Source organism: Mastigoproctus giganteus, chromosome 1, assembly GCF_048544385.1.
Source record: "Mastigoproctus giganteus isolate SK-2022 chromosome 1, ASM4854438v1, whole genome shotgun sequence".
Classification (NCBI taxonomy): domain Eukaryota; kingdom Metazoa; phylum Arthropoda; class Arachnida; order Uropygi; family Thelyphonidae; genus Mastigoproctus; species Mastigoproctus giganteus.
The window spans coordinates 176,120,198-176,264,376 of NC_143575.1; the positions used below are offsets into that span (position 1 = coordinate 176,120,198).

At 36.5% G+C, this 144,179-nt stretch overlaps 1 protein-coding gene across 2 annotated transcripts; it reads left to right on the top strand.

Moving 5' to 3' along the window:
* Positions 1-5,420: 5,420 nt before the first annotated feature.
* barc (RRM1_TatSF1_like and RRM2_TatSF1_like domain-containing protein barc) lies at positions 5,421-103,792 on the top strand. 2 transcript variants are annotated; one of them, XM_090383164.1, is made up of 8 exons: positions 5,421-5,452; positions 24,580-24,756; positions 35,980-36,172; positions 63,655-63,857; positions 76,933-77,102; positions 84,424-84,520; positions 96,348-96,437; positions 102,481-103,792. In XM_090383164.1, exons 2-8 carry the CDS (start codon positions 24,598-24,600, stop codon positions 102,922-102,924), a joined length of 1,356 nt encoding a protein of 451 aa, XP_090239290.1. In that variant the 5' UTR covers positions 5,421-5,452; positions 24,580-24,597; the 3' UTR covers positions 102,925-103,792. The 2 variants fall into 2 exon arrangements, with proteins under 2 accessions (XP_090239290.1, XP_090239283.1); XM_090383157.1 differs by having other exon boundaries at positions 5,452-5,544.
* Positions 103,793-144,179: the final 40,387 nt, after the last annotated feature.

Genomic DNA, 144,179 nt, shown 5'->3' on the forward strand with positions numbered 1-144,179 from the left:
TAATAATAATAACATCCATTATTACCAATTCACAAAAAGGGCAGCGTGCAACCATTTGCAGGAAAGGTGTTAGTGTCGGTTTTCCGGGCTGAGATGGGCATTATTCTCACTGATTACCTGGAGAAGGATAACACCATCAATGTACATTGCTACAGCAATTATATGTGGCAATCAAGGAAAAGCGACGCGGAAAGCTCAGGAAAGGCGTACTGTTGCTTCACGACAACGCATCATCCCTCATTTCTGTCGCAAGCACTGATCTTGCCAGGAATTTAGGACCAAAATTTTTGCCAAACCTGCCTTATTCCCCAGTCTTGGCAATTTCTGAATTCTTCCTGTCTCCGCAGCTAAAATCATTTTTGTATAAAAAAACGTTTTTTGGCAATGCAGTGGTAATTTTTGTGATAGCAGCATGGTTTCAAGAGCAAATTGAGACCTTCTACAAAAATGCCATAAGTGCCGCTGAAGATGGGCTAAATGTATCACTTTTGGTGGTAACTATATAGAGGAGTAATATATGTTCCAAATCTCGATTTCCTGGGGAAAATAAAACGTGGACATAGGAAAAAGCTTTTTGATACCCCTTCATAGGCTATGGAGAACATATTAGTCTGTCATAACCCCTTTTGCGAATTCAAATACCTACCCTTACAATTACCAGGAAATCACTCATTATTGTCGATAAGTGCGGTTTCTTCTTATTGGAGTACATGCTGAACACTCATCGGTAATCATACCTTTTTGGAAGCTTCTGAGATACTGTCAGGTCCCCATTTCCAGCGAACTAATTTTGGCACTAGTCGCATTGCACGGCTTATAATACTTTCCTGCACACGTTACATACCATGTGACATCTTTAATTATATAATTTTACATATACTGAAGCCCCACGTTCCTAAAAAGGGGCCAGGCAGTATCAGCACAGAAAATTAGCAATGCGCTTTACACTTATAGTGGTGTGCAAAACTTAAGGACCAACACTATTTCTAAAGGGTACAACCACAAAATCTTTACTTAAGGTACTCTTTACTGATGAGAATAGATTCACTCTCAGCAGCGATTCTGGACGTCAGCTAATCTGGCGAGAGGTTGGCACACGGTATCACCCCGCAAACATCACTGAAAGCAATCGATATGGCGGTCGAGGTGTTCTCGTCTGGGGAGGCGTTATCTTGGACGGACGTACACAACTCCAGATACTGGAAGGCGGTATTGTAACCGATGCACGCTACTGTACTGAAGTAATTCTTCCCCATGTGCGTCTGTTCCCAGATGCCATTGGCCCCGAGTTCGTGTTTATGGATGATAACGCCACACCCCATCGCACTGCAGCTGTTGATATGCTTTTGGAAAGTGAGGACATTGGCCTGCCCGTTTCTCGCGATCTAAATCCCATCGAACACATATGGGACGCTCTGGGAAGACCCCTAGCGGCACGTCCACGCCCACCAGGAAATGTTCACCAGCTGAAGATGGTGCTGACAGAGGAATGGACGATGTTACCGCAAGAACTTATCAACGACATTGTTCTAAGTATGGACAATAGATGCAAAGCTTGCATCGGCATTAGGGATGGCCATATCTCCTACTGAGGACCACCTCTTCCCTTTGTTCCATCTCTGGCAGTGATGCATCTGTATCATGGCAGCCAGTGCTACGTTGCCATTTTTGAGAAAAGTCCCTCTGTACCGTTTTGTTTCAGTTGCTGTGTCGGTGTTGTTTCCTTCATAATTTCTGTACCTCACGAGGATCCTTTGGCATGCTTTACCCATATCGAGGCCACTCCTACGAGAAGTTACAGGTGAAAAACCTGACTGGTCCTTAAATTTTGCGCACCAGTGTATTAAACACTTAACTTACTGTGTATCATGGCTGTTAACAATCCATAAATTTACAGCCTCAGAAAAAAGAGCTAAAATTGCCATATCTGTAAAGTCATAAAATATTCTGATGCTTAGAACTTTTTAAGAGCGTTAAAATATAGACATTCACTAGCCAAAAAAAATAAATAAATAAATAAAATAATTAAAAATCTTTATTCAATATCTTGTAGTGCCACCTTTTTCCCGAATTACAGTCTGTGTCCATAGTAGCACTGATTCCATTATGTATGTACGAGGTGTCTAAAGTTGTGTCTAGTCCCAGATTTCACCATTCTATCATGAGGATATTTGTCAGCTGCTGTAAATATACAATACAATAGCAGGCAAATATCCTGATGAAAGAATTTATTATTATTTATTAACGAACTACCTTTTTTACTTAGTGGGCACAACCGTTTTGTTTTAGATAGAACGAAACACTTAAATTACGTTACAATGACAGAGAAAGAAAGAAACCTAATTGAAAATGTACTTTTCAATTGAGGTTTCTTTCTCCTATATAACATTGTAACATCAGTCGGTACTGTACTGTGGTCAGTAGAGAACTTCAAAGCCGAACTGCATGTTCCACTGTATCCCAAACATTCCCAAATGGATTCAGAGCAGCCAGAGTAAATGCTAGATATCTTGAGAATGTTCCTTAAACTATTCAGATACAATTTTTGAAGGGTGAATGGTTACATTGTCTTGAAAGAAAAAAATAACACAATCTTGATTAAAATAAAGCATTGTGGGGTGAATTTGATTCGATAAGACTGAAAGATCGTTAGAGTTCCTCCTGCATCCTACCTATGTGTAGGATGCAGGAGGAACGGAGTAAATCTTTGCACAACGACAAGTTTCAATTAACAATTCCGTAGAATTGATAGAACGAGTGTTTTGAGTGCTCTGGCCACCCCATTGAACCACAATCACCTTAGGTGTCCACACATGTATGGTTTTGCCACAGATCTAGACCACCACAGTTTTAGTATGTGCAACAATTTCTCACTAAATAATTGTGTTTAAAACTCTGTAAATTGAAGAGACGTAACGTTTAACCCGTTCCCCCCTCTTCTCATCCTCGTGAATAACACAATTGGTAGGACTGCCGTCCTCCACACACTGTGTGGAAAAGACCTGAGTTCTAGTCCCGTCGATAACGGGAGGAATTCTTATGGGCCTTTTTCACAATGTGGCTGAGTAAGTTGATCTCAGAGAGGGTAGCATGGTTGTTTCTCCGGAAACTCGCGTTTTTCATCAAGGAAACAGAAAATCGACCTCAGAACACAAGCAATTTACAGCCAAATAAACAGAACAACATGGCTTTAGTCACCGATGCTCCTAAATCCTATAACTACAACAACTGGCGAAAATAACACGCAACTTTGTAATAAGACAGTCACAGACATGCCGCCGTAGCCTAGTGGTCAGGCGCGGGTGCATGTGTACACGTGCCTTGAGTGACCCGGGTTCAAGCCCGTGACTACTGAATACGGTGCTGTTTCTTGTATTCTATCTATCTTGTGAACTCCTCTGACCGTTTGGTCGTCCCGGAGTATTAACAGAAAATTTATTTATTATTTATATAAAAATAAATTCAAACAAAATTGTGACGTGTGGTGATGATCTGTTGCCTCGTTGAGTATAAAGAATGCACAGCTGTTTGACTGCAGTAATTTGAAGCCAGGATGAGAAAAATCATGATCTATCAGACTTCGAAAGACGTCTTATCGTGAGTGCACGTTTAGCAGGAATCGCGATCAAGAAACGAAAAACATAACTGGTTTTCTCAAAAGCATTCATCTTTAAGGTTTTAATGATTGGAAAGCAAGCAGTTTCTTCAACATCTCAAAGGCGTAAATATGGCAGAAAAACAGTATTTCAAGAGCGACACCATCGTCGTCGTACTCTATGGAGGACTTGTAGGGAAAAAGAGGACATCCAAAGTGCAGCAAGTAATATCTGAATTCAATCAATCCCAGAACTGGCCTATTTTTGCCCAAACGATGCGTAGGGTTGAAGAAGTTGGGTATTGGCAGTCACCCTGCCTATTTCTAAGACACTTGTTTCAAAGAAAAGCAGGAAAATCAGCTTGCAGTGGTGCCGAGAACGTCGTGATTGGAAAGTGGAACACTGAAAGAAAGTCATGTGGTCAGACGAATCATGGTACACTTTATTTTGCACTGATAGGTCAGAAATTTTGCCGAGAACCTCACGAAGCGACGGGCCCAGCTTGCCTTGTTAAGACAATCCAAGCAGCTGGAGGTGGCATCATGGAATGGGCATCAGGTGGCATCATGGAAATTTGCTGTCACAGACTAGGCCCATTGAAACAGCTGAATTTTGTTTCAGATCTACTGCATCCTGCAATGCTACACTTTTATCACGAAGGTGATGGCCACTTTATGGATGAGAATGCACCAGCTCATCGATTCTGGCTATACCCCAATAGCCAGAATCTGCAAGAATGGTTCAGAGAACATGACACGGATTTCCACCATCTTTCCTGGACCCCACATTTACTTGATCTAAATACTCTTGAGAATATGTGGGATATGCTGGATAGAGCTATTCGGCAACGAAGTCCTCTTCCTTCATATTTATCGTAGTCACGGGATATTTTGCTTGAAGAATGGTTACCATTAAACCGAAACGCACTAAAACACCTTATAGGATCTATGCCGCGTCGCACACTTGCTGTTATTCAAAACAGAGGCGGCCCGATTCGATACTGAATAAAGGTTCGTTTTTTGGCAGTGTGTGTGTGTGCATAACGCACCAGAACGACATTTTGGTCCATTTCGAGCTCTACATTAAAGAGTCTGTGCGTGTAGCACAGTAGTATCGTCACCTTCCTCCCCACATCGGGTGGAAAGGGCCCGGGTTTGAATCCCGTCGATGACGCGAGGAACTTTAATGGGCTTTTTTCACTCTGTGGCTGAGTTAGTCGGTCTCAGGCGTAGATAGCAAGGTTTTCCACCCAGAAACTGGGGTTTTTCGTCCAGCAAAACAGACAAATCGACCATACTACACATGCAATTAACAGACGTAAGACACACAGCACGGTAGATGAATTTAATTATTCGGGTGGCCTATAAATAATAGTTTGGTTTGTAATCTACATTAAAGAACACTTTAATCCGACAGATTGAGTTTAAGTTAGATTTAAATGGAACTGGTTTGATAATATTTTTTAACAGCTTTTGTCTAGTTCCTGTTGTATCCTATCAATTGGTAGCGATTATCCAAAGTGCTGGGATTCAACAGGAAGGTAAACAAAAGTAGGTGCTACTGTTGTGTTATGGCGCATTGACATCGCCATAAAAACATCACCGCTTATGCCATGATGTGCCAAATCCAGCTAATCATACGTCCAATTTCCAAAATTTCATAGTATACATCTACTTATAACATTCTCAGCAAATTTGTACAGTGTAACTTTAAAAAAATAAATACTAAGAGAATTAAAAAAAAAAAAAAAGGTACTGTAAGCGTTTGACTGTATCTGGTTTAGGCACGAGTGAGCTGTTTCTCTATGCGGGTTCAACCTCTGCAGTATGCTTCTGTGTCGCCACCTATTTTGAAAGGTAAGCAATGTTGCTTCTGTGAATGTTTTTGGTGTGATTGTTAACGTATTTTATAAATTTTTAGATATTATTCAAAAGTTGAGTTTGAGAAGGTAAGTTTGAAAGAATGTTAATGGGTGTTTATTGATGTTTTACTTGCAACAGCTGATGAAATTTTTTTTCGTATTTCTACAAGTCTTTTTAAAAATTTGATTGCGCATGTAAGATGTATTTGTGTGTATGTTCTGGTAATCGTCTTCTTTTTTTTTTTTTTTTAAGTTGGAAAAAAAACCTTTTAGAAAATTTTTTGAATATTTCAATATTAAGTAGCTTGCAAACCATCTCCCTTCCTCCAAAAGTATAAAATATACGTAATAAATTGTTAGGCGCAGTGGAAAGCCGAATTTTGAATGATGTGTTACGTAAAACTGTTTTTTTTTTTTTTTTTCCCTTTAAAAATGTAAATAGAAGCCGAGAGTAATTGGCTTTTGGTTTTGGTCATGTCAGTATAATATACAGCTTGAAGTATATGTTCAGTTGTCTCCATTGAACTGCAATACAGTACATGTATACCTGGTCTCTGAACCAGATGGACTCGCCTCCCCAAGGGACGTGAGATTCCAGGGAAGGTGACAAGGCCATTCAGAAGAAACCAATTTATTTTCTAAAATTGATATATTTGAACCATAGGTTGCTGGGGGCTGCCTAGGCCAACATGATTAGCCTAAATAGTAAAGTTTTTTTTGTTTTTTTTTTAAATCTTTTATTATATAAAAATATGTTTGTAGATATATCATTAGCATTAGTAGGGCATATGATGCAAGAAAGCAAGCTTATTTATTATTATTATTATTATAATTAGCCATATGGTGCAAGGAAGTCTGGGGCTTTTGCTGCACCAGCCAAAAAAAAAAAAAAAAAAAAAAATTCTTTGTTATCCTGAGAGAGAGAGTCAGAAATAGAAGGGAATCACCAAGAAAGAGAAGAATGATGATATCTAGCTCAGGACTGTGGGTGTGCCAAGCCCATACTCACCAATGTGAACCCCTGGAGTTGTTATATAGCATCAGCCAAAAAAAAAAAATCCCTTCCCATTTCACCCATCCTTTCACTTCAAATGTTTGTCCAGTTCTACCTTCAACTTAAATAAGTTCAAGATAGAACTAGACAAACATTTAGAGCGAATGGATGGGTAAAATGGGAAAGGTGTGTATTGTGGTTTTTTTTTTTTTTTTATTTGGCAATGCTATATAAGCTTGCTTTCTTGCATCATGTGCATTTGCTAATGCTAAAGTTGCTGACCTCCACTGCAACAGATGGACGTTTGTTCCAACTATCAACCACCTGCTGACTAATGGGGATTTTCAGCACATCTATTCTAGAATTGTCTTTCCTCAATTTGAATTTATGCCCCCTCAAGTGAGTAATCTGAGCAAGAGGAAGAATCCCATTATCACTGAGCTTGCTTAGTCCATTCAAGGCCTTATACACCTCAATTAGATCACCTCACAGGTGCCTAGTCTCCAGAATCTGCAATTTACAGAATTTAAGCCTTTCTTGGTAACACCAACCCTTTGTTCCACTCACTAATCTCGTTGCCCTTCTCTGTACTCGTTCCAGCAGCTCTATATCTTTCCTAAAATGAGGCCTCCAGACCTGTATATAGTACTCAGGGTGTGGCCTAACCATTGCTTTGCATAAGGGGACAAAAAAAAAGTAAAGTGCAGCCATTATCAACCCACTGCAGGATGAAAGTCTCCTCAACAATTCATGCTGAGGGAAATGGACCATAATCTGCCACACTGGTCCAGTGCGGGTTGGCAGATCGACCGTATTAGCAGTCAGGAGCTCGAATCCCAGTCTACTCAAAGAGCGTGTGCAACTGCACTCGCTCTCCTGCCCACTCGGCTAATTACCTCCTTATTCCTTCTAGCAGAATTCCTGTATATCACTCAAAAAACACCATGAGCTACTCTTGCAGCCTTTTTGCACTGCTCAGAAAACTTTATATCTGACTGCATAATTACCCCCCAAGTCCTTTTCATTCTCCACTATTCTGAGTGTAGTACCACCCAGTTGATACGTTACTCTGGGTTTACTGCTACCCATATGCATTACTTTACATTTGTCAATGTTAAACTTCAGTTGCCACCTCTCAGCCCATCTGCTCAACTTTTCCAGATCATGTTGCAGTAGTGTACTATCATTACTGTCATTAACAACCTTGCCAACCTTCATATCATCTGCAAACTCAGACATTAATCCTGATATGCCTTCATCAGTATCATTGATAAATACCGAAAACAATAATGGGTCCAACGCTGAACTCTGGGGGACTCCACTAATAACATTAGTCCACGAAGAGCAGTGTCCATTGATAACCACTCCCTGTCTTCTTCCACTCAACCATCCTTTTATCCATTGTAGCAACTTGCTCTTAATGCCATACTGCCCCAATTTGTACAGTAGTCTTCCATGTGCCACAGTATCAAAAGATTTCCTAAAATCAAAGTATATGATATCAGAATTAATTTTCGCATCCAATTCCTTTGTGACCACATCATAGTATCCAGTCAAGTTGTCAAACAAGACTTCGCCTTAACAAACCCATGCTGTGTCTGAACTATAACTGCAGTCTTGTCTAGATGATTCTGCATCGCTTTCTTAACCAGTGACTCCATTATTTTCTCTGGAACAGAAGTTATACTAACAGGTCTGTGATTTCCTGTGTCACCTGTTGATCCCATTTTGTGAAATGGGGACACATTTGCACACCTCCAGCCCGTGGGGACCTCCCCTGATTCCAAGGAAGCTTTCATAAGTATGGCTAAGGGTTTGCTTACTTCCTTTGCTGCCTCTAATATAACTGGATAGAGCCCATCCACCACAGGTGCCTTATGGAATATCATGGCAATATAGTGTGCCCTTAAAATATCCTTTTTAATTATGCCATTCTGCTTTTGAACAATATAGTATTTTGTGTATTTTAGTGTGTCAGGGCCCCAAATACCTAAACCTGTTATTATTTTTGACCGTATGATTTATTTACAATTTTTGAAATAAGAGAGGTGAGTGATCAGCCAAAATTGGAGGTGCGGTTAGGCAACTATACAAAATAGTTGAGAAGTGCCATATAGGAGTTCTTAACCATTTAGATCACAAAGAGTGTACGATATAAAAACAGTAATTGTACAATTAAGTAGGAAATGTCAAATGGCTGTTATGAAGCAATGAAGTACAGTTCCTTGTTATAGCTATCTAAAGCATAAAAAATTAGTCTTTAAATCAGATGCACCTCATTGTTGGTCACAAATTTAAGACAACAATGAAAGTTGCACAGGGAAAAAAAATGTGGAAATTGCATTGAATAAATAAATACGTATGTCCAGTAAAAAAATTAATACACATTTAATTACAAATGGTTTGTAGCTTTTGAGGCTAAACGAGCCTCTTCGTCAGCAAATACTAACAGAATGGAGACATTAGAGACAAATTTTAAAGGATACAGTTGTGCACACAATGAGGCGTGTGTGGGCACTAGGGCACTTCTGTTAGTTCTGTTGTGGCCTTCATTGCCATGGAAGAATTGGAAGAACGGATATTCCTGAACCCACCTGTACCTATTACAACATGGTGCAGATACATCGATGACATCTTCACCGTCATCACATGTGGTTCTGAAGCAACATTACTGGAGTAATGTTGCTTCAACATTACGCCCCAAGCCATCTCAATAGCACTGCCCTGTTCTCCCGGGCTTGGAGCCACTCCAGCACAGATGAAGCTAGCCACAACGAGATTTCCAAAGTGAGGACAGACTTGGTCAGTTGTGACTATCCAATCCACATATTGGACAAGTGCTTATTGCAAGAACAGGAGCTCGCAATCCACCCGAGACTGCCATCAATTCATGACAATGTACCTGTCACCTACATTCCCTAATATGCGGGTATGTCTGATTAGATTTCAAAAATCCTTTGAGAATACAACAAAATGCGTGCAGCTACCAGGTAGAAACTTGCGTTCTCTGGTTTCCAGCGTGAAGACTCCGGTCGCCCCTCTCTTGCGCAGCAATGTAGTATACCACATAACCTGCAAAGATTGAAACAGCTGCTACATAGGGGAGACCTCAAGAAGCCTTCAAGACCGCCTTGCAGAGCACAACAGATCGATTTGCCTTGCTGAGACTGACCAATCTGCAATCGCAGAACACTTCCGGTCAACCCACCATAACCTTAATCCCAAGCGTGACTATGAAGTGATTGACCAGTACTGACACTTTTTTCAATGACTCTGGCTAGAGTCACTTAATATATCATGTAATTCAAGAACTATGAACTGCAGCAAGGGAATGAGACTACATTCTATCTTGGTGGCAACTGTTTTGAGACTAGATAAGCGCTGGAAGTATAACGTCCATGCAGCAATAATGAACACCAATCTAGTGATTGAATGGTCAACCTCGTGCCCACACACGCCTCATTGCGTGCACAACTGTATCTTTTAAAATTTGAATTCTGTTAGTATTTACTGACGAAGATGCCCCTTTAGCCTTGAAAGCTACAAACTATTTGTAATTAAATGTGTATTAAAAATTTTTTTACTGGACATGCGTATTTATTTATTTAAGCAATGGATCCCAGTACTACAGGCCCATTTACTCTCATGCATTTGCATTGTTTATGTTGTTTTAAAATATTGCACATTCAAGTTGGAGCCCATGTATGTTGTGGCATAGTTGTACACAATGTATATACTGATGTCATAGACAGCAGAGTTGCTCCCATCTGGGACAATAAAACAAGTGGTGACAGTCAATAATGTTATATCAATATCATTTGGTAAAAATGGGATTTAGGATACAGCAAATGGAAGTGGATTAAGATAAGACTTAAGACCATATTTCTTGTGATGCAAGAAAGCAAGCTCATGTAGTGTCGGCCAAAAAAAAAAACATGTTACACATTCAATCCCTCTAAATGTTTGTCCAGTTCCTCCTTGAATTTATTTAAGCTATCAACTTCCACAACGACAGCTGGAAGTTTGTTCCAGCAATCAACTACCCACTGGATAAAGGCAAATTTCTGCTCTGCTATTCTATAACTGTCTTTCCTCAAAGTGAATTTATGCCCCCTCAGGTTCATAATCTGAGCAAGAAGAAGAATCCCATCAAAATTGAGCCTGCTAAACTCATTCAAGGCCTTATATACCTCAATCAGATCACCTTGCAGGTGCCTAGTCTTCAGACACTGCAGTTTGCAGAACTGAAGCCTTTCTTGGTAAGACCACCCTTTCATTGCCCTCACCAATCTTGTTGACCTTCTCTGTACTTGCTCAAGAAACTCTGCAACTTTCCTAAAATGAGGCCTCCAGACCTGTGCATAGTATTCAAGGCATGGCCTGACCATTGCCTTATACAAAGGAATAATCTCCTTTTCCCTACTAGCAAAATTCCTGCATATCATTGACTGGATATACAGTCAATAATGTAGTAGTAGTAGTAGTAGTAATGGAGGCATGTGATGCAAGAAAGGAAGCGCATGAGCTTATGTAGCTTCAGCCAAAAAAAAACAATTTCACATATCTATACCCTCTAAAAGTTTTTCCATTTCCTCCTTGAATTTAAGTTATCAACTTCCACAATGACAGATGAGCATTAGTTGAGGCATGTACAGGAGTATTGTCATAAACTATAATTTAGAGGGAATGAGTCAATGTCAAGTAGAAAAAAATAAAGTAGAAGAATAAAGTTAATATGGTAGGCTGTCTAATAGTTGATATCAACCAAGGGATTACTTTGGAAGGTAGTGTAAATGATTATGTATGTATTGATTAGATTAAATACAGTGCATGTCGGCAGTTGTTTTTCATGTCAGGTTAAAATAATTCTGATGAAAAACGAGGAGGAGAGGACCAATGTTTAAAGCATTAATTCTTAAAATTGGAAAGAATGGAAAGTGCAAAATAATTTGATGGAGCTGTCTATTAAGTACAGAAATATGTTTTGGATTGAATTTGTTATCTGTGTGGTATTTGTTACCCAGTGCTACAGAGAAAAATGTTTCTATAGGTATACTAGATGTGTACCAAATGGATAGACATTTCAAATTGAATATTCCAGTCCTTCATCACTGTAGAATTAATTTATAAAATGTAAATAAATAATAAAAATTATGTAATAATTTTTTGTAGCTGGAACAAGGATTCACATTTCCTACTCTCAGTTTATACAGTGAAAAATTCAGATATAACTTGACCTCCTATGCCCAACCTTAGTATAAATTAAATATAAATCAGGGAAATATGTATTCATAAAGTGTTCTAAGCACAAAATGGGGATGATCCATTCTGTACATCAGTCAAGACTGTTTCTATGTCCAAGGCTATAGCTTATGAATGTGGCACCATTAAACCTAATAAGTTTTTCACCTGAGCAAAATACCTTGATTGACACACCCCTTGTCCCAGTTGTGCCATGTATAGTATTATAGAATAAATTATTTTAATAGTATTTTTATATTTTTCAATTTATGAAATTCTTTTATAATTCTTTCTTTCTGAAATGACTATCAGGTTTGATTTTTACCTGAATTGTTTTGTTAGGGTCTCTTTCCATGATCTCATAATTATAAGTTGAGAGCCATGAAGAATTACACAATTAAAATTTTTATTATGCTTTTCACATGACAGAACTTGATCTTATCAATGTGTGCTATGTGCTGCTACTTGGAGACAGTTGTCATGATCTGGCTGTGTAATGAAACGAGAATTTTCTTCTTTCATTAGGTGATAATTATCATTAGGTTTTGTGTGGTCTTGCCATTTGGCAACCAGCTGGAGATCTGTTTTGTAGCTTTGAAGTGCAAGTGATATTGGATCTTGTCAGCTTCATCCTCAGAAGGCATCACTCATCACAGGAACTTTCCATTTTGAAGAAACATAGAAAGGAAGTTATCTAAGTTAGAAGTTTGCTCTGGTCAGGAGTTGTATGAGAATCCTAATTAATCAGAATCAGTGGTAAAACTACCAAACCACCACTATAGTGGGAAGGACAAGGGGCCTAACCACTAGTATCATATGGATTTTAACAATCACAGGAGGCCTATTTGCGAACCTAGTATCAAATAACAAGAAATCTGGTAATTTGTTTTTATAAGTTCAAATTTAATAAGACTCAAGATATAGCTAGTAAAATGAAAACAGAACTGCTGACAATTGTGCATGCTGCTTACATCTGATAGTAATATGAGGTCATATTTTTAAAATCATTTAATAACGGCAAGCATAGATCTTAATTATGGAATCGTAACAAATTTGTCCAACAGCCCACATGATCTTTAAAAACCAAACCAACCATTGGGGATCCTCTGACTTGTTGCCCTCCCCCATGGAGGCAGACTTGCCATTATGATAGGTTTGCTGAATACAGTTTTTTGGTCTTTTTGATCACAAAAATATTCATAAAAGTAATTTGAACTGATTCCAAAATTGGAATATGTTTGATTTTTGATTATAATGTCATAATCTTTGTGAAACTGGATGATGGCCATAAAATCAGAAATAGAAATAATATAAACCATGTATAACTTAATTATTGTTATTTATTGGTGAAATTGTTTTTTTCACATTAAAAATCAGAATTAGTGAAGTTTTATTTAAACAGCTATTTTCAACTGATTCATTATTTGTATATCATAAAAATTGTGAAAACTATTCTTGGACCTTCAGTTGCATCACTTTTTTTTGTAGTGATTCATTTATATTTGGCATTTTGATCCACTAATTCTGAGCCTGCAGACAGAGTGAGCATTATTTATCATGCACACTTGAATAAGTGGTGCCTCCGTAGCCAGGTGTGTAGGAGCAGTAGTGCGTAGCACACGCTTCTTGATTAGACTGGGGTTCAAGCCCGTGACCACCAAATACGGAGGATGCGGAAAGGTCAGGGAATGACCACTGCATATCACCGGAGCTTAGTTGCTAATGCTCCTAAAAACCAAATAACAAACTTGAATAAGTGTGCATGACCAAGAATGCTTTATGGCATGTAGATGTCCATTATCATTCTATTCTATATTAAACAATGTGTGCTTCAGAAAAAAAAAAAAAAAATATATATATATATATATAAAGCAGATATGGTAAATGTCTAATCATAATTTCTTTGGCAAAAAAAAAAAAGGCTGCAAGTTTTATTCAAGGTTTCAGAGATCAAGGCAAGTGAATTGTTATTTTCTTTGAATGAGCAATCTCAAAATGAAGGGGATGCAAAAGGGGAAAGAGGAAGACTTTGCCTCCACCCCCTTTCTGTTGCTAAGAGCAGACATTATGGTGTGTATACTAATGTATATTAGTTGTTCACTGGGGCTTATTCAGTGGTGATGGTGTGTAGTTTCAAAACAGCAGCTTCATATTCAGATATTGAGTCTGAAGACATGCACTTTATACATGGTATAAACTCACTTGAAGCAAGATGATTACACAAAGAAAGCTTTCCTAACAGCAGATTGCTAAATTGTCAAACATTTTGTGACTGACCATTGGTATGCTTTCAATGGAAAGCAATGCATTTCATCATGCTACCAGAGTGACTGCAAATCAGCCATGAAGAAATTCTTGACATATTAGAAGAAAATAGAATGAGAAGTACCCAACAAATACACTGCACTGTAGATTTCCCATGCATCTTTCTCTGGTGCATTCTTTGGTGGCAGCCACTGTACTCCACCTACAGAAAGTGCAGTCATTAACTCCAGCAGACTACCCTCAACAACAACGTTTCTTTCAATAGCTCCTTGGTCATTATGCCCAAGATTCTAATTCTGTGAGTTGAATACTGTTCAAGAATGAAGTGAGCTTTTCTTGGGATGGAATGAGCTAGAATGGGTGGAAGAAAATCTGCATGGTGATAAGGAGCCCGTCAAAAGCATCTGGTGTGGTGCTGTTACCTTGTCTGACTGGCTGCGCTTACAAACTTTTTGGAAGATATTTTGCCAGGATTGTTTGGTTCATGCACCACAGCACTCCTGTCCACTTTAGCAGATGTGTAGGGGTTCATCTGACTATACCTGTCAACTTGAATAGATAGGTCAGAAAGACCCCATTGTTTGGCCAGCATGCTTGCCTGACGTGAATCCTCTTGACTATTTCCTTTGTGCTTATCTAAAGCCTGCTGTATGAAATAAGTTCATGTGACAGAACTCTAGTGACAAATGTGAAGTGAACTGCAGCATTGCAGAATGTTTGTATGTTCAGTCATTAATTTGATGACTTTTATAGAATAGACATGCAGTGCTTAAACTGGGATTATTTTATTTTCTGTACATTTGCCATATTGTCTATTTGTTCCTCCAATCATACAGCCAAAGATAAGATGGAGGAAGTTGGATTTCCATTTTTTTTTTTTCTTCCAATTTTAAAGAAACTTGGATAAGCCCGACAAATAGTAGTAGAAGTAATGGAAAGTGATGCAAAAAAGCAAGCTTATATAACATTAGCCAAAAAAAAAAAATCCCTACATAGTTCACCATCCATACCCTCCAAGAAGTTGTCTAGTTTTTCCTTGAATTTATTCAGTCCATCCACTTCCACAACAATAGATGGAAGCCTGTTCAAACAATTAGCCATCCACTGGCAAATTTCTGTACATCTATTCTGCAACCATCCTTTCTCAACTTGAATTAATACCCCTCATTTGTGTAGTCTCAGCAAGTGGAAGAATGCCAGTAACATTCAGTTTACTCAATCCATTCAAGGCTTTCAACCTCAATCAGATCTCCCAGCAGGTCTTAAGATGCTGCAATTTGCAGGACCGAAGCCTTTCTAGGTAAGAGCAACCTTTTTTTTCATTCACCAGTCTGGTTGCTCTTCTCTGCACCAATTCAAGTAGATCTACATCCTTCCCAGATTGTGGCCTCCAGACATGTATACAGCAGTCAAGATATGACCTTATACATATACAAAGGGATAATCACCTCATTCCTGCTAGCAAAGTATTAGCATTGCATTAGTTGTGGCTTATGATGCAAGAAAGCAAGCTTATATAGCATCAGCCAAAAAAAAAAAAAAAATTTCCCATTTCGTCCCTCCGATCGCTCTAAATGTTTGTCTAGTTCAGCCTTGAAATATATTTATGTCAACTTCCACAACCCCAGATGGAAGTCTGTTCCAGCAATCAGCCACCCGTTGGCTAAAGGCACATGATGCAAGAAAGCAACTTATATAGCATCAGCCAAAAAAAAAAAAAAAAAACTGATTTCACCCATCCACTCACTCCAAATGCTTGTCTAGTTCTTCCTTCAATCTATTTAAGCTATCAACTACAACAACAGTTTCTGTATATCATTGACAAAATCCCATAAGTTGTTCTGGCTGCATGTCTGACTGCACAGTTACCATCAGATCTTTTTCATTCTCCACTACCCTGAGTGTAGTACCACACAGTTGATAAGTTACTCTGAGGTTACTGCTACCCATATGCAGTACCTTGCATTTGTCAATGTTAAACTTCAACTGCTGGGAGTCATAGTGGAACAAGTAAATAAATGGGCTGTGTTATAGTAACTAAGAGTAGAAACAGGTGCATGTATACTTGCATGTACACCAATGCTAGGAGTATAGTTAATAAATTCGATGAGCTTGAAGTGCTAGTCAAGACATCAAAGGCAGATATAGTTGGGATATCAGAGACATGGTGTCACATAGACATAAGCAGTGCAGAACTGGAATTTGGGGAGTACAATGTGTACAGAAAGGATAGGCAGGACAGGAAGGGAGGAAGGGTTATGTTGTTAGTTAAGAAACACATAAAATCTAAGGAAGTGCATCCAATTGATGTGGGTGGACAATGCAATGTTGAGTCTATTTGGTGTGACATAAACACTGGGAAAGGAAAAATGAGAGTAGGTGTGTGTTATAGGCCCAATGAATCTGATGAGCGTATTGAGCAATTGTGCAGAGAAATAGAGTGGGCCAGTAAATTAGTGTCTTATAATGGGCGATTTTAATTTCCCGGATATTGACTGGAATTTGTGGGTTGGTCACTCACACACTAGCAAAGCTTTTGGGGATTTATTGGATGATTGTTTTCTACAGCAGCATGTTTGGGAGGCAACTAGAGGGAGTAATACTCTTGATCTGATTATCAGTAGTGATTCTTCATGCATTAAGAATCTGCAGATAAAGGAACCACTAGGTGGCAGTGATCACAGTGTGCTGAAGTGGGATTTACTCAAAGTGGTAACTACCATCAAGGGTAAAGGGAAGGGTTTTTGCTTTCTTAAAGGTGACTACGGTGGTCTGAGACAGTATTTAAATTCTATATGGTGGGACCAACTGATGATGTTACCAACAGCAAATTCAAAATGGGAAGCATTCAAAGAATTAATCTTGGAAGCTACTAGGCTTTTCATATCAACAAAGAAATATTGTTCAAGATTTAGGCCTAAATGGATGTCAGATGAACTAATTAGACATGTGAGAGAGAAGGAAAATGCATGGGATACATATAAATTAGCACGTGACACAGAAGCTTATGATAGATATAAGCTGGTCTGTAACCAAATTACAAAGGAGGTTAGGCAGGCGAAAGCAGATTACATAATATCTTTGGCAAAGGATGCAAAGAAAAACCGCAAAGAGTTCTTTACTTATGTAAACTCTAGAAGGAAGGGGATGAATCAGATTGGTCCACTGGATATTGATGGTTCAACTGTTGATGATCCCAGGTGGCTAACAAACTAAATGAGTATTTTGCATCTAGATTCACACATGAGTTATTCATGGAGGGGAATGCCAGAGGTGAATTCAACTCTGGCAGTGAACTAGATGATTTTGTAATAACTGAGAGGAAAGTGGGTGAGAAAATATTATTATTATAATTAACCATATGGTGCAAGGAAGCCTCAGACTTTTGCTGTACCAGCCAAAAAAAAAAAAAAAAAAAAAAAAATTGAGTTACCCCTGAGAGAGAGAGAGAGAGAGAGAGAGAGAGAGAGAGAGAGAGAGAGACAGACAGACAGACAGACAGACAGACAGAATAAGAGTTAGAAATATAAGGGGAATCACCAAGAAGAGAAGAATGATGATATTCAGCTCAGGACCCTGGGTGTGCCAAGCCCATACTCACTGGATGTGAGCCCTTGTTGAAGATAATGTTTATCTTCAACAATTTCTCCCCCACTTTCCTCTCAGTTATTACAAAATCATCTAGTTCACTGCCAGAGTTTAATTCACCTCTGGCTTTTCCCTCCATGAATAACTCCTTATGTGTGAATCTAGATGCAAAATACTCATTTAGTTTGTTACATCAAAATGGAATGTTAAAAAGGCACCCGGGGTGGATGGGATCTATCCAGTTATATTAAAGGAGGCAGCAAAGAAAGTAAGTAAACCCTTAGCCATAATTATGAGAGTTTCCTTGGACACAGGGGAGGTACCCATGGACTGGAATGTGCAAATGTGACCGCAATTCACAAAGGAGGATCAAAAGGCGACACAGGTAATTATAGACTTGTTAGTTTAACTTCTGTTCCAAGGAAATTAATGGAGGCACTGGTTAAAGAAGTACTACAGGATCATCTAGACAAGACTTCAGTTATAGCTCGGACACAGCATGGTTTTGTTAAGAGGAAGTCGTCTGACCACTTTGATTGGATACTATGATGTGGTCACAAAGGAACTCGATGCAGGGAATAACTTTGATATTATATATTTGGATCTTAAAAAGGCTTTTGATACTGTTGCACATGGAAGACTGCTGCACAAATTGGAGCAGTGTGGCATTGGAGGCAAATTGCTGCTATGGATTAAGGGATGGTTGAGTGGGAGAAGACAGAGAGTGGTAATCAATGGACACTGCTCAACGTGGACTAATGTTATTAGTGGAGCCCCTCAAGGTTCAGTGTTGGGTCCATTGTTGTTTTCTGTATTTATAAATGATACTGATGATGGTATATCAGGCTTAATGTCCAAGTTTGCAGACGATACAAAGGTTGGCAGGGTTGTAAAGGACACTAATGACAGTACACTGCTGCAAGCGGATTTAGAAATGTTGAGCAGATGGGCTGAGAGGTGGCAAATGAAGTTTAACATTGACAAATGTAAAGTACTACATATGGGAAGAAGTAATCCCAGAGTAACGTATCAACTCTTGTACCACACTGACAGTGGTAGAGAATGAAAAGGACCTGGGAGTAATTGGGCAGGCAGATATGAAGTTTTCTGAGCAGTGCAGATGGTCTGAAAGAGTAGCTCATGGTGTCTTGTCAATGATATATAGGGATTTTTCTAGCAGGGATAAGGATGTAATTATCCCCTTGGCAATGGTCAGGCCACACCTTGAGTACTGTGTACAGATCTGGAGGTCTCATTTTAAGAAGGATGTAGAGCTGTTGGAACAAGTACAGAGAAGGACAAAAGATTAGTGAATGGAACAAAGGGTTGCTCTTACGAAGAAAGGCTTAAGTTTTGCAAATTAGTGTCTGGAGACTAGGCACCTGCGAGGTGATCTGATTGAGGTGTGTAAAGCCTTGAATGGTTTGAGCATGCTCAATGCTGATGGGATTCTTCCTCCTGCTCGGAATAATCACCTGAGAGCGATAAATTCAAATTGAGGAAAGACGATTGTAGGATAGATGTGCGGAAGTTTGCCTTTAGCCAGCAGGTGGTTGATTGCTGAAACAAACTTCGTTCTATCGTTGTAGAAGTTGATAGCTTAAAATAGATTCAAGGCAGAACTTGACAGACATTTGGGCCGAGTGGATGGGTGAAATGAGGGTGTTTTTTTTTTTGCTGATGCTATATAAGCTTGCTTTCTTGCATCATGTGCCTTTGCTAATGTTAACTGCCATTTCTCAGCCCATCAACCCAATTTTCTTAGACCTTGTTGCATTAGCTCACCCTGATGATTGCCGTTAACCACCCTGCTAACTTTTGTATCATCTGCAAACTTTGACATTATGCCTGATATACTTTCATCAATATCATTGATAAATATTGAAAACAAAGTGCCCAGCACAACCCTGGGGAACTCCACTAATGACATTAGTCAATGAAGAGCAGTGCTCATTGATAACCACTCTCCATCTCCTTCCAAACTATCCCTTGCCCTTAATGCCACATTGTTCCAGTTTGTACAGCAGTCTTTTGTGTACTGCAGTACCAAAAGCCTTCCTGAAATCCAAGTATGTAATGTCAAAATTATTTTTTACATCCAGTTCCTTGATCACTGCACCATAGTAACCTATCAGATTGGTTAGACATGACTGCCCCTTAACAAATCCATGCTGTGATTGCAGTATAATTGTATGCCTGTCCAGATGGTCCTGCATTACTTTTTTAACCAATGATTCCATTATTTTCCCTGGAACAGATGTTAAGCTAACAGGTCTGTAAATTTCTCATATCACCTTATTAGCATTAGTAGAGGCATTTGATGCAAGAAAGCAAGCTTATGCAGCATCAGCCAAAAAAAAATAATAAAATAAATAAAATAAAAATAAATAAATAAAAAATAACCACTTCCACTTCACCCCTCTGTTCGTTCAAAATACCTGTCCAGCTGAGCCTTAAACTTATTTAGGCTATCAACTTCCACGACAAGGGATGGAAGTCAGGCTGGCTAAAGGCAAATTTCCTCACATCTATCCTACATCTGTCTTTCCTCAATTTGAATTTATGCCCTCTCAGGTGATTTTTCTAAGCAAGAGGAAGAATCCCATCAGCATTGAGCATGCTCAAACCACTCAAGGCTTTATACACCTCAATCAGATCACCTCGCTGGTGCCCAGTCTCCAGACACTGTAATTTGCAAAACTTAAGCCTTTCTTCGTAAGAGCACCCCTTTGTTCCATTCACCAATCTTCTTGCCCTTCTCTGTACTCGTTCCAGCATCCCTACATCCCTCTTGAAATGAGGCATCCAGACCTGTATACAGTACTCCAGGTGTGGCCTGACCATTGCCTTATACAAGGGAATAATCACCTCCTTATTCCTGCTAGAAAAATTCCTATATATCATCGACAATACACCATGAGCTACTCCTGCAGCCCATCTGCACTGCTCAGAAAACTCCATATCTGCATGCACAACCACCCCCAGGTCCCCTTCATTCTCCACCACTGTCAGTGCAGTACCACAGAGTTGATACGTTGCTCTGGGGTTGCTGTTTCCCATATGTAGTACTTTACATTTGTCAATGTTAAACCTCATTTGCCACCTCTCAGCCCATCTGCTCAACCTTTCCAGATCCTGTTGCAGTAGCATAGTGTCAGTAGTGTCCTTGACAACCCTTGACATACAGAAAACAACAATGGACCCAATACTGAACCCCGAGGGACTCCACCAATAACATTAGTCCACGATGAGCAGTGTCCACTGACCACCACTCTCTATCCTCTCCCCCTCAACCATCCCCTTATCCATAGCAGCAATTTGCCTCCAGTGCCACACCGCTCCAATTTGTGCAGCAGTCCTCCATGTGCAACAGTATCAAAAGCCTTTCTAAGATCCAAGTATATAATATCAAAGTTATTCCCTGCATCCAGTTCTTTTGTGACTGCATCATAGTATCCAATCAAATTGGTCAGGCAAGACTTCCCCTTAACAAAACCATGCTGTGTCTGAGCTATAACTGAGTCTGTGCTTCTTTAACCAGTGCCTCCATTAATTTTCCGGGAACAGAAGGTAAACTAACAGGTCTATAATTACTTGTGTCGCCTTTTTGTGATCCCCTTTATGAATTGGGGATACATTTACAGTCCATAAGGACTGCCTCTGAATCAAAGGATGCTCTGTTAATTATGGCTAAGGGTTTGCTTACCTCCTTTGTTACCTCCCTTAATATAATTGGATAGATTCCATCCACCCCAGGTTCCTTTTTTATATCCATCTTCAACAATTTCTCTTCCACTTTCCTTTCGGTTATCACAGTCATTTAATGCCTCATTACAGTTTGATAAACTTCTGGCATCACCTTCAATAAAGAAATCCTTGTGTGAATGTAGATGCAAAATACCTATCCAATTTGTCCACAGCCTGAGCAGGGTCATCAATAGTTAATTTAATATATGCAATTTATATCTATCATAGGCTTCTGGTATCACCTGACAATTTATATGCATTGCATGCACTTCTTTTCTGCCACATCTTAATAGTTCATCTGACAGCCATTTGGGTCTAATCCTTGAATAGTATTTCTTCATTGCTGTGAAAAGCCTAGTAGCTTCTTTGATTGCTTCCCTGAATACCATTTATTATTTAAAATTTGCTTCCATTGCTTTTAGTAACATCATCAGTTGGTCCCGCTGCCCAGTATTTAAAAACTGTCTGAGACCCCTTATGTGAAAGCAAAAGCCTTTCCTTTGCCTTTGATAGTAGCTATGTATTTAATCAAATTCCACATTAGTACACTATGGTTGCTGTCACACAATGGATCTTTACCTGCAGATTCTTAATGCATGAAGAATCTTTCTAAATGAGTGATATGAAATTTCATGACAAGCTGTTCACTGAGAGGCAAGGTGTTACATATGGATGAATGGACTTCCTGAATTTAATAGACACTCTACAGTCAAAAATAATTAATGCTCCCAAAACCTTTTTTGCATTCTATTCTATTCTGTTATATCTGCCTACAGTTTGCCCTTTCATAATTGTGTGTGCAATACCTATTACTTGGCAATTTTTTTAATCATACTTTTTAGGGTCCGTAGTCTAACGAAGGACCCTTATAATATCACTCGGTTGTTTGTCTGTCCGTCTGTCACAGCATTGTATCTCTGGAACCACTCAACCTATTGACTTGAAATTTTGCATGTGGGCCAACGTAACGCCACATTGATTGTTGTTGACAAAAATTTGTCTAAGAAAGGGGGAACAAAAAATGTTGTCGACAACTTATAACTTATTATACACTGTTGGGAAAAGCCCAATGAGTAGGTATAAAATATAATTTTAAAATATTTTTAAAATTAAAAATGGCAGCACCAGAGAGGAAAATGTGAATAATTTTCGTGTCCCTCCATTTCCATCGCTGTTGGAGCTAAAAATTTAAAAATCACATTAACTAGGTGTTATTCGATGCTTATCAAGAGAAAACTATTCCGATTGAAATCGATCATTTACTTTTTGTGTTAAAATTAAAATTAGTAAAAAATTCAGAGCTGCAGGGCTCAATAACTTCCACGATTTTTTAATATATTAAAAAAGTAAGAGATTACCTCCATCTTTTTCGTGGAATGCTTACAGTCAATTCTCTCCCAAATGTGATGAATAAAATAAAATGAAAAAAAGCAAAGTAATGAATTCCCTCACTCATAGAGACCATATCCAATGTGCAATGGAATCGACAGCTGAGCGTCCTAACCTGACCCTGAAACACATGAGACCACCACAACAAGACAATGAGTGCAAGAAGACATTGTGTCAGAATAAATAGTTAAAAATGTTTCCCATAATAAATAATTAAAATCACAATTAAAAAGATTAAACCACTATTAAAATTAAAAGGACTAAAAGTTACAATTTGGATGAATACTCAAATTAAACGAAATGCACAGCTGTTTCCTTTCCTACGAGGATTCCACACGCTGTACTTTGGATTTGTGTGTCAAGCAACATGCTGCTTCCATCTGCACATTGCACACAAACACGTCAGAGTTGGCCTTTCATGCGGTCATGTATTCCTATTTAATGAAGTGGTAATTTTAAATATATCATGTGGTCATGTATTCCTATTTAATGAAGTGGTAATTTTAAATATACAACACAATTACATAAAATTATTGATCGTTGAAACGCTTGAAATGAAGCTACACAAATTCTATCAATGTGTGACGGTCTCACCTAATTTTGGATTTCTGGTCTTTTTTGCGCATGCGCCAATATAAATAATCTCTCTATTTCAGAGTCAAATACACACACAAACACTGCGATATTCCCATCCCATGAACACGGCGATCAACTGAAAAGCGTGGTCTGCTTAAAGGAAGGGAAACAGCTGTGCATTTCGTTTAATTTGAGTATTCACCAAATTGTAACTTTTAATCCTTTTAATTTTAATAGTTTTTAATTGTGATTTTAATTATTTATTATCGGAAGCAGTTTTAACTATTTATTCTGACACAATGTCTTCTCCCACTCATGGTCTTGCTGCGGTGGTTTGATATGTTTCGGGGTCAGGTTGGGCTCTCGGCTTTCGATTCCGTTGCGCATCGGATTTGGTCGTATCGCTACGAGTGAGGGAATTCATTAATTTATTTTTTTCATCTTATTTTATTCATCACGTTTGGGAGAGAATTGACTGGAAGCATTCCATGAAAAAGATTGAGGTAATCTCTTACTTTTTTAATATGTTAAAATTAAAAAAACAATTTTTTATTGCACTTCGATAGCACGTTTCATTGTACTAAGTAACTCTCCTTTTGGTGACAAAAAGGTTGCTAAATAGTTAGTTAATAATTCTAAAAAGTTCATTTATAAATTTTGCAACGAGAAGTATTTTAATAATTTTCAAAGCTGTGGAGTTGTTCTGGCAAGGAGATACTCAGAGAGCCAGTGTTGTGGTAGGGAGGTGGCTGCGCAGTCTTGCATGGCCCTCACCTGCCAGTCTCTTCTCCCCCCCAAGACTATCACTTCTCCAGGAAGTAATCATAGTCACTTCTCCTACCCTTGTCATTCACAACAACTGAAAAGACTCAAATAGACAACATTTTCGTTAGTTCCTCAGTTTTAGGCCAAGCCAGGGTACTAGAAACTTTTTCAGTTACCATAAAGCTCTCTATTTGAGATACTACACTGACAACCATTCGTGACTACGGACCCTTCATCCTGAGTGCCTGGCACTCAGTAGTTGCCCGATTTATCTTAAAAAGATACAACTAGGCATGCAATGTTTGATTATAAAGGAAGAAATAATTTTAACATGAATCTTCTCAGAATTTCTTGACCTGTCTTATGGCATGGGTAGAAACCCTACCATAGTCATATTTTACTGAATAAATAACATTTAAAGGGTTAATATAAATTATTAACAATTATTATGAGTTTTTTATAGTTATTTCATTATTATTTTCATGCAAATAAGCTTATTTTGGTTAATTTATTTCCATATATCTTTTATTTTATAAGAATAGTTTTGCTTTTAACAGATTGCATTATCCAAAACAATGAGTGACTTTGAAAAGCAGCTAGAGTTAGAGGCATTAGAAAAACAAAGGAAAGAAGGTGGAGAGTGGCAGTTTCAAAAGGATCCATATATATATGTGGATCCTACTGATGGCACAGTATATGAATGGGACTCCCAAAAGCATGCATGGTTTCCTAAAGTAAGTTATGCATTTCCCATTATTTGATAAGCAGATTTTCATTGCCTTTTGCTGATGGAATTCTTTAACTGATTTTGAATTACACTGGTATTGAAAAGTTGAAGTTATAATCATGCTTTTTTGAAATAATTGGCGAGATTATATCACTAAGTGCATAATTTATAATGAGATAAATCCGAATATGATATGATTCTATACTCCAGAATGTGCAAATCTATATATGCCAACTTTTCTGGTTTTTGAAAGATAAGTGAATTCTCCTAATCATTTGCTCTTGAAAGAGATATATTTATAATCTTACTTTATTGACAAAATAAAGAATATAATCAAACTGACTACCCCTGTTACACTTGAGTAGAGAAGGTGGGGTTTGCAGGCATTTTAAAAAAAAGGTAAATTACATGTTCAAGCACAAAAGTGAAGTTAAGCACATTAAAAAAAAATATACATTTTTTACAAATATACATTACAATTATACTTAGCATACCAAGGACATTAGCAGTTCGCTAGTCCAGCATTCTCTTTTCAAGAATACCCTCTGGATAGCTTTCTTACATCACAGATAAAGATCAATAATGATCTTTTTAAATTTTTGGGATTAATGATTTTTTTTTATTTATTTATTTTTTTATTTGAGATTTAACTGTAACTTTAATTGTTATTTAAGAATGAAGAAAATGGATTATCAAAATTTGAATCAATTGCTGGGTGTTTTTTTTTTTTTTTGGTGGGATGAAGTAACTTTTTATAGTTCCTTTCAGATGTTCTTATGTAGATCGTAAATTTGACTGCCCTCAAATTGCATCTGCTTGGCATCTAGTTTTTGCATAATCAATTTAATTTTTCTTGTGCTTTATTTTTGAAGTGTTTATGCATATTCATGGGATTTTACTTTCCACTGACAGGTGTTATCTACACAGTTTGTTAAACTGGGAAATGAATTCTTTAGACATTTTAAATGAAATTGTTACCAAGTTACAAAGCAAAAACTAGAGATGAAAAGTATGATTATCTTACCTGCAGTTTGTTTACTGAATCACCGTGGCATTGTTTCTGGATAAAACTGGTTCGTATTGGTACACTATTGCACAGTTTTACATGTTGGTGTTTTTATTTGCAGTTACTGCCAAGCCAGGTCCATTCACAGATAAAAACTAAATCTGTTGAAATATTAACGAAAAAATTTGTAAAAACTTCTTTATACCATTTGTATTAGTGTTTGTTTTTGACATTGTCAGCTTACTTATAATAATAGATCATTGGAGAACATTATTTTGCAGATAGGCAGAAAGTATATTTGTATGCAGCTCTCAACAAATTAAGTTTTCATCAATAAGAATGACTGGAATTTTTACATTTAAACAGGTCACAAAAACTTTAGGGAGGGAGCATAAATATAAACTATTTGGGAAAGCGAATAGACTGGACCTCACAAAGTTTACATTTGGTCAGCATGTTATCAACTATTGGAATGAATTGTCTACCTGGGTGGTTGAGATTGACAGCCTGATGAGGTTAGAGAGATATAGGTTGCATAGAAAGGGGGTTGATTTGTTCCCCCCTTCTGATTCTGTAAAAGCTATGTATTTTTTGGTCATTATTAATACTGTTATCATTTTGTGTAGGTGCTTTGTAACAAGTTTCCTCAATATTTCAGTACCTCAAATATAAAGCACTATTTGCATAAAAAAAAATAAATAAACCATTAAACTGACAGTACAATTATTCCAAAACTGATATTCCAATAAGCATCTTACTAAAAACTTCTTTCTTATGTTGGGAGTCCTTGGTATACAAATCCAGATTCTAGTTATTCACCAACTCAACCGCTTGGGTAATGAAATATCCATCCAGTTTTTTTTTATTTTTTTATTTTGTCTTATATGAAAGATTCATTTCTTCCTACATAGCTTCCAGACAGCAGAAGGGCAGATGGAAGAAGAATGAAATTGTTATACTAAAGTGTGCCAAGAAAATGAAAAGGGAGCCACATTCAAAACTCTAATCCCCATTTATCTTGGGACATACCACACTTTTGCCACCATCTCGAGATGACTGATAATACAAAGGTTTAAAATTCAAATTTTTGGCAATAACCCCTGTTTGTACAAAGCTCTGAGCAAGCTAAGTTTACTGTGAAATGATTAATTTTATATTGTGGAAGAACTGTTGAATTGTGTTGGTATTGTACTAGCAACACAAATAAAGAAACACCACTCATATGTTAAGACTGAGGCTGTTCCCTGCCGAAGCCACCTCCATAGCCAGGTGGGAAGGAGCAGCAGTGCGTAGCACATGCTTCTTGATTAGACTGGAGTTCGAGCCCGTCACCACCAAATACGGAGAATGCGGAAAGGTCAGGGAATGACCACACATATCCCGGAGCAATATGGCCTTAGTTGCTAGTGCTCCTAAAAAAAAAAACCAAAACCAAAATCCCTGCCGAAACAATGATGTTCTACAGCTCTTGTAACATGAGGTCTCTGTCCTCAAGTTACTTGTGTTGAACTTTCCCTACCATTAAGCAGCTCATTTGCAGTGGCTACTTACCCATTGGTGAGACACCAAACAGTGCTGAAATGAGCCATATTGGTAATGACACATTCCAAATAAATAGCAATATACTTCTTTCTCCCTTTGGGAATAATGCTTTTTGCTTTAGATGCACATGTAATGCTGAAATAACTCATGGTAAAGTGCCTTTACAGGCATTACAATTATACTTAACATACCAAGTGTGATATCAATACATTTCTGTCTGCCATTCATCAAAAAAAAATGTGTGATATCAATACATTTAGTAACAAACATGAGTTGTTCACAGCTTTATACAAAATGAGGCTATTGCTGTATGTACTTGTGCAATAATATTTTTTATCTGTTGTAGAATGAAACTTACCTTCCTTTACTTGACTTTCATTTCAATTTATTTAGTTAAAGTAAATGTTTCTGTCAGGCACATAGCCAAATTGTTGAAACATTGAAAATGTGGTGTGTGCATGAAGTTGTTTTAGCAGTATTTTGTAAAAATATGCAGTAACACTGCATCCATGAATATTGGAATAAACTGTAATTTTTCATTTCATTTCTACATTAAATGTTTTTATCACAATTGTGATAAAAAATATTTACTGTAGAAATGAAATGCAACGGTGTGCAACAGTAAGTCATATTTCAATTTTTTGCTCGAAAAATATATTTAAGTTTTTAATTTGCCCATAAATTGAAATATGTTGTTTATAACAGTGGCTTTTAAACACTTTTGATTGGCATATATAATGCTTTATGGAACTGTTTTAATTATACTGCTAGATCCAGAGTATCCCCTGGCTGCTGTCAAAAATATGTAAGTTTAGCATTAGGATGAGATAGCTTGAATTCTTGAACAAGTGCAAAATGTCTTTCAAAAAACACAACAGTTTTCTGTCTGCCATTCTACAAAAAAATTACATGTTTTAATACATGTATACCATAGTACACTGCATGTACCCTTATGTACATGTACAATGTACTACCAAAAGCAATGGGACACTTGCAGTTATGAAAAAAAAATATTCATTTATACTGTGCAGAACCTTCATGTACACTGTACTACCAAAAGCAGTGGGACACTTGCAGTTATGAAAAACAATATGCATTTACACTGTACTACCAAAAGCAGTGGGGCATTTGCAGTACAAAAAAAAACCCACTTATTTCACCTTTGGCTGTAATTGATTGCTTCGGTGTCAATTTGGTGTTTGAAAGATAAATTCACAAATGTTTACTGAACAAAATGTCACTGTAAAATGAAGCTTTTATACCAGTAATGTGTCAACCGTTACATCACAGACATTGCTGATTCCACATTACTTAAAAGAACTAGACAACTGTCTTATGTTTCACTCTCTCAAGTTTTCTCGCATTTTCACACCTGTAAAATGGTTAATGTTGAATTGTGATTTGGTGCTGCCACCCATTTGGTTCACTATAAGAATAATAACAAATTAATATTTTCAAGGGTTTGTTAATTTGAGATGTCTAATGGCTGCAGCTTGCTAAGGCCTCTTGGAATTATAGCTAGTTCCATGTTTAATTCAGTAACCATTTTTTGTTGTTTCTGTTATATGTAATCTAAACTTGATTACACAGATGGATAAGCATGAGATACCAAGTGTATGAAATGCTAACTAGATAGAGCTATAGGTGAGAAGTTCAGAAAATGTTTCTGACTACGGCTTTAAATGAATGAAAATTGCATTTTGTATCTCAAATAAAACAGCAAATTATCAGATACAGGTATGCCTCAAATTACATGATTAACACCTTTCTAGAAATTGTCATGTAAGGCAAAAATAGTTATAGAAAATAACAGAATAAGACTGGGTTATGTTCTCTTTCTGTTTTTTTTTTTTTTTTTTTACAAAAATTTCTGAATAACAAAGTTAAAATGTTATATTTCATTGAAATATAACTTTGAAATATTTGAAAAGAGCATTGAAATGTATTCTCTCAAATACCCTTTGCACCTTTTCTAAAAAAAAATTAGGTGTGTGACTTAGTTTACAAATTTTATCCAATGCTTGATATTACTCATAAGGCTATGTCCAGATAAGCAAATGAAATGCTACATTTTAGGTTGTTTAACCGAAGAACCTAAGCTAGATGATTTTGTAATAACTGAGAGGAAAGTGGAGGAGAAATTGTTGAAGATATACATAAGAAAGGCACTTGGGGTGGATGGGATCTATCCAGTTATATTAAAGGAGGTAGCAAAGGAAGTAAGCAAACCCTTAGCCATAATTATGAGAGCTTCCTTGGACTCAGGGGAGAGGTACCCATGGACTGGAGATGTGCAAATGTGACCCCAATTCACAAAGGAGGATCAAAAGGCAACACAAGTAATTATAGACCTGTTAGTTTAACTTCTGTTCCAGGGAAATTAATGGAGGCACTGGTTAAAGAAGCACTGCAGGTTCATCTAGACAAGACTTCAGATATAGCTCGGACACAGCATGGATTTGTTTAGGGGAAGTCTTGTCTGACCAATTTGATTGGATACTATGATGTGGTCACAAAGCAACAGGATGCAGGGAATAACTTTGATATTATATATTTGGATCTTAGAAAGGCTTTTGATACTGTTGCACATGAAAGACTGCTGCACAAATTGGAGCAGTGCGGCATTGGAGGCAAATTGCTGCTATGAATAAATTGATGGTTGAGTGGGAGAAGACAGAGTGGTAATCAATGGACACTGCTCTTCATGGATTAATGTTATTAGTGGAGTCCCTCAGGGTTCAGTGTTGAGTCCATTGTTGTTTTCTGTATTTATAAATGATATTGATGATGGTGCATCAGGCTTATTGTCCAAGTTTGCAGATGATACGAAGGTTAGCAGGGTTGTTAATGACACGAATGACAGTATGCTGCTGCAACAGGATCTAGAAAAGTTGAGCAGATGGGCTGAGAGGTGGCAAATGAAGTTTAACATTGACAAATGTAAAGTAATACATATGGGAAGCAGTAACCCCAGAATAACGTATCAACTCTGTGGTAATACACTAACAGTGGTAGAGAATGAAAAGGACCTGGGGTTAATCGTGCAGGCAGATATGAAGTTTTCTGAGCAGTGCAGACGGTCTGCAAGAGTAGTTCATGGTGTCTTGTCAATGATATACAGGATTTTTCTAGCAGGGATAAGGAGGTGATTATCCCCTTGTATAAGGCAGTGGTCAGGCCACACCTTGAGTACTGCATATGGGTCTGGAGGCCTCATTTTACGAAGGATGTAGAGCTGTTGGAACGAGTACAGAGAACGGCAACAAGATTAGTGAATGGAACAAAGGGTTGCTCTTACAAAGGAAAGGTTTAAGTTTTGCAGATTACAGTGTTTGGAGACTAGCCACCTGCGAGGTGATCTGATTGAGGTGTATAAAGCCTTGAATGGTTTGAGCATGCTCAGTGCTGATGGGATTCTTCTTCTTGCTCAGAATAATCACCTGAGAGGGCATAAATTCAAATTGAGGAAAGACGATTGTAGGATAGATGTGCGGAAGTTTGCCTTTAGCTAGCACGTAGTTGATTGGTGGAACATACTTCCATCTTTTGTTGTGGAAGTTGATAGCCTAAATAAATTTAAGGCTGAGCTGGACAGGTATTTGGAACGAATGGAGGGGTGAAATCGGAGCGTAGTTTTTTTTTTTTTTTTGTGATGCTGCATAAGCTTACTTTCTTGCATCGTATGCCTATGCTAATGCTAAAGAGACAAGAAACATTCTTGTTTCTTAGCATTGTGTGCAATTCATTGAAATATAAGGATAAGTGAGTTTTGATAGAACTAAAACACTGATATTGTTCACTGCTTAGTGAAAATGAAAGATTATGAGGAAAGAGATAATGAGTAAAGGCATTTTCATTTGCCGCCTTCCATTACCCATGACAGAACTCACCTCAACCACTTCATGCAGCTTGAAATTCTCTTCAAGGTGAATACTGTTTACTTATGAATTTCAGCTGTTCTGCTGAATCTGAGTACTTCAGGTATGCAATTATGATCCTTCACGGTTAGTGAAAAACTGAAAACAGTTCAGAAGACAAAAAAAACCATTTTACTTTTTCTTTTTTTTTTCTTTTTCATGTCTTTAAAAATGGGATTCACAGTTTATTCAAAGGTGAAGGGTATTTACAAAAATGAAATTGAATGCATTTCTGCATTCAGTTTCTACCTTTGAAGTCACCTTGTTCCCAACAATTACAGTAGCCCAAAAAGCTTTGAATTATGATCTTAACCTTCAACTAGGCACATTTTTAAAGTTGCAGCAGCATGCATATTGGTGTACAGAACTCACTACTCATATTTTTTTTGAGATAAATGGCAAGAAATAATTGAAAATATTATTCTTGATTCCATACTATGTTGAATAATGATACCAAAATTGTTTAGAAATAACGTCTAAAATTATTTCTGCTGACTACTTTAAGACCTTTTTGTTCGATTTTAAATCAGTAGATGACAGCTCTGTGACCAGTCAACAGTTTATTAAGCCTAAATTTTTACTCAAAAATTGGAGCCCTAAAGTTGGAGCCTTATTTGCAATTATACTTCTCCAGTGAAAAAATAATTAATGATGAGATTGGAAGCTTTTACTATACTTAACTCAACAACAGCCACGTCGGCATGTGCAAAATGTTGAAAAAAGAAAAACTAAAATTTAAACTGTCATCGAATTGATGTATGAATTTTAATATTCCTTTAGTATAATTTTGACTTTTGATCTGAATCCCCAATTTTGTTGAAATTTGAGAAGTATGTCCATAATTATTATTCATGTAATGATAGGTTTAAGCATTCATTGAGAATGCCACATTTTTGTAATAAAAATGAACATCACGGATTGGAAAAATTACTTCTGTAGGGATGTAGATGTGCAATGTTAATTTATTTTTGGGTTTGATTTCATATCTTGCACATCACTGTTTCAGTCTGAAGTGTGTTAGTTGGATTATAATTTTCTGGGAGATATTAATTACGATTACAAGTTTTTGATGAGTGTTGTTTGGTCAACTGTTGTTTGTGGACTTTATATTTTGCACAGCTGACTTTGTAAGTGGAATTCTTATGCCAAATATGGCAGTCACCAATGAGTTGCTAATATGGCACAAAATTTCTGAACACATTAGCACTTTTCCACATTGTTGTCCACTGAATGATAAAATACTAAAAAATAAAATGGTAAACTTTTTTTTAATAATTACATCAGTATGCTATATTATTGATTTTGTTTGAAGATTTATTGCCGTTTGTGATCTGATTCACATAGATTATGTGCCTCATTGTGGAAATTCAGTCAAGCACATGAAGTGGCAGAAGCATTTTTTGGCCCATACAACATGCCGATTGGCCAGGGAACACTCATGTATAGATATAGTAGACATGTAAAAAAATTTTCAGAACTTTTGTTCATTAAAATTTATATTAAAAAAAGTACTTAGAAGGTTGGTTTTTCTTTTGTAATTTATTTTAAATAAATACAAAGTACTGCCACACAACCAATATGAATAAAATGCCCCTGTGTTTAGTACGCCAAGTTAAATACCATATTACATTATTCCCATCCAGTTTCGCACAGTGTTCAAATGGAATGTTACTCTCAGCATTCTGAATACTTACGTAGTATCGCCCTTAGGAAAATAGAGAGGATTTTGGATTTTTAATCAGATTAAATGGTTAATGCAGGAACATTATTTTCAAGGACACCTGTTGGGCAAAATTTTTATTTAGAAATAATAAAAATCTAAAAATCAACACTTAGTCTAATTTTATTATCAAATTCAAAAGATAGAGCTCAAATGGTAAAAAAAACCCAACAAATAACCCAATAATAAGTGAGATAGTTCCTGATGCCTTTTAATTGAAGCACTCTGTATAACATGTGATTTGAATAACAGTAGCTGTCAGTTGATTGAGAGCAACCAATTAAAGACATTCACTTTAGAAAACATGCTTTCGGAAGCTGTGTCAAATTACCCTGTGGTTTGTATAATTAATGAAATTTAAACAAATATGGTACTTTAAGTAATTTATAGTTTAAGTAAAAGTTTCAAAGGGTTTTGAATTTGTGGTATTAATGTATTTTGTTATTAGAATAAATTCATTTTTTAACTTAATGCACAACTTGCTTTTTATAACATTTACTTTTTCTGTGTTAGCCGTCTCATTCAGCAAGTACATAGTGTTTACTGCCAAGTGGCACCAGAGTCCCCCCCTGGTGTTGTATACTGTGTCACAGTACAAACTCTGTAAAATAACCCTAGGGGCTCACATTTGGTGAGTATGGGCTTGGCACACCCAGGGTCCTGAGCTGGATATCATCATTCTTCTTTTTCCTTGGTGATTCTCTCTCTCGGGGTAATTCAGAAATTTTTTTTTTTTTTTGGCTGGTGTAGCATAAGCCTCAGGCTTCCTTACACCATATGGCTAATAATAATAGTAATAATAATAATAAAGGCAGAGATAGCATGAGTTTTAGTGTAGTGTTGGGTTATGTTGCCACTTAGCTGCTGGCCCCCAGAAATCAGAGTCCCCCATTGTCTGTTCACCACAAGGAGGTGAGCCAGGTTGTATGGTGTGAAAGGGTCTCTGTCTGGGGCGAACCCTGGCATCACCAAATTTTGCCAGAGAGGGCCCCTAAAAAAAAAAAAAAAACCCACAAGTTTTTATTGGAAAGGAATGTAGGGAAGACAGTTGAGGAGGGAAGGAACAGATGAATGAAGAAAAGGTGGATTAGAGAAAGGCTACCTGGGAAACAGAAGTTAAAGGGGACAGAGGGGTACTCCTATGGGGTGGGGGACTGTTAAAAGCAGAGGAGAATTTTGTTGTGGTAGAGTCCATCAGATGAAATGGTTGGAGTGGGAGCGAGGAAACAGATATTAAATGGGAGTAAAGTCAGAGCCAGGGTGCCCTATATGGGGGAGGAGATCACACTGTAAATGTACAGTACTTCTCTGTTTTGAATCCCACACTGGCCAGGCCAGCTAAAGCCAGTGTGCAGATCCCATGCCATGCCTCAGGGGAAAGGAAGAATGGCATCAGCAAGGCAGGAGAGCTTTCCAATTGATTGTCCCCCCCCTGCAGCCGAATTGGAACAATTCAGCAAGTACATAGTGTTAGGGTCAAGCGCCACCTGTGGTTTCCCACATCTGCGCTATATGTACACTGTGAAGAAATACAAAACACTGTAAATTCCAGAAAAAGTGTAGTGTGTTGAATGTGTAGTATTGTGTTGGGTTCTGTTGTGTGTCCTGGCATTTGGCCGTGGGATCAATAATGGGACAACACGTTGCCTGCACACACCACTAGGAGGTAGCCAGGCTGCCCGTTATTCTCTGGCAGGTGTCCATCAGGGTCGCCTGAGCTTCCTGAACGGAGACCAATTAAAAAAAAAAATAAATAATAATAATAATAAATATATATAACGAAATAAATTAAATAATAAAAAAAATAATGATAATAAAAAATAAAATAAAGAACAATAATAATAATAAAAAATAATAATAAAATAAAAAAAATAATAAAATAAAATAAAAAATTTAAAAAAATAATAAAAAAAAGTACACTGAAATTACATAATCACCAAATTGTTCAGATACAGGAAGGGGAGGGGTAAGGCAAAGGAGTTTGAAAGATTGAGTGAATAAGCTGGCCAAGGAACAGGCCTTCCTTGTCTCATTCAGTAGTGGAGGAGTTACTGATTTTGGAATGTTATAACCATTCTTTGCAAAATTGTGGTGGTGTATGCTATCTTGTTGAACCAAAACACCCTAGTTTACCTCTGATAGCGAGGGTATCAGTCACAGTTTTAATGTGTTAAGGTAACTGTTACTATCTGTTCAGCAAAGAAGAATGGCCAGTGCACCTTATTAGCAATAATAATAGAAAACACATCTGCTGGGACATTTTAGAAACAAATATGTTATTCAACAATAAAATTAGTTATTTTACACTTTTTTGTCTGCTGTGATATGTTGAAGTAGTTTCGTTTCCACTTGTAAGAACAAATAACCTTTTCTCGAACTCTCGTGTTTTCCGAAACCCACGTCACTCAGCAACTAAACTAAAATTGCATAACCACCATAGGAAGGGAGAGGGAAGGCAGGCTCAAAAAATGTTCAAACATGGTTGTTTGAACATTGTTCAATTTATGAATGACAAGATACATAGATTTTTTTTATTGGTCCAGAAACAAAAGAATTGTAAAGGTGCTCATTATTGCTGTATCCTATGAGTTTTCCATTGCAACAGCAACTGGTCTGTAAATGATTGATACCATACACAAATGACATGCTCACTTTAAGTATTTTTTTTTACTTTTACAAATTTCTCATTTGAATATTGACCTTAATATTTTGTGAAATGTATGTATGTACACAACATGCTCTCTCATGCTGAGACATTGTCTTGGTGATAGGTACTTAGCAGCACACATGGTTGAATGCAGTTGGACTTTATTAGTTACAAAAACCTTTTTGCATTTGTCTACATGTAATTTGCTTTTCAGTGTATCTTGGTTTTGTCATAAATTTTTGAAATTAGAAAGATTGCTTTGGATTATTATTTATTTATAAATCCTCAAATTTATCCATATAACATTACTGTGATATGTAGTTAATTATGGAAGTTATAGAAATCATGCTAAAATTAATTACAAAAAAAAACTATTTACTACACACTCCATTTTACAGCTAGATGAAAACTTCTTGGCAGCTTATCATGCTAATTATGGATCCAATCAAGGTGAAAGTACTGCTGCATCTGCAGCGCAGAGTGGTAATAGCATTACAAATAATCTAGTATCTCAGAAGCCTGGAACATTTTCCCAACTTCAGGCCAGCACAGACAGATCTGCAGAAAAACGTAAAGCTAATAATGAGCCTGGTAAGTAAAAATAATGATCTTTCAAAAATTTAATTATTACAAAACACAATAGTAACAAAAAAGTTAAGAGAATTATGATGCTATATAGAAATTAAAGAAGGCATGTTTTTGTTTGCTTTTTAAACAACATAGGTATTTGGGGACAATTACCCTTTCCCCTCCTCTCCCATCTCTGCATGGTCCATTGCTTTTTGCACCTTGCATAATCCAAGCACCACAGAAATCTGTATACATTGAATAGCTGCTAACCCTCCAAATTTATGAAGGAGACATCTTTTTTGATTCCTTCTCCATCTCACTATCCAAACAGTACTGTCTTTTTCATGTAAAATTATGGTTTTTCCATTGAATTCAGAATTTTCAAAATCTGACAACTTCTGCTTAATTTTATTCTTTGTCTCTAATTAATGAATTGGCTATCAGGTAATGCTATTCTGTGCATGTGTACATGCATGCACTAAATTTGATTTAACATAAAAAGATGCCAAAGAAAAATATGTATTTAAAAAGATGTATACATAAGATGTTCGATGTATTATAAAATCTGGCTATAAAAAACTGAAAGGATCTGAAATTCAGACATTGTTAAGGTGTTTTTTTTTGCTGACGAATTAGTTCCCCAAATTGAATTACATTGAAGTTAAACAATGTTTAACTTAATGCTTTCAAAAACTCCATTAGTAGCTTTGTATTTAAACATTTATTCTTTGCAACCAGCACTTTCAGTTGCCATAACAAAATAAATTCATTGTGGTCTTATTCATGATAGAAATTCTGCTTGCTGTCAAATTCCACAGTTTACCGAATTTATTTATTTAATTATTTTGTATTTATTTATTTATTTTTTTGAAAAGTTACCTTTGTATATAAACACAGTCATTAAAACACCTAGGGTGAAATGCTATGCTATGATCAGTTTGTCATCTATCAACCTAAATGGCATTTGTGACATTTCTCTCTGCTCCTCTTTCATTAATCTTTAATAATTGTTGTTGACAAAGAAGGTGGCCTTTATTAATTTGATAAAAATGGAGGGCAGTGTTTTGAATCATATTTTTGAACTTTAATTCTATCAACAGTTCAGTTAGAGTTGTCATTCTATGCATTTATTCGCTTGTGAAATAAATTTTTATTAATGGTTAGTTAAATCTACTGCTTTCTAAAGTGTGGGAGAATACTACCTCTGGACTGTATCGTTTGCTGACATGGAAGTAAAAAAGCACACAGAACAAAATTTATTTAGGGCTCATGGAAAGCTGTTCCCAGGTGTTTATTATTATCACTGTATTCATTATTGTTGCTTTTCTAATTATGTACTGTACAGTTGACTATTCAGTTAATATAACAAGCATGTGTGTGTACTGTATTAAAAGTATTTGATCATGGCTACAGAAAATTTTGTCCATTCTTGATTTCCACTTTCTTCTGATCTTCAAGGGTATAATCAGCCAATGATGCCGTGCAGATGTGGGGATCATCCAGAAAGCCAAAAAACTCTGAAAACTGGTTTGTTTTCTATCTCGGGTTTGCCCGATAAATTGACATCTGCATATTTATTAAACTCTATTAGAAAAAACATAGGAAAAATATGACATGAAACTTTTTACTGTTATATTTGTAATCAGCACATACAAATTAACAAAAAAAAAGCAAAGCCTTACTTTCACCCATATTAGCAAAAACTTTGTTGACCAGTGTTATTATCCAGTGTCTGAGACTTTTTTTTTGCAATGATTTCAAGACAATTGAAGGCATTGCAGAATACTTTCCACAGCTACCAGAGCAGTGGCGAAGTGTTCGATGTTGATTGCATAAAGGGAAGGAGATCAAAAAGCGTTTACTTTTATTTCTTAAAAAAAGTGTAAAACGTAATCTTGTCCAGTAAAAAATTTCCCATACGTTTCTCCTTGCTATTTTATTATTATTATTTTTTTATGAAATACAGTGGATGCCACTTATGATCACTTTGGGACACAATTTTAATTGATAACAATAATCAATGAAACTAGAATGCAGCTGTTCAACATTATTTATTGATATAAAGAGGAAATGTGTGTTTAAAAAGGTGGAAGTAGATAGAAAGAAAACATAAAATTAAGCAATAAAAAATACTTTAAATTGACTGTCTACTCTTTCTTTAAGAAATTGATCAATACAAATGTTTCTGGAAATCCATGCAAACAATTAAAAACATAAAAAAAAAAAAAAAATCAAAATCAAGAATTATAAATGGGTTAATGCTCTACTGTAAAACAGTTGCATGTGTGCAATAAGGAAAAACAGGAATAACATAAACTTGAAGTGTTGATTATAATAAACTTCATTTTTTCAATGTATTAGTATAGATCTGAACAGGACTTCATAAAAGTAATAACATTATACAAACGATAACATCCATGATGTAGTGTCCTCATCAGTAGTGTCCTTGACAACCCAGACGATACGAAGGTTGGCAGGGTTGTCAAGGACACTACTGACACTATGCTGCTGCAACAGGATTTGGAAAGGTTGAGCAGATGGGCTTCGAGGTGGCAAATGAAGTTTAACATTGACAAATGTAAAGTACTACATATGGGAAACAGCAACCCCAGAGCAACGTATCAACTCTGTGGTACTACACTGACAGTGGTAGAGAATGAAAGGGACCTGGGGGTGGTGGTGCAGGCAGATATGAAGTTCTCTGAGCAGTGCAGACGAGCTGCAAGAGTAGCTCATGGTGTATTGTCAATGATATATAGGAATTTTTCTAGCAGGGATAAGGAGGTGATTATTCCCTTGTATAAGGCAATGGTCAGGCCACACCTAGAGTACTGTATACAGGCCTGGAGGCCTCATTTCAGGAAGGATGTAGAGCTGCTGGAACGAGTACAGAGAAGGGCAACTAGATTGGTGAATGGGACAAAGGGGTTCTCTTACGAAGAAAGGCTTAAGTTTTGCAAATTACAGTGTCTGGAAACTAGGCACCAGCGGGGTGATCTGATAGAGGTGTACAAAGCCTTGAATGGTTTGAGCATGCTCAATGCTGATGGGATTCTTCCTCTAGCTCAGAAAAATCACCTGAGAGGGCATAAATTCAAATTGAGGAAAGACAGATGTAGGATAGATGTGCGGAAGTTTGCCTTTAGCCAGCGGGTGGTTGGTGGGTGGAACAGACTTCCATCCCTTGTCGTGGAAGTTGATAGCCTAAATAAGTTTAAGGCTCAGCTGGACAGGTATTTCGAACGAACAGAGGGGTGAAGTGGAAGTGGTTATTTTTATTTATTTATGTTACTTTTTTTTTTTTTTTTTTTTTTTTTTTGGCTGATGCTGCATAAGCTTGCTTTCTTGCATCAAATGCCTCTACTAATGCTAATGATCACAATGAGTGGTGTAGTGTATTATATGAATGATTTTGGGGTGATCACTTTGGTAATTCCGTGGTGCCAAGTTTCTTGTTTACAAATTTTGGCCAGTGGCCTATGGGATAAATGAATAAACAAGAATGAAAAACTTTTTAATAAAAAATAAATTAATTGCATATGAATTTATCAAAATGTAGACAGCCACATTACTAATGTGGATCCCTCTTTCTCTGTGCTTGAATTTTGATATTTCATGTTTGGTTAGACTTGTCATCTAAAATCCAAAAAAAAAATAAAATGCAAAAAATGACAACATCCAGGTCCTTAGGTTGCTGAATTTGATGTTAAACCCATGGTATATGTCATTTTTCAGCTTCAAGTGGTGGGAAATGTAATGTAGTCAGAAGTCTGCAAACAAACAAGCATAAGAACAATGTGTAGAAAAATTATTAAAGTAGATTTAACTTTATTAAACTTCATTGGGGGGGAGGAGGGAGAGAGAGAGAGAGAGAGAGAGAGATTCCAAAATGCACTCCCCTTATTTCTCTCCATTTACCTTATGTCTGTTTAGGGAAAGGTTCAAGGTCAACTGCTGTGCCTTTGTTTTATATGTCGCACTTGGTATGTAGTAGCTGCATGTCCAGTGTCTAATAACTACACCTTGTATTATGATTATGCACTTTAGCCATGGTGTTTTTATACACTGGTGTGCAAAACTTAAGGACCAACCACAAAATCGTTATTTAAGGTACTCTTTACTGGTGATAATAGATTCAGTCTTAGCAACGATTCTGGAAGTCAGCTAATCTGGCGAGAGATTGGCATATGGTATCACCCCGTAAACATCACTGAAAGGGATCAATATGTCGGTCGAGATTGTCTCGTCTGGAGAGGTGTTATTTTGGATGGACATACACAACTCCAGATACTGGAAGGCAGTACTGTAACCGGTGCATGCTACTGTAAGGTAATCCTTTCCCATGTGTGTCTGTTCCAAGGTGCCATTGGCCCCGAGTTCATGTTTATGGATGATATCGCCACACCCCATCACACTGCAGCTGTTGATGTGCTTTTGGAAAGTGAGGACATTGTTCGTATGGATTGGTCTGCTCGTTTCCCCCAATCTGAATCCCATTGAACACATATGGGGCACTCTGGGAAGATGCCTAGCAGCATGTGAATTGCCTTGAATGTGTATTTACCATTAAAAAAATACTCCATGAGGTGGGTTCCAAGTTAGATGAATAGTGAAGTTGCCACATTACTTGAGCAGAAAAAGGTGGCATGGAAAGGGTACAGAGCAATAAAAAGTACTGAAGCCTATAACAGCTACAAGATGATCTGTAATAGAGCCACAGAAAAGGTTTGACAGGCAAAGGCAGTTTATGAGAAATCACTAGCAAACAGAGCAAAGAGGGGGGGATAAGGAATTCTTCACATGTATAAATGCTAAGAAGAGCAGGACAAACCAGATCGGACCCTTACGTAAGGGAAAGGGGATAGTATTAAATACACCAGCTGCCATTGCAGATGAACTCAACAGTTATTTTGCATCGATATTTACAAATGAAAAACCTTTTGTGGCAATGGGAAATTGTGGGAGCGAAGTTGAAAAATATGTAATTAATGATATTGAAATTTCACAAGATTATTTAATGAAAGAACTTTCGGGCCTACAGGCCAGTAAGGCTCCTGGAGTTGATGGAATATACCCTGTAATCTTAAGGGAAGTGGCAAGTGAGTGCATTGAACCATTGAGGCTAATTATGCAAGCATCACTAGACTCTGGGGAGATTCCCTTGGATTGGAAAAGTGCCAATGTATCTTCCATACATAAGGGTGGCTCTGAGAGTGAAGTGGGAAATTATCGACCTGTCAGTCTGACTTCAGTGGTAGGGAAAATCATGGAGGGTGGAATTTAGGATCATTTGGATCGAATTGAAATTCTCAAGGATATGCAGCATGGTTTTGTAAAGGGAAAATCATGTTTAACAAATCTGGTTCGCTATTTTGAAAGGGTCACTCATGAGCTGGATTTAGGGAAAAATTTCGACATTGTTTATTTAATTTCAGCAAAGCTTTTGACTCAGTCCCACATGAGCGGTTGCTTTATAAGCTGGAACAGGTTGGAATCACTGGGAAAATCCTTAGATGGATAGCAGGATGGCTTCAGGGCAGGAGGCAGAGGATTGTGATAAATGGCTGTTCCTTAGATTGGTTTGAGGTAAGAAGTGGGGTTCCCCAAGGATCAGTATTAGGACCACTGTTGTTTTTAATTTTCATAAACGACATCGATGAAGGGATAGAGGGCGTGATGTCTTAATTTGCAGATGTTAAAATTGGTAGAGTAGTTAATGATCACTGTCAAGCTGAGCTTCTTCAGAGAGACCTAGATAGACTTCAGCAATGGTCAGAAAAATGGCAGCTATGCTTTAATCCAACAAAGTGAAAGGTATTACACCTGGGAAACAGTAATTCCAAAATAACTTATTCACTTGGTGGAGTTCAACTAAACCCAGTACTGGAGGAAAGGGACTTGGGTGTTACGATACGGTCAGACATGAAATTCTCTGAGCATTGTAAACAAGTTGCAAGGAAGGCCCATGGTGTCCTATCGATGATCTATCGAACTTTTGCAAGTAGAGATAGGGACGTGATAATTCCATTATATAAGGCTTTTGTTAGACCACACTTGGAATACTGTGTTTAAGTATGGAGACCACACCTAAAGAAAGACATCGAGCTTCTTGAAAGGGTGCAAAGATGGGTAACTCGCCTTATAAAAGGGCATCCTTATGAAGGAAGACTGAATATGTGGGTTGCAGAGTTTGGAAACTAGACACCTTAGAGGAGATTTGATTGAGGTGTTTAAGGCTCTGAGAGGCATCAGTAAAATGAATGAGGAGAAATTTTCAAGATTATAAATGATGCTAGAGCTAGGGGACATAAATTCAAGTTACAGGGGGAAATGTTTAGATTGGACTGCAGGAAGTTTTATTTTAGCCAGCGAGTTATAAATTATTGGAATAAGTTGCCTACATGGGTGGTAGAGGCTGACAGTTTGGGGAAATTCAAAGGTCATGTGGATAATACCTTTGGGTCAGGGAAGCGCATCGGATGATAGGTTTAATTTCCTATTCTTTTATTAATTATTATTATTTATATATTTATTTTATTTTTTTATCATTGTTCTATTCGGGGTTTTTTTTTTTTTTTTTGGCTGGAGCAGCATAAGCCATAGACTTTCTTGCACCATGCGGCCATTACTAATACTATGTCCACATCCACCAGAGAGGGTGCCTCCGTAGCCAGGTGGGAAGGAGCAGCAGTGCGTAGCACACATTTCTTGATTAGACCGGGGTTCGAGCCCTTCACCACCAAATACGGAGGATGCGGAAAGGTCAGGGAATGACCACCACATATCCCGGAGCAATATGGCCTTAGTTGCTAATGCTCCTAAAAACCAAATAACCAAACAAAAACTAACATCCACCAGAAAATGTTCACCAGCTGAAGATGGCGCTGACAGAGGAATGGACGATTTTACTGCAAGAACTTATCAGCAACATCGTTCTAACTATGGAGAGGCGGTGCAAAGCCTGCATCAACATTAGGGGGAGCCATATCTCCTACTGAGGACCACCTCTTCCCTTTGTTCCATCTTTGGCAGTGATGCATCTGTATCATGGCAGCCAGTGCTCTTTTGCCATTTTTCAATAAAGTCCCCCTGTACTGTTTTGTTTTCGTTGTTGTGTCTGTGTTCTTTGCTTCATCATTTCTGTACCTCATGAGGTTCCTTTGATATGCTTTTCCCATATCCAGGCAACTCCTATGAGCAGCTATTGGTGAAAACCTGACTGGTCCTTAAATTTTGCACACCAGTGTATAAGTTTAAAAAGGTATCCTCTGTTAATTTTTAGACTTAATTTAATGTTTTGTGTTCTTATTCACAAAGTCAATCCGATCAGTTATATAGGACATCCATTATGAACCTACAGATATAATACAGCCTGATTTCATTAAATAATTATTTAAAATTATGTTTAATAACATAGTTCTGAACTTCTGAGTTTTGTGGGCATTTCTAATGATTTAGATTAGGTGCCTAAAGTTTGTCAATTTAACTTTCTAATTAACATCTCTCTCTCTCTCTCTCTCTCTCTCTCTCTCTCTCTCTCTCTCTCTCACACACACACACACACACACACACACACACACACACACACATTGAAACACATAACCTCACTTGAATTTTTATCATTTTTAATATTATTAATTTTTGGTGGCTGGGTAAAAGAAGTGTGCAAACATTTTTTTTTTTTTTTTCAAATTTTCAGACTTCTTTTTTTGGTTCCTTATTTCTCCATTTCCATTTGTTTATTTCACTTTCTTACAGGAATGGAAGTTTCCACATTATGGAATATAAAAGCAGAATATTTTTGTTACTAAACATACATGGAAGAAAGCATTACCAAAAAACATGCACTTTTCTTTATATTTAAGCTGCCGCCTCTGTAGCCAGGTGGGCAGGAGCAGCAGTGCGTAGCACACGCTTCTTGATTAGACCGGGGTTCAAGCCGTGACCACCAAATACAGAGGATACAGAAAGGTCAGGGAATGACCACCTCATATCCCCGGAGCAATATGGCCTTAGTTGCTAATGCTCCTAAAAACCAAAAATAACAATAACAAATCTTTATATTTATCTGTGTAAATATTTGTCTTACCAGCAGACAGTGAAAGGCTACTAAAAAGATTAATGCTGGCAGGTCACCTGACAGGTTCCCAACTCTTTAATTTCTGAATTCTGTTTAAATAATGTTGATTTCTTCATTTATTTTAATAGATTGTAGTAATTATTTTAATATTAAGTTTTAATAAAAAAATTAATTTTAAAACATGATATATGTTTTACATATTTTATTTAAAAAAAAAAATCTGCAGAAAATTACAAAAAAAATTTTCAGAGACAAGATAGAAACATTACCCTCTTAGTTTCTTCCATTTTCCAGTTTAAAACTGCTAAGTGTGCAAAATTTCAAACGTGCATATATTTCAGCCTATTTTGTATATAAATATTAATAAAAAATTAAACATATTTTACATATCCAATACTATTAGTTCTGTTTTTAGATTTATTTCAAATTTGGTGCATTTCACAGCACATGAAGTTTAAAATTACATGTTGCTTTTTGCAGAATAGTATCCATCTTGAGAGAATATTGAGTTTCTTGTTCTCATCTTTACTAAACAAAGACAAAGAAAGGCTCTTTTTAAAAAATAATTGGGCTAAGACTGTAGTTATTTATTGAACTAATAGGAGAAGAAAAACAAGTAACCCAATAAGCTGGAACTGTTAATAAATACAGCATGTCCAATGCCATGTCACTCTTTAAGCAAAGAACTAAACAGTTTCAAAGACAGTAGCCGAGCACCCAACAGGTTGTCACAAGGAATTTCTGCAAGAAAACTCAAAAATATCACTTCGGAAACTATTTGTAGTAAAAGCTTGACTGCATTTAGGGAAGGTGGAAAAAACTTCTGATTTTTAGTATTGGTGGTGGCAAATGATGCAAGAAAGCAAGCTTATACAGCATCAGCCAGAAAAGAAAAAAAACTTCCTGTATCACCTACAACACTAGATGAAAGTTTGTTCCAGCAATCAACTGCCTGCTGGCTGAAAGAAATCTCTTCTGGAACCATTCTTCCTCAGTTTGAATTTATGCCTCCCATATTTGTAATCTGAGCAAAAAGAAGGTTGTGATTAGCATTGAGCTTACTCGATGCATTCAAAGTCTCAAACACCTCAATCGGCTCTCTCAGGTGCCTAGTCTCAAGACTGCAATTTGTAGAACTGAACTCTTTCTTTATAGGAGCACCCTTCTGCTCCCCTCACTGATTTTGATGCTCTTCTCTATACCCTTTCCAACAGATCCACATCATTTCCTGAAATGAGGCTACCAGACCTGTATGCAATAATGATGTGGTGAACTATTGCCTTATGCAACAGGTTACTCACCTTATCCCTGCTGGCAAAATTCCTGTATGTTATTGACCAAAACCTGGCTGTCCTGTCAGCTGGTCTGCACTGCTCAGAGAAGTTCATATCTGACTGCACAACCCCCCTACGCAGGTCTTTTTCATTCTCTGCTACCCTGAGTGTGGTACCACACTGCACATTAATCTGGAATTAATGTGCCATGCAGAACTAACTTGCATTTTTCAATGTTAAACTTCAATTTCCACTTCCCAACTCATCTGCCTAATTTTTTTAGATACTGTTGCAGTGATATACCCTGATTACTGAGGAAGGTTGTTGTTGTTTTTGGGTTTTAGGTGCATTAGCAACTAAGGCCATGTTGCTCCGTGGATATGCAGTGGTCAATCCCTGACCTTTCCGCATCCTCTGTATTTGGTGGTCACAGGCTCGAACCCCGGTCTAATCAAGAAACGTGTGCTATGCACTGCTGCTCCTACCCACTTGGCTATGGAGGCACCTGACTGAAGAAGGATGCACTGTCATTAATCATCCTAACAACCTTCAAACTTAGAGATTAAGCTTGATATTCCTTGATCAATATCATTATAAATGTAGGAAACATCAATGAGCCCAGCACTGAATCCTGGGTGATTCTCACTGATAGCTTCTCTTTGGGTGATTCTCACTGATAGCTTCTCTATCCACATAGCTCCAATTTATATAGCAGTCTTTTATGGGCTTTGATGTCAAAAGCTTTGCTGAAATCCAAACATATGATGTCAAAATTATATATTGCATCTTGTACCTTTGTTACTGCATTATGGTATCCAATCAGATTGATCAGGCAACACTGCCACTTAACAAATCCCTGCTCTGACTGCAATATAATTGCATTCTTTTCTAGACTATCCTGCATTACTTTTTTAACCACTGGCTCTGTTATTTTCCCTAGAACATAAGTTAAGCTAACACGTCAGTAGTTACTCATTTCACCTTTTGTTTCCCTTTGTGAATTGGGGATATGTTCACGTATCTACATTCCATGGGAACCTCCCTAGAACCCACAGATGCTCTCATAATTATGGCTAAAGGTTTGCTAACCTCCTTTGTTACTCCCTTAATGTAATTGGCTGGATTCCATCCACTCCAGGTGCATTTTGTATGTTTATCTTCAACAATTTCTCTTCCAGTTTCCTCTCAGTTATCACAAAATCATTTAGCATCCTATTGGATAAACAGGATGTCAGAAATTGGATAAACTTCTGATATCCTCATCCCTAAAAAATTCTTCCTGTGTGAGTGTAGGTGCAAAATGCTTATTGAGTTTGTCAGCGACTTGAGCAGGATCATCATCAGTTAAACCATATATAGTGGATCACTGTGAATCAGTTACTTTCTTCTGTTGCATCCATAAGTAAAGAAGTCATTGCATTCTTTGCCAAAGACTTATTGTAATCTGTCATAGCTTGCCTAACTTCCTGTGTGACTTGATTGTAGACAGCACAGTTTGATTCTACTACTTCAATGTCACCTAATAATTTATATGCATTGCATGCATTTTATTCACTGCCACTAGTCTCAGTTCATCTGTTTAGGTTTAAGCCTTGAATGGTATCTCTTTGTTAGTATAAAAATCTAATAGCATCTGCGATTACTTTTCTGAATGTATCCAATTTAGAATTTGCTAATCCATGCAGTCACTGCTGATAATCAGATGAGAAGTGTTGCTTTCTCTCATTGCCTCTCTAACACACTGGTGTAAAAAAACAGTCATCCAATAAATACACAAGTCATGCTTCTGTGTGAGTGACCAATCCACAAGTTCCAGTCAGTATCATCTGTAAAGTTAAAATCTCTCATAAGACCTGGATTATTGGCCCATTCTGTTTGTACAGTATTTCTTTTGACTTATCACATTCATGAGGCTCATAATGCACTCTTTTTTTTTTTTTTTTTTTTTTTTTTTTTTTTTAAACCCCAGTACTTGTCACATCAGACAGACTCAACATTGCACTTTCCATCCATGTCAACTAGATGCACTGGCTTAGATTTTGTGCTCTTCTTAAGTAAGAGCATTACCCCCTGGTTCTTTTTACAAACATTGTATTTCCTTCATTCAAATTCTGTATCCCTTATATTTGAACAGCATCATGACTCCATTATCCCCACAATGTTTGCATTTGATGATTTCGCCAGTACTTCAAATTCATCAATTTTTTTTACTATGCTCCTAACATTAGTGTACATGCAAGTTTCCATGCACCTGGTTTTATTCTTAGTAACTCACAGCACATGTATTTGCTTGTTCCATGAGAACCCCCCCAGCAGTGCTTGAAAGCTCCAGTACCTCACTTTCCAGGCTGCTATATCCAGTAGAAACAGTTTTCAGTATAAGTAGTTTAAGAATCACTTCTACTGTTTCTACTGGAACATATAGCATGGCTGCCTTCAACTGTAGTTAAACTATTAATGTGAGTATCCCCTCAGCTAGCAGTTTTCCAACTCACCTAAAAATGCCTTGATAGCATCAGCAAATATTCTTGCATCCATTCCATTTACCTCCCAAACACTTCCTAGTCCATTTCACCAATATACATGGTCTCAGTTCTAATCTCAACAAAGTCCATTTCCACTTGCAGTCTGCCAAACCCCATGTACTTTTTCTGACAGAATCTGTTATCGGTTGATTCAACCACTGCTCATCTCAGTTGCCCAAATTATTTGCTGTATGATTCCTTTTGTCTCAAAGGTGGTACTTGTGCATATGTACATTCCAATATTCAGAGAATATTGTAATTGTAATTCAGAATTCTGAATGTTGTAATTCAGAGTAATTTGGAATCTCCTCTTTTCGACCTTCTCTGGCTTAAAATATCTCTATCTCATTCTGTAAAATTCATCTGTTGTCTCTACTGTTCTCCTAACTCCACTAATCACTTGGAGCTTTTTGACTTTTTCCAGTCCAACTTTCCTAACAGTGAGATAATTTTCCTTGGTAATTTTAATGTTCACAACTTCAGCTGGCTTCCATTCCTCTAGTCACACAGACCCAGCTGGTCAAGATGCTGAGGTTTTTGCAATTACTAATGACCTCGCACAGATTGTTCATTTACCTACCAAAATACCAGACAATCCAAACCATACAGCCAACGCGCTTGATCTTTTTCTCACAAACAACCCTTCTAAGTACACGGTTGAAGTGAGTGGTCCTTTAGGCACCTCAGATCACAACTTGGTGATTATCTCTTTTCCAATGGAGCCTTTATCTCATGGCTATTCCCAACCTCGTGTTGTTTGGCATTACAAGAATGCAAAATTCCCATTTTGCATGACCTGCGAGATTTCTTTTCCTTGGTCGGATTACTGTTTCAAAACTTCTGATGTCAATGTTTGCTCAGATTGTGTCAGTGAAATTATTCTTGCAGGAATGGAATCCTTTATCCCACACTCCACTTTAAAATCTCGTCCTTTATCTAAACCTTGGTTTTCCAATAAATGTGCTAAGACTGTTCAAGAGAAGAATGTTGCATACCGTAATTGGCTTGTTTCTAATTCTTCAGTTTCATTTTCTGCCTACACCAAAGCTCACAACAATTGTAAAGCAGTTATTAATCAGTCCAAACTAGAGTTTGAACAGGCTAAGAGTAGAAAACTTGCTTCTTGCCCTAATGGTAGCTGAGCATTCTGGTCTCTTGCTCTAATGGTAGCCGAGCATTCTGGTCTCTTGCCAAAGCTATTGGCTGCAACTTTTGCCCATCTCTTCTCCCACCTCTGTCAAAACCAGATGGTTCTATTGTCACTTCAGCCAAGGATAAAGCTGACCTGCTAGCATCCCATTTTTCTTCCAACTCATGTATTAATGATCTTGGTAAAACACCTTCCACCATTCCCAACACGCTCTATTCAATGCCTCATGTGGTCTTCCATCAAAAGGATGTCAGAAGGATTTTGACGAACCTTGATGCTAAGAAAACTCCAGGTCCTGATGGTATTTCTCCACTTGTTCTCAAAACCTGTGCTCCTGAACTTACTCCTGTTCTTTGCCACCTTTTTTCACTTTCTTACTGCAAAGGTGTTTTTCCTTCTGCTTGGAAATTTGCTCATTGCAATTACTTATACTCTTTCTAAAGTAATGGAGAAATCAATTAACTGCCAACTTTTAAACTACCTTGAATTCTTCCGTCTGATCAACGATCGCTAGTATGGATTCCGTTAGTGTCGATCCACTGGTGATATTCTCGCTTATGTTACCCATTTATGGACAAATTCAATGGAAAAGTTTGGTGAAACACAAGCAGTTGCTCTTGACATCTCAAAGGCTTTCGATCATGTTTGACATAAAGGGCTTCTAAACAAGCTTCCATCTTATGGTTTGCAACTGCATTTTTTTTTGTAATTGATTATCGAATTTTCTCTCTGACCACTCACTGAGGGTGATGGTAGATGGCTCTCTGTCTTCTAACTTCACCACTAATGCTGGTGGCCCCCTAAGGTTCAGTTCTTTCTCCCACTCTTTTCCTCTTGTACTTTAATGACCTTCTTCCATTGACCAGAAATTCTATCCATAGTTTTGCCAATGATAGCACATTGCATTCCACTTTCCAGTTTGAGAAACCTTGCACTGCTCAATCAGCTTCAACTTCTCTAATATCCACTACCAGCTCCTTTGCCAATCTCCAGTGGGGGCAAAAACAACTTAGTTGATTTCAATCCTTCTAAAACTGAGTCCTGTCATATATCTTGCAAAAAGGATTCTTCAGCTCCTATGCTTTGCTTATCTTTGGTGACACTCCAAATTATGGGCAAGATGATATGTCTCTTTTGGGGATTACCCTGACTTCTAATCTCTCTTGGCACAAGCACATTACAAATAGTGCTTCCTCTGCTTCTAAAAAACTTGGTTTTCTCTTTCGCTCTCAGCGTTGCTGTTCACTCTATACAAATTGCAAATCCGTCCTACCATGGAATATCGTTCCTACATCTGGGGTGGTGCCCCCAAAACTTCTCTCAGGCTTCTAGATTCCATTCACAAGAGGGCAGTTAGCTTAATTAATGACTCATCTCTAACAGTCTCTCCACTCGCTATCTCATAGACGTACTGTTTCTGCTGCATGTCTTTTCTACAGATACATCCATTTACTGACCAACTTCAACCTCACAGAACCAACTTTTCATCTTTCTCATTATTCATTCAACTGCCATTTTCTGGAACAGCCTTCCTTCATACGTATTTCCTGAAAATGACAGTCTACAGAAGTTCAAGTCTAATGTCAACAAATATCTCCTTTCGTCTTCTCAACCTCCAACCCAAGCACGGTACTAAGTACTATAGGTTTTAATACCTCTCGTGTTTGGGGGTTTCATAAAAAAAATAAAAAATAAAATTTAAGCATATCCCATCCCCATAAAAATCATCTCACCTGTTAACAAACACAGAAAAATTCCCTTCCATGAGCCTTTTATAGTTTTTCCAGCATAAATTGATTGACAGGACTCTCATCACGTACTTCTTACTATGTCTGGGTAGAATTGTAGACACTGGACTTAAGTCACTGATTATTTTCATGGGTCACTGTCAACCATGTTTAGTCTCTAGAGCAGTGTTTCCCAACCTTTTTTTTACCATGCCCCACCTAAGTCTTTCTAAAATTCTGATGCCCCCTATGTAACGTTGGGAAACACCGATATACATATTTTTTATATTCAAAATTGAATTATTTCCTAAATGAAGCCTAATTACAACTTGTTCAGGACACAAAACTTAGGTTTTAGGAAGAAATCATTAGGAAATTATTAAGAAAAAAACAGTAAGTAAATTTTCAAAACATATAATGGACAACTAAAATTCAAGTACAAAATAATTTATATGAAAGATTTTTTTATAATATTTTAATTTTTAGTAATTATTATTTAATTGTTTAATAATTTCAACATTCCATGTGAAGTCACTTCTAGATGAGTGCACTAAATTTAGTGAGACCCTTGTGCTTGATGCTTGCCGCAGAGAGATTTTATATTGGGCTCCAATTTAGTCAGCTTCAGTCTCAAGTCTCCCCGTTTTGTGATATCCAGTCGATTTCTTTTCTTTAGGAACAAATCATTTATGGCACTAAATCCACATTCAGCTAAATATGAAGATGGAAACGGTAACAATAGCTCTCTTGCAAAGTTGGTTGAATTTGGGTATTTAATTTCTGTTTCATCACAAAGCCATGCCATCGCTCCTTTTATATTGAATAAAGTTTTAACTGACTCATCATTTTGCATTTCTGAGAGTTCTTCTTGGTACTGCATTGATACATCAGACAAATCCACTAACATTGGTTGCATCATCCAGGTTGGAAAATCAATTTGTTTTAAATCAGAAAACCTTTCTTTTAAATCAGCGGACAGAATTTTCAGATGATCGACAATAACAAGTACAGCGGTATCAGTCACTTCACATTTTTGCAGCCAACGAAACTGTTCAAAATTTTTGTTACAAATATATTTTTGACATAATTCAATAAATGTAATGAAACCAAATATCTTCGCTTTTGCATCGACGAGAGTTTTATTTGTTCCTTGAAGTTGTTTATTTAATATATTTAGTTTTTCAAAGATATCGGCTAAATAACTCACAAATGCTTTACCATCGACCGTTAACAGATGCTTCATTTCAGGTTTGTCACTTAAAAAGTCACTAATAGTATCAAATAGTTCCATGAATCTTTTCAAGCAGTTCCCTTTCGAGAGCCACCTTACTTCAGTGTGAAGTAAAAGTCTCACATGGTCTCCATTTGTTCTTCACAAAAAAGCTTGAAGAGACGCTCACATTTGGCATTAGCTTTAATAGCATTGACACATTTTATAACTGATTTTAGTACTTCATGAAGAACAGGCGAAATATTTTTAGCTACCAAGTTTTCCCTATGAATAACACAATGCACAAGAAGCATTTCTGGATTCTCATCTTTCATCAATTTTAAGCAGCCATTTTTCTTGCCCATCATATTAGGAGCACCATCTGAAGCGCAAGATGTTATATTTTTCATTGGTATATTATTGTCATCTAAGTAATTTTTTAGCTTATTATATATATCTTTGGAGGTAGTGGTGCTCTCTAATGATTTACAGAATAACATTTCTTCAGCAAAATTACCTTTATCAATATATCTCACATAAGTTATCAGTACGGCTTCACTGTCTCTCAAAGTTGATTCATCCATTTGCACTGAGAATTTTCTTGTTTTCAGCTTTCCAACAAGTTGTATTTCAATATCTTCACTCATTTCATCTATTCTTCTGCTAACAGTATTGTTATTGAGTGGCATAGCTTTCACGTCTTTGTCATCTTTTTCCAGAACTGTTTTAAGAAATGCTGATATTGATGGTTTGATTAAATTCTCTCCTATAGTATGATTTTTCCCAGATTTAGCAATGAGTAAAGAAATTTCATAACTAGCCTCAAGAGTACGATTGACAGTTGCAGTATGAGCAATAAACAGAGACTTTAATGTTGCTCTTTTTTCAAAATTCTTCTTTAAAGTTTGAAAGTAATCTAAATCTGAATTTACATGAGCATTATGTTTCGCCTTCAAATGCGCCTCAAGACGACCTCGCTTCATTGATTCGTTGGTCAAGCATTGTTGGCATAAAAGACAAAAAGGTGACCTTTGATCGTGGATAGCGGGTAAGAAACCAAATTTTAAGTATTCCTCTGAATACTGACGAACTTTTTTTTTTTACTTGCACTACTCATTTTACTGCGCAACTGAAAGAAATAAATATAAGATAAATCAAAAACTAAAAATAAACTATGCATTAAAGTTAATTTAATTTTATTTTAATATATCAAAATTAATTATTAGTACGCTTTTTGAATGAATAAATCACACGAATTACTGAATTCGGGCTATTAAATCTGTGGTCTCTGTGAACAAGCAGATAAGTCTAATTTGTCAAAAATGAGATAAGTGCACTATAATAAAGTATTTATTATTTACTATTATGTGACACGCAGCTATCTTCGTTATTGTAGTTTTAGCGTGAGTAATAAATATTTGTATATTCGAATATATGCGTGTTTATATGAGAGTGTGAAGTTTATTTTTCCTCTCCTGCAAATTCGAGTTTTTGGACTTATTTGCTTATTTACTGAGACCACAGAAATACATATATGACAAATACATACCATTGTATATCATGGTTCTTCATTAATAATAATTCTGTGCGTGGACAAAGTAATTTTTATTTTAATCTGAGATCGTCAAACCTATCCAAATGTACAGTCACGATGCCCAAACGAGCGTTTGTATGAAAGGAATTACCTATTTCATATAACATGCTGAGTTTGCGGTAGGCTACAGTAGACAACCACTTTGCTTGCACATTGCATATGCCATAAGCAATCGTCCAATACAGTATGTACTATTCCTTCACTAGGCATAGTAAGCAATACTCTCCGAGCAAACTGTAGTTGATATTACTCCAAACTTTCAAGTGCAGCTCTATAGAAAGTACAACATTTAACGAATGCTTATTTAAAATTGAGATACCAACAATTCTTCTTTTGTACAAGTTAAATCATAGTAGGCGGTTGTTTTAAACTCTAGACGAGCAATTTTTGAATTGCCCCCCTGAACAATCAAATTGCCCCCATGTGGGGCGTGGGACCCACGTTGGGAAACACTGCTCTAGAGCAAAGTTTCCAGCATCCCCCTCCCCTCATACTTCTCCTTCAACCCATGCACGGTACTAAGTACTATAGGTTTTTTTTTTATACCTTTCGTGTTTGGGGTTTTCATAAAAAAAAAAAAACTGACTAGTCACCACTGCTAGGTTAAAAATGTACACTTACATAATTTGTTTAGGGCAATAGCCTCAGGTTACGAAGAAGTTAACTAATGTATAGGTTTGTGCTGTAGCATCATGTAGCCAACTAATAAGTAGTTACAAAATTGACATAATTTGAGTATATCTCATATTGTGGATGCCCTCACAGCGAGTTGCCATGGTATTGCACTACTTTGAATAAGTAACACTTCTCTAATAGAGAAGACTGCTGTTACTTATTTTCGCTGGATACTACCACCACCCAGATGGCACCATTTTGAAATATGGTATGGAATAAAGTTCTCGGTTATCCTCATACTATCCCTATTAGACTTAGAAAAGAGATAAAGATGTAGGAAGGTGATAGTAGGAGAGGTAGAGGAAGGAAATGCCGTAGAAGGAAGAAAGGGACAGTTGCTCCTTCAACTCGCACTCAAAGCTCATATATTCCTCGAATAGGCAACGCTTCCCCAGTAGAGAAGATTGTTGTTACCTATTTGAGGAAACTCAGTGGCCATCAGGCTCCCCAGACGGCACTGTTTCAGGGCATATTTTATATATGTGTGGGATAATAACTCGACTATCCACTTGTCCCTATTAGACTTAGAAAAGCAAAAAGGTAGAGGGAAAGTAAATAGTAAGAGTGGAAGAAGAAAAGAAACGGTGTAGAAGAATGAAAGGAACGGTAACTCCTTCAACTCATACCACTCCTCGAATAGGCAATGCTTCCCCAGTGGGGAAGACTGTTGTTACCTATTCTTGGAAACTCTGGACATCATTAGGCTCCCCCTGGTGCCGTTTCAGGACTATTTGGCCCTTCTTCAGTGGGTGGGTAGGTACTCCAGATGGCACCGTTTCAGAGCTTCTTGGCTCTTTACCAGTGAGTTGGCAGATACCCTGGTGATGCAGATCCCAGTTGTGAAGTATAACTCCACAATATGAGAGATCCCTGATGGTGTACAGTAATTGAAAATTACATAATTAGTTTTGGGCAATAGCCTCAGGTTACGAAAAAGTTAACTAACTTATAGTTTTGTGCTGTTTCATTGTGTTTATACTTAGCCAACTACTAGGTAGTTACAAAATTGGCATCATTTAAGTATATGTCATATTGTGAATGCCTTCTCAAGATTAGCATTAGCAGAGGCATATGATGCAAGAGAACAAGCTTATACAGCATCAGCCAGAAAAAAAAAAAAAACCCTTTCCCATATCACCCATCCATTTGCTCCAAATGTTTGTCTGGTTCTGCCTTGAATTTATTTACGTTGTAACTTCTACAGTGACAGACAGAAGTTTGTTCCAGCAATCAACCACCCACTGGCTAAAGGCAAACTTCTGCACATCTATTTTACAAATGTCTTTCCTCAATTTGAATTTATGTCCCCTCAGGCAATTAATCTGGGAGCAATATGGCCTTAGTTGCTAATGCTCCTAAAAATCAAATAACAAACAAACAAACAAGCAATTAATCTGAGCAAGAGGAAGAATCCCATCAGCATTGAGCATGCTCAAACCATTCAAGACCTTATACACTTCAGTCAGATCACCTCGCAGGTGCCTAGTCTCCAGATGCTGCAGTTTGCAGAACTTAAGCCTTTCGTCGTAAGAGCACACCTTTGTTCTCCTTACCAGTGTTGTTGCCCTCCTCTGTACTCGTTCCAGCAACTCTACATCCTTCCTAAAATGAAGCCTCCAGAGCTGTATACAGTATTCAAGGTGTGGCCTGACCATTGCCTTATACAAGGGGATAATCACTTCCTTTTCCCTGCTAGAAAAATTCCTGTATATCATTGGCAAAATACCATGAGCTACTATTGTGGACCATCTGCACTGCTCAGAAAACTTCATATCTGACTGCACAATTACCCCCAGGTCCTTTTTATTCTCTATCACCCTCAGTGTAGTACCACACAGTTGATAGTTACTCTGTGGTTACTGCTACCCATATGCAGTACAGGCATACCTCGATTAACGAATAGGATGCGTTCCACGAAATTACTTCGTTAAGCGAAACTTCGTTTTCAGAGGTAAAAATACTAGGGCCAGAATAGGGATACGTTCCTATGTAAAGAAAATGAAAAGCTTTTTTTCGAACAAAGAAAAGTTTTATTAAATAAACAGTCAACTTACATACAAAGTGAAATCACATTTTAAAATATGAGGTTAAAGTCGATTGTTTATGCTTTTTTTCTCTTTCATAATTGCCTATACGGAGTTATTGCATTTAACACTGATCGCTTAACTATAACACGTCTTCCTAAGTCAGGATCATTTTCACTAAAAAAATTTAAAACGTTTTCAATATCATTTAAGCACCTTTTTAAATCTTTGGTTGTTAACACTTTTTCGGCAGGAACTTCTTTAACTTCGCATTCATTATCTTTGTCTTCGTTGCTAACAAGGCTTTCTAAATCTTCCACTGAAAAACCATCATCTTCTACATTCAATAAATTTCTAACATCCTCTTCATCGACATTTTCGAAACCTATTGATTGAGCCATCTGGATAACTTCATTTCTAATTTCTTGGATGTTATTTTCTTCTTCTAGTACAACTTCTGGCCATATTTTGCGCCAAACTCCATTTAAGCATTTCTTAGTGACTTCTTTCCAAGAACTATCAATGCTTTCTTGCGTTTTTAATGGTGTAGTTTTTCCAAAAAGTTTTAACTGTCATTTCCTCTTTATCCTCTAGTTCAGTTAAATTGCTTAAAGTTCGACGCAGATAATAAGCTTTAAATGATGCTATTACTCCCTGATCCAATGGTTGAATCAGGGAAGTTGTGGTTGCTGGAAGAAACACAACTTTGACAGGAATGCATGTGTCCAACGTGTTAAGATCAGTAGGATGTCCCGGAGCATTGTCTAACAACAAAAGAGCTTTTTCTTCAAAGTTGTTTTTTTGACAATATGTACTGTTTTACTCCAGGACAAAAGTGGTTAACAAACCAATCAGTAAATAACTCCTTGGTAACCCACGCTTTTCTATTTGCTTTCCATATTACAGGTAAATTCATTTTTATGTTACCTTTTAACGCCCTCGGATTTTCTGAATGGTAAACTAATAACGATTTTAATTTATAATCGCCAGAGGCATTTGATCCAAAGAGTAACGTTAAACGGTCTTTGGCTGCTTTGAACCGAGCAGCTGATTTTTCTTCAATAGAAATGAAGCTTTTTGTTGGTAGCCGTTTCCAGAACAAACCGCTTTCGTCAACATAACACCAAATTTGGTGGAAAATTTTCACGTTTAATTGTTTCCTTTAGTTTTTCTGGAAACTTATTTGCAGCTTCAACATCTGCACTTGCAGTTTCTCCTGTTAATTTTACACTATGAATCCTGGCCCGTTTTTTAAATTTCTCGAACCAACCACGAGAAGCCCCAAATGTTTCCGTAATTTCTTCAGTTTGTTTAGATTTCAGGTGATTAAACAAAAATGGAATATTTTTTTATGTTAAATGGGGCTTGAAATTGCGGACTTCGTTATATCGAGGCTTCGTTATCAGAGGTAACGTTAACCGAGGTATGCCTGTACTTTACACCTGTCAATGTTAAACTTCAGTTGCCACCTCTCAGCCTATCTGCTCAACTTTTCTAGATCCTGTTGCAGTAGTGTACTGTCATTAGTGTCATTAAGAACTCTGTCAACATTCGTATCGTCTGCAAACTTAGACATTTATCCTGATATACCGTCATCAATATCATTAATAAATGCAGAAAACAACAATGGACCCAACACTGGATCCTGGGGACTCCACTAATAACATTAGTCCACAATGAGCAGTGTCCACTGATTACCACTCTCTGTCTTCTCCCACTTAACCATCCCTTAATCCATAGCAGCAATTTGCCTCCAATGCCACACTGCTCCAATTTGTTCAGCAGTCTTCCATGTGCAACAGTATCAAAAGCCTTCCTAAGATCGAAGTACATGATATCAAAATTATTTTTTGTATCCAGTTCCTTTGTGAGTGACCACATCATAATATCCAATCAAATTGGTCAGACAAGACTTCACCTTAACAAACCCATGCTGTGTCTAAACTATAACTGAAGTCCTGTCTAGATGATCCTGTAGCGCTTCATTAACCGGTGCCTCCATTACTTTCCTTGGAACAGAAGTTAATTGAACGGGTCTATAATTATTTCTGTCACCCTTTGATCCTCCTTTATCAATTAGGGTCACATTTGCATATCTCCAGTCCATGGGTACATCCCCTGGGTCCAAGGAATCAGCTCTCATAATAATGGCTAAGGGTTAACTTACTTCCCTTGCTGCCTCCTTTAATATAACTGAATTGCTTCTATCCACCCCAGGTGTCTTTCTTATATTTATCTTCAACAATTTTCCACTTTCCTCTGAGCTATTACAAAATCATTTAGATCACTTCCAGAGATGAATACGCCTCTGGCATTCTCCTCCCTGAATAACTCCTTATGTGTAAATGTAGATGCAAAATACCCATTCAGATTGTTAGCTACCTTAGCAGGATCATCAACAGTTGAACCATCAGTATCAAGTGAATCAATCTGATCTATCCACTTCCTTCTAGAGTTTACATAAATAAAGAACTCTTTGCTGTTTTTCTTTGCATCCTTTGCAAAATATTTCTCTTAATCTGCCTAACCTCCTTTTTGACTTGAATACAGATCAGCTTATATCTACCATAGGCTTCTATGTCATCTGTTTATTTATATGTATCACATGCATTTTTCTTTTCTGCCACATGTCTCATTAGTTCATCTGACATCCATTTATGCCTAAATCTTGAACAATATTTCTTAGTTGGTATGGAAAGCCTAGTGGCTTCCAAGATTAATCCTTTGAATGCTTCCCATTTAGAATTTGCTCTTGGTATTTAGTCCCACTATATAGAATTTAAAAACTGTCCCACACCACCGTAGTCACCTTTATGAAAGCAAAAGCCTTTTCCCTTACCCTTGATGGTAATTACCTCTTTGAGTAAATCCCACATCAGCACACTATGATCACTACTGCCACCGAGTGATTCCTTTATCTGTAAATTCTTAATGCACGAAGAATCACTACTGATAACCAGATCAAGAGTATTACTTCCCCTAGTTGCCTCCTGAATGTGCTGCTGTAGAAAACAGTCATCCAATAAATCCACAAAAGTCTTGCTAGTGTGAGAGTGACCACCCACAAGTTCTAGTCAATATCTGGGAAATTAAAATCCCCTATTATAAGACAATTTGATTTACTGGCCCACTGTTTCTCTTTACAGTTGTTCATTATATTCATCAGAGTCATTAGGCCTATAAAGTAAAAAGTAAAGTGCAGCCATTATCAACCCACTGCAGGATGGAAGCCTCCTCAACAATTCATGCTGAGGGAAATGGACCATAATCTGCCACGCTGGTCCAGTGCGGGTTGGCAGATTGACCGTATTCAGCAGTCAGAGGCTTGAACCCCGGTCTACTCAAAGAGCGTGTGCTACTGCACTCCCGCTCCTGACCACAACACACTCCTACTCCCAATTTTGCTTTCCCAGTGCTTAAGTTACACCCAACTGACTCGACACTGCACTTTTCCACCCATGTTAACTGACTGCACTTCCTCAGATTTTGTGTTTCTTAACTAATAGCATAACCCATCCTCCCTTCCTATCCTGTCTGTCCTTCCTGTACACATCATACTCCCCAAATTCTAATTCTGCATTCTTTATATCCGTGTGACACCAGATCTGATATTCCAGCTATATCTGTCTTTGAAGTTCTGACCAGCACCTCAAATTCATCAGAGTTGTCATGGTATTGCACTACACCAAATAAGTAACACTTCTGATAATATAGAAAACTGCTGTTATTTATTCTTGGTGGATACCACCACCCAGTCAGCACTGTTTCAGAGTTTATTGGTTCTTCATTGGCCTAAGCAAATTATGTAATTTGAAGTTACTGTATGCCATCAGGCAACTCTCATATTGTGGAGTGTGGAGAGTTATACTTTGCAACTGGGTTGTCATCATTGCGACATCATGGTACCTGCCCACTCACCGAAGAAGAGCCAGTAAGCTCCGAAACTGTGCCTTCTGGGTTGTGGTGGTATCCACCGAGAATAAGTAACAGTAGTCTTCTCTGTTAGAGAAGTGTTACTTATTCAAGGTAGTGCGATACCATGGCAACTCATTGTGAAGGCATTCACAATATGTAATATACTTAAATGACGCCAATTTTGTAACTATTTAGTAGTTGGCTACGTATAAACATGATGCTATAGCACAAACCTATAAGAAAGTGTACACTCATTTGGGGGGGGATCTTTTTAGTTTTCAGTTAAATTTTAAATTGACTTTTTATCATACTGTCAACTTCACATTCAGACAGGTATTTTACTTGTAATTAAACTTTTTTTGTTTTTTTTTTTTATATTATAACTTTTTTTTATTTGAAGCAGTTCCTTAAATTGTATAAATAGTACTTTGAAGAAAAAAACATTGATTTGAGATATTCTTGTCCAGAAAAATCTTTCTTCCAGACATATGTATAAAGGTTCATTGTTTTTAACTGGGACTATTCCAATATTTTTGATAAGATAAATATACATTCAAAAAAAAAAAAAAAAAAGATTTATTCACATGGACTCATTCCAGAGCCATAAATTGTACAGTGGCATTGACGTTGATATTGTGTGGATTAACTTGAAACATAAAATAATTCCATCTCATATACTCCTAACTCCTAACTTTGATAATTCAGCCTTCCAACATTTGAAATCCTTACAGATTGCTTATGCACCCTAAAAAAAAACTTGTCATCATCTTCCTATGACATAATTACCTTGCCAGTGTTATTCTCAATATAACTACATGTTGCAAATGCTTCCTCCAAATTCAGATATTTAAGTCTGTAGCTCTTTTCTACTTGTATGCATGTCTTTTTCCAACTCAAATAAAGAGTAATTTTGCTTTGAACATATAAGCGATTTATTCTTCATAACTTAGTTATTCTATGAAAATGCTTCTTGATATCACTCTCTCTCTCAAGCATTGTACAACCACCAATAGCTTTACTTTTTAAGCCTAACTTTCCCATAATATACCACTTACATGCATTTGTTTAGTTCCTGATACTGCTATGTTCCACAGTATAGACAGTAGCCACTTCTAGTGAATATTTCTCAACACTTCATTTTTAATTTCATCATTGCCTGTTTTTATGCCACTTTTCCAGTTTGTGCTAATTAATTCTTATTTTCAGTATAACATAGAAATTCTTTTACTTTTGGATATTTGGTAGAGGTACCTACATTGTGACTTAAAAGAATATTTTTTTTTTTTGTGAAAAGTGTTATTTAATCAAGATATACCATATTTCTTCGATTCTAAGATGCCATCGATTGTAAGACGTACCTTAATTTCACTACCACCAACAGAAAAAAAGCTTTGATTCTAAGAAAAATAAAATAAATAAAATGCTAAAATATACCTACTGATAAATACTAACAATAGTATTGTTTTTATCAGTAGGTATGTTATTCATCACTTTCTTCTGAGCCATCGAGAGCATTGGTGATGCAACATTTTTTAAATGGGTGCTGTACTATTCTTTCTGGTATTGGCTTCCAAGCTGTTGATACCCATTCTGCCAATTTTGATGCCGGCACTTTCTTAATTTTTCCAGAAGGTGTCAGCAGAAGGTTGTCAGTCAACAGGCAGAATTCATATTCTTTCTCAAGTAATCCTTAAATGGTTTGTTGACTGAAACATCGAGTGGCTGCAGTCGGCTAGTCATGCCACCGGGAATCACAACCAAGTCACTACGTTTTTGCATAATTTTATTTTTGACCCATTCAGACAAATGTCCATGAAATGCATCAAGTACTAGCATGCTAGGTGGGTTACAAAGACTTCCAGGATTTTCCGTAAGCTCTGCCAACATCTATCCATTTTTTTGTGCATGCACAATATCTTGGGGAAAATTTCATTCTTTGGTATGGTTTTTCAATTTAAAATTAAATATGGTGGCAACTTTCGAACATCAGCAGTGATGCATAGCATCACAGTGATACGGTGCTTTTTGTAGCCTTTGTTTATAATCTTGATTTCTTTAGCACCTTTAACGTTGACGGTGTAATTTCGAGGCTTACCGAAGAAGACCAGGGTTTCATCAGCCTTTCCAATTTGATTAAACTCGTAGTTTCTTTTTTTTTTCCTTAATTTCATCACCTGTCGCACCAGCCTCGACTGCCTCCAAGAATTATTTTCTCTATTCCCAAGGGACTTGGCAATTTCTCCAGCTTTCAATTGCATGGCTTGTCGAGTGATGGGTAATCCTTTTGCGCCTGTCTCCGTTACAAAACGTATCACAGCTTCATCAACTTGTGGGCGCCTCCGTAGCCAGGTGGGAAGGAGCAGCAGTGCGTAGCACACGCTTCTTGATTAGACCGGGGTTCGAGCCCGTCACCACCAAATACGGAGGATGCGGAAAGGTCAGGAATGACCACTGCATATCCCGGAGCAATATGGCCTTAGTTGCTAATGCTCCTAAAAACCAAATAACAAACAAACAAACATCAACTTGTGGAAATCTTCCTTTCTTAGGCCCTGTAAAGCACTTGGTTGTTGCTTTGCACGAAAATATGGAATTGCGATCATTTCTCCAACGACAAACATTTTCTTCACTAATGTCAAAATGTCGACCTGCAACTCTATTTCCTTGTTCTTTTGCCTACACAGTAACTTTTTGTTTCAATGCGACTTCATAGTGCAATCTTTTTTGACAACATTTTAATGTGCAATAAGGGATCAAAATAAATGAAACACAGTAACTCCACTTCTTATGTGCCTTCGAAGATACAAACAAAACTTCCTAGTTTTTGCTGAGTGAGCTCCACTATAATGAAATAACGGTGGCTTCACATTTCAAAAGCGCGTGAAATCACCCACACAACTTTATTCTCCAATGGACTTGATGAATGCAATAACAATCAAACTTGGAGGTGGGGTTTCCATGTAAAAACAAAATGTGTGGTGCCGTGCACAAAGCACGGGAAAATTTGGAAAAAAACTGCGATTGTATGACTCCATTGATTCTAAGACGCACCCCATTTTTAGAGACGTTTATAGGGAAAAAGAAGTGCATGTTAGAATCGAAGAAATATGGTATATCAGATCCCACATAGGTACTAATCTATTAGGGAAAAACTTTTAAGCCACTTGTAACATCTGCATCTGCTCTTGTGGAATAAATATTCTCATCTATAGTTATGGTAATCATAACAGAAGGTAATTATGGTATTGCTTCTGTAAATAATACCAATAATTGATATTTTGTTGGTTTCATATAATGATATGGAACTATGTTTTTTAATCTTTAAACAGGCTGGTTTGAAGTAGATTCCGCCCATAACACAAATGTGTACGTAACAGGGCTCCCATTAGAAACCACCGAACAAGAATTTATTGAGTTGATGAGTAAGTGTGGACTTGTTATGAAAGATCCTGATAGTGGCAAGTTTAAAATAAAATTGTACAGAAATCCAGATGGTTCACTGAAAGGTGATGGCAGATGTTGTTATATTAAGGTAAGCAATTTTAAGTAAATACAGTAGAGCTTCACTGATTGCAAGGATTATTTTCCTGAAGTGCTCTGTAATTGGTAATCCTTAAAAGCCTGTTGGGGAAAGTCTGGTTACATGAAAAAGCATTCTTGCATTATGTAGGATTATTTTAGAAGTGTATCTAAAATATTTGCATAAAATATGAAATGAACTATCAACATTTTTTATATTTAATTGTGTATTTTTCTTAAATTTAGTTTTTTTTTGTTGCTGATGAATTTTAATACATCAGATTCGAAATGTTTTCTTGTTAGTTTTATATAACATATTAGAAATTATATTTGTTATTGACCTGATATTTTATATAAAATATCACTTAATATTTCCAGATATCTGGAAATACTAAATGATAGTATAAAATTGAATTACTTCTTAAGTACATCTATATGCAATTTAAGAATAAATGAATAAATAATGATAAAGGCAATTGTGCTGTTGAGGAAAGAAACACAGATGCCTGCTTATGTTTTAAGCAATACAAATTCAAACACAATAAAAACAAAAAAATTCTTAAACTGTTAAACTTTGCTTGAAATAAATATAAATAAATGGAAAATTACAGTTCAGTTTTTGTAAGGTGCAACCCCTTCCCCTTCTGTAGAATTCAGCTTCCAGTTAACGAATGTGAAGAAGTCATGCTGTCCAGAGCACAAATTGGACATAGTCATTTAACACATCTATTTTTACTGAGATTGGAGGATACTCCATACCTCTTACACTGCTTCTCTGCACTTACTTTAAGGCATATTTTTGTCAAATGTTCTTATCATGCTGCCATAATCCAGTTACTGTCTAACATACAAGAACTATTACAACTAAGTAACATTATTAGCGATGATGCCAGCTTAACAGAATTTTTCATGTGTAATAAACCTTGTCAATCAGTTCGGCCCAGGAGAGATTGTGCAAGGCTCATGGGGTAGAATTTTTCTCAACCTGGTCTGTGCTTGTTAACAAGAGGGGCTGTTTCTACAGGGATGGAATACACTTAAATAGAAAGGGTGCAAGAATATTTTCTGATGGTATTGAGGCAGTGTTAGGTGGGTCAGAAAACTGCTGGCTTGGGGGATTCACAGACTAATAGATTAACAGTAGCTGCAGGCAGAGGTGAAAGTGATTGTTGCACTACTTCTGTTTGAATGGGCAGCAACCTAGAAAGCAAGGTGCTTTGGATTTTCAGGACTGCTGGGAGTTATCATGGAACAAGTAAATACATGAGCTGTGTTAGGATAACTAAGAGTAAGAATAGGTGCATGTATACTTGCATTTACACCAATGCTAAGAGTATAATAACGGCATTTGATGAATTTGAGGTGTTAGTGAAGACATCGAAGGCAGATACTGTTGGGATATCAGAGACGTGGTGTCACAGAGATAAGGAATGCAGAATTGGAATTTGGGGAATACAATGTTTACAGAAAGGATAGAAAGGGAGGAGGGGTCATGATGTTATTTAAGAAATGCATAAAATTTAAGGAAGTGCATCTGCTGACATGGGTGGACAGTGCAATGTTGAATCAGTTTGGTATGACATAAGTGCTAGGAAAGCAAACTTGAGAGTAGGAGTGTGTTATAGACCTAATGACTGATGAGTACAATGAACAACTGTACAGAGAAATAGTGGGCCAGTAAATCAGATTGTCTTATAATGGGGGATTTTAAGTTCCCAGATATTGACGAAACAAGTACTTGTGGATTGGTCACTTGCACACTAGCAAGGCTTTTGTGGATTTATTGTGATTGTTTTCTACAGCAGCATGTTTGAGAGGCAGCTAGAGGGAGTGATACTCTTGATCTGGTTATCAGCAATGATTCTTCATGCATTAAGAATCTACAGATAAAGGAACCACTAGGTGGCAGTGACCACAGTCTGCTGATGTGGGATTTACTTAAAGATGTAACTACCATCTGGAGGTAAAGGGAAGGGTTTTTGCTTTTGGAAAGGTGACTACAGTTGTCTCAGACAGTTTTTAAACTCTATACAATGGGATCAAGTGATAATGTTACGAACAGCAAATTCTAAGTGGGAAGCATTCAAGGAAGTAATCTTGGAAGCTACTAGGCTTTTTGTCCCAACTAAAAAAATACTGTTCAAGGTTTAGGCCTAAATGGATGTCAGATGAACTAATGAGACTAGTGGCTGAGAAGAAAAAATGCATGGGACGCATATAAATTATCAGGAAACACAAATGTCTATGGTAGATATAAGCGGGTCTGTAATCAAGTTGCAAAGGTGGTTAGACAAGCGAAGGCAGATTATGAGAAATCTTTGGCAAAAGATGCAAAGAAAAACAGCAAAGACTTCTTTCTTTATTTAAACTCTGGAAGGAAGAGGATGAATCAGATTGGTCCACTTGATATCGATTGTTGATGAAACTTCATCCGGCCGGGCTAGCCGGGTGGGTAAAGTGCCTGCCTGGCAACCCAAAGGTCGCGGGTTCGATTCCCACCTAGGGCTTGGATCAAAGTACTGCAAAAACCTTGGGAGGTGCATTATGGGCACAGAAGCCGATGCGCCAACAACTACCAAAAAAAAAAAAAGATGAACCTTCTCAGGTAGCTGACAAACTGAATGAGTATTTTGCATCTACATTCACACATGAGGAAGTCTGTAGGGAAGTGAAGGCCAAAAGCTTATCAAACTCTAACAGTGAGCTAAATGATTTTGTAATAACCAAGATAAAAGTGGAGGAGAAATTGTTGAAATTGAACATAAAAAAGGCACCTGGGGTAGATGGGATCTATCCAGTTATGTTAATGTAGGCTGCAAAGTAAGCAAACCCTTAACCATAATTATAGAAGCTTCCTTGGACTCAGGGGAGGTCCCCTGTGGACTGTAGGTGTGCAAATGTCTCCCCATTTCACTGAGGGGTGGATCAAAGGGTGATGCAAGTAATTACAGACCTGTTAGTTTGACTTCTGTTCCAGGGAAAATAATGGAGTCACTGGTTAAAGAAGCACTGCAGGATCATCTAGACAAGACTGTAGGGGATGAATCAGATTGGTCCACTTGATATCGTTTGATTGTTAATGAACCTTCTCAGGTAGCTGACAAACTGAATGAGTATTTTGCATCTACATTCACACATGAGGGCTTAAAGGCAAATCTTGTCTGACAAATTTGATTGGTTACTATGATGTGGTCACAAAAGAACTAGATGCAAAAAATAATTTTGATGTCATTTACTTGGATTTTAGGAAAGCTTTTGATACTTTTGCATATGAAAGACTACTGTACAAATTAGAGAAGTGTGGCATTAAGGGATAGTTGCTACAATGGATAAAAATATGTCAAATGCCTGTTTATTGTCTCCAAATGTATTTTTTATTTTTCATGTCCACTATCAATTTACATATCTGTTAATTTTCTACAGTTCTTTGTACTGCCACAAATTTCTTGTGTCCGTGCTGTAAACCACTACAGTTATTTTATTTTATTTTATTTTTTTGAAAAGTCTGTCTCTGCCAGACATGTATAAATTCTCATTTTTCTTGCAAAATCCAAAAATATACACATTATATATCCTCCCACTCAGTGCTATTACAGAAAAAGAAACATCTACTCGGTGGTTCTAATTAACTAAAATTTATTGAAGTGTTGTTTATAAAACTTCTCTTTAGAAACTGTTGTTTCCCAACAGGGAGTTGCTTTTTATGAAAGATCCTGATACTGGCAAGTTTAAAATAAAATTATACAGAAATCCAGAAATTTCACTGAAACCAAAACTAAATTGAAAACAGCAATTCTGTGTTCAGTTTAGTTTTGGTTTCCAGTCATTTCTAGTTTACAGATCATTCATGTGCATTTTGTATCCAGTATATTGCCCCAAAGTTATTTTTCATGTCCACTAGCAATTTACCTCTGTTAATTTTCTGCAGCTGTTTGTACCGCCACAAGTTTCTTGTGTCCGTGCTGTAAACTGCTATGGTCACATCATTTCTTGTGTATTACAAATATTTTAGTTTCTGTACAGTGGGACCAACTGATGATGTTGCCGACAGCAAATTCTAAATGAGAAGCATTCAAGGAAGTAATCTTGGAAGCTACTAGGCTTTTTGTTCCAACTAAGAACTCCTGTTCTAGGTTTAGGCCCAAATGAATGTCAGATGAACTAATGAGACTAGTGGCAGAGAAGAAAAATGCATCAGATTCATATAAATTAGCAGGCGACACAAAAGCAGTGGTTAGATATAAGCTAGTCTGTAATCAAGTCGCAAAGAAGGTTAGGCAAGCGAATGCAGAATATGAGAAATCTTTGGCACAGGATGCAAAGAATTGCAGCAAAGATTTCTTTACTTATATAAACTCTAAAAGGAAGCAGATGAATCAGATTGGAAAACGATATCAATGGCTTGACTGTAGATGATCATTCTCAGATAGCTGCCAAACTAAATGAGTATTTTACATCTACATTCGCACATGAGGAGTTATTCAAGGAGGAGAAGGCCAGATGTTTATCAAACTCTAACAGGGAGTTAAATGATTTTGTAATAACTGAGAGCAAAGTGGAGGAGAAATTGTTGAAGTTAAACATAAGAAAGGCACCTGGGTTGGATGGAATCTATCAAGTTATATTAAAGGAGGTGGCAAAGGAAGTAAGTAAACCCTTAGCTATAATTATGAGAGAATCATTGGACTTGCAAGTCCCCATGGATTGGAGATGTGCAAATGTATCTCCACTTCATAAAGGGGATCAAAGGGTGACAAAAATAATTACAGACCTGTTAGTTTGACTTCTCTTCCAGGGAAAATAATGGAGTCACTGGTTAAAGAAGCATTACAGGAACACTAAACAAGACTGCAGTAATAATTCAGACACAGCATGGGTGTTAAGGGGAAGTCTTGTGTGATCAATTTGATTGGATATATGATGTGGTCACAAAGGCACTGAATGCAAAAAAATATTTTGATATCATATACTTGGATTACAGGAAAGCTTTTGATACTGTTACACATGGAAGACTACTGTACAAATTGGAGCAGTATGACATTAAGGGCAAGTTGCTACAATGGATAAAAGGGTGGTTGAGTGGGAGAAGGCATAGTGGTAATCAACAGACACTGCTCTTTGTGGACTGTTATTAGTGGTGTCCCCCCCCAGGGTTCGGTGTTGGGTGCATTGTTGTTTTGTATATTTAAGAAAGATATTGATGAAAGTATATCAAGCTTAATGTCAAAGTTTGCAGATAATACAAAGGTTGGCAGGGTTGTTAATAACAGTAATGACAGTATGCTGCTGCAACAGGATCTGGAAAAGTTGGTCAAAAGGGCTTACAAGTGGCAACTGGAGTTTAACATTGACAAAGTACTGCATATGGATAGCAGTAACCCCTGAGAAATGTACCAACTTGGTGGTGTTACACTCAGAGTAGTGGAGAATGAAAGAGACCTGATGGTAATTGTGCAGTCAGATAGGAAGTTTTCTGAGCAGTGCAGATAGACTGCCAGAGTAGGTAATGGGGTCTTGCCAATGATATACAGGAATTTTTCTAGTAGGGAGAAGGAGGTGATTATCCCGTTATATAAGAGAATGGTCAGGCCACACCTTGTGTACTGCATGCAGGTCTGGAAGCCTCATTTTAGGAAGTTGCTAGAACAAGTACAGAGAAGGGCAACAGGATTGGTGAGAGAAACAAAGGGGTACTCTTACTAAGAAAGGCTTAAGTTCTGCAAATTGCAGCATCTGGAGACTTGGTACTTGTGAGGTGATCCGATTGAAGTGTATAAGTTCTTGAATGAATTGAGCAGGCTCAATGCTGATGGGATTGTTCCTCTTGCTCAGATTGCAAACCTGAGCGGACATAAACTGAAATTGAGGAAAGACAGTTGTCGAATAGATGTGCAGAAGTTTGCCTTTAGCCAATGGGTGGTTGATTGCTGGAACAAACTTCCATCTGTCATTGTGGAAGTTGATAGCTTAAATAAATTCAAGGAAGAAGTGGACAAATTTTTGGAGCATATGGATGGGTGAAATGGGAAGAGTTTTTTTTTTTTTTTTTTTGCTATTGCTGTATATTTTTGCTTTCTTACATGCTTTATATGTATACTTTTGAATGGCCTCAAAGAGGTCAAGCTAATTATGCAAAGCAGGTGAAAAGCTATCAGAAGAATTTTTCATTAGAAACAGAATTGAAAATTCTAAAATGACTGATTGACTGGATTGACTAAAATGACTGGATTTGGTAGTGCTGGATATACACTGCATTTAATGGTTTTGAGCAATCAGAAAATTAACAGCTTCACAAGATGTTATTGTAAATAATGTAAATACAGTATACATATAAGGTTCCATTATTTTAAGGTAATTTTTGTTGCATTTTTTTAAATGTATATTGTGTGTGTGTTTTATTGCTTAATTTATATTTAAAGGTTTAAATGTTTCTTCTACATTTAGTATCTTTATATAGGGAAATGGGTTTCTTCTACATTTAGTATCTTTATATAGGGAAATGGGTTTCTTCTACATTTAGTATCTTTATATAGGGAAATGGGAATTAAAATCAATCAGAAACACTGGTCACACTAACCAGTTAAAACCAGTTAAAATATTTCCATTATTTCCATGGATAAATCTCCTCCCATGTAACTGTAAAGAGTGCCTTCTTTGTTGATGACTTTACCATCTTCTGTCAATCGTGCAACATAAGGGTTATCGAAAGACAATTGCAGCATATTGCTGACTGTCAAATCTTGGGCAGTGGCTAACTGTTTTCGGTTCTAGCCTCAGAAGACCATCTGTGTACACTTCTGTCTCAAATGGAACCTTCATCCTGAAGCAGAACTCAAGTTCGGACAAAACATCATTCCAGTAGCACCCAAGGCGATTCTTGGGCCTCGTATTCGATGGAAAGTTGACATTTTTACCACATATCCGTCAATCGGACAAAGTGCACAAGGGGGGCTGAATCTTCAATGTGCTATCTTCTCCAATAACTGGGGTGCAAACCGCTGCACTTTACTCTGCCTTTATCAGGTCCAATCTAAATTAGACTATGGTTCCCAAGTGTATGCATTGTCTAGAAACTGTATTATGGTGGCTTGACCCAGTTCACCACCAAGCCATCCATTTTGTTACTAGGGCATTTAGAACTTGACCTGTCCAGAGTTTATATGTTGAAGCAGGTGAACTGCCACTGTCCCTGCGACAAAAGCAATTGTCACTAAAATATACTTATAAATTTAAATCCTTGCCAGACATCCATTTTCGAGCCATGAAGGGAAACTCTTCAGACTTCCATCCGTCCCTTTGGTATCCGCGTTCAAGCATTAGCACACCTACCCTTTGCAGCTTTGAAGTCAGGCATTGACTTCTCTCTAGCTATGAAAGTCCTAGATGGCATCCTGTTCCAATAAAGGGCCGTTTTGTTGACGTTGAAAATCTGCTGCTTGATGTAGCCACCTTCATCAATTACCTTAGCTAGCTCATCTGGATAGCTTTCTGCAGCTTCTACATCAGCACTAGCTGCTTCACCTTGCACATTTATGTTGTGGAGATGGCTTCTTTCCTTAAACCTCATGAACCAACTTCTACTAGCTAGCTTCAAACCTCTCTGCTGCAGTTGCTTCGCCTCTCTCTCTCAAACTTCATAAAATTGAAGAGTTAGGGCCTTGTTATGGATTAGGCCTTGGCTTAAAGGAACATTGTGGCTGGTTTGATCTTCTATCCAGACCACTAAAACTTTCTCCATATTGACAATAAGGCTGTCTCACTTTCTTATCACTTTTGTGTTCACTGGAGTAGCACTTTTAATTTATTTCAAGAATTTCTCCATTGAGGTCACTACTGTGCTAACTGTTTGGCATGACAAACCTAGCTTACTGCCTATCTCAGTGTTCAGCCTTTCTCACTAAGCTTAATCATTTCTAGCTTTTGATTTAAAGTAAGAGGTTTGTGACTCTTCTTTTCACTAGCACTACACTGAGGAGCCATTGTACTGTAATTAACAATTACAATAATAACAATAACACAAGTAAAAAATTTAAAAAATTTTTAAAATTGCCAGAATACAACACTGAGACATGAAGTACACAAATGCTGTAAACAGACTGAGTTCAGGTAACAAAATGGCACCGGTCGACTTGCCTGATTCAGCTCGGAGTCAGCTGATGTGCAAGTCACCGCTGAAAACCGCCTTAAGAGCAAGGCATGCTCTGAAAATAATAAACATGAATATAATTGAAAAAGTGCCATATTGGCAAAGCACCTTAATGTGAGATACACCTGTATTTTAAAAATACAATATATGGCACACTAATTTTAAACTCAGGGAGGACATGTCACTTAGCTGCCTACATAGTCGTGAGTGGCATGCACTATGAAGGAATGGGCCACATTGCCCAGCAGGCTGGACACGCTAGGACAGCTATATTGATGAAAAACCCTCCATGTGAAAAAAAACCCCAGAATTTGCAGGGGGGGGGGGGCAGTGGCGGATTTCCGCACAGGCACACGAGGCGTGCCTGTGGCCTCTTAAATCGAGGGGGCCTCAAATCTTAGGTCTCAAAAAAAAAATAAAATAAAATTGTTCATTTTAAATTTTTACACTCATCTTTATTACCGTTACTGAATAAAACTATAATTTAATATGAGAAGTTAGTAAACTCTTATACGAATATCCCCACATATTATATGAAATATCTATGTGAACTAAGTGAATCTGAAGTAGAATACATTATCATTAATGCTGGATTTTATGTATTAATTTTATGTATTAATGTTAGATTTGGGATGGATGGTAGTTATTTAAACATTAATTAAAATATGTATAAAAGAATTGCGCAACCAAAATGATTAAAATCGCAACACCAAATCTAGAGTGCGTGCTATAGTAAAAACATGCACATAGAATGCACACTGTAGTGGTACCCAAAATATTTAGAGGGGGGGGTCTCAAAATTGAATTGCACCTGGGGCCTCTCAGGTGCTAAATCCGCCACTGAGGGGGGGGAAGGGTTCACATAGTCATGAAATAGTTCACGGCTATTGCAAGCCATCAGAATTATTCATATCCAAGTGTGTATCAAAGATTAAGTGAACTATATGGAGAATGTCCATCCATATCTAGTCTTAAGGAAACTATCTATTCATAAGATTTTTACTTGAAAAACTAGATTTTGACTTTGGTTTCCATAAGTTTCCATATCATTCAGACTTGGTTAGAATAATAACTAGAGTTTGACTTTGGTTTCCATATTATTCATTTACATAAGTAAAGGAATGATATGAAGAAAATTGTCTATTTCATGTTTTGCACTTAGCCAATCTGAATTTTTTTTTTTTTTTTTTTACTTTCTATGTAATGGTCTATTTTTTAATACCACAGAACTGAATTTAGAATGCCTGTACATTTTAAAAATGGGTAGATCATTACATAAGACATAAGTATTAAAAATTCATTGTCTGAGGTATAAATTTAAGTGCAGATTTAATGAGTATAGTACAAAGACAGACTTCTGCTCTGCTAGCCAAAAATTAAAAGAAATATTAAAAAAAATATATATATATATTTATATCAGTAATAAAAAAGAAAGTTAATAATTATAACGACTGTAACTGTAACTAATATTTATGGGTCAATGCAGTTGCGAGCAATCATGCATTACAACCATAATGTGTATAAAATATTAAAGATAATAGAAAATAATAGAAAAACTAAATCAATCAAATAATACCATTCAGGGAGTTAAGAAAACGCAAAAAAAAAAAATAATTATCGCACTTTACCCACAATCCAGATGACTTCAACTGGGGCCAACCACCCAGACTGAAGGCAAAAAACGACAAGAAGTTCTCTGTTTCTGTAATGATCGATATATGCTAAGTAATTTAAATCCAAACCAAATATAGTAATTAAAAATGGTTAAGAAATTTTAGAATCAAAAGTAAAAAAATAAGTAAATTATAAATAAATTATAAATGTAAGCATATATTAATCATCGTTGACCCGACAGAGAACGTAATTTAATGATTAAAATAAGATTAAATATATAATACATACTACATATCTACCATATCCAGGACATAATGTAGTAACGATAATAGTTGTCAAAATAATGTGGTGCCCCCTATGTGATGGATATGGTACAAATAAATAATTAATTAACCAATCAAATTTAAGTTAACGCAAAGAGAAACATGCAGATATTAAGAAGAAAAACTAAAGGAGTAAGAATAATAGAACCTGAACTCCATAACGGCAAAAAATAGTGGTATAGATAAGAAATAGTTTCTCCTGCGTCCTCGGATTGCCCTAATAATTTCGGAGAAATAAAAATAAAGAGTGTAATTTAAGTGCAGATTTAATGAGTATAGTACAAAGACAGGCTTCTGCTCTGCTAGCCAAAAATTAAAATGAAATATTAAAAAAAATATGTATATATTTCTAATTCTAATTCTATTAGAATTAGAAAAATATATATAATTCTATTTCTATTAGAATCAATAAGATTTGATTCTAATATTTCTATAATTCCTTAACTTTTTATTTACATTTGATTTATATTTGGCTTATATTGGTTTATATTTGGTTTAGATTTAAATTACTTAATTACTTAGCATATATTGATCATTACAGAAACAGAGAACCTCTTGTCATTTTTTGCCTTCAGTCTGGGTGGATGGCCCCAGTTGAAGTCATCTAGATTGTCGGTAAAAAGCGATATTATTTTATTTTTTTTTTTTTGCATTTTCTTAAGTCCCTGATAGTATTATTATTTGATTGATTTGCTTTTTCTATTATTTTCTATTATCCTTAATATTTTATATATATATATATATCAGTAATATCAGCTTCTTACTATCTGCATGTTTCTCTTTGCGTTAACTTAAATTTCATTGGTTAATTAATTTATTTTTATTTATTTTTATCATATCCATCACATAGGGGGCACCACATTATTTTGATGACTATTATTTTGACGAATATTATCATTACTACATTATGTCCTGGATACGGTAGATATGTAGTATGTATTATATATTTAATCTTATTTTAATCATTAAGGAATTATGTTCTCTGTCGGGTCAACGATGATTAATATATGCTTACATTTATAATTTACTTATATTTTCTTACTTTTGATTCTAAAATTTCTAAAATTTCTTAACCATTTTTAATTACTATATTTTGTTTAGATTTAGATTACTTAGCATATATTGATCATTACAGAAACAGAGAACTTCTTGTCGTTTTTTTGCCTTCAGTCTGGGTGGTTGGCCCCAGCTGAAGTCATCTGGATTGTGGGTAAAATGCAATAATTTTTTTTTTTTTGCGTTTTCTTATATCCCTGAATGGTATTATTTGATTTATTTATTTTTTCTATTATTTTCTATTATCTTTAATATTTTATATATATATATATGTTTATATGCAGGGTGTTTCAAAAATGGTCAATAATTTAAAGGTGAAAAGTACAAACTAAAATAAGCAAAAAAAAGTCCCAATGAATGTCTGGCCACAAATGAACCATTTTCAAGATAATGCACATTTTCTGTTAAGATCCGCCGCTGACTATGGGAGCACTAGTTTAGCAAAAAAACTGTTAATCCTTTGCTAAAGGTGGTTTTATTAAACATAAGGTAATACATTTTTAATTTTTAGTTTCAGCACCACAGGATTTTACAGATGTTACATGTTACAGGATGCTCTTTCTAACACCCTTTCCTCAACATCAGGTGTTATGCTTCTGGGCCTACCTGCTCGTACTCCATGTGTGAAGTGCACATGTTCTCTAAGGCGTTGATGTACCCTGATGAATGTGCACCTGTTGGGCTGCCTTCTGTGGGGAAATGCTTCTTGGTACAAATGTGAAGCCTCGAGTGCACTACCATTGGCTTTACCATACGTGAAGTGCATGTCCGCATACTCTTCGTTGCTGTAACCTCTTTCCATGTTGACTATCCTTTGACAAGTACTAGTATGCCTGCTACGTCTCAGAGCATTGAGAGAGAGGGGAAACAGAGAGAATGGGCTTAATCTAAACAAACAAGTTGGTGGATCCCAACTAGAAATGTGCAATATCTCGAAAACAATTCACTTAAGGACCCATGTTTACTAGGCTTTTTTTGGATATTGTAGTCTGTACATATCACCTTTAAATTATTGACCATTACTTTTGAAACACCCTGTGTGTGTGTGTATATATATATAAAAAATAAACAACCTGGGTTTCCCTTACATAGGTAAATATCCAGCTGGCCTTTGAATTCCTAATCTGTCAGCCATAGAGGTAACTTATTCCACTAATTAACAGGTTGTTGACTAAAAGAAAATTTCCTACAATTCAATATAAATCTCTTTCTCTGCATTTGAATTTATGGCCTCTGATTCTGGAATCGTCTATAACAGTGAAAAATTCACTTTCATTCATTTTACTATTCCCACTAAGGTGCCTTATTACCAAATTTTCAGATCTCACCAAGCAAGCTCCCTGTCGCTGGATTCTTTCAAGAAGTTTGATGTCTCTTTTTTAGGCACAGTATGCAAGATGACATCAAAAGTGTCAATTTAAACTTAATGCTGTGTCCAAGTATTCCATACTTGTTGTTTTATGTGCATCATTATTACAGCATTTTGCCATCGTTATTATTTGACCAGGAAGAAAAGAAATGAGGTCAGTGTTAATATAAGAAGCTACATCAAGGGAAAAAGTGGTGGGCTGACCAGAAATTAAGAACATTGTGTTAAAGATTTATGCAGGATAGTTACATATAAATCATAAACACATATATAGAATGAATAAACTGCTCTCTCTCTCTCTCTCTTTTTTTTTTTTTTTTTTTTTTTTTAAGATTTTATTTCCCTATTTGGATAGTTAAATTCTAGTTAGCAATGCCAGAGGTTGAGTAATGCACATAAGGTATTACCCTGCTTAGCACTGGATGAATAGAAAGAATACAAAATTGAAATTAATTCCTGTAAAAAAAAAAAAAAAAAAAAAGAATTGAAGGAAGCTTTTTAACTTAAGTGAATTCCATTAACAAAATAATAAAAATAATAATTATAAATAGGTAAAATTTTTCAATAAATATATTTTTAGGTGGAATCTGTGCAACTAGCTGTTAACATTCTAGATGGGTATAGATTTAAAAATAAAGTGATTCATGTAGAACAAGCAACATTTCAGTTGAAAGGAGCATATGATCCTGCCAAAAAGCCAAGAAAGAAGAAGCCAAAAGAGAAGGAAAAAATTAAAAAGAGAATGGAAAAGTAGGTTTTGTGACTTGATTGATACATATATAGCTGTTCATTTTATAAACATTTTAAAATAACTATTAACAAAATTAAATAAGTAAATTAACACTTTACTCCATGTATTAGTTACATAATTTAGTTTATTGAAATTCTAAATAGTTGAGGCTAAAGTTGATCTCCCTTCAACTAGCATATTCAGTTTATTAACTAATTGGCTGCAGCTGATGTTTCTGAACCCTTTTGGAATTCGCTTCCAAGGACAGGAGAATCCTTTAGAGGCATAGCTTCAAGTCAGGCTAAATAAATTGAAAACTGATGTAGGGTTAGTGTGATAACATTGTATTCTCTATAACGAAAGCAAATAGTTTGCATGAAAGGCATCGCTATATGGTATTTCATATTGTGAATCCCTTCACTGATGCACTTCTAATATGTAGCAGCACTGTCTCACTGAGAGAGTAGGCACTCTACGCATAGGAGCTGACGACCAGGTTGTGACTTAATCGAACAATATAAGAGATGACAAAAGGTGGTAAGAGTTAATTTCCATGAAAATTTGAAGTAAATGCTTCAAGTTATTAGAAAACTATATAAAAAATGAACATTTAGTTGTGATAGCATCGTACTGTATATGTGGCCTTCTCAGTTCAGAATTTTAACTGAATTGACTAATTATTAATACTAACTAACAGTTAATACATGAAGTAAAGGTTTTATTTACTTAATTTTGTTAAACAAAACTACAATGTCTTTCAGTGAACATATTAGATAAGTGGTAAATCCTGAGGCTTTTGTAAGCTTTAAATACTTGTTATATTAACATCATGTTAAGAAAGTTGCATTAAGTTTATGGATAGAACTTAACTTTTTCGGATATGAAAATTATTAAAGTACTAACTATAAGAAAAACTAACTGTTAGTAAGTGATTAATTTCTTTGCTGGAGGTTGTGTTAATTGCAATCCATATTTGACATTCCACAAAAAATAGATTTCCACATTAAAATTATTTCAAAATTTCACTCAGTTTGAATCCAAATTCAATCTTTGTCAGTCTCTCACAGGAGCTTCTTTGCCCTATACCCTTCTGTTTGTATTGCCATGATGATTTTGATGATTATTTAATTCAATCAACTTTCTTCAGAGATATCCTATTCATCAACAGATGTCTGGGTGTTTTTTTTTTTTTTTTTTTTTCTTTCCACCATTTAAGATGTCTGGGGTTTTTTTTTTTTTTTTTCACCATTTATTCTTTCTGATATTAATTGTTCAATTTCTTCCAGGCACTATACAAAATTTGCTACACAAAAATCTTCCACTTCTTTGTAACCTTAAGTACTTTCAGGAATATTGTGAGTGGTTGTTTGGCAACAGTAAAATTTATTTCTAATCAGCAACTCTGGATAATGTCAATAAAAAGGCATGCATGTGTGTGCGTGTCCCACAACTTTGCTTATAAAATTTAGTGAACATTGATGTTTTCTGAGTACAATTAACCCTTGTTTTAATGGACAGCATCCACTGAAACAGGCTTTTCATACATAACAGAGTCAGTGATGCAGCTGCCTCAGTCTGATGGTATTTACATCAGTTAAAATATTTCCACAGTATACAGGAAACCAAGATTTTTCTCACCATCATGTCAGAAATCAAGTAGGGAGTCATCTGAACCCTTAGCAAAAATACCCAAGAGCTCTTCAGACTCCAAATAAGCTTTATTCATCTTCAGTGCTATTATATGACAGCAAAATTCCAAGGTCTTTTGCTTTACAAAACTAGTAAGTACAGTAAAATACAGTATTACGTTTATATGATTTTTGTTTCATAGTATAGCACTTCTTCCTAACATTCTAGCATCTTTGGATATTATATATATATTTATTTTGAGTTTAATAAACAATAGGATCTAACAGAGAGACCTTACACCCATGTAGTCCATTAAATTGTAGTTTTACTGTACTGTTGTTTTCATGCTCTCCAGGTTATGTGTATGCTTGTTTGAATTAATGATTTTTTCAAATATAAGTTCAAAATAAGAAGGTCCTTGTTTGGTTTTCTTGTATACTGCCAACATAGCTGCACGTACTTATTATGCCCAAGCATAACCATATTAAAATAATTCTCCTGTTCATAATCCTGGAATTAAACTATGATTAACAAAAAATCTGCACAATAATAACTTTGTAGCAAACAGTTTTAACTTAAGAGAAGCTTTGAACTAACTGTGTATACTACTAAGTAAATGATAATGCAGGGTGTTTAAATTGCCTAATCACCATGGTCTGTCTCGCTATTTGTTGGGTTTTTTTTTATCTCTGGATCTTTTCTGTCATATTTGGCCTGAAATTTTTGAATTTGATGGAAAACTTAATTAATATTACCATTCAGATTTTATGATTTCTAAATTTAAATTTTTCCTAAATCTACTGCTTCTTTCTCAATGGGAAGGTTCCTTATCCTTGATTTAGTCTAAAAACATTATTGGTGTACCACAATACATTATGCCACTCGGCATAATTCTGGCCACAATACTTTTTGAAGATTATGCACACTGAATTTTAATTTTTTAGTTTGCGAAAAACAAAACATCATCCTTAGTGTGTGTCTACTGATAAAATTTATTGTAAAAATTGTTTTCCTATAAAATTTTACCCTAAAGGATTGTTATAATGGATCCACACCCTGGAGAATCAGGACTGAAAAGGAACAGGGATGGATAGTATACTGAAGCATATAACATTGAATCAGCTCTTTATAATATGTCGTCTGATACTGAAATAGAATTCTGTTCAAGTGATGTGTATTCTGACTCTTATTCAAATGCATCTGTTGACATTAGAATGCCGCAAACAATAGATGCTGGTGTTACTTGGATTGATTATTCTTCACATTTTTTATTATTATTATGTCTAAGGTGGCATCTAGACTTCCGTCTATCTCCACCTGATGAACTGAATTTGTTCAGAACCTCTGCAAAACAGACCTGTATGGCAGGCCTCTTTGCCACCAGGGAACAGCTGGCACCTGGACAGCTGCTCCCTAATGGCTGCCCATAGTCACTTGGTACTGGGCCTGGTCTACTATTTTAACAATGCCTCATGCACAAAAATCCTGCACCCACCCTCCACTGTGATTATTCTTCACAGATGAAATACCTTCATTTACTAAGAAGCAGTGCCTACTTGTTCCAGCTGCACAATGCACACAGAAAAGACCTTCACAAATATAAGCTGGTGACTAATGTTTTGTGGGTATCAAAGTTAATGTATTAGCTAATAAAAATCAATTACCCCTTAATACTTAGGCTGTGTGCATATTTTCAAAATGCCAGATTTATGAGATTCTCAAGTAATTTAACTATTATTTATTATTATGTTCATACATTCATATTTATGTAATTGTTTGAATATATCTATGTCCATGTTATTTTATAATTTAATAATTTGATTATAAATTATAACAGGTAAGATCCAGTGAATTACTGAAACATATCATCATGCCTCATAAGTATAAAAATTTCCCGACAAATTTTGTTATATGTGCTGCTCTTTCCTAATATGTCATCAGATCTGGTAATCATATTTGCATGCAGTAGTGATGGATATTCAAAAAATTTACTAGTTATACTTTGACTGTCCTCAAGATGACCAGAATAAGGTGTAGGCACTGCATTATTTTTTCTGCTTGTTCGACTGGATTACATGACTGGTTGAACAAAATGGAAAAGTCTATGTCGTTTGTTGTATCCATGGTATGAAGAGAGCCAAGAGACCAGGATAGTGATTGTTACTTTTGTAATATGAATCTAACTAGATTCTAAGCAAAGAATAAGCACAAGATTGTTTATCTGAACCTGAATTCATTGACAAGACCACACCCTCATGATGACAATAGGCCCATTCTCATACCTCCACAACATGGACTAGGTTGTTTAGTAGAATAAGATGGAGTGACTAGTGAACACCTGAAAACTTTGGCCGATCGTGAGTACATGCCTGAAGAAGAGACATCAGAGCTAGAATGCTTACCCAAGATGAGGTGAATGACCTCATTCAACTGGCCTCAAAGAAGCACGTTTAGTTGTGTATAGTGCATTCCATTAGTGGATCCAGTGAAAACGTTTTCATTGGATTCATTGTAAAACTGATAGGTAAGTTGAATTTGAGATTTCAATACTTCAGTGAGAAATTTCCAAAGATCAGTGCCACAAAAGTGAAAGCGAGAATCTTTGTAGGATTTCAAATAAGGAAGCATATGCAGGATAAAAGCTTTGAAAAGCCTTAGTGTATTAGGGTGTGTACACATAGAATGCAGGTAGCGCTTGCTGGAAACCAGCAGCTACAACTTCTCACTGGCTATAACACATAGAAAGCAGTTGACCAGTGCAAAACTTACCCCCTTCACATACCGATAAGTTGCACTAGTTAACTGCTTTCTATGTGTTGATAGCCAGTGAAAAGCTTCAACTGTATGTTGCTGCTGGTTTCCAATAAGCACTACCTGCGTTCTACGTGTACACACCCTTGAACTAAAAGCATGATAGGCTTTCAGATGGCTACATGAAACATTTTTGGTAACTGCAGGTCTCCTGCATACAAAAGGTGGGAGTTCAGAAACTGCTCGATGCTTATAAAGAAATGGGATATAGTGTATTGCTGAAAATACATTTCTTGTATTCACATTTAGGCACCTTTCCTGAAAACCTGCATACAGTAAGTGATAAGCATGTGGGGACAATTCCATCAAGGCATTAAGTCAAGTGAAAATTGCTCTAAATGTTTCTGGATAAATGTGTATTGGCAGACAGACTATTGCTGGATGCTGAATAATAATCTGGACAAAGTGTACCAAAGGAAATCATCTGTACAACCGTTTTTAAACTGTACACATCTTTTTTACAATAATTATACTGCATTATTTTAACTATGATTATAAATTGTATTTGGGTTTAAACTGCATAATTGTAACCAGTATGTTTTGTAATGACCAAGACTTACTGGTACTTAACTCTTGGGGAGAAATGTCAAGCTATAAAAGTTATACATTCAGTGATCACTGAATTATAACCACCCCATCTGTAATGGGCTGTGTCACATATCTCCCAGTATAAAAGCCAAACAGCTTCATATGCTAGAGCAGTGGTGATTTGCATTTGGTCATGTAAGTCAAAGTGATAAAGTAGCCATTATGGGACGTAATAAAGATATCACAGTTTTAAAAGGGCACGATTCATTAAAAGGGCATTTTGCCCATTTAATAATTTATTTTCTGTCACTGTTTTCTTCAATAATTTTTCTTACATAAGTATTTAATATTATAAATTCTTATTCTGCATATACGCTATTCCCTAAAAGTGTAGATTCTCTCTCTCAAGCCATCATTTATTTTTTTATTTAATTTTTCTTGTTTGTGCCATTGAGAAAGTATTTTAACTGTTAGTAAATACCATAAGACTAAGGTAGTTAAATCAGAGTTCCATGCAGATGAAAAGCCTGTTTTGGTGGATGCACTCCATGAAATCATTGATTTACTATATTTACTTTTATTGCAAAAGGGTTACAGCCATCTCTCATGAAGTATCAAAATTCTGTTTTCTCCATCCCACTAGCAGTTACTTTTCTTAACTCTGTGTTGGACATTTAAAATAGGCATTTTATTTCCTGGCAACTTTATTTATTTGATTGGTGCCTCCGTAGCCAGGTGGGAAGGAGCAGCAGTGCGTAGCACATGCTTCTTGATTAGACCGGGGTTCGAGCCCGTCACCACCAAATACGGAGGATGCGGAAAGGTCAGGAATGACCACTGCATATCCCGGAGCAATATGGCCTTAGTTGCTAATGCTCCTAAAAAAAAAAAAAAAAAAGTTACTTGATTAGCCATAAAGCTGATGTTTTGATGTTGCTGCAAAGTTTGTTGATCTGATGGTGTTAGTGCTAAATCAGCTAAAGGCCATGATGTTACAGTATATGTGTTCTTAAATTGTCTTCTGTGGTCTTTTCAACTATTTCACTGGAAGAAACAACTATGCAATGCTTGCTTGAGACCAAAAAATGAAAAAGCCCAAAAAAAGTTGCCAAGACTGCATTTGGATCCAGTCATTCATTACAAGGTAGAAAAGACACTGTGGCATGTTTATGCATAGGCATACTAGGCTTATAAAGTCCTGCACAGATCCATCATTAGATCCATGCCCAAACCCGACCCACAAAACAAAAACAAAAAAGGACATATTAAAAAAAAAAATTTTAATGTAAATAATGCAAAAATCAAATCAACCATCAAGAATATTAATATTTTTATTGTGTATATATAATACACAAAAATTAAAAAAAAAAAACAATAGAATAAACAATGAAAATATATTCATAACATAATTACTTTTACACATTCCTGCTATGCAGAAAGAGGACAGTTATCTGCTATATTCTTGGATCTTTGTTTCCCTACCACTTCAAATTTAAAATCTTCATTGTTAAAAATTGGTTTTGAAAATTTCATTGCATTATAATTTTTTATTTCATCATATGGAGGTTCAACATTTTCATCTCTTGAATCTTTCATATCAAATTAATAAACATCTTCTTCCCACCTTTTTCTTTTTGTTGAACCTTTTTAATTTTGGCCTTTTAGTGTCATATGGCAATGAATTATTTATAAAAACTGAAACCACACCCAAACTGTGAACAGAAAAAATTACCAAAGAACAGACACAATTTGACTCGCACTGTGGATAACCCACAAGTACCTGACCAGATGCAAGACTCTAAGCATGTGCATGGGGCCTTAAAAAGTTGAAATATACACCCAAATTCACAAACTTATCCAGTAGGACTCCTAGAATGCTTCAGTGATCCAACTGATTTGCACTACTAGGACATCTTTAATTAACATCACTGTGAAATTTTTTGGCAATGATTGCAAGCAGTGTGCTAGCTGCAAGGGTGGTGAGGCCAGTATTATCACTTACCAAACCCTTTATATCAGATGAAACTTTGCAACTCCATTGAATTCTGAGAATTTTTATTATAATTCTTAATGTCAAAACATTAAAAATGTTATATGAATTGAACATAATGTGTATTGTATCACTTCTTACTTCAGTTATTTTCATAAATTAAAATTCATGATATTAGAAACTTGTGTTGGATTTACCATATAAGTGTGTTCTGCAAGAATTTAAGCTAAAAATAAAATACTGTATTAACTGAACATTCAGTTATTCAAGGTGCTTTTTGCCATCTTTACTTACAACCCTACACTGATGGTTATTAATTTTATTATGTAAATTATGATTTTAAGATATTTAAATTATGACTTATTGCAATGTGTATCTCTTAGGCTTTTTGATTGGAGGCCAGAAAAACTTCGTGGTATGAGGACAAAGAGTGAAAGAACGGTGATCATTAAAAATATGTTTGATCCTAAAGAATTTGAGGTGTGAATTTTTAAATAAATCTTGCTTAATATTGTTTTGCTCTAATGTTACTGACTCATTAGAGACATACAGTGCTTCTGCTATATGTCTTGTATTTCTTATAATTTTTAGTGCTGCGTGTGTTACTTAAGTGTCATATTAATGTCTAATATGTAAACTAAACATACTACTCTGTGTTGAGGAAAATAATTTGATAGTATGAATCAGAGCTATAATGCTCAATACGTTCTACGTTGATATCAGTATTTGTAAGAGAATAAGAGAAGTTTATCTCGATATGATACGTAGAACACTTCTGTATGATACTCTCCAGAAATTAAAATGAAGAATGAATTTTCATTCCTGTGATCACAACATACAGTTGAAAAGCATTTTCAGCTCCAAGAAGGAAAATCGTTTTGCAATTTTTTTTGTTAAATTAATTTTTTACTTAATTTTTAATTACGTTAAATTGATTTTTAATTGTGTTCATTTGATTTTTAATTATTGTTAATTATTTCTTACTGTAGTGTAAGATTTTCGATTTTTTAATTGTTTTCGTTTTAATTTCTGGAGAGTCTCATACGGAAGTGTTCTATGTATCATATTGAAGTAAACTTCTCTTATTCTTTTGCAAAAAATTAGGAAAATAATTTAGAAAACTTTAATTAACAGCATACATACATATATAAGCTTTTCTGAATGTTTTGGTTCCTTTTTCAATAGCACTACATAAACACTGAAATTTTTTAACAGTTCAAAGGGTTTAATGTTTATGTTATAGTGCTACTGATGAAGGAACCAAAGTGTTCCAAAATGTTTTACCTTATGTATATATTGTTTCTAAATTATTTCTAAACTAAATACAATACTCTACAATACAGGTAGGACCTGTTTTACATGGTTAGGTTCCAGCAAAACAGGATTGTAAAATGAAAAGTCGTAAAACAAGACCAAATTATAATGAAATTGAATGGGATAGGTTCCAAAATTCCCAAAATTTTTCCAAGTATGCACTAATATTTCTGTTCTTTATAAATAATTAAATATTTTAAACATTTAATGCACATGTTTTATTTATACAGTAAACTCTCGCTATTCGCGGTATCTGTATTCGCGTATTCACGGTCGCTGATTTAATATAAAATGAAACCTAAAAAAAAATGTGAATTTTAAATCGCCGTGAACATTTTCCGCCATAAAAAAACATGGGCGTGGCTAATATCATCTTTCCTGGTCAAAACAGCGCTCAGTGGGTGGGGGCAGAGGGGGTGACAAAATCGCGAGCGTGGTTGTTTCTCGCTAATCCTTGTTCAGTATGTGCTATGTGCTTGTCATGGAAGGTTTCGTTGTTTGCTTTTAATTTATATGCTTATAAATTGAATAAATTTATCAATTTATAAATTTATCAATTTATAAATTGATATGCTTACAAAAGTGAAAAATCTACTGTTTTGCAGTGTGTTAGTGTAAACAGACTTTTTTTTGAGTGTGTTAACGGAAGAAAGTGACTTTATTGTGGACAACTTCTTTTCTAACCCCTACAAAAATATGGCTACGAATAACAAGGGAATTGTGAAAAGATCAAAGAAGGTGATGACATTAGCAAGTAAAATTCAGTTTAGACAAAATTTCTAATGGTGAAAGTGTCTCATCAGTGGCAAAACATTATAAAATCAATAAGTCAATGGTACGATCAATCAAGAAATTGGAAGAAAAAATCCGCCGTAGTGTCCCTGAAAATGCGCTAATTGCTTCAAAAATTTGCTCTGTAACTCAATGTTAAATTAGAAAAAAATGGAAAAAGCTTTAAATCTGTGGATAGAAGACCGAACTCAAAATAAAATTCCGTTAAGTTCACTCATCATTCGTGAAAAGGCAAAACACCTTTATCAACACTTTAGCGAAACTGGTGATAGCACTGGCGGGATAAGTGTTTTAGCTATAGCAAAGGCGCTGGATTGAAAGATTTGTTTGCAATTTCTAATAAATATTACACTTAATATTAAATTTGTTTCTTATTTTCATTTCGATGCCTTATGCTTGCATTTCACTATGTACTGTCTATGTATATAGTCATATTACAAAGGTACATATAATACATACATAGACGAAATTTTAGATTAGTTTTTCTTATATATTTCATACTTTGGAACGGAACCCCTTTATTACTATGGGAGCCATAACTCAGTTTTCGGTATTCACGGCATTTCTCAGGAACATAACCCCCGTGAATAGTGAGGGTTTACTGTACTTATATATAAAATAATTAATAAAATAAAATTTTACTTTGGTCCTGTGGAGGCATCACTTGAGTACGTATTTACTCAAGTGATGACTCCACTTTCCGTTTCGTCCACATTAAAAACTAAATCAGGGAGGTAGTTGCCTTCGTCTATTAAGCGTTTAAATTCGGAAGGATACTCTTCCACCACTGCAACGTCACTAGCAGCCTCACCAGACACTTTCACATTGTGAATTTTACAACAGTTTTTAAACTGATGAAACCACCCTTTGCTGGCCGTAAATGTTTCAGTGCTACCAGACTCCTCACATATTTTGTCAAATAACGACTTTGCCTTGTCCAGAATTACCACCTGTGTAACAGGAATGTTATTTTGGTTCATATCATCAACCCACAGCACTAACAATTTCTCCATTTTTTTCCATTGTCTCACTGCATGAATAAGTTGTTCTGGAGGATAACACACTTGTTATCCCTGTGGCACTTTATTTTATCAACATTGTTTGCTTTATTTTATTTTATCAACATTGTTCATAATCGTTGATACAGTAGGTGATGCTAAACTCAGTGCCTTACACATATCCGACCGATGCTCACCAGACTCCATGTGATCACATCCATTTTCTCCTTAATTGTTAGTGTTTTACATTCTTTTTGGGCCCCCCTTCCCAGCACAGAAACTGCCTTACGCTTAGAGCTCATGGTTACACAAAAATTATTATTAATGAGAAATAACACTGTGTAACCCATTAACAATTGAGGGAAACTTCACAATGAAACGAACATGCACACTGAATGTAAACAAAGAACCCCGGGGGCTCACATCTGGTGAGTATGGGCTTGGCACACCCAGGGTCCTAAGCTGGATATCATCATTCTTCTCTTTCTCGGTGATTCCCTTCTACTTTTGACTCTCTCTCTCTCTCTCTCAGGGTAACTTGGGAATTTTTTTTTTTCTTTGGTGTAGCATAAGCCTCAGGCTTCCTTGCACCATATGGCTATTAATAATAATAACTCTTGGCGTAGCTATCATTCCACCCACACTGCACCACGAAAAACAAAAGAAATGCCTAGTGCATGTTTGGACTTGCAGGTATTGCTGCAACATGTTACTGAGTTGTGATTTTTTTGTTATTTTCAATTTTTTCAGGTAATATCTTGAAACAGTCGTTAATGTGAAAAGTTGTAAAATGGGACCTACCTGTATATTGTATTTAGTTTACGTTTTTCATTGCTGTATTATTAATACGAAGAGTAGTAGTAGAGCCATGTGGTGCAAGAAAGAAAGCTTATGTAGCATCAGCAAGAGGAAAAAAAAAAAATTTTTTTTTTTACATATCCATTCCCTCTAAAAGTTTGTACAGTTCCTCCTTGAATTTATTTAAGCTATTAACTTCCACAATGATGGATGGAAGTTGGTTCCAGCAATCAACTACCCACTGGCTAAACGAAAATTTCCACACATCTATTCTACAACCGCCTTTCCTCAATTTGAATTTATGCCCTATCAGATTGAGCCTGCTCAACCCATTCAAGGCCTTATGCACCTCAATCAGATCACCTCGCAGGTGCCTAGTCTCCAGGCACTGCAGTTTACTGAACTTAAGCCTTCCTTGGTAAGAGGGTCCCTTCGTTTCCCCTCAACAGTCATGTAGCCCTTCTCTGTACACAGTACTCAAGGCATGGCCTGACCATTGCCTTATGCAAAGGGATAATCACCTCGTTTTCCCTACTAGCAAAATTCCTGTATATCATTGACAATATCTCATGACCTGCTCTGACAGCCTGTCTGCACTGTTCAAAAAACTATATATCTGACTGCACAATTACTCCCAGGTCTTTCCTTTTCTACCACCCTAAGTGTAGTACCACACAGTTGGTACATTTCTCTGGGATTTCTTTTACCCATATGCAGTGCTTTGCATTTGTCAGTGTTAAACTTTGGTTGCCACTTCTCAGCCCATCTGCCCAACTTTTCTAGATTATGTTGCAGAAGTATACTACCATTACTGTCATTAAGAACCCTGCCAACCTTAGTATCATTTGCAAACTTGGATAGTAAGCCTGATATACTTTCATCAATATCATTGATAAATATGCAAAACAACAGTGGGCCCAACACCGAACTCTGGGTAACTCCACTAATAACATTAGTCCACAAAGAGCAGTGTCCATTGATTACCACTCTGTCCTTTCCCACTCAGTCACCCTTTTATCCATTGTAGCTACTTGCCCTTAATACCATACTGCTCCAATTGTTACAGTAGTCTTCCATGTGCAACAGTATCAAAAGCTTTCCTGAAATCCAAGTACAGTAGAGTCCAGATTATCCGAGCGAATGTGGACTAAGAACAGCTCAGATACGATCAAACTCGGTTAACACTGAAAATTTTCATATACTGACCTTGCGACAATGTTCCCCTCTCCTCTAGGATCCACCTCATTCTTGCTATTAAGGAAGTACATGTACATACATATGTACTATAAGAAAAAGAATACATGTATGTATGCATGCAATTACATACTGTAATTGTGTTTATGACAAAGGTAAAGAAAGCCCACACAACAAGCATGGAAAATTTCGGAGTAGTTTGCCGTGATGGAATTTGTATTGTTGCTCACTCGGTAAACAGATGGTGGGTGTTATCAGATAGGAGTACAAATTGAATCCCGTGGGAGCTTGGACTCCTCCCGAAGTGGAGGGGTAACTTGACCTCTTTTCTTTAGAATCATGGGTGGACTAGAGGATAATTTGTTTATTGTTACTGTATTTTTATTTTGTAATTTTTTTTTTTTTTCAGACACTTGCGCACGCAGAACATATTTTACAATGCCAGAACTTTCCACTTGACTCCGTTCGTGATTAAATTAGTTTAAAATAATTATTCCACTTAAAACAGTACAGTTTCAGTCTTATTAATTTAGATTTCATCAAAGAAGTTGAAGCATCATTTCATTTTTCCCCACAAATTTCTTCCAACTTTAAAAGATTCATTGCTGATATTATCTGTATGCCGTTCATTCTGAAACTAATTATGCACCATTCTTTATTCATTAATACATGTCATAATGCCAACCAATGACTAAACCAATGTTATCATCTTTTCTGTTCATGCACCAATCAGTACATCATTTGTCACACCTACCTGTCAATCGATATATCATTCTCCACTTCTACTGCAGACCGATAATATCCACCGTCTGTTTACCGAGCAAGCAACACTACAAGTGCGGTACGGCAAAGTACAGTATACTGTACTTTCACGGCAAAACTTGTTCGAAATTTTCCGTGCTTCTTATGTGGGCTTTCTTTGCCTTAGCCTGTGTTTATTTACTTACATAGTATTGTACTGTACATTCTATACGTACAGTACATGCATCATCGTGATTACAGCATCAGGCTTTAGAAAAAAAGTCTTTAAAAGTCTTCTGTTTTAAAGAAGTTTCTCGCTTGTTTGCTGCAGTGTTTCTCAGACGGCTCAACAACAGTAGATTGGCAAGCATACTCTCATTCTGCTGTTCGATGTATCGCAGTGTGGTCTCAATCGCATTTAGGCCTTCCGTATTGCAAAATTTTTGAGCCTTCTCCTGGACACACACCATCTTTGTCTTCACTCACTAAGTTTATAATCATGTCATCGGACATCTCCTGTTGCTCATCCTCATTAATCCAATCTTGAATGTCTTCTGCCGTAATAGGTTCTGAATTTGGAAGATTTTTTACTAGCTCTCTAAGTGGAAGATTATCTTCATCATAATCTTCTTCCTCGGTTTCACTGAGAATTTTTTTCCAGGACTTCATGAGAGTTGATGTTTCTACTTCCCATGAACCTGTCAGTTAGTAAATAACGTGTTTCACTTTTGTTTTTAAAGCTTTCAGCAACAGTTCCACCATTTTCGAGATCTTCCAGGAGTTGTTTTAAAAGTCGTCGTCTGTCGTTCCGTTTCAAGGTCTCCAGGAGACTTTGATCTAGTGGCTGGATTAGAGATGGATTCATGTTTGTTGAAAAAATGGTTCCATGAAGACTTTGTTCCTGCAATTAAGAAATTTCTGTCAGAAAAGAAACTCCCAGAAAAAGCACTGTTGCTTTTGGACAATACACCATCTCATCCAGATGAAACTGAAACGTTACATTAGGTGGCAAAAAAAAAAGAGCTTTAATGTCACCAGAGACTAGTTCACATATGGATCTGAATTTGATTATGGTGCCATGCTTCAAGAAGTCCACCAGCAGGACTCCATCTTCGTACCAAAACACTGCTGCCATGATTTTACGAACAGAAGGCTGTCTTTTGATCTTGTTGCATGGTGAATTTTGATGGTGCCATTCCATCATCTGTCTCTTTGTTTCAGAATGATAATGGTGGACCCTGGTTTCATCACCTGTGACTGCGTGAAAGAAAACCTCTCCTTCACTCTCATAGCACTGGAGAAGTTCTGTACAGATGACTTTCCGTGCTTCTTTGTGCTCACGTGTCAGCATTTTTGGGATCCACCAGGAGCAAACCTTGTTGTAGCCTAGTTCCTTTATGACGGTTTCACAGCAGGTTTCCCTATACCTATTGCATCACAAAATTTGCGTGTTGTGATGTGGCAGCCCTCTTTGATCAGTGCTCTTGTCTGTTGTCACTGATGTTACTGGCCAGCCACTTCAGGGCTTGTCAACAAATGTCACTTTCCCCATTCTTAAAGTGTCTTACCCAACATCTAACTGTACTCGCATCTACAGTATTGCCACCATAAACATTTTGAGACACGTATGGATTTTGATAGGTACCACCATTTTGAACTACCTGTGTGCTGCACTCATAAGACCAATCACAGTGCCACTCGGTAGTGCAACTAGAGACTTCTAGTGACCTCTCAATGACATGCGAAATGATCTACAGCACCACATTTGAAAACAAAAAATTTGGAGACATTACTTTCATACCGGTCTTCATAATGTCCTTCAACTCTTTCATATTAAATTAATGTCTAAGTAGAGAAATATGCTGCATTGTAATATAATGTTGGTAGGAAATCCATTATTATTTATATTGTCTGTCAGTAACTGCATAGTTAATGGGTTCCTTTAGAGTCTACCAGGGTGGATGAGTACACAACATTTTGTCAGAACTCTAATATGTAAATTTTCTGTCCTCTGTTTTGGATAAAAATTAGTAAAATTCAGTAATTAAAGTGATCAATGTATGTAAGCTTTAAAATTTACTTTTCTGTAAGAGGAACAAGTTCTTTTAGGACAAAGGTGTTTATTAGTCTTGTCAAAATATGGAATCATAGCCACAAAAATTTTTTGCCAAAAATTAGATCTAGTTATTCAAGAAAGCCTGAAAATTTATGTAGTATCTTGTACAAGTTCAGTCTCTACTGGATGTGCTGTATTATTATCTCATTTATTCGGTTTTTGTGTTGGATATATATATATATATATTTTTTTTTTGTATGGTAAAATAGTTAAAAGAATTCAGTTTTTCCTCTTTTGCTAAAAAGAAAAATTGCAAAATTTTTATCTATAATTATACATAAATATACATCTTCATATAACAAGACATCCTTTTACCATGTAGTTCACTTCTTAAAATTTTTGATGTATTCTGGCTAACTTTGTTACTTCAATTTGGAATATAATGTAAATGTTGAATTATAAGTTCCGTAAAGCATACTGAAACTTATAGTCTTATATATTATACAAAGTGGCTCAGAAGTCACTTGATATTGAATTAATAGTTGGTAAATTTTTTTTTTTTTTTTTCCCTTTATTCAAATTGATTTTCTTCAAGTGATACATTGATCAAGTCTCTGCAGAACTTATACAAAAAAAAAAGTCGGTTCAAGTAATATTAGTTTTTGGCATAAACTGATATTACTAATAATACCGCAATAAGACCATTGGTCCATTTGGCTGAGTTGATGGTGGGAAAATGCATTTTATGGCATTCATCTGGTAAAAAACATAGATGTAGCAAGTTACACTCTGCATAAAAGACAGCAAATTTAATGTTAAACCTTATATACCTGCATTAAGTTTTTAAGAAGTGGAAGGTGTGCATTCTCTCAGTCCTCAAAAACAGTGGAGTATGAATGCCAAAGAAATTACAAAGTGGGGTCCTTCAAGGTTCACTACTGGGTCCCTTTACTGTTTTCATTGTTTATTATGATATTGATGAAGACAAGTCAAAGCTAATGTCCAAGTTTGCAAATAATGCAAAGGTTGGTAAAGGGCTTAATGACAGGAATCAAAGCATACTACTGCAGCAAGACCTAGAAAAATTAGGCAGATGGCTCAAGAGTTGGCAATTAAGGTTTAAAACTTAAATGCAAGGTACTGCATATGGGTGGTACCACATTCAGGCTGGTGGAGAACATTAAAGATCTAGTATCTAGTTCTACAGTCTGTCACATAGTTGCATACAAAGGATACACAGTAATATCTATTTTAAAAAGTAAAAGCAAACTGAGAAAGAAACAGGCAGGAAAGCAATGGAATGGATAAAATGAAGGCAGCCGAAGTGGAAAATGCAAAAATAAATAAATAAGATAGAAGAAAGACTGGCAAAATTGCAGGTCTTGAAATAAAGTTAATAGATGCAAAGAATGATGTAGAAGTTCAAGCTTGTAAATAAACTTTTGGGTTGTACTAATAACACGTTAAAAAAGCATTGCAGAAAAGGGGGAATTTAGGAGGTAAATTGGCACAAGCTATGATAGGAGTTATTGGAGTCATTACTGAAAAGAAAGACTTGATATGCTACAGTAGAAACTGGCTAAAAGAAAAGATAGTAATCTGTAAGGAATTCAGTTATTTGTTATTTTATATAGATATATTTGTAGCTAAATTGCTTTGTATTGCTGTGTTAATTAATGAAATGTTAAAAGTTGTGGCTGTAGTCCTTCCTATATACATAAAATTCATCTTTCACATAATTGTCAACTTTAATGTCATAGTCGTCACCTTTTGATATAAAGCTAAGAAAGTTGATTTCTGCTCAACACTCTTTGGTATGCATTTTCTATTTTAAAAAAAGCTTTTGCTACTCTTTAAACATATTTAATCCCCTCTCTTCCAAATTTTTGGTTCTAAAATGTGTCAGAGCCCTGAAATTGGTCATGTATTGGACAAAAGATTTCTGAAGGTGCTTTATATTTTTAATTAATACTGCATTTAAAAGATTCCAAGATTCATCCATTGGTGCAGACCAACAGATGTTATAATTTAGCTCTTTTTACTTGGCGTGTGCATCTTTCTGAAAATTGCACATTTTTCAAGGAGTGTTTTTTCAGCAGGATGCTGTAAATTTAACAGTGGGATGGGGTATAATAGAAAGTGAGTGAAAAATGCATGCAACTCCAAGAAATTTCAAACAATAAAATGAGTAATGAATTATCTAAATCCTAATTAATTTTTAAAATACAGTATAGCGTCGATAATCCGAACTACTTGGGATCAGGGTTAGTTCGGACTTCTGATGTTCATATTTTTGAACTTATCACAATAACACATATGTATAGACCTTTAACAAAAATAATTACTTATGTTTTGCTGCACCATTTTCAAACTTCATTTCTTTGTTGCCAGATCTTTCACTCTTTTCAGCAAGAGTAGTTGAGTTGGACAGTATTCAGCTTGTTGCTCGTATACCTAGCCCTCATTGATAGCACAGTTGGTAGAATCACTGTTCTCCCCAACCTGGGTGTTGTAAAAGACCTGAGTTTGAGTCCCGTCAGTGATAGGAGGAATTTTTATGGACTTTTTCCATGTGGCTGAGTTAGTCTATCTCAGGCAAGGATAACATGGTTTTTTCTCCCTGAAACTCTGGTTCCAGCGAACAGAAAATTGAGCACAGAACATGCAGTTTACAGGCAATATACACAGAGCATTATACCCTTAGTTGCTGATACTCCCAGAACCTAACTACAACAACAAACAGCATCTTCGAGAGATGGGTCATTAGCTGTTCTCATAGTATTTCTTTTTTTTTTTTTTTTTTTTTTTGCACCATCATCTGAATCGAGTTTCGATGCAAACTTTAAAATTTTTTCTTTGTTGTTTTTAATTTCTGTTATGATTGACTTTCCATCCTTGTAAAATCTTGCTAACAAAGGCCTGCTCTTTCTCCCTTTGAAAGTCTGTTTAAAATCTCAGTCTTTGATTTAATTGTTAAAAATTTCTGCTTCCTTTTAAAAGAAGACCATAACTTAAGCACGTAAAATAAAACTCTGTAAATGTTCAGAATCTCATCATTCCTATATCTAAACTTTGTAAACATTTTACTCTGTATCTCACTTGCGCATATCATGTTAGTTGCAATTTCTGCATGCCATGTTCTTTGTTATTGATTGATGCTTATCTTTTGTTACTATTTTAGATTTTAGAACCCCAAAAAAAAAAAAAAGTCAGTGAACAGAAATATCAGATTACAAAGTGTTATCCTATGTTTAACTACACTGTATGTATATTAATTAAGCTATGTACATAAGCATAAATTTATTTCCATTTTGCTAACCTGTGGACTCTTCCTATTTTCATGTATCATTTAATTTTGTTAATTGGTAAGTTAAAATAAAAGTATAAATTTGTGCTTTATATCTTCATTTTTATAGCCTCTGGATAATATTCCTCCAATTTTTGCTTATTACAATTGCCTTTAACAGAATAAAAATTCAATTCGCAAAAATGACACAATACTGCAATTATTTTATGGCACCAGCATAAAAGGCGCCTCCGTAGCCAGGTGGGCAGGAGCAGCAGTGCGTAGCACACGCTTCTTGATTAGACCGGGATTCGAACCCATGACCACCAAATACGGAGGATGCGGAAAGGTCAGGGAATGACCACTGCATATCCCCGGAGCAATATGGCCTTAGTTGCTAATGCTCCGAAAAAAAAATAACAAATAACAATAATAACAACCAGCATAAAATTAAATAAATACTGGATCAATTGGATTTTCAATGCTCTAATGTACCATTTTCAATTTAACAAAAAAAAAAAAAAATAATAATTAAAAAATAATTTATTTTTATTCAAAAATAAATAAATAATCACCATTTGTTAGATACCTTGTTCCATTAGGATTATGACTGGTCAAAGGTTACTTCGATTTTGATTACCATAGTGCAGTAACGTAGAAAACAAATTACCATAGTGCAGTAACATAGTTACTGCACTATGGTAATTTGTTTTCATAAGTTGTCATGATGCATTACAGTCAACTTCAACTAGGTTATGGCAATATTTTGTGTTGGCCAATACTGTATTAAACATATTGCAAAAATTATAAAGTAATGAACTTTAAAATACAGTTTATTGCATTTCATGATGCAGTAAACAATTTTACCCCTGGTTTTATGATCATTACTAAGTAAATATCACATACGTTAATTAGTTATCATTGGAAGAAAATTTTGGGATTACCATTCAGACAGTGTCAGTGGGTAATTCTGTCTGGAGCATTCTGTCAAAGGTCACCTCTCCAGTAAAAAGTTTTTTGTTTTTGAAATTAAAAGACAGAATATGTTTAAAATTGGTAAAAAAATAAATTTGTAATTTTTAAAAAGTACATTATTTTACTTATTTATTTATTTGTGTTTTTATACAGAATAATCCAACTCTCATCCTTGACTATCAGAGTGATCTGAGAGAAGAAGGGGCAAAATGTGGCACTGTGAAGAAAGTTGTAGTTTATGATGTAAGTATAGCAGTTATAGCTGATCCAAAGCTGAGAAAATCTGGTATACAGGTCTTAGTGTCATTGTCATGATTTATTTATTTATTTTAATAGTATCCAACAGTTAATAAATAATTAGATTCTTAGAAGTAACAGGCAAAGAAGCATAAAATGCTTCTAGAACAAGGGGCCATAATTTCAAGTTATTGGGGGAAGATGTTTAGACTGGATCGCAGGAAGTTTTATTTTAGCCAGCGAGTTATAAATTACTGGAATAAGCTACCTACATAGGTGGTAGAGGCTGACTGTTTGAGGAAATTCAAAGGTCAGCTGGATACATACCTACGGGAGGAGGGAAACACATAGGTTGTCTAATTCCTTTTCTCTTATTAATTGTTATTATTTTAAAAAATTTTCTTATTATTATTTTATTTATTTTTTGTTATTTTATTATTATTATTTTTTTATTTTTTTGGCTGGTACATCATAAGCCATAGGCTTCCTTGCACCATGTGGCCATTGATAATACTAATACTTCATGGCAAACAGTCAAAAGCCTTTGAAATGTCAAGAGCAACTGCTAGAGTTTTGCCAAACTTTTCCATTGAATTTGTTCATGGATTGGTAACTTAAACCATTATATCACCAGTGGATATAATGACAACACCAACAAATCCATATTGGCATATATCATATGGATATATCCATATTGATCAGACGGAAGGTAGAATTGGTAGGGCTCAACATTTTCATTGTGTTGGGCTTTACAGATTTCCAGGACATTTTGTTTCTTAATTTGTCTTACAGGAAGTTACATCTCATTTCTCATAGATAATATTGCACTAATGGCTTCTGTTATGCTCTCATGGTTGTCTGGTTGTATTGGTTCATAAGATTGGAATAGAATGTGCATATATTTAAAATTTATGATTGGTTGTTACTGGCACACTGATCCATGATCAGAAGAATTTTTCTGTTCTAATTGGCCATGTGCCTGTGCAATTACTTATCCCCTACTCCATAAACAGTTTGCCAGTAATTCAGACATTTTATTTGACTGTTTAATCAGATGTGTTACCACATGTGAAACATTGGAGCCTTTTATTTTTTCAGTATAAAGTAGTTTTCAATTTCCATTTCAAGTCAACAAGATGATTAATCATGTTTTCTGACTTCTTCCCATCATGCACCCCCCCCCCCACATTTAAAGGCCAGTGTTTGATATTGGTCTAAACTGTATAGGAGGCCAGATATTACAGTTTAAAATGTAAAAGTGTCCTCTGTTTAAATGTATCCATACAAGTTGTCTCAAAAATACACAGCATAACTTCAGGAATGAGTTCCTCATATGCAGACAATAAAAATATTTTATATCAACGTAGTTCTGGAAATTCTTGGTTCCCGAGTTATTAAGCATATTGTCTTATCTCTCGCAGGTGATTTCTTTCATCACAAGGTACTGACAGAATCTGGTGGTTTTTCATTCCGACCATGTACTCAAATCAGGAGCAAGCGGATATGCACTTTATGTACGGTTTGGCGTACGGCAATGCTCTGGAAGCTCGTCATTTGTACCACAAAAGGTTCCCAGAATGAAGATGTTCAGACAGGAAAATGTTTGAAGGTATCCATCGCCGCCTTTGTGAACATGGGACCTTTACACCTCATGCTGCCGACAGAGGACGACCAAGATCTGCGACTTCTGAGGTAGAGGAGGAGATTTTGGATGTTGTGCATGCCACTCCTGGAACGAGCACACGCAGGATAGCAATGCAACTGGCTGTTTAATGCTTGACTATTTGGAGAGTGTTGCGAGAACACCAAAACTGTATCCTTACCATCTGCAACGGATACAGGCCTTGTCGCCAGCAGATTACCCTGCACGAGTAATGTTCTGCCAGTGGTTCTTGCAGCACTGTGGTACAACTCCTCACTTTCCTGCCTTAGTGATATTCACAGATGAAGCACAGTTACACGAGACGGAATCCATAACTTTCACAATCAGCATGTATGGTCTGAGGAAAACCCACATTCAATTCTTCCATCACATCACCAACAGTGGTTCAGCCTCAACATCTGGGTGGGTGTTTTTGGTGATAAGTTATTTGGGCCCCATGTACTTCCAAACAAACTCACACTCACAGAGCAGGCATACAGAAACTTTCTGGAAAACAACTTGCCTGATTTCTTGGACGACATGCCACTGATCATTCATCAACAAGTCCACTTCACGCAAGATGGAACTCCCACACATTTCAGCCACCTAGCCCGCAATTACCTGAATCGAAGGTTTCCTGGTCGGTGGATCAACTGCCTGGCCTCCATGCTCATCTGACTTAAACCCACTAGATTTCTTCTTGTGGGGCCATTTAAAGTCATTGGTATATTCGACTCTGGTAGCTGATGTGGAGACTCTGTGCAGTCGAATTTTGGGAGGTTGTGAGACAGTATGAAACATGCCAGGAATTTGGCATCGTCTTTGCGAGTCCATGAGACGTCGATGTAAGGCCTGTATTCAGGCAGAAGGTGGACATTTTGAACGATTACTATAAGGTGATGTGAACAGTTAAGTGTCATAGACAGACCTTCAAAACTCAGAAACCAAGCATTTCCGGAACTATGTTGATAAAAAAATATTTTTATTGTCTGCACATGAGGAACTCATTCCTGAAGTTATGCCTTGTATTTTTGAGACACCCTGTATTTGTGAGAGTTGACAGTCTAAACAAAACAAAAACAGATCAGAATTGGATTTTAGAGGTGTCTGGATGGATGTTCCATTACGTGATGAACCAGGGCAGAATATATATTAGCATGATGTTATACAGATTGAATGTCTTCCATATGGTCACTATGTGCTATCATTGTTAATCATTCAGTCATACTGCGGTAGAAGTGGTCATAGTCATCATAGTTGCTGTTGTAATGATAATCAACTGTCATGTGCCAACTGTGTCTAGAGGTCAGAAGGAAAATCATTCTGTAAAAGATAAAAAAATGTCTGGAACAAACTAATCGAACACTGTCTTACAATGGCACACTGATTAAAGCTAATTTTTTTTAAATAAGAATGCTCATGTTGAATCTGTTTTTTCTGTGTAAGGAACCGGTGGGATAACTGTTACAAGCGAAAACGGGAATTTTTTGAAGATAATTCAAATCAGTGGCTAGCAGTCAGAAGCAGTGGCTGGTGAGCTTAGGGTAGTTTGTAATTGGAAGCAATTGGATTTGGCTTGCATTTAGGAACCCTATGAGCTAGAAGGTAGAGTCAAGGGATACTTGCTAATAACAAGAATTGTATCATGCAACACAGTTCACCTCAGACAGCGATAGCTGTATTTAATCAGAACTTGAGCATTACAGTACTACATCCGTATAACACACAGTATTCAGTATGTGTTTGTGTGGAACATGAAGACTTTAAATTTTATCTTGCTCCATTGTACTTCAAGTTTGACAATAACATTGGGCCATACTTAAGACTACATTGAGAATTTGATGGAACATCTTCATGGAGAAAGTTATACTCTGTTTAGATTCTAACTCTAAAAACACCTTGTAGTATAGCTCAGTTACTGATGAGAGAGGAAGTCTGTTGGAGGAGGTTGAGTTGTTATAACTTGGTAACACATAGCAGGCAGTCAGAGCACCCTTCTTTTTGGACTGTTACTGTTCAATGTAGCTGTGGCACTCTCAAGCATTGTATGGATAAGGTCTCATTGATAATTGGTCAGTTGCGCCTGACTGGTTTTCCAGTGATCATAGGGTCATTATTTTTGTGATTAGACTGTTATAGAGCCAGGTCAGCATTTACAAATGCGCAGTTATGCCGATTTTCATTAGTACTGCTAATTGGCCTGCCTTCGATAACAAATTGAATAGATTGAGTGTGCATACAACTCTGGCGATGTTGATAGAGATGAATGGGACTAGGGTTGTTCAGCTAGTGTAGGATTGGTTATATGATGCGTCTCAGTTAACAATGAAGTGTTGCCAAAATAAATGTGCTCCTGTAAATTGGTGGACACTTGATTTAATAAGGATGTGCAATAATGACCCCCCCAGAGCCTAGTCTGCAAATTGTTTAATAACAAGTTGAAAAATCCAACAAGGGATGTGGTATGTTCCATTGCTACTGGAAATGGACGAACAATGCATACATGGGAAGAAAGTTTACTCTTATTCTAGAACATTTAGTAAGGAGTCAAAACTGTGCTGATGAAGGGGAGAATCCTGCATATGTGGAAATGAAAACACGTAATGATGCCTGCATGGGGTTTGGGGAGGACCCCAATTTCACTATGGCTGAATTATCAGTGGTGATTCAGAGAATACAGAGGAACAGATGTCATGGTTTAGATTTAATAGAGGGTGAAGTAACCAAGTGTAGCTTTACCATAATACCATCTCATTTCATCACTTTTAATGCATGCCTTTGTGATGGAATTTTCATGTACCATTGGAAGCAAACACTGTTGAAACTTCTCTTGAAATCTTCTGCCAATCCCAAGGATAGAGTGGATTCATATCGCCCATTTGCCTTTTTGAGTGGGGTAGGCAAAGTTTATGAATGACTGCTAGCGACAAGAATATTAGATGCACTTTGAGAGTGTTGTGCATTGTCAAATGATCAGTATGGATTTATGCCAGGTAGAGGAATGGACATTGCCCTGGAAAGGATGACAGTGACTGTTAAAAGTTGTGAGAAAAACTACTGTCTGGGTTTATTTACAGACTGTGTGGGCATGTTTGACATCATTGATTGGAACAGTGTACTAACAGAACTTCATAATGCCCGGTGCATGTCCCAAATTTATTCATTTATTAAAAACTATTTTCAAGATCAATTAGTTATGGTCAAATCAAGCAGTTGGACTGTTACCAACAAATGGTTCAGAGTTGTCTACAAGGATCTGTCTTTAGGCCACTTACATGGAACTTGTACTAAATGATTGGCTACTTTGAACGTACCCGAACACATGGATGATAGCATATGCAGATGACCTGTCCATACTTGTGTAAGTAGACTCACGATTACAACTATAAGAACATTCAAATTTTGTGTTATCAGAGCTGCATGGTGTGGTTTGTGTATTCTTCATAGGTTGACAGTATCATTTACAAAAAGCAAATCCGTTCATAATCCATTCATAATCAAAATCCATAAATATATTTTATATATAATATATCAGTATTGACAGAAGCCACTTAATTGGTATATGGCAACTATAATATGCTTTTGCTGGAAATGCTACAACCATCTATTTGAGCACTTGAATTCAAATCTCATCTTATATGCTACTTCATCAGCCTTGTCCTTCACCACTGGGCCAGAAATTGGTCTGTTATTTGTTTCCTACTTCACACAACCATTAATAAATTTCCTCTTCAGGGTCTGCATGCTTTGCTCCTCTTGGTTCGTTTTTGTTTGCTAAAGTCACTTTGTTTTGCTGCTGCAGATTCTATGACTATAACTACCTCGTACATCCACTATACAGAAATTCCACTGTGCCCATTTAATATTGCAGAAGCTGTACACAGCTTCTTCAATATTAAATGCTGTTTTCTTTTTGTTATAGCAACATTTGTTGCCATTGTTCACTCTTGCTTCACAAACATGAAAAAACTGACTTAAGCAGCACCTAATGCATGAATGAGGTTGTAAAGTTCAACTATGCTTTAAGCTGTGGCTAGAGATGAGAGGGAAATTATTTAATGTATACAATTTCACTTCTAGGGAAATAAATATGTAATAAAAATAAAATGTTTTATCTCAGCAACATAAGTTTTTGAATTAATTAATATTAAATAATTCATAAGTTTTTGAATTAATTGATAATAAATAGTTGTTGAGACCAATAAATATTAACAATATTTTGAAACAAATACTGAAAAGCATATCCCCACTCACATGATGAAGTGGAATTGAAAGCACTTCAGCTTATCAGATCATGAAATTATCTGAATACTGAATTAATGGGGTTTTCCTGTATGTGAAAGAACTTAAAATAAAGGTTTCATTTTTTAAAATTAATTTATTTAGTAATATGCTGATATTTTTTAGAGACATCCTGATGGTGTGGCAGCTATAACCTTTGCAGAAGCAGAAATGGCTGATGCATGCATAGAACTCATGAATGGTAGGTGGTTTGCTCAAAGGCAGTTACGAGCAGAAACTTGGGATGGACGCACCAAGTACAAGGTTTTGGAGACAGAAGCTGAACAGGAAAAAAGGTTGCAAGGGTGGGAAAAATTTCTTGTGGAGAATGAAAACAACCAGAATGATAAAAAACAGAGAAATCCTCCTCCTCCTCATCCACAGAAGAAGATTGGTGGTGATACAAATGAATATGAAAAGGCAGGTGAGACAGAAAGCTCAGGTAGCTCTGATAGTGATGATAATACAGAAGATAAAGACTCAACTTCTAGCCCCAGTGCTGTCAAAAGTGTGTTTCATTATCGAGGACTGCCTGGTATTCGAGCAGGTTCAAACACAGGAGGCAACTGACGTACATATCTATCAGATTTAGTAAAAGGTTTAATATGGTGCAGTTATTAAACCTCAATAGAATAAATATGTACATTATGTAATTAAGCATACTGTATTTCTATATTTTATCAGTAGAGGAATTCTTTATTTCTTTGTATTATGATGTACAGAGGAAAATATCATTCAAATATTCCATAAAGGCTTTACCATTATGAATTAGTACAAATGCATCCCACAGACCTATGAGAAAATATATTTCATCAGAGTTAAATAATGATTAGTTGTAACTAAAATTTTTAATTATTTTTCACATTGATGATGATTTGTTATATAAAACAAATCATTAGCCTGCTAATGATTTGTTAGAGTACCAATACCCCACAAAGAGGGACACATTTGGAATTTCAAATGAATGTAATGGTATAAATTGAGAAAATCAAATGAACTATAAAGTTTAGTTAATTAAAACTATCCTTTAATTATTTTCTGGTTTTGAAGTATTGGCATGTTAGGTGTAAGAGGATGACTTCTCCTGTTGGTGATATCTGGTGAACCAGCACACTTTCCAGATCATGCATGGTTTTCATATACAGGCTTGCTCATTTTAATGGCCGATCCTTGAATACTTGAGAGGCCTATGTAGCTCTTCATAATAACCATCAAGCAATTTTTTGTAAATTCTCTTTGCATCAATAAGTTGTATTTTCAATACAGAAATTCTCTCTATGAAATGCATCAAAATATTATGAGGACTCTTCACCACATCAGAGATCCATATTGGAGCTAAAGCACTGGATGTGTAGTCTTTGTGGATTTCATAATAATCTGCAAAGAAAGCTTGTTGTTAACTACTAATTCAAAAATATGAATTTTCTCTCTCTCTCTCTCTCTCTCTCTCTCTCTCTCTCTCTCTCTCTCTCTCTCTCTCTCCCCCCCCATACTTTTGGAGATTTTTTTTTATGTTTTGGATGTGGAATATAGATCTAGAAAGACTATATATACTGCATAAATCTGTGGGATATATGTGTACACTAAATGTTATTAAAATAGATGCTTGTGTTTATCGGAGCAGTAGACTTTCCATGATTTTTTTTGGCATTTGATATAGAATGATGTTGTCAATTTGGAAGTGTGGTGTTAGAATATATATACCTTAATGCTTTCTGTAATAGTAGTTTGCAGTTTTTAATGGAGTCTATATTAAAAGAGATTTCTCTTTTAATTTTTAATATTTTTTATCATGTGCATATAACAGTAAAAAATTAAATTGGTGTGACATTGTGTTTTAAAAAGATATTTTCATATGTAAAAAGCAGTACACCTGTTAGTACAGTATATGCATAAGGTTGGCTTCATCTACCTCTAAGTCATCTGTTATAAATAAATGTTATTTATAATTTGATTTATTCAGTATAATTAAGCTGTTTTTTTTTTTTTTGTTGTTGTTTTTTTTACCAGCATCTTGTAATATATGAAATTAAAACTTAAAATGTCAGCTTAGTAATAATTTCTTATTATTCAGAAATTCATAATAATTCATAATAATAACAAATATGCAAGATCTTAACTGTATAGTACCTTGGGTATCTTGACTTCTGGAAAGCAAAATTAAATTTTATCTAAATCTCATTCAGGTTATCTCTTTTGTACTGAAATTACATAATAGGATGCCTGTGCCTGAAAATTGGTGTCTCATGGCCTCTGCCCTATTCATTGCTGTTTACAGAGTTATTCCAAAAAAATGGAACTGGCTTTACAGTAAATTCCAGAGTATTTTAAAAGAAACATATTTTAAAAGTATAACAAAGCATTATTGGCCTTCATTTTTATTTTCCTCTGGTTGAATTTTTAACAGGAAACATGGTACACAGGTAACACAAACTCAAATTTTGTCATGTCATGACTTGATGAGCCCTACCCTCCAAACAGCCTCCTTCCATATAACGAGCTTTACAATTGCCTTATATTCCACTGTATAAGGCAGTTGTAGGACCACACTTGGAATACTGTGTTCAAGTATAGAGATCGAACTTAAAAGAAGAAAAAAAACCATAGCTTTTTGGAAGGGTCCAAAGATGGGCAATGCACCTCACCTGGTGAGGACTGTGAAAAAGGCATACATGTGAGAAAAGAAAAGACTTAGAATATGTGGGATACAGAGCTTAACAACTAGTCACCTTAGATGAGACTTTATGGAGATATATAAGGCCCTGAAAAGAGAAATTAAGATGAACAAATGTGAAGTCTTCACTGTTATGATTCCAGAAGTGGGGGGCCATAAATTCAAATTATTCAAATTGTGAAACTGCACTAGTGTCTGTCGACAGTCAACAGACACTAGTGCAGTTTCACAATTTGTTAGTCATATGCAGGGGGAGACATGTCATCCTTTAGTTTTGCTCACAAGATGAAGTTGAAGTGGATGGATCTTTCTTTTTAAAAAGGTCTAATTAGGGTGCCAACTGGCTACACTGGTGTGGATGCAACAGATTTGAAAGCCCGGGTTTCGCAAATCGCTTTAAAGGACAAGTAAATTCTGCATTTTCTTCAGTAAATTTGCCGATACTTTGGTGTATACAGTTCCTTACTCATTGCTACCTCAGTATCCTCAGCTGTTCTCAGGCGCCCCAGTCTGGAAATAAAAAGGCTTCTGTGATGGGAGGCCTGCTCATTGATCTCAGAATAGAGGATGGGGAGGTACCAATTCTAATAAGAAACTTTTCCTTGATATTGGCAGGGTGACTCTTAATTTGAGAAGGTGACCTGTAGAAATGAGGGTTCCTATTAGCTGTTGATTGAGGAGACGAAACAGAATGGGTAGTGGCAATTTCAGCCAAGATTGATTGTTCGTGACAGGTGAGTGACGGCTGCCTGGATTTTTCCGAATAAGGTCATGAATTTTTGTCCATGATGGTAGAGATGTTGCTGCTTTCAGGTGATAGCACAGATGGTAAAACTGAGGTCAATTTTGGAGGTAGGTTGCTAATTTGGTGGGCTGCCACTTGTGGATTACATATTTGTTCAGCTGCATGACATGACCGGGACTTTGCTGATTGCTAAATTAGGGAATTGGGGCTCATCTGAAAGGTGATTGGCTCCCTGAGTATTTGGGTGACATTCAAATTCAATGGGATTGTGAGAGATCAAAATATCTAGCTCTGCTGATTGGGTGGTGAATTGAGTGTTGATTCTATCATCTGATTCATATTGTTTGGAAGACCAGTTTTGAAACAGCTGGTTTTGATTTGCATATTAGCATACAGATTAAGAGCAGATGTTGGTTTATCTATTAACATAGGTAAGAAATTGCTTTGCAACTAACCTGCGACTGGCTTACTTATTGACTCGTTCTGGATTTCTGGCCTTGTGTTGTCCTGTATCGACATTGCAGCCATTGACAGTATTCTTGGCAACAAGATATCAGTTTGTATTGTATCATTATTAGTGCTCTGGACCTGGGAAACAAACAATTTGTCTTTGGCACACGACGGTTCCAACAAGCTTTTAGAAGAAAAACTTATCACCCCTGGTAAACCCCTGTGTTTTGCTACTGATTAACATGGGTGCTTCATTATGACAATTGCTGAAAGTATCTGCAGGGAGGATCGATTTAGCATTATTACTATTATTTTAAATTACATCAGATGGAACATCTGGCGACAGAAGTTGTTTATTGACCATGTTATTTACATCAAAATTTTCATTTGTGGTGCTACGTTCAGATAGTCTACCCCTTTTGATTTAATATCCATTCTGTGCACATTGCAAATTAAAGCATGGTTGTTCCTTGACCGTACACATTGAATTATAGATTGTGGTAACTTGTTTGCTGAGTTATTAATATCTTCCAAAAATGCTGATTTAAAAGGTCCTGATTGGTAATGACTGTATCTAGTTTGTTGTGTAACTCATCTGTTTGGGATTTCCAGTTGTGATGATTTGCGTTGCATTGATTTATTGATGAGTTTTGCTCTGAACAAATCTTATTAACTAAATGCAATGTCTGCACAATTGGCATCTTGTAGATTGAGTTTGGGTACAAGGATTTCTATCTCTGATTCCTCAAAAGAAACTTCATTGTCTGAGAAATCATCAATAATTTTAGAGAGCACTTCTCGTTCTTTTCTTTTTCTTTTTTTTTTTCTGATATTTTCCTGGTTCGGTTTATCACTGTTGTGGTACAGTCAGCACAAATCCATTCATTTTTATCTTGCTTCATTTTTTTAAATATTCTGTGATGTTGAGGCACATTTGAGACAATATTATTCTGTTTTGCAGTTTATACAGAAAATCATATTTTTTGCCTGATTTTTGCGATGCAGGCATGTCTCTGTTTTCCTCTTCTTTGGTTATGACAAATGCTTACTTTTTTCCCCAGAAATTCTAACATGCTAGAGTTCAGTTTTCGTTGCTCTTCTAAGCCTATTTCTGCGTAACAATCACAATATGCCTAGTGTCAGTTTATTTAATTTTAACGGTGTTGTTTGTGACAGTCAAATAGTTAAGGCAAGGAAACAATTGTCTGCTTACAATACTGTTTATGGTTCAAGTCTCTGTGGGGTTTCCTTTGTCGCAACAACCTTGAAGTAGGTACCGAACGACTCCCGTTCAAAGGTCTTAGTGATTTCTGCTTATAAGCTTATGAGCAAGTAGTCACCACGTTGAAACTTGGTGTAGCCAGCATTAAAATTATAAAATAGAAATAAAAAGTTAATTTTTAATTTCATTTCAAAAGTTCACTGAATATGGACGTACAATAATATCACCATACTTTGACAACAAAACAAATTTTTGATTAAACATAGAACACTGAAAACACAATAGCATGCAACTTGTGCGCATGCACCATTATATTAAATGGTACCTTTATGACAGATGCATAGTTAACGAGTTTTATAATTATATTTATTTTCAATAATAATCAAAAGTATTTCAAGAATATGATATGAATATTAATCCTGAAGTGGCTCTCCACCTGTGATTACAAGTGTAACTAATTGGCCTGGGATAGATAACACAAGAAGAGATCTGAAGGGAAACTCAACAGTGTACTGGCATTTATGAAAATTTCTTAGCTTTTTTTTTTTTTTTCCTTTGTCTAGCTGTTAATATTATCTAGTTCACAAGTCCTAAATTTATTATTGATAATCGCAGCATTCATTTTTTTAAAATCCTATTTATTCAATTTTATGTATTTCTTTTTGATTTGCTGCTGGTTTTTGCAAGTTTGTAATGGAGCTTATAGTGAAAAATTTTCCTTAAATTTTTTATTAAGGCATATATACACTGTCAAGTCAAAACAATGGATAAGTAGTTTTTATCGTTCTGAGTGTGGTCTAGGAGTATGAAGACTCTGGGAAAGTCGCAGGATAATTTTCCCCCCAAAACACTGCCACACCTGCTTGTTTCTGTTGGACCAGAATATTGGAATGATTCCTCTCTGCTGTTTGTCACTATACCCCTCATTCAGATGCAAATTTTAGGCATTGTTGGCAGTGGGTGGCTGTATCTACATGGCCAGGTACCTACTCCTGGGGACCATACAGAGAAGGTTCGTTGGATCATGGTCTCCTAAACATCGCTAGTTGTTCTCTGGTTAAATTCCAATCAGCCATTCCACCATTTTCTGTCTGCTGGCTTGCACAAGGCAGGACAGCCTACATTCATTGTGACTATCAATGAGGCATGGGTGCCTGCCATTGGCCTAGCAACTGCTCTGTCCACTGTCTGCCTGCTCTTGGAGCACCTTAAATACAGAACTCCACAAACACCCCATAAGATATATTTTCTGTAAGACTGCTGGTACCTGACAATCATCCCTTTTTTGAAGTCTGTCAGATCATGTCCCTTGCCTGTGCCAATCAAGTATGGATCGCAAGCCACGAACTTACTCTATCACATTTATCTGTTCTCACTGTGACACATGTTCCACCGAGAGGAGAGGAACAACCAATTGTTAAAATATGGGAGTGGTCATAATGTTTTGACTGGGCACTGTATATAAAAAAGATTGTGAAAAATACAAATATCAAAAAACAATCCATTATGGGTACCATATGTGTTTTTTTTTTTTTTTTTTTTGCATAAGCTATGATTAATGTAAAGTTTGTTTAACACCAGTTTTCAAAAGTTTATAACACACAACCAGTAGAAATATTTCCATGAAATTCTGTTAATCAAATAAAGCATTCTGTTCTCAGCATATTGTTTTTGAAGAAAAAAAAAATTAGAAAACTCCTTCCTTCAGTGGGTATTGCATTTACTAACAAAAATTCTAGTAAAATTATTATTTTTTTTTTTCTTGAACACAAATCATTGCAGTCATTTTTGATTGACCAGGTGTTCTTGCCTTGCACAGATGTTTTATTCTGGAAAGTTCTTTGCAGTAAAATCAAACAGTAACAACACTTTATTGTATCAAAAGTAATGGATTGTGGGAGTTGGAGAATGGGATTTTTTTTTGTCTCTAAATGGTAAGTACTAGGGGATCATCTGATGATAGTGCAGCTTAGAAGACACTACAAGAGCTGATAAGCAATATATGTGGATAGTGGACCATCTGAATAGCATTCATTGTGTGATTCCCTTTGTAGTCTGTAGTTGGCAATAAAAAAAAAAAGTAAATCTGTTATTCAGTAGAATATATCTTTACAGCTCAGAACAAAAAATGCAGTCTTCCTAACAATCATAGTAACATTTGACTCGATTGTGAATTTTTCAGGCTTGTATGATGACTACTAAAGAATGTTTCCTTGAAATTTTGTTATTATATTAAAGAAATATTGAAAAATTTTGTAATACTACAGATTTTCATAAATAATCCATTATTGAGTATCATTTTTTTTTTTTCTTTTCCTGTTTCCTGTCACCATTTTTCTCTTTTGCACACAAACATCAATATGAAGTTTGTTTGTCATGCACACAATGGACTGTTATTGCTTTGACACCACTTTCCAATAAATGAATTCCCTTGAATTTTTAATTATTGTTAGTAGATGCAACACATATTGAAGAATGTGTTTCTTTTCCCCCCAAAAATGCAATTCATCAGGTTATGTTTCTTTTGCAAAGACACTTATGGTCTCTCTTTTTTTTTTTTTTTTTATTCCTGATAATAACATAGCATGTAAATGCCATACTGAACAAATAAGCAATGGCTGCTGTGCGTTACCCATAATGTGATTTGCTGCAGTTAGTATGTTGAACACAAATCTGGAAAAAATTAGTGAGGGCAGTGCCTACTGTTTTTCTCACGAATACATAAAATGGCTTATTTGCATTCCATACTTGAACCTACATTTTTGCTTTTTGCACATTAATTAATAGAGATATCTGGAAATTTGAAAGGGGAAATCAAAGAAAACACTTGATGACAACTATCAGAAATTTCAGTTGTGTGGACAAAAGTGTGAAATGGTTGAAATTTGTTGTCAGTCACTGATTATGGGTTACACACCATCAGCAGTAGATGTGTGACCGATGAGAATTAAAAAAGACTAAGATTTGATGCTGTGTAAAAAGAACTGTAGGCAAGGTAACTGATCAGAGCAGAAAAGTATGTAGTAACATTCTTTCAGACACTGGACTTCAACTGTTAGGGATTCTATAGCTTCTTACAAAGCAGGGAAACTTAAAAAAGTAGCAACAAACAATTTCGAAAGGTGCAGTTTTTTTAGAAATTGCTGATATTTTATCATTCATTAAAATTAGATTTTCATGAGGAACATATACAGGCAGTTCTCACTTTACGAGTTCTCGCGTCACACGGTCCCAGGTTTGAGTTTTTTTCCCAAGTATTAAGTATCAACAAAATCAAAAATGTGAACATTAATTGCAAAAAATGAATGTTAAACATTCATAAATACCGCATTCCAAACCACATGTGTAGCTATACAATACAGTGTACACCGCTTTACGATATTAATCAGTTCCAGAGACACACCATTGTATCGTTAAAATAATGTAATCGTAATGTAGTAATGTAGACTCAATAACATTGCTTTATGGTAATTCATTACAAGATCTCTGAAGTTGAACTTTTTGCTGTGTAACTAAGCTATTTATCTTTTTAAAATGTATATTTTAAGGTCACGAGCGTGACCTTAAGGCCATATAAAAGGTCGTGAGCATGGTTTGTAAATTGTATTAGTTACCAATTCAAATCATTAAAATGCACTACACTTTCATCATTATCGTACGTTCCGTTATAAGAATCAATTTCAAACGCCTTTGTGATATTTTTCTAAAACACGTTTCTGGAGGTCACGACCATAAAACAAAAATCTTGCATTTGCAAAAATACCAATAGCTGGAATTGTGTGGTCTTTTACTTCATTGTATACAAAACAAATTTTCAGAAACTTCTCCATTCCTTTTTTTTTTTAAGCTTCGTAAACTTGTTACTCCATCGGAATCGTGTTAGTTGCAATTTGTGTGTGCCATTAAAAAATGCTTATGCAGGCAATTGTGAAATTTATAAAAGAGAAGATTATCTTGGAAACAAATTTCCTGAAACATTTCTGAAGATGACGCCGTGTGCATTTAGTCGATGACGAAGAATAAACATTCTTTAACATTTGTAAGTCGTAAATAATTTCTCTATTATTAGCATTAGCATTAGTAGAGGCATTTGATGCAAGTAAGCAAGCTTATGCAGCATCAGCCAAAAAAAAAAAAAAAAAAAAAAAATTTTTTAATGATTTTTTTGATTTTGATTTAAAATTTTTTTTTAAATAATTTAAAAAATTATAATGTTCTTGATTTTACAGGCTACATTTTTATTTCTTTTGATGAATCAATCGTCGTTTAAACAAACTAATTAGCTAACTAATTTCATTGTTGAGAACGTAACCCCATATTTTTAACCTTGTGTCTATGGGAAATAAATTCCCGCTTTACGAGCGTGCGCTAGGAACGAATTAACTCGTAAAGTCTAGAACTACCTGTATTTTCATTCAAATTATTGTATTGAGAAGGTAACTCAGCTCTGCTCACAAATGTCTGAATTTCTCTGAAAATTGTGTATTTTCTGACTAAAATTAGTTCAAGAACCTACAGGCAATTTCAAATTCTGCCTCAGAACATCCAACGTATCTTTAAATGCAGACAGAGTGCCTGATGGTTTGCACCCATGAAGAAAAGTAATAGAAACAATTCTTTGATTTTGTTAACACAAGAAGGAAAGGGATGAGCTGCATTGGACCACTGGATATGAATGGCATTACTGCTGATGATCCTGTACAGGTTGCTAACAAACAATAAATATTTTGGACCTACATTCACAAGTGAAGTTATTAGAGATACCAAAGTACATGTTATTCTAACAGAATTAAAAGATGTTATAACTGAAAGGAATCCAGAAGAGGAGAAAAAGATTGTTGAAACAAAAATAAATAAAGCTGTGGCCATCTAGTAATGTTAAAAAGCAGCAGCAAAAGAGGTAAGCAAACCTTTTTCCTGAAGTAGCTTACTGGCAGTGTTGAATTCAGAGTATATTTTTTATCATTATTTAATATTAACATGTATAGGTTGCAAACAAATCTGTATATTTATGAATTTTATAAGAATATGAGAAATCAAAATAGGAAACAAGGAAATATATATTATTTAACATCTAAATACTAATAGTCAGTTTACAAAAACCACATTACTGATAATCGCAATTTAATATGAAAATCACTGATTAAAATTCTCAAAAAAATCATACAAATTATAAACATGCAAGTATGTTTCTTATTCTTTGCATATCTATCAATTACTCCATTTATTTTTCCGATAACTCATTCTTTCCTTCTAAGCTTATCTTCACCCAATCTTGCAATATTACAGTACAGATACATATATAATAAAATGTATTGTTTGTAGGCTGCGACCAACCTGTCTTGTTTGTGGTATACAGTGGAAGAATTAGTCAAAGTAGACTCACTGAAGAAAAACAAAAAATAAAAGGAATATGAAATCCATAAGGCGAAACTGCCGACAATTGAAGTAGTGGCTGCAGTAGACCCCTCCCCCTTTGCCTAGACATCGTTTAGCCCTTTTCCCCTGAAAGCTGCAGAATACACTAATTACAATATACGAAGGATCAGTTGCAAGTAGATTATTTGTGTGAAACACTATCAAGAAATGGTTTGTGTGAAAATAAAGGCAACCATAAAACGAAAATGCTGACACTTGAAAAGTGGCTTTTAGTTACAATTTGTGCAGCCAGAAAAATATTGCACATTTAATTATTTTGAAAATTTTGTGCCTTTTTAATTTTAGTGATTTATTTTTGCTGTATACCACGTAATGAGTTCCACACATAGTTGATGTGATTTTTCATGTTTTTTAATTAAGACATTGTGTAAACTGATAATATGGTCCCTAAAGAATGCAGTAAGAAGAAACTCCATTAAAATTAACAAAAGTGTGAAATTTTCAATATCTGTGGTCGGAATGAATATTAAAATAAAAATAACTATTTTTTGGCGTGGTTGGAATTTTATTCCAACAGGGGTGAAACTCACACCCATCGTCCCTTTGGATTCCACACTGCTAACTGGATGTTACAGGAAGCCAGCCACAACATCACGAAAATTTCCAAAATCTGCACATTTTTTTTGTATGTATATATATATATATATATATATATTTTTTTTTTTTTTTTTTTAATCGTTCTTTCAACTAACAGGAAGTAATTCACAACACACAATTGTATGTGATATTTGCAGCCTCTGATAACATCCCTCGGAAAATAATATTGCAGAGAATGCAGCTGCATTTTCCATACAGAAATATAGTGGATTCCGTTTATTTGTGACACTGGTTAATTGGGGCAGCTGTTTATTTGGGACAAATCTTAAATTGAAGAACAACCTAATAGAGAATAGCCAGGGTTTTCTTTGCCTAATTGGAACAACATGCTGTTTAATTGGGGCAGGAGATTGCAGTACTCGAGATTACCCTACTATTGTCTGAACGGATTTCTGAAGGTCACAATAAAACAGTAAAAACAATTAGCAGTTTCCAGTTATTGGGCTTTTCTGTTAGTGCAATCTCTTATAAATTGATAGTAAACTATTGAATTTGCAATAACCCAGCAGCTTGAATTCTGTGGGTCTTTATGTTATGATGAAATGTATTTCCTCTTCCATGAAATCTTCAATCATAAAGAACAAATTTTCAGAATCTTCTCTCCGTTCCTATTTTTAAGCTTCTTGTTACTCCGTATCTCGCTTGCACATACATGTTAGTTGTAATTTGTGCCTGACGTGTTTTGTTATTGCTTGCTTATCTTTTTTTAGTTTTAATTTTTAACTAATGTCAGTGAACAGAAATACGCCGACGAGCCAATATATTATGACCAGCGAGTCTTATGCAAATCGAAGCAACTGCAGGTGAACTATGCCGCATGTGCGATTCGGGACACGGTATAAAAACACCTGATATTGAGCTCCGTTAGTGTTATTCTTGTTCTTCAGATGGGAAAGGCAAGTTTGACAATGGCCAGATTGAAGGTCAGCATGGCTGGTCGGATGCTCACGGTCAGCTGTGGTTACTAACTACTGAAAATGGCCAGAGGAGGGGAACCCATGAACTGCTGCTGAGGTGTTGGATGACTGGTGCTTTGCCGCTAATTGGAATGGAATGCTGGTGACAGAAGTAAGAGTCAACAGTACATCGAACCCTGCTGAAAATGGGACTATATAGCTGCAGGCCACTCCGAGTGCCCATGCTAACCCCAGTTCACCTGCGACAGCACCAGAATGTGCACACGAGCATCAGAACTGCACCTTGAGTGATTGAAATATGGTCATCTGGTCCAATGAATCACATTTCCTGTTGCACCATGTGGACGGCTGGGTATGTGTGCGTCGTTTACCTGGGGAAGTGATGGTGCCTGGATGCACTGTGGGATGAAAACAAGCCGGTGGCTGTGGTGTCATGCTTAAAGTTCTGCTGGGATACCCATGTGCCAGGCACTCTGATCTCTACCACCTACCTAAACATTGCTGATCATGGCAACCCACTGGCAGTGCCATCTTTCAGCAGGATATTTCACACTGTCCAGATTGTTCGAGACTGGTTTGCGGAACATGAAAACTTACAGGTGTTGTCCAGAATCAATCCCATTGAACATCTGTGGTTTGTGTCGGAACAGCAACTCCAACCACAGGGCTTACAGGCATTAAAGGATCTGTGGATACATTGTACCAGATAGCACAAGACATTTAGAAATCTTGTAGTGTCCATGCCTTGCTGGGTAGACCTGCTTTGGCTGCACATGGAGGTCTAACATCATATTAGGTAGGTGGTCAATGTTTTGGCTCAGTGTGTAAACTAGTTAGTATGTATTAATTAAGCTATGCACGTAACAGCAAATTTATTTTTATTTTGATAACCTGTGGAAAATATTCTAATTTTCACATATTTAATTTTTTAATTGGTAAGGTAATAAAGTAAATTTGTGCTTAATATATCTTTACTTTTATAGTCGGTGGATAATATTCCTCCTATTTTCGCTTATTAGAATTGCTGTTTAATAGAATTAAAATTCAATTCACAAACGAGATCACAATGACTGGCTCTTACTACATATTGTAAAGTGAACTACTTTACTATGGTGAGTCCATTGCAACATGATTTGAACATGCAGAGAATCAATCGTTATGATTGATACTGTATTTTTAACTGTTTACATGAAACATCGCGTAACTGGGGCAGCCGTGTAATCGGGCCAAAATGCACTAGTCCCGATGTGTCCCAAATAAACGGAATCCACTACTGTCACACACAAGTAGTTTTTAGAAAATGTGCTTTCACACGATTTTACAAATATGCAAGCGAATGAACACCAAGAAGATATACTAACGAATTTCGCTGTGCCCATTCAGTTAATGTAGTTTGGCCAACACAGCAATCTAAATTTGTGTATACTCTATATCAGGGGTGGCCAACGAGTCGATCGCGGATTTAATTTCGGTAGATCAAGATGAATTTTAAATAAACAGTCCCTCGATTTGTGCAATGAAATTTTTTAGATGGTAGATCGCGGCACATTTTGAAGGAAAAAGGTAGATCGCATCAAATTAAGTTGGCCACTCCTGCTCTATATTTTGCCTCTCCATTTGATGGGTTAATTTGTGTCGATGTGTTCATACAATTCTGTACTGCAAGGTTTTTCATTCCCAGTGGATCGGCGAGAATGTGGCAATTCCTGGGATGTTCAAACCCACAATACCCATATGTAAATCAGACATTGACTCTATTTTGTGATGTACCATTCTTTCCTATAATCAACATAGAATGTAAATTATTTGTAAAGTATGCATCTTCTATTTATAAGATTAAGTTAATATGATCTGCAGTTTTTATTGTACCTTTCGTTGTGGAAATAATAGATTTTAAGTTTAGGAATCATAAAATCTAAACAGTAATACGTAGTCCATTTGAACATCAATTTCAAACATTTCAGTTCAAATATGACAAATATATATATATATATATATATATATATATATACAGGGTTGTAAAAATTAAAGTAGCCCTATGTAGAGGGCTTTGGAGCAAGTTCTAAGGCTTGTACTGAAGAGAAATTTGGACAACAGGATCAGTAAAGAGTGCGCTCGCCATTTATTGGGGAAAATATTAGTTACAAAGTTTGCCACTATGTGGCGCTGTAGCAATACAAATCACTTGAACAGTGCTACAATTGTTCGATGTGTCCGCAATTATATTAAGAGTTTAATGTTTACAAATGGAGACAATATCAGTCATTGTTCTGACTTATTTCTCCTGGTATAGTGGTGTTGAATTGCTTATTCTGTTAATGAAAGGGAGAAGTGCTACAGCTGGCATATTATTATCACTTAGAATCTTTTATTTATAGATGTCAGTTAAAGTGTTAAGATTCTTTTTTTTTTTTTTTTTTTAGTGCTTAAGAAACCACAAGATTTTCCTACTTGATATAGGTGTAGACCCAAGCAATTCATTGCAAAAATAAGTCCATTACAATAAAAAATATAAAAAAAGACAAGTTAGGTAATATACACAGTATGTTACAATTTTTCAGACGCATTTGGTAATAATTTCTTAAATTAACTTCATTTCTTTGTATGTGATAAACAAATAATTATCTTGTTACCAATTAATTGGTTGCATATATCACACAACGTAACATTCATTGAGCGTTTTGTAAATGCACTTCTCAACAAAATTAACCGAAACGAAATGTTTTTAATGAATATTTTATTTTGAACAGCGTCGCCGAAGGCGAGTATTTGATATAAAAGGCATCCTGCCATACAAATTCCAAGTATCCAATACGAGGAGGACTGCCCAAGTTTGCCCAATAACTATGTCATCCAGAACAGACCCCTATCTGGCTCTAACAGCTAGACGGAACCCTACGATATCCTACCATCAACTGTCTCTTGAGGTTGTTGCGGTCACAGGTGAAAATATTTCCAACCAGTGTGTTAAGAAGGCTCAGTTCAAGTGGACTCTACACAAGGAAGCCAGTGGTTTTTATCCCATTAACACCAAACCACCACAGAGCTCATTGAAATTGGTGCTAATTTCAACGAGCCACGTTTGTCCCGACTTTGAGCCGTAACAAATGTGGTACAGTTCTGTTCCCTGATGAATCCCGTTTTAGCCTACAAACAGATTCTTGACGTTATTTCATCTGGAGACAATGAGGAAAGAGGTACCATACCTCCAACATCAGAGAAAGAGGCACTTATGGTGGAGGCAAAATAATGATCGACGGCTGCACCCCTCCATGTTTTTGATAGGGATACTGTATTTGTGCAAAGGACAGATCCTAGAACTGTGTGTGCGACTTTAGAGTTTTTGCTGTTGGCCTAGATTATCTTTTCGTGCACGCCGCTTCACATAGAGTTCAAGTGGTGGAGGAATATCTTGAAACTGAAGGTTTCCAACGATTGCCGTGGCTAACACCAGCCTTAAATCCGATAAAATATGTGTTGGATGCTCTTGGGTGTCGCATTACATGCTGACAGCCAATTTCTCGGTTACTTGGTGAGCTAAGGTCTGCATTGGTGGAAGAATGGGATTTGTTGACAAAACCTTATAGACATCCTTATATCGAGCGCGATTCACCGCTATTTAGCCGTTGGAGGGGATCATATGCCATACTGATGTCATGTGAGCATGCTATATAGACTTCTTTGATGTGACCTTTTTGGTAATTCTTATATAAATGTCCCTTATATCTCCGAAGTTTCGCGCTGTATCATTTCGTCGTTATTCTATAGCACACCACCATACCAAATTTTGTCCCACTTCAGTGCAACCTGCACAAGTTAACCACATGTGGACATGTGTTTTTGTAATGGGCGGCACCTGGAACATCAGTTCATCTCCGCCTCGTATCTCTGTGAAGAACAGTACCACTGTAGAAGGGCCAGAAATAAGTAGTGTATGTTTGTGTGTGTTCTGTTGTGTCTGACCGCTTGGCTACCCAGAATCATCAGTCACCTGGACAGATGATTCTGGGTACTCGTCCACACCACAGGAAGGTGGGCCAGTCTCAATGGAGCTCGCACTGCCTCAATTCGAGACTCTGACCCACCTGATGTTGGCAAAAGATGGGCCAGATTCCTCTGGGGTCCCACTCCAGAGGAGAAAAAAAAAAAAAAGATTTCCTGTGGTGTTAAAAAATAATAATAAAATAATAAATAAATAATAATAAAAAAATAAATAATAATAAAAAATAAAATAAATAATAAAAAAATAAACAATAATAATAAAAATAAATAAAATAAAATAATAAATAAATAATAATAAAAAAATAAAATAAAATAATAAATAAATAATAATAAAAAAATAAATAATAATAAAAAATAAAATAAATAATAAAAAAATAAACAATAATAATAAAAATAAATAAAATAAAATAATATAAAATAATAATAATAATAATAAATATATATATATATATAATAATAAAAAAATTAGGGAATGTTGCTCTCTATTGAGTAGCTCCACCAGAGAAAGGAGTAGAATTATTCGGAGCCGTATAACTAATTCTTCTTGTGAAAACATCAGATGGAAACTGCTGAAGAGCAACATAAGAATTCTTGTCTCCCACCAGCAAAGTTTCATACCCATGAGAGAGTGTAGAAACTGACGAACGAAGAACATCTCTAAAGTCATTATACAGCGGACATTCAAATAAAATGTGGCTCCGATTTTCATTTTCCCCGCATTGACAAGCTTCCGTCCTAGAAAGACCAAAACGACATAATTTTTCGTTAAGAGATCCATGTCCCGTTAAGAGGAAGGATGTATATAAGTCTAAAGAGAACCAAACAGGTTTCTGCTTTACACAAAAGGTCACCTCAGGGAAAAAAGTCCTAGCAACAGATCCGACAGATAACGTATCCCAGCGTGTCTGCCATAGATTTATCATTTCATTCCACAAACGATTACTTTCTTGCTTAATATCTGAATTAATATTCAGAACCAAACCCATAAATTCAGTTGATAGTTGGTTTTTTTAACCTATAACAAAGACCTCTGTAAGTTACGTGAAGGTCCAATGCCAATACACTTGCAAGAACCTGTAGTGCAGAAGTTGAAACAGTACAACAAGCTCTTAACATACATAATAATATTGTACGTTGCATAGTAGCCAACTTCAATCGAAATTTAACAGTTCTAAGCCTGCAGCATAAGTAACCATAGGAAGGAATACGGCGTTATAGTAGATTCTCATGGTACGTCTAGAAAGTCCCCAGTCTGAACGAGAAATTTTTACAATAGCACCAGTGAATCTTCTGATCTTTTTTGTTACATTATTTAAATGAGACACAAAATTAAGCTTTCAGTCGATTGTAATTCCAAGTAATTTAGTTTCAGAGACAAGTGGAATCCTGTTATTATTAATCTTCACTAAAGGAGGTCGTTGAAGATTTAAATGTGATCCAAAGCTCATCATTTTAGTCTTATTGTCAATTTATTATCCACTGTCCATTGAAATAAATTTTGTACGACATCATTGGCATTACTTTCGATAGCAGATCTAGATGAACGAACCATGAATTAAGATAGTAAGATCGTCGGCATAAGCGATGATTTTAGTACTACTGAAACAACGGGAAATCCAATCCTGTAATACCATATTCCATATAAGAGGCCCTAAGATAGACCCCCTGGGTACACCCTCGTGAAACTTCTCTAGACACCTCCTGAAATTTAGATTTCACTAAAATGTGACGATTACTGAAATAGCTTGTGAACAGGTGGTATAGTTGCTGAGAGCATCCAGCTGATCGTAACCGTTCGAGAGCACTCTGCCACCATAGAGAGTCAAAAGCGCCCTCAAAATCAACAAAGGTAGCTAACGTGTACTTTGATTTTGAACTCTCAATGCTGCGAGCAAATTCAACAAGTGCATATTCACAGGACTTCCCTACACAGAACTCGTATTGATTAGAGGTCACCATATTTTTCCACTGAAGAAGATCAGTAACACGCAGAGTCAGACGCTCTAGCAACTTCCGAAGATTTGGCAAAAGTGCAATAGGCCTATAAGATCTAAGATTTAATGCTGGTTTATCTGGTTTTTTAATGAGTTTTAAAAGCGCAATTTTCCACATATCAGGAAAGAGATATTCTTGGAGACATTTGTTAAAAAGTAAAAGCAGTACTTGTGGACGCAATTTGAAAAATCGCAAAATAAATGTATTTTCAACCAGGTCTATACCTGGACATTTCTTAATATTAATCTTTTTAGTAACAGAGGTTAACTCATCAGTGGTAAATTCTTCTGTCTGAATATTGGTGGTATAAAGCGAATTTGCAACTCGAATATTTGAATGTACAACAGAATCAGCAGTTAGATCATCCACCGGGAATAGTCTGTCAAGAATAACAGTAGTCTCCAGAAAATCTTCCTTCACAGTGCCGTATACATCTAAAGAGTGAATCTTATTACGAGCTATCTTATAAATAAGACCCCAAGGAGTATCATTACCAGCACTGTGAACAAACTCCTTCCACGTTTCCCGCTTACGTGTGGCAATAGCCTTTACATAATGTTGTTTGAGTGAAATATATTGAGAGTAAAAATAAGCTACTTCATCAGAATGCCAATCCCTACGTCGACGCTGATATTTTCGACGGGCTTGATGTACCTTTTTCCTTAAAGAAGACAATTCTGAGGTTCACCAGGAACAGGTCTTTAAACTAATCTTTTTCTTGCTGGCCGATTTATACGAGGCCTTAAGTAATGACTGGCGTAATAAGGCAGCAATTCCAGCAGCCGTAAAAGAGTGAAGAGACGAAAAGTCTTGTTTGCAGAAATGGAGGAGTCAAATAATTCCCAATTTATGTGATTTATGGAAAATCTGACTAAAGCTGGCTGTAGTAAAAATTGATCTCCAGGTTTAGAAAAATCAGTAACAAAAAAAAATAGAACTCGATGATCACTTGTTGTCCAATCAGTAATCACCACCCAAGCACGAACAACTGCTTTAAAATGAAAATGAGTTAATGTCACTTCAATATTTGATTCTCCAACAGAGCTGGAAAAGGTTGTTACCACTTGAGGTAGGTTTATTACATTTAAGCTGTTATTAATAATAAATTCCTCCAACATATGACCACGACGATCACTTCCATTACTGAACCAGAGTGGAGATTTAGCATTTACGTCAGAAGTTATTAAGACATTCTGTGGACCCAAGAAATTTAAAGTTGTTTCTAGATAATTCAAGGATAAATTAAAATCTTCTGAGGGAGGACAATATAGAGAAATTAAATAAAAATTCAAATTTAAATATGTAACCAAAATACAAGTAGCCGTTCTATTGCATAAACCATTGATTATAGTGATATCAAGCTGATTATTTAACACCAAAATACATGTTTTAAGTTCCTCAGAGACCGGTTGAATTATACGGGCAGTGAGTGGAAATACCGTTACCTTTGGAGTATATCCAGGTTGCACTTTAACAGTATAAGGCTCTTGAATTGCAATAATATCAATAGCATTTTGCTCAGCAGACACTCGAATTTCGTCCGATACTGCTCTAGAACGCTGACCGTTAATTTTCATAATCTTAATAGCAGCAAGCAAAGACGCAGGAGAATCAGTAAGAACATCATTAGCTCCAATAACAGCTCCATCTCCGGGAATAAAACTTGTATTGGTATTATTATAACTATTATTCATTGGCGGGCCTTAATCGTGCCGTCTGTAATGCCCGTAAGTACTCGGGACATGTGCCGTCCCTTACCGAGTGCTGATGTTCCTTCCTACGTCTCTTACAGTTGATGCAACTAGTGGCTCTTCCTTAAATGGACACTCATTAAATACGTGCCCACTTTGAGCACAATGTCCACAAGACGGGGACTCATGCGAACAATATTGGGTAGAATGTCCATACCAAGACACAGATAACATTTAGTGACTATCGTATAAGGACGGTGCTTATGAGAACTCCAAGTCAAAAACAACCTGTCCAGGGAGGACACATATTTATAAATTTTAGGTGAGAAGCTAAGAAGCCAATGAACTAGCGATGACGACCTGGCCTGAGTAGTAACACGAAAAACTGTTTGTTGCTTCACTTCTTCCAATGTGAAACCGTAATCTATCAAGTTCTTGTTATAAAGATTATCCACAATATCGTCCTTTGAAAGATCCCGTGGGACATCATAAATTATGACTGATGGATTTCCTTTACGAGGAATGCCAGTGATCACTCCAGCTTCGGAAAACGCCGCCGTAGAAGTTAAGCAGTCCAAATCTGATTTCGCAGCTGTTTCCACAACCACTCCTCGATTACGAACATGTCGCAAAGTTTCACTTTTACATTCTTCAAATCATTTTTAAGAGTTGTAGTAACTACATTTTTACGAGTTAACCACATTTCTACGTGTACTGTTAATTTTGTCGAGCAGTGTATTCATTTCCTACTGAATTACTAATTCTGAATTACATCACAGAAGATTCTCAAGATCTTGAGGGTAATTTCTTTTGATTCCCCTTAATCAGAGACCAGGATTCTCTCGCCAAATTGTGGAAGAGCAAATTCTTATCTAGGCAAGCAAGGCGTGTGTTACTTAGAATAACAGGACTCAAAGTGAAAACAAAACATGAAATTTATTACATACACGTACACAACATAATATACAATTGAATTAGAAAGCATACAGTCCTAATATACAAAGTCGACTCAGAGATACCTTGCACATATTATTCCAATTATAGTTTCCATTTACTAGTTATTCTGATTTGACAATTATATAAAAAAAACCAAAAAAACACCTGATTCATTCTATTTCCTTATTCCCCAACTAACTCCTAACACTTGTACATTCACTATACCTATTTCATTTACTTCTGGATACAATTCTGTTTCATATATTAACAATTCAAATATGCTACATTCGTCATTCAGCTCTGTGTTCTCACTGCTCTGTTACAGTATACTTGTTAACCAATCTTCACTTTTCTAAAGTCCCTACTTGCTTTTAGTCGTTCAGATAAACCAACAAATCTTCACCAATAAAAACACTATATTCAGAGCTGCTCATATATAACTTAATTATCTATACCTTTAAAACATATTCAGAATCCTTCTTTATAAGCTTTACTACCCTTCTAACACATTATATCTGTTATATCAATTTCATCTATTACTCATTCCTTCGTTTTCTTTGCATTATACACTAACCCTTTTTAACATAATAAACTCTGTTAGTATATCTACCTCATGGATAATTTATCTTTCTCTTAACTTCTGGTGCTACCCCCTTTTCATTAATTACTGTACTCTTTCACTAACAGTCCTTGTTAACTTAGTGTATACTTAATATATTGCTCACCTACTTCTATCTGTTTCTTTCCTTTTCCAGGGAGGTTTCAGGCTTCCATCTTAGGCTCTCGGCGCCTCCGTAGCCAGGTGGGCAGGAGCAGCAGTGCGTAGCACACGCTTCTTGATTAGACCGGGGTTCGAGCCCGTTACCACAAATCGGAGGATGCGGAAAGGTCAGGGAATGACCACCGCATATCCTGGAGCAATATGGCCTTAGTTGCTAATGCTCCTAAAAACCAAAACAACAACAACAACAACAACAACAACTTAGGCTCTCCAGGCTATCTTCTAAGGCTTTCCTTCATATTCCTGAATCTGCTTCTGATAATTTTCCGGAACTCTTGGCTGCATGGGTCTGGCGTCCTTTCTCCTGCCTTGAATACACAACTCCTCCTTTACTACGGATCATTCAGATGCAACTTTCTCCAAGAGGTCGTTATCTTTCCTGGTTCACTTATCTGTCTTTCATAACCATTTGCTTATCATCCTTAGCCTTCCCGTTACCTTTCTACTCTTTAACTATATTTCTCCTTTCTGTCTAGGGCCCTTTTTGCACTCCCTACATTTCTGCCTGCCCGACTTACTTATCTCACTCTGCGATCACCCCTTTAGCCACACTCCCTCTTACTCTTCCTACTTCTGTCTCTTTCACCCTTACGACCCCAACTTTTTCTCCACCGTTTGAACCTCCTTCCTCCATCCTCTCTACCAATCCCACGAATTCACATAATCGTCCTACTTTTCTATTCGTTAAAAAAAATTATCAAACTATTTGCGCAGTGTGCAAACCAAGCCTTGTTCCGTAATTTTCTCGTCTAGTTCTCATGGTAGCACAATCCTTTCATGTCTGCCGTCCGTCGTCTCCCAGAATAACCATTTTCGTCTTTTCCCATTTGCGAATATTGACAACTTACCAAAAAGCCGCCACAGTGACCTGGTCTTTTTTCGTCCCAAACGCTAGCCTATCGGGACTTATGTCCAGATGTCACATAGATCAGACGCGTCTTAATCACCTGCATTTCACCGACCCATTGTTCTATTTCCAGTAACCCTCTTCCGCTCGTTCACTAATGACCACTCCTTCCCTAGTGTGGGCGGCTGTTCTTTGTTTATTGTTAGTTCACCCCTTTTTCTATCAAGGATCTACATTTATATGTTACTTTCTCTTCCCTTTGACTGCTATTCAGTTTGCACATCTGTAATCGCTCATTTTCTAAATCTAGTATTCTTCCCATGTGTGCTTCTCTTAAATAGCAAAAATTCCTTTCCATATCCAAGATTAAATTATTCTCAAATTACAAAAATTTCCCATAACCACTAAATCTCTATATTTGTAAGATTTCATCTTACAGAGCCTTCAAATGCAAAGTACTGCATATGGGTAGCAGTAACCCAAGAGAAACGTACCAACTGTGTGGTACTACCTTGTAGCCTTGTCAATGATATATAGGAATTTTGCTAGCAGAGACAAGGATGTGATTATCCCTCTGTATACGGCAATAGACAGGCCACACCTTGAGTCTTGCATACAGATCTGGAGGCCTCATTTTAGGAAGGATGTACAGTTGCTAGAACGAGTACAAAGAAGCGCAACAAGATCGGTGAGAGGAACAAAATGGTGCTCTTACCAAGAAAGGTTTAAGTGCTGCAAGTTGCAGCATCTGAAGGCTAGGCACGTGCGAGGTGATCTGATTGAGGTGTATAAGGCCCTGAATGGTTTGAGCAGGCTCAATGCTGCTGATGTTCTTCCGCTTGCTCAGATTACCAACCTGAGGGGACACAGATTCAAATAGAGGAAAAATAGTTGCAGATTAGATGTGCAGAAGTTTGTCTTTAGTCATCCATCTAAGTGCGGCACATCGTCATTTGTCCATGCGTTCTCCGGCAGGGGAAGTGTAAGGGCTTTCCAGGCTGCCAACTTGAAAAACCCTTGTTGTGGAATAGGGACATGGAACTTACGAACAATGTTAAAATGTGGAAAGCTGGAGAGTGTCAAAGGAGGAATGCACAAGAATAGTATTGATGTGCTTGGAGTGGCGGAGACAAGATGGAGTGAAGTGGGGGAATTTGTAAGTTGTGTACTCTGTAAGTAGTGGCAGACAGGGAGTGTGGCAGTAATTATGAGTGGTCTCATGAAGGAGATTCATGAGAGTACTAGTAGATGTGGAATCGTTACGACATAGGCTTATTACGGTCAGATTTGTGGCAAATCCGGTCGAGATGGAAATTGTACAAGTTTGTATGCCAACCTCAAATAGTGTTGGCGAATTAGTTGAGGAGACATGAACAGTTGGAGGAATTAATACGAAAAACCAGATCAAGAGACAACGTGATAATTATGGGGGAATGGAATGAGGTGGTTGGAGAAAGAAGGGAAGAAAAGACTGTTGGTAATTTGGTCTGGGTGTGAGAAACACAAGAGGTAAACGCTTACTGGAGTTTTGTACAGAAGAGAGTCTAATGGTCGCAAATACGTGGTTTAAGGCACCACTCCGCAGAAGATATACACGCAAAAATCTTGGCGACTCACGAAGCTATGAAATTGATTACATCTTAGTTAAACAGAAGTGCCGTAACCAAGGGAAGAAATCAATGTCCTAGACGGGAGCGGACGGAGATTCAGACCACTCATTCGTGAAGATGAATGTGGAACTAAAATTGAAGCGACTGAATAAAAGGAAATCATTCGTGAGATTGAACGGTGAGAAATTTAGACAGGAGAGATCAAAAAATGTGTTTCATCATCTAACCAACATTAGGGCTGCTGAGGAGCCTACGATCTAGAGCAAAATTGGTCTTTAATCAAGGAGTTGACTCGTAAAGCTGCATCGGTAGCTCTAGAGTATAGAGATAAGAGTGAAAAAATTAGGAGGAAGCCCTGGATCATCGATATTTTACTACAAAAAATAGATGAGAGGTGGAGTCTGAAAGGCAAAAAAAAAAAAAAAAAAAAAAAAAAATGATGATAATCAAAGGAGCTATCGTAGATTGAAGAATGAAATTGATAGGAAATGTAGGAAGGCTAAAGAACAGTGGTGGGCAGAGAAGTGTCAAGAGATTGAAATGCTCGAACAACAAAGTCGGGTGGATTTGGCGCATAGCAAAATCAGAGAATTAACAAGAAAGAGTAGCGGAATCCAAACGAGAGCAATGTGGGATGAACAGGGAAGGACAGCACTGAATTTCGAAGAACGTTACTAGAAGAACAAGAAAATTGGAGGAGGAAATATCTAAAGATGAATTCAACACAGCCTTAAAGTCTTTTAGCAATAACAAAGCACCAGGAATTGACAACGTACCTGAAGAGCTTTTAAAATACAGTGGAGAAAATCTGAAGAGTGCCTTATTTGAACTGATAAAGGTGATACACAGGGATGAGCGTTGGCCGGAGGATTTCTGCACATCAATCATAATCCACACCAACAGTATGCCAAGAATAGAGAACTAAGTATAAGTCTTATTACCCATGCTGTAAGATGCCATCTTACAAATATGGAGATTAAAGGTTATGGGAAATTTTGTAACATGGGAATAATTAACCTTTGATATGGAAAGGAATTTTTGACTTTTAAGAGAAGCATATATTGGAAGAATACTAGATTTAGAAATAAGCGATTACAGATGGGTAAATTGAATAACAGTCAAACGGAAGAGAAAGTAACATATAAATGTATATGCGTGAGAGAGAAAAATGGGTGAAATGACAGTAAACAAAGAACAGCCGCCCACACTAGGGAAGAAGTGGTTATTAGTGAACGAGCTGAAAGGGTTACTGGAAACAGAACGATGGGTCGGTGAAATGCAGGTGATTAAGAAACGTTTGATCTAAGCAGCATCTGGACATAAGTCCCAATGGGCTAGCGTTTGGTTCGAAAAAGACCAGGTCACTGTGGCGGCTTTCTTTGGTAAGTTGTCAACATTTTCGCAAATGTGAAAAGAAGAAAATGGCTATCCTGGGAGACGACGGCAGACATGAAAGGATTTTGCTACCCTGAGAACTAAACAAGAAAATATCTTGGTTTGTACACGGGGAAAATAGTGATGGTAAGGCACGTGCCATCACTATTTGAATCAACCTGAGGCGACTTAGGTTCAAATTCGTTAAAAAGGTTTTTTTTTAACGAATAGAAAAGCGGGGACGTTTAGATGAATTCCTGGGATTGGTAGAAAGTCCTGGGGAAGGTGATTCAAACGGTGGAGAAAATTTTGGGGTCGAGAGTGTGAGAGACATGGAAGTGGCAAGAGTAAGAGGGAGTGTGGCTAAAGGGGTGATCGCAGAGTGAGATAAGTAAGTCGGGCAGTGCAGAAAGGGCCCTAGACAGTAAGGGGGAAAATAGTTAAAAGTAGAAAAGTAATGGGAAGGCTAAGGATGATAAGCAAAAAGATTATGAAAGACAGTTAAGTGAACCAGGAGGAAAGGTACATCTGAATGATCCGTAGTAAAGGAGGAGTTGTGTATTCAAAGCAGGAGAAAGGATGCCAGACCTAAGCAGTCAAGAGTTCCGGAAAATTATCTGACGCAGATTCAGGAGAAAGCAGATGAAGGAAAGCCTTAGAAGATAGCCTGGGGAGCCTAAGATGGAAGCCTGAAATCTCCCTGTAAAAGAAAAGAAAAAGAGAGAAGTAGGTGAGCGATATATTAAATACACTAAGTTAACAATATAATATCGATGTAGATACACCATAGTTAACCCATAAATTTGAACTACGTATGTAGTGTAAAAGGCATCGTTTTAATTGTATCTCATATTGTGGCTGCCTTAACAACAAGGTATCTCTGAGTCGAACTTCGCAACTGTAATGGCATGTTGCACTACCAGGGTACATGCCCGCCCACTGATGAAGAAGCCCACTATCTTCGAAACGATCGTCTGGGTGGTGGTGGTATTCTCTGAAAATAAATACCAGTAGTCTTCTCTACTAGAGAAGCGTTATTTATTTATCTCTGAGTCGACTTTGTATATTAGGACTGTATGCTTTCTAATTCAATTGTATATTATGTTGTATACGTGTATGTTATAAATTTCATGTTTTGTTTTCACTTTGAGTCCTGTTATTCTAAATAACACACGCCTTGCTTGCCTAGTTAAGAGTTTGCTCTCCCACAATTTGGCGAGAGAATCCTGGTCTCTGATTAAGGGGAATCAAAAGAAATTACCCTCAAGATCTTGAGAATCTTTTGTGAGATATACAGAATATAGCAGTCAGGTGGAAAAAGGTGAGGCCTTGATAGGGCACCTAAGAAAAATATAAATAAGGGTAGAAATCTTGTGTGAGATATAAGGTAAATAACATAAAAATAACCTTCCCCCCCACCCACAATGCATCCAAGGTTCTGCTGAAAGTTATCAAAGTCCGTATGGAGAGTCATATTGAAAATGTTCTGGATGACTCACAGTGGTTTTCGCAGAGGCAGATTGACGAGAAATGCTATTACAACGTTGAGAGTGTTGGGTGAGAAAATGCATACCATGGAAAGAAACCTCTATGTGTGTTTTGTGGATTACGAGAAGGTGTTTGATAGAGTAATCTGGAGAGAACTCTTCTCATTGCTTGAGAAAATCGGATGTAAGAAGAAGATTATTGGTCCAATCTATGACTTATATAGAAGGCAAAATGCGGTAATAAGAGTGAGGGGGAGAACTGACAGAAAAAGCTAAAGTTAAAAAGGGGGTGAGACAGGGATGCTTACTTTCACCTGGTTTGTTCAATGCTTTTGCCGAAGTGACAATAAAGGAGGCACTTAAGAATAAGAAATGAGGTGTTAAAATAGGTGAAAAGTACGTAGAGGCTATTAAGTTTGCAGACGATCAGACCATACTAGCAGGTTGCTCTGCTACGCTGCAAAAATGATCAAAAGACTAAATAAGAAAGCGCTGAAGTATGGAATGAAGATAAACACAATGAAAACAAAGGAATGCTGATTTGCAAAAGTTTAATTCTCTTCCGAATTGAGATCGATGCAGTAAGAATAGAACAAGTAGAGCACTTTAGGTATCTGGGGCAGTTATTTGCACAGGATATTTCATGTCAAACTGAGATTCAATCCAGAATTGCAATGGCAAAACAATCTTTCAAGAATAAACTGTCGTTCACTACACAGAAGAAGATGTCACAAGAAATTAGGAAGAAGATAATAAAGATATACTGTATATCTGATCAGTGGCACTATATACAGCAGAGACATGGATTCTAACAAAGAGAGGCAAAAAGAGACTTGAGGCCTTTGAGATGTGGTGCTGGCGCAGGGTAGAAAATATTAAATGGATTGAAAAAGTGTCAAATGTGGAAGTATTAAGACGTGTCCTAGAACAAAGGAAAATTCTAGGTAGAATAACATCAACTAGACTCAAATGGGTGGGCCACTTGATTCGACATGGTGATTTGCTTCTGGGTGTAATGGAGGGGACTCTGGAGGGGAAAACGCCCTAAGAATAGACCAAAAACGACCTTCATCAGGACATTGCTGGATGAAGCATGACTTCGAAATTTTGACAAACTAAAACAAACGGCACAGGAGAGGAAAAGATGGCGATAGCTCATCAGAGGAACTGACCAGTCACAAGACTCGATTACTGATGATGATGATGATGATGATAATTCTCCATATTGTATTGCGATGCCAACTATCGCACAGTGACCTGCCATTCAACCGTTACAATGCGCTGCATCCTTCTCTCACCACGAACGTCCTTCTTTCAGTTCTGTCGGCACGAGGTGGTTTGACCATTTCGACACCATTCTTTGCGCACCTTAACGACAGTGGATCGTGAGCAACCGTTAAGACACGCGGTTTCCGGTATGAAAGTACCCAACGCACTACTCCCACAATCATGCCTTTTTGAAACTCCCTGATTCTTTTGTACGCCCTCTACTTTATCACTTTGACTTTCGCAACTAGATGCAAATTACCACTGCTCTAGCGTATGAATATGTTCGGCTTTTTGTACTGCGAGCTATGAGGTATAGTCCATTATGGATGGAGTGGTCACAATTCAGTGATCAATGAGTGTATGAAGATATACATCTTTTTACACTTACGTACATGTGTACATACAGTCTCAATGTGATCCCAGACAGGGATGAAATGGTCCTGGCAGCCAGTAGAAATTTTGGTCTGTCGCTAATAATCATGACACCATAAGATATTTGGCCGTTTGCAAGACGGTCAAATAACTGTTCTCCTTTTCAGGAATTTTGACTTTCTAATACAGCCTCCTGTCGATGTGGACTACCGGAAGACTCTCCTCACGTTTTTGAATGCTCTATTTATGAGGACCCAAGATTGACTCTTAAGGCAACAGTTCTAAACTTGTCTCCAGGATGTGAGGAGCTATTCATATCTATCAGTAATTTCCAGGCCCTTCAAACCTTCTGCAATGCTAGTGTTCATCGTACGACGATTTTCAATCTCAATATTAATGCAAGAAGTCAAATTGGAAACACATCATAAATGAAAATACAACCTGTTGCTTCGTCTGTCGTCCTGATGAAGTCATGTGCAACATTTTGCTAGTTATTCACTAACACGCGAAGAAGGGTTTAACAGATTTAATGTTAACAATGAATGTAGAGACTTAATAAGAGATAATTATTCATTAATTATCCCGAATGCTCTCCTTTGAATAGAGTCAAGGAGCTTGATAGTGGTTTTGAGAGCAACACGGCAGATACCGGAACAATATTTCATGGATTTAGGATTTATACAGTCAATAGATGTTTAGAAGAAAGGTAACATCTAGAGTGAAAAACAAAATCCGTTTTTTTTTTTGTTGTTTTATTATGCAGTAGAAGAAATATTCGTGACGTGCTTATGCTAACATAAATTAGAAATCAGGCTAATCGCAAACAGAAGAGAAATACCTGCAGATTGGATAAGGAACAGGTGATGAATGTTCGCGAAGCCAAAGCTGTTTATGCAAGAGAAGGTCGCTCAAATTGGAGGGGGTGGAATGTAGTGTGCTATCATACCACAACTACGTATAGGATTTCCAGTCAGTGAAAGAAGGTATAAATATACAAGGGGGAAAAGAACTAAATCCTTGGGAAACACCAGTATTAGCTGAGAAATTAGAACACAGGCATCCGTCTGCCCTCACCCCCAGTGAGCGATCGGACAAAATGCTGAATGTCCAATTGAAAATTGGATATTAATTGAATAATTAATTAAAAAATTGTATAATTTATAATAATTGTGTTCTATTTCATAATTTAATTATAATTATAAAAAACAAATTAATTAACGCAATATTTATTTATTAAGAATAGAATATAATATAATTACAATACTTTAATGAAAATTAGGGAAAAACAAAGGAGCATTTTTGATGGCAAAAAAGAATTGTGGTGGCCATAGACACCAAAATTTCGAATTTCGCACTGGGAATTAAAATATCAGCGCGCACTTTAGATATAATGATGACATTGTGTACAACATTATATCTAGTAAGTCATATGCAATTATATCTTATAACTACACATATATAATATTTTTAAAGTGGCTGAAGTCTTTAAGAGAAAATGTGAACGCCGGTAGTACAAAACATTACTAACAGATGGCGCCAGGTTAAATTAAAATTTTTCTGAAAGATCGGAATTCTGTTCAGTTAAGGTTGAATCCGACTCATTTTCATCGATTCCAATGGGAAATAATTTGTTCGTTTTAGATAAACAGCACATGGCTAAAAAACAGAATTTTTCTCTCTGCCAGAATCACATTTTTGGTTTATATTCCACACTTCATTCGTTGTGATGAGCCAGTATTTTTCCTGAAAGTCTCAAACGTCATTTGCTTCTGTATTTCTATACATTCATTTATTCCCATTCGATGTTTTATTTATTTTATTTTTATTTTTGATTAAGGCAATCTGCTAGTAACGAAACCTACAGATGCATCGCCTTTAACATATCTAATAAACATTACGTTGTTAGAGGTATTCCTGTATATCCCATCAATGATTATAGGATTTTTTTTTTTCTTATAAATAAATATTTTATATTAACATTACCTGAGAGAACAAACACATCTACCTATGTGTACAATGTCCATAAATTTTGTGTGTTCTCTGTTCGGATTGCCGATAAAACCCAGGATTCCAGGAGAAAAATCCTTGCAGTCCTCGTCTGAGACCGACTAATTCAACCATGCAGTGAAAAAAACCCATAGCGTCCATCGACTCATTGACAAGATTCGAACTCAGACTTTTTCCACGCGGAATGGGGAAGATGGTGACTGTAACCACTGCGCTACCAGCGAGATAATGTTAATGGGATTGTTGCCTGTCCCAAAAATGATCTGTTTTATTGTTTTGTCCCGCAGTCCACTGTCTTAAGTCCTGTGGTCCAGAGGTGGACTGGCCATAAGACTTACCGGGAAAACCTCGGAGGGCCAGAGGGCGGTGTGATTTTGGCCATAAACACTAGTATGAGGCCGCTACAAGTTACTCCGTTAACAATTTTTGACCCAGTCCGCCTCTTCCATGGTCCACTGTCAAAAGTCCCCTGGTCCACTTTCATAAGTTTTGCTGGTCAAAAGTTGGGAAACACTGTACTAAAGGACCAGCAAAATTGTTGATATCTCCATAATAAATGCTTGGATTTCAATATTTCCATTGGACTGTCAATCCAAATGGGACGAAACTGCTGTTATTTTAATCGGACAATGTACTTTTGAATTATTTCCTTAATTGTATTAGGCAAGAGATAATTTGTCACTAGGACAGTCACAAATTGTCACTATGACGTGGATATTCTAAGAGTCAATCTAAAAAGGAAAATTCATGAAAAAAAAAAGGTGAAATCGGGAAGGATTTTGCATAAGAGCATAGTTATGGCCCTGCATTTTAGGTATGTCATCATCATCATCTGTCAACATTCCGCTATTCCACGGGTCGACATATGAAGCCTCGCCGCCATGCCCTGTCCATATACTTCTCTCCGTCGTTGATTTCACTCCAGTTTCGTCCTCCCTTAATGACATCAGTCTTTATCATGTCTTGCCATCTCATTTTTGGTCTTTTTTGCCCCATAATTGTAAATCAAACATTCTTCTTGGCAATCGTTGATCGTTCATCCTCTTGATATGTCCAAACCATTTCAGATGGGACCTTTCATTCCTATTCTGGAGTTTTTCAACCTAAATCCTCTCCCTAATCACATCATTCCTGATTTTGTCGCCTCTTGTTTTTCCAGCTATGCTCCTCACAAATCTCATTTCTGCTCCCTGAATTCTCCTTTCATCCTTTTTCCTCATAGCTTGAGGTAATAGGCCTGATATATAGCCTTCTTACACTTCAGTGGTATGTTCCTGTTCCAGATCAGATCTCTTGTCTGCCTATAGTTCCCGTCCGCTTGTATCCTTCGTCTATCACTGCAGTCTTTGTAATGGTGCTATGCTTCCTAGATACTTGAAGTTGTTAACCATTTTTAGCCGTTTCCCTTCCATTGTAATGTATCCGTCAAGCTCGCCGCTCCTCTTTAGAACCATTACTTCTCTCTTCTCCTGACTGAAAACCAGTCCAAATTCATTGGCCATACTAGCCCACATATCAACTTGCCGTTGCAATTGTTCCCTGCTCTCTCCACATATGCAGAGGTCATCTGCGAAGAGCAAGACTTTCATCCGGTCGTGTCCAAGTTTTTCCACCACTCTACATTGCACATCATTTATGACAGCTATGAATAGTAGTGGTGACAGGATGCCACCTTGCCTCAACCCTGATGTTATTTCGAAGCTCTCCATCAACCTCATCACTGTTCTTACTTTGCTCACTGTATTGGTGTACATATTCTCAATTCTCTTCATAAGACGTTCCTCCATCCCCAAGTTTATCAAAACCTCCCACACTTTCTCTCTCTTTACGGCATCAAACGCTTTCTTTATGTCCAAAAATTCCATCCATAATTCTTTATTGTGTTCATAACGCTTTTCCATCTGATGCAGAAAATTAGATCCACCGTCGATCTGCCAGGCCTAAAACCATACTGTTCCTCGGCCATCCTCCATCTTGTCTCCATCTCGGTCTCCATCTTGTAGGAAAATTCTTCCTGGTTGCAATTCAAGCAACTCTGGGACTGCAATGTGCTGCATCTACAATGCAGTTTTACATGCAATGTAGATGCAGGTAGGGATGTGCTGGTGGAGGATCGATGCGGTATCGGTAGGGGATCCTTATTAAATTTTGTGGATTATTCGAGCTCCTTGGTCAAAAAATTAGTCTGATAAAATTTAACGGACTATTTTAACAAGAATGAAAATTAGTTAAACTTTTTTAAATACCTGCGTGTTGTTTATTCTATATGTTTGGAAAAAAAGAGAGAAAATTCCGCGAGTAATCATGGTATTATATAAGCTTAATGTTTTAAACGATATAAAAAATAAATAAATAAAACCTCCGTGCCCTGTAGAAGACAGAGCATCGTTCCTCTGCACGACATGTCCACTTATGCTACGATTTATGGGATCCCTTTCGACATTCGCTTAGAAATAAAACACCTAAAGGTAATTTGGGGACAGAGAGACCTCCCATAAAATACGACTGTCGGAAAATAGCATTCCCATTGGCGATTTTAGTATTCGGAGCCTACTGGCCTATTCCGCGTACAAAAATGCAACTTTAATTAAATTTAGCCTACAGGCGTCGCTACTCCTTTGCTACTCCCCCTTTGCTTTTGCACGCGTATAGTTATTTAGCGTGCCCAATGGAATTCTGTCACGTTTATTCTCGTGCATTGTCCACCACAGCGCCTTGTTTTTAGTATACGTGATTCCTTCCTCAGCACTGTTTGTCAGTTAATGCCAGAGTAATGGTAATTAAATATTGGCTGCCTCTCTTATCAACTGTTAAACTATGTGGAGTCGGGTCCTTTCATGATGTGCAACGACCGTTGAGTATTATCAAAGTTTTACATTGAATTCCCTCATGGAGTCTATTTAGGTAAGAAGCCATTTATTTAAAATAAACCGAGTTAATTATCAACTTGCCACTTTACTGACGCTAATTTCTTTTTTATTTAATTTTTTCTCGCGTTTTAATGTCACGTATCTGTTAATTTGCACGAGTGGAGCAGAAGACTGATGTCGCCACTAATTAATATTCCTCTTTATCGAAAAAACTTAATATATGTTTATAATTAATAATTGTGGCGTATTATTCAAATGGAAAGCGCATTAGAGAAAGTATTTAGTTAACTGTTTATAGTATTTCGTGAACAGTAGCGTAAATGTAAAATTTTAATTTCTGAAGTAGAATTTGTTCGTGGAAACTTTAATTAATCATTTCATTTTTAATGAATAGGCTGCACGTACACTCTTTGCTGAATTATTTATTTATAAATTGTCTCGGGAGGTTAAAATAAACTTCTGTGGCCATTTATGAAACTACTATAATTTTCTTTAATGACAATAGATGGATTATTACGAGTATTTTCGACTTATCCGAAATTGAGAGTTTTCCAAAAGGCTTTGTGAAGTGTAAAATATACCCAACCACCTACAAGGTGGAACAAATAATGCATTTCGTGGTACAGGTGTTTTCCCCCCTTTGTTCTGCGATTGTCAAAGTCGTATACAGAGGAATTATGGGATTCAGTATCTGGAATAAGGACAGCCAGTTATCTCCAAAGTTAATTGGAAAACAGCTTAACAATCAACAACAAAAGCAGAGGAAGTTGAAGGCGATGTAATACGAGATCTGAACATTCATTTTATTTGTTTTATTTATTTTTGCAGAGACTTTAAAGTGTGAAAATGAACAATCGTGGTCTATTTTCGTTTTCGGACTTTTTGCCATCTGAGGCCAGTGTCTCCTCCCAAAATGACTCGCATTTCTTCAGAAGCTAGAAGAACGCATTCGAGTACAGAAATATGCAACGACCAGAGAATACTCGAATGTGGAATTCCAGTACAGTCAGATTAACCAAATCTCTTCTCAAGTGGAGTTTCTTCCACAAAAATGTCTTTTCGTGGAAATAAAAAGTTAAAGAAACATTTATGCAAGCGTGGGTGCAGTTAATACCAATATCTAACAAATTCTAATTACATTTAACATTATGTTTTAACTCGTTCTCGTCTCGTTAATAATAAACGCACAGTTACCCATGATTCCCATTAATTATAATGGGAATCATGGGTAACTGCCAGTTACTCAGCATCACGAGGGTGATGCTGTTAGTGTCGCAAAGACGACTGATTTCGAAAGGGATCCTTAGTATCTGAGAACTCTTTAATTAAAGCTATTAAGGATTAATACTCCATGGTAAGGAATTTTCCAACATTGTTCAGTGGTTGACCATATGGCGGATGTATGCGCAGTACAATCAGGGTACTCGACCACTAGTTGCGCGTTTGTCGCACCTCGTGTCGAATGTTCCACAATGCACCAAGGCTTTTGCAGCATAAAAGTGAATTTTAAATTCATACCAGGTCCGACTCAAGTCTGTTTGCTTGCTCTTTCAATGGAAGCGTTCTGCATGGAGGCTTTGATGTCATCCTTTAACCTTTTTCTTGTGAAGGTCGTTTGGACATAATTATCAATGTTCTGTAGCTCAATCATGCGTAGGTAGCTTTCCAAATAATTTAGATATCAGTATTATTCTCAGTAAGTAAACGATCAAATTTGTGGTCTACAAACACTTTCCAAGTGATCACTGATCAGACTTTCGAGTAATATATGCGCTACCTCACTTCTTTTAACATTTATCTCAAAATTACAATGGCTTGGTATTATACGTAGCACACTGGCAATTATACTTCGCTTTTGTCATGCGATAAGAGGGTTAAAACTGTAAATTAAAACTATCTGTTCGTCGCCAAACAGTGACACCTCTTGGTGTGCTATGAGGAACTGAAGTTCCGTATTTGTCGGCAAGCAGTGACCAATTGGTCGTGAAATCGGATTTCTGGCTGAGGATGGGGGAAGTGGGGGAAATCGCCCCTTGCAGGTGCACTAATCTGACAAAAATGTCGTTTCCGACCGAGCCGCTCGTGGCACACGCGTGTACGGACAACAATGCGTGGCTTTTGCACGTGCGGGAGTTGTAGAGCGGATCCGCGTAGGGCTCCCTGACTCCCGCCCTCGTGGCCTACTGATATGTCGCCTCCACCCAAAAGGAGCTCGCCTTCCAACCGCATTACGTAGTTTGATGAACTGCAACGCGCCGCCTTTCTACGGGTCCTCAATATGTATTCATGAGGCCGCTGATCGATTCGTTCGGCGCTGCGGAGTCGGTCCGCTGTTGTGTGGCCGCTGTCCTACCGGGCGTGCCTGTTATGTGGGGTGCACAATGATTAGCGTAGCAATGGGAGGTTATGTCCATCTCCGATGCACAACGATTACATCGCACGGTTCGGCAGGATTTCCCTTCCCCCCCCCCCCCCCTTATTCCCCCCATGTTCTACCGATATATTGCGAACCGAAGCGTTGTATTTGGTGATATCTGCTCCCCTCTTTTGGCTACCCTTTGTTTGGCATGCGAAAGTTCCTTGCATACACCCGCCATACAAAGCCATAATAAATTAAACAAACCGTGCTCTTTCTCACTTTGTTTACAGTAATAATAAATGGTTTCTGTTTTCGTTTTACTCATGGTTTTCTTCAAAACGTTGTCCGCGATACCAATGTGATCGAGCTGTTTATTTACTAAATGATTAACCGCCTGTAATTATTATTTTCCGATTAAATAGTCTCATTTGATGTAATAATTTTGTTCAATCCCTTACCATCGAATTTCCAACCAGATTTGCATCTGCCATTGGAATTGTTATTATAATGTCATTGTTAGAAGTGGGTCAAAATTGGTCTAACAGTTTTGTTCAAAGCATCGAATTTCGTGTACAATTGAAAATTGATGCGTAATGTTTACATGCATTTAGATAAACCTTATTTTGTTGCCATATATTAGTTCTAGTTGATAAGATTTTCAACCAGAGTGTTGCTTAATACTGATTCTTTTCTCCTCACGTGACACATCAGCAAGCCCTACTTCCGGTTTCCTTTTCTCAGCGCAAAACTTTTTTGTTAGAACAAACTGGATGGCTAATGTATTATCAAATTGTGAACTATTTATATGCAAAATTATTTAATTGCCAATTTTTGTTTAATGAACGTAGGACGCACAAAGGAGTCTTCATTAAGTTTTTTTTGAGGGGGGGGGAAATAAATAAAAAATTTTGCCTGCGTTTCTCTCTGAGGTTAGACCATTAGTTTTTAATAGTCGCTCTTTTTCATATAAAAATTAATACTTTAGTGTTGGTAAATATTTCTAATTCGGTTTAGTTTTCTAACGGTTAAATACAAAATTATTCAAGCACCTTTCTGTTTTCTAAGACTGCATCATATAAATAATGTTGAATTTTAAGTTATGATTCTGCTACGAGAACTCTGAAAACATGGCTGATGTGATTGCGTTTTTGGTGTCCAGGCTAACATGCCAAACCACGTGATCTGGCACCTTTCAACAATTCATCTTTTGGTGACCACGTCAACACTTAAAACCGAGTGTGGGGGTGCGGGGGGGTGCATAAAAGCAGAAACTCTCACCGTAAAAATGCTCGGTATACTTTCGATTCTCTCTTTCTCCGCGACTTTTGCACTTAATCAAACACGCAGGCGCGCGCTCATACGCTCGCTGTACGACCCTCACTCTCGTCCACAAATCTTTTTTGCAACCAACATAAATTTTGTAGTCACCCGGCGGTACTGTGACTACTCATCCTTGCGTCGGCGGACAGACGATCGCTTACCGGCAACAGACAGGTGCGGAAGTGTCGTTTGTTCGGAATCGTGGGTGACTGCCGAAGTTGCCAGCAGTGCCGTAATAAATATCCCCAAACAGAGTAGTGACCCGCTGGGGTTGAGGGAAAAGGAAAGGTTGTTTACAAAGCAAATAAAATTTGACGCTTGGGGATAATGTGACAAAGTGAAATATCACCCGTGACTGTTGCTTTAGGTTTGGGAAACGAGACCAGTTTGCCCGACTGTAGCATCGGGACCAGCAGTACCCGGCATTAAAGAAGTGATAAAACGGTCCCCTCGTGCGCACTCCCACGTGGCTGCTTCTTTTGACACGAATACGCGAATGTAAACCAGAAATAGACCCGAGGGAAATGAAGACGACTGTTATTACGCACTTTTCAAAATTTACAATCGCTCTGGTTTCGATCCTTCTTCCTTCCCACCATTTTCTATATTTTTTCCTTAAACGAAGGGATTAAACAGAACTCAAAAGGAAAGGTCCTAATGAAATCAGTAACAACTAGAAGAGTGGATATGCTTATGAAAACTTATTCAAAAATTTAAACAGTGATTATGCTATCTAGCACTAGGTGAACATTGAAGAATTCCCATATATATATATTTAGGTCTTCCCGAAAGGAAAGAGAATTTTTCAACGATCTATTGGATACATATGCATAAATATTTCATAGCATTTTCTTAAGTTGTTTTTTATGAGAACTGAAGTATTTGATGTTAAGTGAACATATAAGAAATATTTTTTAATCCATCTTTTCACCGCGTTCTTTGAAGACAGTTTTTCTCCAATGATATCCATTGTGCAGCGCTGTAAAGCAAGCAAGATCGAGCAAAATTATCTAATTTACAATCATAAGTGATGAAGCACTTTTAGTTCACATTGAGCATTGCCAGTTCTGGTCACACGTGTGACCCAACTTTCCTAATATCTAATGGTTTCTACTTCTGCCTGACAATTTTATCTTGAAGTAGCTAGCGCCGTTTGGTGGACATTTCTTCAACTAATAAATAATTTAATAAATAAATTACTGTTTTCAAGTTCTTTAATAGCAGCAGGTAAAAGTGGCGCGTATGTTGCGTATCTAGTGGTTAAATAGTTTTGATTTGTGGCTGTTCTGCAGTTTAGAAATCCTCTTTTAAGAAACAGAACTCGTGTAATTATGACTTAAATTCAAAAACTTTTTAATAAAGAAAAACGAAAGTGGTGGTTTAACTCTTATAATAGCACTTTTGCGCAATGTGTAAATTAGACATGCGCATTCTGTTTATTGACATACCCAAATAACCGTGGAACTCAACTGTTCTTCTTGACTGTATAGTGGATTTTGCTGTTTGCTCGGAGGTTACGGGTTCAAATTCATCTGAAACCGGCAGAAATTATAATCCAGGTTTCGAAAAGTGAAAAAATGTAAGCTCACTAAACTTATTTAAAATACGAAGTCGTTTTAAAAGCAGCAATTTTTTTTTTATTGATCAGGAAACCCATAATCTTCAATAAGCTAAACTAATTGCTTATTTACAGACTTGATTCCACTTTGGGATTCAGTGATAGTCACGAGCAAAAAAAAAAAAGGTTTATGCAGGGCCGGATTTTAATGTTTGTAGACTCTAGACACTTATTTTGAGAAGTGGGAAAAGGAGTAAAATATTTTATAGTAAGTTAAACTGTATTAACACACTGACTGCGAATTAGACATTTTGATGTAATGCAAGTACGAGCTGTTCATCAGCACAGCAGCGCATAAGACTGTCAACTGTGCTTGACGTGATTTCAGTGATGGCATTCATAGGCCTACAGACGAAGGAACAAAAAGGTCAAGTTCATATAGAATAAGAATCAGACCAGGTAGATTCTGTAGACAAATTGATGTAACTGCAAATAAGGATGAATCAGAGCCTGTGAATGTCATAAGTGCCCAAAAAGCATCCGTTCAAACATCTGTTACTGTTTCACTATCAGATTTCAGTACTGATCCAGCTAAATGGAAAATAAATGCTGATCTCATTCATCACGTTGCCCAAAATGTGCAGTCTCAGAATTTAGAGTGCAACTTGAAATCAACGTCTAAACATTTTGGCGAAAAAAATAAGATATGCAAGAAAAGGATTGTTTTATAGGAAAATGGCGAGGTTTTTAAAAGGGACTGGCTAATATTCTCAGAATCTACTGGAAAAAGTTTGTTGTTACGTATGTGTATACGTTATTTATAGACGGACCTAATGAGATGTTATCAATTTCAAACTGGATTCAACGACTGGAAAAATGCACATGCAAGAATCAACGCATGAAAAATCAAGAGCAATTTCACTTCTATATCTAATATGTTCCAGTTTCAAAATTCTACCTGGATTGACACAAAATTGTAAATCTGGAAGGAAAAAGCTGAAGAGAAAGCTAAATACTGGACTGAAGTTTTAAGAAGAGTAGTTGCCGTAGTAAAATTTTTTGGCAGTAAGAGGTTTAGCTTTTCGTGGTGATAATGAGCAACACAATAATCCTAACAATGGCTACTGCCACTGGTGTATTCTCATTTTCTAAAAGAGAATGTGGAGACGTTTCGTATCTGACTTCAACAACATATGAGTGTTGGTACACTTCACATCCATCAAAAGTGTTGGTACACATCACATCCGAAATTAAAGAAGCCAAATATTATGGCATCAGCCTAGATTCAACTCCTGATATGGCACACAGATCAGTTGTTGGTCATTACTCATTGTGAATCGAAAGATGGCGAAGTACATGACCATTTCTTGATGTTTGTACCCATTGAAAAGCATGATGCAAAATATCTTTATCACAAGGTAGCCTCTGTTCTTGATAAACATGGAATAGATGTAGCAAACTGCAGATCTCAGTCAATTTGTGTGCTTCACACAGTCTTAATTTAGTAGGGACCACATCTTCAGAAAGCTGTTGGGCTGCCGTTAATTTTTTTTTTGGCATTTTATAGTCGCTCTACACATTCTTTGCAGAATCGCCACAGAGATGGTCTAAATTGAGTACAATGGAGAATACTGTATAATCTCGGTCAAAAATCTATTAGACATAAGATGGTCATCACGTTATGATGCTGTGAGATTATTGAAAAAAAAAAATTACCGTATAATTCGTGCAGCACTCGTTGATGTCTCAGAATGTGAAGAACAAAAACCTACAGTGGTTCATGAAGGAAAAGCTTTGATAAATAAATGGGAAAGGTTAGAAATGGCATTAATGACTGTCATTTGGGAAGATCTAAAAAACATAGTGAATAAAGCAATCCAAGAACCTGGAATTGAGTTATGCGTAATTGTGAAATTATATAATGCTCTTCTGGATTATTTGATGGATGTTCGAGACGACAAATTTGATTTTGAAAAAAAAAAATGGCAAAAGAATTCGTTCCGAATTCTGATTACAGACAATATGAAGACAAAGCGGAAAAGGAAGAAACCGTTTGATGAAACACTATTGGAATTGGTACCAGCAGAACTAAGTGCAAAAGGTACATTTTGAATTAAAGTTTTTTTATCGTATTGTAGAAGTTACTAGTCACAAATGACAAAACGACGTGCTGCATACAGTACAATGCATGTACCTTCAGTTTTCTTATAGATAAATCTTATGTTAAAAGAAATTCGATCCAAAGCCATAGCATTAGTCAACACCTACTCGTGCGACTTAGAAATTGACTTCGTTGATGAATTCCTATTGTTTCCGGCACTATACAAGGACAAAAGGTCTGTGGCAGAATTAATAAAGGCACAAATAAAGGATAAACTGATTACTAGTTTCCCAAACGTACACATAGCTTTAAGAATTGATCTATCCATAATTGGATCGAATGTTGAAGGAGAGCACTCATTTTCGAAATTTAAGCAGATCAAGAACTGTGTACGCTCAACTGAGACAAGATCGCTAATTGTCGTTGGCACTTCTATGTATCGAGAACGATATTGCTCGTCATATGGACTTCGAGGACGTTATTAAAAATTTTGCTACGAGAAGCCGAAGCAAGAAACTTTTGTAATCTTAAGAAATGTTACAAGTAATCTAGATATTGTAGATTGTTAATTTCAAGTATAATGTTGAAGTCTTATAGTTGCATTATTTTTAAGTCTGAAAACCTTTTCTTCCCTATTTTTTTTCCCTTCCTTCCTTTTTAGACCCTAAAACTGTCGTACGACAGTTTTAGTGACTACAAAGACCGCAGATGAGTACCACCTATTGGTTGCTGCCTCCTTCTGGTTAGTGGTTTCAGTTTAATGGCTCTAAAACTTGGACCCTTTAGGTTTATGGTCTGGATCTTCTGCTGAAGAATTAATCGAAATCACTAACTCCGGTTGATGTGGTTGTTTGTAACCAGTATCCACTGCACAGCATTACTGGTGACAAACCCTGCACCACACTCCATCCCTACTTTTACTCTATGGCACCGACAGCGTTTCTCACTCGTGCTGTTCCTACACACTTCCCGGACTTCACTCCGATGCCTAAATCTAAAGCGAAATGCATGCGGGAAAGAAAAGAAAGCGTTTAAAATATTGTGATGGAGCGTGCAATTAAATCAGCTGTAGATCTTGGAAGAGCTCCAGGTGATGTACTGCTCGGCATCAACTATCCGGTCACATTATTTTCTCCGGACACCGGCGTTCGTATTGCGAGAGACGTGTGAAGAATTTCTCTAGACTTCTTTACCGAGCAGGC

Coding starts and splice junctions, on each gene's coding strand:
- barc (XM_090383164.1), top strand. CDS start 24,598: ATGAGTGACTTTGAAAAGCAGCTAGAGTTAGAGGCATTAGAAAAACAA. Junction 24,757..35,979: donor AGCATGCATGGTTTCCTAAA/GTAAGTTATGCA, acceptor TCCATTTTACAG/CTAGATGAAAACTTCTTGGC. Junction 63,858..76,932: donor GCAGATGTTGTTATATTAAG/GTAAGCAATTTT, acceptor ATATATTTTTAG/GTGGAATCTGTGCAACTAGC.